This window comes from Talpa europaea (assembly GCF_964194135.1).
Source record: "Talpa europaea genome assembly, chromosome: 7".
Lineage (NCBI taxonomy): Eukaryota > Metazoa > Chordata > Mammalia > Eulipotyphla > Talpidae > Talpa > Talpa europaea.
Genome location: NC_140074.1, coordinates 89,289,014 through 89,433,192, shown reverse-complemented (window position 1 = coordinate 89,433,192; position 144,179 = coordinate 89,289,014). Strand labels below are relative to the sequence as shown.

General features: G+C 49.6%; 3 protein-coding genes across 3 annotated transcripts; 1 reads left to right on the top strand and 2 right to left on the bottom strand.

Moving 5' to 3' along the window:
• Nucleotides 1-46,056: 46,056 nt before the first annotated feature.
• AIPL1 (AIP like 1 HSP90 co-chaperone) lies at nt 46,057-53,803 on the bottom strand (the record flags this gene model as incomplete). The annotated part of the gene is made up of 6 exons (XM_084236159.1): nt 46,057-46,342; nt 47,785-47,926; nt 48,028-48,204; nt 48,827-49,015; nt 52,917-53,096; nt 53,708-53,803. 6 exons carry the CDS (start codon nt 53,801-53,803, stop codon nt 46,140-46,142), a joined length of 987 nt encoding a protein of 328 aa, XP_084092285.1. The 3' UTR covers nt 46,057-46,139.
• Nucleotides 53,804-60,834: 7,031 nt separating this feature from the next.
• On the top strand, nt 60,835-63,465 carry PIMREG (PICALM interacting mitotic regulator; the record flags this gene model as incomplete). Its single annotated transcript, XM_084238206.1, has 3 exons — nt 60,835-61,243; nt 62,545-62,840; nt 63,366-63,465. The coding sequence occupies exons 1-3, from the start codon at nt 60,950-60,952 to the stop codon at nt 63,463-63,465; spliced, it is 690 nt and encodes a 229-aa protein (XP_084094332.1). The 5' UTR covers nt 60,835-60,949.
• A 5,434-nt stretch (nt 63,466-68,899) lies between these two features.
• On the bottom strand, nt 68,900-140,876 carry PITPNM3 (PITPNM family member 3; the record flags this gene model as incomplete). Its single annotated transcript, XM_084237897.1, has 20 exons — nt 68,900-69,202; nt 70,648-70,776; nt 73,286-73,469; nt 76,351-76,500; nt 76,761-76,909; nt 77,251-77,367; nt 80,335-80,451; nt 81,206-81,354; nt 81,932-82,126; nt 83,408-83,578; nt 84,791-84,963; nt 87,331-87,515; nt 87,935-88,057; nt 88,468-88,657; nt 91,561-91,796; nt 92,195-92,271; nt 107,449-107,496; nt 128,131-128,238; nt 138,764-138,859; nt 140,780-140,876. The coding sequence occupies 20 exons, from the start codon at nt 140,874-140,876 to the stop codon at nt 68,900-68,902; spliced, it is 2,997 nt and encodes a 998-aa protein (XP_084094023.1).
• Between the last annotated feature and the right edge of the window lie 3,303 nt (nt 140,877-144,179).

Sequence of the window (144,179 nt, the reverse complement as noted above, 5' to 3'; positions counted from 1 at the left end):
CTGTACCCCAGCTCTTGTATAAATAAAATAAATATTTAAAAAATAATTAAAAAGTAATAAAAAGCTGTGGTATATATACACAATGCAATACTGCTCAGCTGTTTAAAAAACAAGTAACTTTCGCCATTTGCAACAACATAGATGGCACTAGAGAGGATTGTGCTAAGATTGCACTAAGAAGAAAGACAAATATCATATGATTTCACACACATATAGAATATAGAGAAATAAAAGAATAAACAAAACTAAACCCTAGAAATCTGACTGTAGATATGAGGCTACCAGAGGGGAGGGCACAGTTGGGGAGCAAAGGGGACAGGACTATGGAGGACTATTGGTGGTGGATGTGGTGGTAGCATACATCTGAAGGGCTGTCAACCTATGCCCCTAAATCACATACAGTGTTGTAAACCAACATTATCTCGGGGATGAGAACAAAGAAGGGGGAGCACAGGGACTATGGTGGTGGACTATGGGTTCCTTGGTGTCAGGGCACGGTGGCAACAATGCCTGGAAGTGGGGATCCTACACTTATGTAATGGAATGATGCACTATGCACAATGATGCACTACAATTTTTTTAAAGATGTATTTATTTATGCATACAAGAACTGGTCCCCAATGAGAGGTCTAAAATATGAGTTAGGATAGTGCGGGAAGATAATGGAAAATTGTCAGCAAAATCTACACAATGACTATCTAAACAAGGATAATGATGGAATGAAAAATTGTCTAGGCCTAGAATGTTGGACTGTAGTTTGTAAGCTTGGAGGCGAGTAATCAAATTCTTCAGAGATGTCCTGCTGCCAGCTGACCCTAAGCATGCAATGTATGATGAAGGCGCCATTCCCTCCAAAGGCACTTGAATGTTCAGGAAGAACCTGGGAAATCCATTTCCTGCAATACTTTGGCTCTTCCCTTTCCAGTCTTACTTCTCTGCTGTGCTTACCACCCTCTTTTCTTAGCTACAGGCATGATATTCTGCTTTTGTTATTCAGCAAGGCAGATGGTGTGTCCCAACTAGAGTCTGGCAAAAAGAAAGGAAAAAGGAGGGAGTCTACTGTCAAAGCTTCCTGCTCATCCCTCTCTGTTTTCCAACCAGGCTGCTTGGACCACGTTTATTGCAGATGTTTATGGCCTCCCAAGAGACCACAAGAAGCAGCAGAAACACTCTGAGATCTTCCGAAATGTCTACCAATTCCCTGAAATGCCTGTCTCAGTAACCGCATAGCAATTTAACCAACTGCTTTGCTACCACATTACAAGGGGCATCAGCTTTCCAGCTACAAAGGGAATTTTCTGCAGCCATTCTTCCTCAGCTAGCTCAACAATGCTACATTTCAGAGCCTATTACTCACAGATACCCCAATTTCAGCTACCAATTTCTGCCACTTTTCATATTCTTATTTGCAAGTAAAAGAAATGTCAACACAACTCAAAAGAGCTTAGTCAAGAAAGAAAATTTATCAGCTTACAGTGTTGGAAGGTCCAGAGCTCAAGGTGGCTGAAGACTTGGTCAAGTCCGGAGACTTCAATAGCATTCTCAGATCTGTCCTTTATCCAGCTCAGGCACAACCTGACTCCTCTTGTAGCTCACCCTCATTCTCCAACTATAAATGGTGAAACCAGAAAAGGCAGTCACAGGCAGCTCACTTAACATTGTCTTTGTTTACATTCTTTAAGAATTGAGTTTTGTGAGTGATGCCGTTGGATGGTGGTGGCCGGCGTGGATAAGGATCCCTGCCTGGTGAAGGTCATATTCTAGCAGGGTGTCCAGACAATAAACCGGCATACCAAGAGGTACTGCAAAGAACAACTACACAGTGTAGGGGGCCTCCCTGGTGGCCTAGGGGTTAAGTCTCAGCTCTATCACCACTATAGCCTGAGTTCGATCCCCAGCCAGGGAGCTGACCCACATGATGCAGCAGACCTCTCCTGTCTCCCCTGCTGCTCCCCTCAGCAGTGTACTTCAATCAATGCACCTTTTATGCTCCCCAACTCTGTCTCTAGTGAATCCTCTCACCCCCCCACACCTCTGGCCTACAACCCTACTCTTCGACAAAATAAATAAATATATTTTAAAAAACCTACACTGTGTGATAAGTGCCACTGAGGAGCTAACAATGATGGTAAACAATGTAGAAATCTAATTAGAGAAGGTGGCCTCAAAATCTAAGGGGAGAGACCCTGTTTTCCCCCATAACCACAGAACAAATGCTATGGAAATAGGATGACAGATTTATAAGGGAAAAAAATAACAGAATGGCCAATGAACTTCGGGCACTGGGCATCCTGTATTTTATCTGGCAAACCTAGACAGAGAAATATGATTCGTGCTACCGAGTTCCACGGCCTTCCTTTTGGACCAGTCCCTGCAGGCAGAGATGCACAGGAAACATCAGGACTGACAGCGCTGCCAGAGCTGCAGGGAATGGAAAAGGAGCAGTTCCTCAGTGAAGATAAGTCTGACAGATTTAAAAAACAGAGACATGGGCCTCCCTGGTGGTGCAGGGGTTAAAGACAGTGCTATCAAGCTATCACCAGCCACTGCAGCATGAGTTCTATTCCCTGGCCACATGGCACCCACAGCTCCCCTCAGCAGTGTATTTCAGTGGATCTGCTTGCTCTGTTCTCCACTCTGTCTCTGGTGAATCCTCTCACTCCTACCCCACCCCACTGCACCTCTGGCTTACACCCAGCTCTTACGTGCATAAATGAATCTTAAAAAAAAAAAAAAAATCAGAGACATGCGCTCCCGACAGCTTACCAAAGGACACTGGCAATGATAGTGAGACATTCATTATATATCATGAGTGTGTTTGCTTCCCCTTTTTTCCTGCCACAAGATTCCCACCCAGAAACCTGGTGCAAAGTCCATCCACTACAGTGAGTCTGAAACTCTCACTCACACAACAGGTGAGGACTGTCACCAGCCAACATGGCAGCATGGGAAAGAGTGATTCTGTTTGGCTTTCAGCCTTGGCCACATGTTAGAATCACTCTGGAAATTATCTAAGAAGCATGTTGTCTGGGTCCCACCCCAGAGCATCTGAATCATTGTGGGTGATTCAGGGCACCAGGATAATTTTCAAAGCTTCCATGTGACTCTGGTATACGGCCAAGCATGAGGCCCATCTTCATAGAGAAAGAAGCCTTAAGAGGAGGCTAGAGCCTGGGGCTTCTCCTGCAGGCAAATGATGGGAAAGAAAATAAAGGGTCAATAACAGAAGACACAGAGCATTTTGGTTAAGTACCCAAAAAGGATATAAAATGGCATATATAATATGAATTTAAGAATTTTAAAAATGTATACAAAAAAAACCTGCAAAGAAAACATCAGAATGATAACAAAAGCTTTTGCATGGTAGAAAAATGGGTTACTATTTTCTGCTTTATGTTGCTCAAATTTCATTTTTTCCCCCATGGTAAACACACGCTACTTTTATAATTCTAAATTTTCAGATAGAAAAAATTAGAAACCTCTTAGATTATATCCAAGGCTTCTATGATTATATCCAAGGCTCCTGTCTCCTTTGCCCCCACACACCCAATGAGCCTGCCCTTGACACTCCCAAACCTCACACTGACTCACCCCAGTCACTCCAGAGAGAATCTTCCTAGCTATGGACGTGGTATCGCCCTAGCCATGGAAGTGGTTTTCAATCTTCAGACTAGATCATGCCTATCCCCAACGAAGCCTTCCCAGAAGGCCAGATAGGAATCCTCTTATTCCCCTCTCCCTGCACTGAGGCTCCCAGAGATGACCCCCATGGAGAAATGCCCTCCTCCATCACAGAAGCAAAGGTCCTGTCACGAGCCATGAGTGGGAGGAGCCATTTTCCATCTGCCGCACGTGGCTTTGCCATCACCTCTTGCAGAGCTGAGCTGGAGTCAGACACGGCTGCGTTCCTTACCTGCCGGACCGTGCTCCGCTGGAGACAGAAGGAAATCCAAGCATTTGCGCCAGCTCATTTAGATCTTAGCAGAGCGTAAAATGAACTCTAGGAAATTATAAAAACACACAAGCTGCAGGTCTAGCCACACAAACGGTGTCTGCCTGTCAAAGCCGGAGCCCTTAGCACCAGCTCACAGGCAGTGGCTCCCACGCCTCCTCTGGGGTTCCTGTGAGGCTCCCTGGAGGTCTGAGAGCAGCAGACGCAATACCCCGCAGCAGAGTAGTGCCTCACTCATCTTTGCCTCCTGAGTGCTTGGCTGGAATCTAACACAGGGACAATCCATGCATCCCTGCTGGGCGGCTGGGTAAAACGAAGTCAGCAGGACTGGCCATGGCTCTGGGCTACCTTCACCACTAAGTCTGCTGCCACTCAGGAGAACCAGACCTGGTCCTGGCTCGCCCACTTCTGCCAAGCTTGCAAGAGATGATAACAACCAACAAGCTCAGAGGAACGGATGAGGTTCCCAGGGACTGGAACCGTTGGAAACCCTTTGAGAACTGGACAGTGAGTCCTTCTACCTTCAGGGATGGCTTCCCCAGGAGACGCAGTGGTGTGAGCCTTAAGGGATGAAGAGTTCTTGGATTAGACGGGAAAGGGGAGTCTATTGTGGAAAAAGAAAAGAGGAGAAAGTGCAAAGATGAGAGAAGTAGGCACAGGGTTGAGGATCCTGGATTCTTGCCCCAGAAAAGGGGGAGCTGCTGGGACAGGGGAGTGCCCCATCCAGGTCTGTGTTTTACAGAGATCCTCGTGGTGGCCACTGTGGACAGATGCCACCAGCAGCTAAGAGCCTGGAGCTGCTGCAGTTTCCAACTATAGGGTGGTAAGGTCTGAGCTGAGTGGGGTGCAGGAGAGAAGAGACCAGAGAGCACTTTCTTCCCCCAAAAGGAAGGAGTAACTCCAAACACCCAGGGGATGCCATGTTGCCTGGTAACGCAAGGTGCAGGGCAAGTCGGTAATTGATGGCTCTGGGTAACAACCTTATGCCTAGCTTCAAAGCTGTCCCACAGCATGGCCCCCCACACACTTTGAGCCCCCCAAACTCATAAGTTCCTTACTGCAGCCCCTCACCCCCACTCCTCTCCCACATACACCACACCCCTGCCCAGGTTCTCTGCTCCCCGAGGTTCTTCTTCCTCCCACTAAGAAGGGTGAAAGAGCACTGGATTCAGCCTCACAGTCTCCACAGTCCCCCAGTATTGAGTGCCTTGTGGTCCAAGGGTGGTGCCTTCACCCCCCTGTGCTCAGTTTCCCCATCTACACAGAGGAAATTATAATACCTTACAGGACTGAGAGACAAGCAGCAATGATAGACAGAAGGCTCCTAGTGCATTCTTGGCACAGAGTACTCAAGAATCAATATTTGCCACTGAGATAATCCACAGATTTCTTTTTTTTTTTTTTAAGATTTATTTATTTATTTGTACAAGCACTGGGTACAGTCAGAAGCGCAGGAGGGTGAGAGAATTCACCAGAGCCAGAGTGGGGAGCAGAGCAGGCAGAAGGACCGAAGTACACTGCTGAGGGGAGCAGCGGGTGGCAGGAGAGGTCTGTCCCACCATGTGGGACCCTCCTCCGGTGGCCGGGAGCAGCCGGGGATCGAACTGGCGCTGCAGAGGCTGCGGGCAGCTTCGCAACCCAGCGCTCAACCGCTGCGCCACCGGGGAGGCCCCCAGATAATCCACAGATTTCTCATTGCCCAAGGCCCAACCTCTTCCTCTCTTGGCTCTGACAGTCCTTGCCGTTTGCCCTGCCAATGTAACACCTGACTCCTATTTTTCGTGTGTTGGACACTGGCTTCTGCCTCCCTAATGAATAGAAAATTCTCTGAGAGCAGAAACTACCTCCTCTCCCTCCTCTGTCTCCCCATAGTTCAGGGGTTGGCACATAGTAGGTACTCTGGTAAGCAGATGGAATGAGGTTAACTCACTGAGAGTTGGAAGTTTACTTATTGACAAAGGCAATAGGGAGCTAATGAAGGCTCTGGAGGGGAGATGACAGAAAGGGTCATTGGGGTGAGACATTGAACAACAGATCCACAATATTCCCAAGATGTTTCCTCATTTCTTTCCCTGCCGAGGCCACTGGCAGAGTGATGAATGTTCCAGAAGCTGCACGTTATTAATCACCTTAAAAGCAAACATTCATCTTGCTGCAAGATTTTTACTTTTCTCCTCTAATAACGGATTAAAATGCCTGGATATTAATGGGCCAGATAATTTACGTTTTGCTTAAGCAGAAAAAACAAACCATCAGGCCCTCATGGCAACATCACTTTCCGACAGATTGAGAGATAGGCTGAATAAATCGCTGTAACTAAAGCATGCATGTAATCACGCTCACCCGCCGATACATGACAGTTTGCAAACAGTTTGCAAGAAGCGCAATATGATTTCTGTAACAAACACCCATTCACCTTAAGGGATTTTCCTCTTCTTGCCTTCCTAGTTGCTTGGACAACTAAGCCACAAATCCCTGGACAGCGGCCCCCTTCTGCTCCTGTTTATAAACTGTGACCTCAGACCTGAACTGATCAGTCCTGAGAGGTGATAATCCAGGGAGGTTCCAGCACCAACAGACAGCAAGATAGGCCATGGTCTTTATGTTCTTTATTTCCTTCTTTCACCTGCTCTCCTGACCAAGATTGTGCAAAGAGGTTTCCTGAGAGGAGGTCAGAGGAAAACTCTTTATCTTCATCCATTGTTTGAACCTCCATGAAAAAATAAACCATAGTGGATTGTCTCAGATTCCAGCCATGGCTGAAATACTGCAGTCAGCCAGACCACTGACTGGAGGCAAGAGAACAGAACACTTATTTCTGCACTTATACCAACTGCTGGGATGATCTTGACAATTTTTTACAATTCTCTGGGAGTCAGGTACCCCAACTGGACACCAATGTTGGGTTTTAATAACTGCCATTTGGGTTTAACAACTCCTAGACTTTAACATTCACAGAGAATAAGAACATCAGGTAATGGAGCTGAGCAGTTAAAAAGAGCAGCTTAAAAGTCCCCAGGTAAACTACCCCTGTGCGTGCGAAATCCCCAGGTGAAACTCCCACTGAGTGTGGGCATCAAGGCCCTCACGAAAGGCACCAGAATAGACCCTGTCTCACTGAGCATGCTCAGTTCTAAAGAAAGGTGGTACCAGCTCACTCACAGGACAACGTTCTGTCTGCTCATGGAAGTCTATCCTCTCGCCTGGAGCAACCCATGGATAGAAGAGATACACAGCAACTCTGTGACAACTATTTAAAGCAAACAAATCAAGTAATCTTAGCCAACACTCACTGTGTTCATCCACTGGTTTGTATAGACTCTGCTTGTGACATACTTGGGTTTTGAGTAAGAGTATTACACTAACTTAGTTCTCTGCAAATAAAGTCTCATCAACCCAACCCTCCCCCAAAACAAGGTAATCCATCCTCACACTCATCATATCCTGTAAGAATATAGATTAAATAACTTGACCTAGTCAATATTTGTAGATCACTCCATTTAACAGCAGAATTGACATTCTTTTCACATAAGGAATAGTCACCAAGACAAGCCATATCCTTGGTCATAGAGGATATTTTAAACCATTTAAAAAGATTGAAATCCTACAAGTTATATTCGATGACATAATGGAATTAAATTTAAAAGTAATAACAGTAAGTCATCTAGAAAATCACCAAATAGCAAAAAATTAAGCAAAACACTTTAAAATAACTTGTAGATCAATGAAAAAATAACAAAGAAAATTGGAAAATGTTTCTAACTGAATGATAATGAAAGCAAAACATGAAAAAATTGTAGGATACAGCTAAAGCAGAGGTGAGAAGAAAAGTTAGAGTTTTAAGTCTGTATTAATAAAGGGAAAAAGGCACAAAAATCAATGACCTACACTTTCACCTATAGATGCAAAAGAGAAGAGCAAATGAAATTCAATGTAAGCAGGAGATGGGAAACAGTAAGAAGAGAGAAAAATCAATGATATAAAAATTGGCCAAACAATAGTGAAAATCAGCAAATCTTTGAAAAGATTAATATAATTGGTAGCTCCATAGAGAAGTCTAACCAAGAAAAAAGGGGAGTAAACACATATTATCAACACTGGGGATTAAGAAGGGAATATCATGACAAATTCTTTATCTTTAAAAGAACATTAGAAAATATTATGAACAGGGCCTCCCTGGTCGCGCAGCGGTTGAGCACTGGGTTGCAAAGCTGCCTGCGGCCTCTGCAGCGCCGGTTCGATCCCTGGCCACTCCCCATCACCAGAGGAGGGTCCCGCATGGCACGCAGACCTCTCCTGCCGCCCGCTGCTCCCCTCAGCAGTGTACTTTGGTCCTTCTGCCTGCTCTGCTCCCTGCTCCCTGCTCTGGCTCTGGTGAATTCTCTCACCCTCCCGAGCTTCTGACTGTGCCCAGTGCTTGTATAAATAAATCAATCAATCAATCTTAAAAAAAAGAAGAAGAAAATATTATGAACAAACTTATGCCAATAAATTGACAACTTAGATGAAATAGACAAACTTCTTGAGAAAGATAACTCACCAAAACTAACATTACATGAAAGTATAAATCTAAATAACCTTATCTATACAATAATTTTTAATCCACAATCAAAAACTTTTCCACAAAGAAAACTCCAAGTTCAAATAAATCTGTCAATAAATTTTATCAAACATAGATGAAATAACACCAATATTAAATTCTTTCAGAAGAATCAAAGTGAATAAAGCCAGAATAATCCTGACACCAAAAACTGGCAAATATATTATATGAAAAGAAAATTTCAAACCAATGTTTTTATGAATATGATAAACCCATTTTTTATTTTTTAATATTTTATTTTATATAATTCTTACATCATTTTTCATTTTTGCACAGTGTATGCATTTTCATTTTGGTTATATTCCCCATACAATTTGCATCCCCCCTTATTTTGACCCTAGTCCTTCCTCTCCCCACCCCCCTCCCTGAGTGTGTCTCTGGCTTATAGTTGCTTGTTGATTTTGATTTTTACTTTGTATTAATTAGTCTTTTTTCTGGTCCCTTATTTAGGTTTTCTAAATTCCTGCTCTGAGTGAGACCATCCGGTATTTTTCTTTTTCTTTCTGACTTACTTCGCTGAGCATGATCCCTTCCAGCTCCATCCATGTTGCTGCAAACTGCATGTGTTTATCTTTTTTGATTGCTGAGTAATATCCTATGGTGTATATGTACCACATCTTCTTGATCCAGTCATCTATTTTTGGGCATTTGGGTTGTTTCCATAGCTTAGCTATTGTAAATAGTGCTGCTATAAACATAGGGGTGCAGGTGCCCTTTGGAATTAATGTTTCTGTGTCATTTGGTAAACCCCCTTTTTAAACTATTAGCAAATTAAACAGTGGTATATAAAGTGACCAGATGGCATTCAGTACAGGAAGGCAAGGTTCATTTAACGTTTGGAAAATGTTTGGAAGAAAATCAAGTTAACAACATTTGAAAGAAATCAATGAGATTTGCAAAATTAAAAGAATAAAGGAGAAAAAGTGTTATTGACATCACTGATCATATAAGGGAGAACAATCAAATGATGTATAATGCAGATAAAGCACTGGATAAAATTCAATATATGTTATGGTAAAAACAAAGGAAACTATCAAGTGACTTTCTCAACCTGAAGGAGACATCAATTAAATAGTTAAAGCTAACAGTTAAATAGTTAAAGCTAATAGTTAAAGTTTAATAGTGAAACATTGAATGATTTCCTCTAAGATCAAAGTTGTTAGATAATTATCTTCAACACTATACTAGAACTTTAACCAGTGTAATTGGAAAAGGAAAATAAATGAAAACATGAATAATGGCAATTAAGATAAAACTATCATGATTCACAAATGCTGTGGATGTATACATAGAATAGTCCATGGAATCTATAATAAAACACTAGATAATTGAGTGCATCAATATTGCTATATAAAATATCACTACAAAAATCAATTATTATTTTATGTACTAGCAACAAAGCAATTGGAAAATAAAAACTTTTTAAATAATACTCGCATTAGAATTAACAAAAGCAGAGCCTAGGAATGAATCTTATGAACAAGATGCAAAATCACTGTACTGACAACTATAAGACTTTACTGAGGGAAATTAAAGAAGATCTAAATAAATGGGAAAATATACCATCGTCATGGATTGGATAACTTGATTTTATTGAGATGTCAGCTCTATCTGAATAGATAGATCACAATTCCAAATTCCAAGTAAAGCTTTTGAAGAAAACAACCAGTTGATTCTAAAATTTATACAGAAATTCACGGTACCTAGAACAGCCAAAACAGTATGGAAAAAGAACAAGTTGAAGGACGTTAACTAATTTCAAGACTTTATATAAGGCAACAAAAATTAATTTAGGGCCTCCCCTGGTGGTGCAGCGGTTGAGCGCTGGGCTGCGAAGCTGCCCGAATCCTCTGCAGTGCAGGTTCAATCCCCCACCGCCGGCAAGAGTCACACATGGCGTGCAGACCACTCCTGCCATGCCCACTGCTCCCCTCAGCAGTGTACTTCGGTCCTTCTGCCTATTCTGCTCCCCGCTCTGGTTCTGGTGAATTCTCTCACCCTCCCGCGCTTCTGACTGTACCCAGTGCTTGTATAAATAAATTAATTAATTAATTTAGCATGGTTTTGGTATAAGAATAAATAAATAGGTCAGCAGAACATAGTAGGAAGTTCAAAAAATAGACCCACACATAGGGTCAATTAATTTTTGACCAAGGCAATTCAATAAGGGAAAGGAAAGTCTTTCTGCAGACTTTGGCAATTGGATATCCATATGAAAAAAATGAATCTCAATTTCTACCCATTCCATATGCAAAAATTATAGCTAAACATATTGCTAGAACCATAAGGTTTCCGGGGAAAGCATAAGGTATTATCTTTGAGATTTTGGGCAAAGTGTGATGTAATAGAGAAAAAAAGATATATACATACATACATATTTTTATATCTATATATTTGAGATGTATATACACACACATATATACGCACATTTATATTTGCATTACACACATATATATTTGCAATCAAATTATATTATATACTTCCCTAGCACAGACCTTCTAAATCCCTTGGAATTTTCTGGGTGATAGGAATGTTTTTAGTTCTAATGAGGTGATCTTAGTGGTCTCCTGGATGAGGACTGTTCATCAGAAAGACCAAGCATGATTAGATGTTTAGAATTTTTTCCCTTCCTTCTCCCCCTATTCTTCAGAGAGGAGCTGGAAATTGTGTTAGGGATCGATGGATGAAACCACTATAAAAATCCCTGAAGTACATGTTCTGGAGAGGTGCCAGCAGAGCAGCATGTTCAGAGAGCAGGAAGCACACACCCATCCCCACATATCCTGCCCTATACATCTCTTCCAACTGGCTGTTCTTGAGTGATATCTTTTTATAATAAGCCACTAATCTAGTTAGTGAAATATTTTTCCTGAGTTCTGTGAGCTGCTCTAGCAAGTTAATCAAACCTGGGAACCTGGGATCTGTACCAGTAATCAGAAGGACAGGTAACAACCTGGACCTGTAATTGGTGTCTGAAGGGTTGGGGGGGAAGTCTTGGAGGACTGAACCCCTAGTCTGTTGGGATCTGATGCTATCTCTGGGAAGATAATGTAAGATTTGAGTTGAAATATAGAACACCCAACTGGTGTCGCAGAGAATTGCTTGGTGGGGAAAATACCAAGGTATTTGGGGCCAGAGTGTGAGACATGAAATGCTCTGTGTGAGTAGATAAAAGGGGAGACACACGAAGAGTGAGTTTTTCCTAGCTTCAAAGACATCTTAAAACAAAGAAAATAATAATCATAAAAGAAAAAATTAGCAAATCAGATTCATCAAAATTAAAATTTCTGCTCATCAAAATACACTATTAATCAAATTAGTAGGCAGGCCAAAAACTAAGAAAAATATTCACAATATATTTATCTAACAAGGGATGCATATCCAGACTATGTAAGGAACGCTAATAACCAACAGCAAAAGGTAAGTAACACAACTTTAAAGTGGGGCAAGCCCTTGAAAAGACATCTCACAAAGGAAGATAGATGAATGGTCACTAAGACATGAAAAATGCTCAATATCAATATTCATCAAGAAATGCAAATTAAAACAATGAGATACACTTCATACCCACCAGAATATATTTTTCATGACAGTAAATGGGCACAAGGAATCTTTTGGGGGAGATAGAAATCATCTAAAACTGGATGCAGTGATGGTTGTACAACCGTACAACCATATAAATTTAAAAATATCAATGAACCCTCACAATGGGTGGATTTTATGAAATGTAAATTATTTCTAATTAAGTTCCCACATTGCTGCTGAAAGCATTAGTCATGTATTACATTTGAAAGACTGTGGTATGTGATGAAATTGTAAAGAAAAATTAAAGAATGATAAACATAAAACCCAGGATAGTAATTACCTCTGAGAGGGGAGGGAGGGCGGTGGGCCATCAAAAGACAAGGAGGGAACTTCCCTATACAGCTGACCTGGAACAACTCGGGTCTGAACTGTGTGGTTCAAACTGTGTTTGAACTTATATGCAGATTTTCTTATAAACAGATGACATAAATTTAATGGTATAGATAAATATAGTATAGTACTAGAAATGTACTTTCTCTTCCTTATGGTTTTGGATAACATTTTCTTTTCTCTCATTTATTGTAAGAATACAGTATGGAATACATTCAGCATAACAGAATATGTGTTCATCAACTGTTTATGTTATTGATAAGACTTCCAGGCTATAGCAGGTTATTCCTTTTTTTAAAAAAAATTTATTTATTTATGCATACAAGAACTGGGGTACAGGCCAGAGGTATGGGGGGTGAGAGGATTCACCAGAGATAGAGCGGGGAACAGAACAGGCAGATTGACTGAAATACACTGCTGAGGGGAGCAGTGGGCAAGTCAGGAGAGGTCTGCTGTGCCATGTGGGTCTCCTCCCTGACCGGCTGGGGATCAAACTCGTGCTGCAGTGGCTGTGGATAGCTTCATAGGTTGTGTCTTAACCCCTTGCGCTGCTAGGGAGAACCCCCAAAGCGGGTTATTAATGGTTAATTTTGGAGGAGTCAAAAGTTATATGCAAATTTTCAGCTGCATAGGGATTGGTGCCCTCACCCCCATGCTGCTCAAGGGTCACCTGTATTGGGTGGGTGTCCATTGTGTTGATAGTTTTTATACCTTGCTCATGGTTTAAAATGTTTTGTTTCTACCCTATAGTAAATAAAAGCAACTTAAAGTATGTTCTAAAGGAGATTAAGGGTAGGTTTGATAAGAATATGTGTTGTAATGACAAACTGCCCAGTCTGGAGTTGAAGGAGTAAGATGCAACCCCATCTAAGAAACTTGGTAATAGTACCAAAGGCAGAGTTTGGAGACAGTCCCTCCCTGGAGACAAGAGCCAACAGGGGACAGAAGAGGTGGGAACTGGTGGGGAGTGACTAGGTACACAACGCACGCTCGTACAGTGAAACCCTAATCAATACAAAAGACACAAACTACTATTACATGCAGCAGCTTGTAGGTAGGTAGCCAACTCAGAATCTCCGATGACTAAGTCAATCTATGGTAACAGAGGGCAGACCAGAGTGTGCCTGGGGATGCAAGAGGTCTGCAAAAGAGCTTGAGGAAACTCTTTGGGATGATGGAAATGTTCTTTAACTTGGTGGGGGGGAGGGGGGGTGGAGGTGGGAGTGGTGGAGGTGGTGTTTTGTTGCAACCTGGTGCTACATTAAACTGCATGCTTTAACGGGTACATTTCATTGTATGTAAATTATACCTCGATAACACTGATTTTTTAAATTTCTTAATCAAGAAAACGCATGCATAAATTCTGTGTGCATTCCAGTGGCCAAAACCATCCATCATCAGGGCAATCTGACCACAAGGGAGGCCTGGAAATTGTAGCCCAGCTGCTTGGCTGCAGGAAGAGGAAAAATGGTTTTGGTGAACAGCACACATTTCTACCACACTCACTGTCCTCCCCCCAAAGGAATCCTAAGGACCCCTTCAGAGAGAGATAAAGCCAGCCAGTCAGGTTTACAAGAACGGAGTTGAGGCCTGAAACGGGGATGAACATGTTGCTTTGGGGACAAGAGAGAGGGACAGAGGAGTGGACATTCTCAAAGGCCATTCCCAGAAGAAAGCAGGGGGAACCCTGGGAAGGTGGGAGGATGGGCTGGCTCTGACAGCCCTAAAACTGTCTCACCCTTCTTTCCTGGCAGCTTGCCTGGCTCCCCAAGGCAGTCCCAAAAGCTGAGAGTCCCGGGTCACTGCCTGGGGCTCTGGTCCAAAGGATTGGGGCAGCCCCTTCACCCAAAATGGTGGGAGATGTTCGAGGTGTGACTCAGACTACACAGCATGAAACAAGAGCCCACAGCACAGGCAGGAATTTCGTGTGGCCAGAGCCCACTCACTAAGCCCACACCCATCTGAGTCACTGCACCCAGAGGGACCTGTTGCTCAGCAACCAGCACCCCAGGCCTCGGCAGGCCCCCAGATCCAGGCTTGGATTCTGGCCTGTTTAACCCCTCATCTCCCAAATAGGGAGCATCTAACCGGCAGCTACTGTACACAAAAGGTCTAGACTCATCTGATTGACTATACCTGCCATCCAGACCGTTCCCCAAAGGGGCAAGAAAAAGGGAGGGTCTACTTCACTCTGTCCTTCCTGTCTCACTATGTAAAATGAGCCAGGCCTTTGACCAAGGAGGTACAGCTAACAAATGGCAGAACTGAGACGGGAGACCCCCAACCCCTTGTCCTGGCATTAAGAGGTGATTTTATCCACAAGATGTGATGGAATAAGAGCCCACCACCTATGAAAATATTCGCAGCCTAGTAAATAGTTGGTTCCAAAATGTGAAAAGAAAACTGCCAAGCCAAATTTGATAAAATCCTTAAGCAAAGTTTACAATATACAATGTGGTGGTTGATTTCATTAACACCTAAATTCAAAATGCATAATACATTTCCTTATATTTGAAAGCAGGTGTATAGATTAACTTTGCTCCCCTGATAAGAATGCCTGAGAAAACTTGACCAACAGTAAATTAAATTAGTTACTTGTGACCAAATGATTTTAAAAGCAAAATTATAAATATTTAAAATTTAAAATATCTTTGAATTTATTTACAGTGAAAAAATCCATATTTCAGAAATGATATGTGCTATTTCTCTTCCAGAGGCAAGCGGGTGAAGCCCGATGGAGCCTGTGACTTTACCACCCTCCCTAATCAGAAGTCTTGCAGCTGGAGCCACAACCCTACCTTACGCTATAAGTGGGGGACACAGAGATCCCAGTCAGGGGACAGTGCCCCCTCCCTCACTCCTGGGGCAGTGGAGGAGCTGGAAGGTTGTTTGCTCAGAGTGAAAGTGTCCCCGGAGGGGTTTTTCCCTCCTCCATATGAAAACATCCACTCTGCAGACAGGATGGGCAGCCACAGTAAGAGCATCCTCTCAGCCACGCCAGCCTGCACACGGGGCTCCCACACCCCACTAAAACCCCTATCAGTGATAAGGCTCAGGAAGAAGCCCGATTTCCTGGGCCAAGCAGGTTGTGCTGATGGAAACAAGATAAAGGCTTCCTGCTGGGTTCTTCGTGCATTGGGAGTCCTGGGAAATGCTTTCCTCGGGTAATTGGTAACACATTATTTGCTCTCTGGGGCAGTAAGAGATTAACAGTACTTCTAGCCTCTCTTTGGAGGATCCATAGATGATTCTAAAGTGCCTGGGGAGCCAACCCTCCCGGGATGCCCGTTAAGGAGCTTCCAAAAGCAGACACCGAGGAGAGCAGGGGATCAGAGACGTGGGCTGCCGTCCCAGATCTAGCTGTCCTTCCCTGGGAGGTGGTTCCCCACCTCAGCTCTGTTCTCAAAGTTTCCCTCCAGGTCTCAAAGTGTCAGAGCATCAGTTTCTCTGTGGGGCCATGAGTGTCTGTGCAAGGGGGTATCGTTTAATAAGGTTAGAAACCAAGACCCCACTCCTAGCCCAGCAGGAGCAGGTTTAGGAGGCTGGAATAGATAAGGGAATTGATAAGTTTGCCTTGTGGACAAGGCCTGAAACCTGAACACCATGACCGGAAAAACCAGCCCAGCTCCAGGAATGCAGAAGCAGAGGCCGGGACATGTTTCTGTGTCAAAGGCCAGTGCCTGAGACCAAACATCCCAGCAGATAACTGGTGTAAACTGGTGCCCCAAGTCCATGAAGGTGGAAGATAAAAGAAGCTCAATCTTCCTTCAAGTGCAGACAACCTCTCCTTTTTTCACCCACTGCCCCCCTCAGCAATGTAGTCAACAAATCCCCCTTTGCTGTTCTTCACTCAGTCTTCAGTAAATTTTTTTGCCTCCACGCCTCCGGCCTCACCCCTGTATTAGACCGCCACTATGTGGCTCCTAGCCTGAGCTCTTTTTTAGTCTTTGTGATTCCAAAATCTACCCAAGCCCAAAAGCCACATCAGCCCCAAGCAGGACATCTGCTCTGGGGCTCGCTAGCCCCTGCCCAGTCCTCCTTGTCCCCTCACAGCTGGGACCACCTGCCCCATGCAGGTACCATCACTCAGATTAGGTGTGCCAGGGAGACATCAGCAAACCTGGGGGATCCAAAGTATACTTTTAAGGTAGGAAACTTCAGTCGTGGTGCTGTCCTTGAAATTGACCCGATAAACTCATACTTTTCAAACCTTACAATACAACGTTATGCTTTTTCCTTGGAACGATCGTTTGATTTTTAAAAACAACAAAAGAATCAAAAAATAATGCTTTTATGTTTACGTCCAGCTCCCCGTGGCTGGTGCTCTCTCTTTTCTCAGTCTCCCCTTAAAAGGGCCACCTCCCTTCATCTTGAAGAGCCTCCTCTGGCATTTTACGTGGTACCCATTGGTTCACCTTTTGTTCAGCCCCAAATGTCTTTATATTGCTTTCATTTTTTATATGAAAAGGACATATTTCACTGGATAGAGAACTTGGATTTGACTAGTTCTTTCAGCAATTAAAGATGTCATTCCATTGTCTTATGTTGCTATTGTTTTTGTGAGAGGTCAGTTCTCATTCACATCCTTGTCTCTGAAGGAATAGAGTGTTTGGCTTTTATTTTGTCTCTGTTTTCAAGCTTTTCCCTATCTTTGGTTTTCTGTAGTTTGATGATGCTTCACCTGGGGACAGTTTTCCTTGTATTTAGCCAGACTTGGTGTTTGCTGAGTTTCTTGGATCCGTAAGTTTGTTTTCACAAAATTTGGGGAAAGGAAGGACGTTGTACCACATATTTTTTTCTGCCTGATTTTCTCACTCTCTTCTCCTTTTTGGACTCAATTACATGTTGCTATACCATCCAATTTTGTCTCACAGCTCAACTGAGATCGTGTTCAATTTATTTCAATTAATCTTTTTCTATTTAACTTCAGATTCAATGATCTTTTTTGTTCTATCTTCAGTTTCACTCTGTCTTCTTCCATGTTTAAGGCAATATTAAGTACATATTAGTAAAATTTTCACATCAGATATTTTACCTTTCAATACTGTAATTTCCATTTGGTTCTTTTTTGTATTTTGCCTTTCTCCAGTCTACTCATCAGTATGATCAAGTCTCTGTATATTTGAATAAGCTGTATTTTAAAGACCTGTCAGCTAATTCCAATGTATGGTTCATTGTGAAGTCTGTTTCTATTGACTGTTGATTCTTTTCAGTATTGATTACATTGTCTTGCCTTTTGTGTCTAGCACATTTAATTGTCTACCGATTATTGTGTATAATACATTGTAGAGACTCTAGATTCTGGGTTGTTTTAATTTTATCCCATGATGGGTACTGATTACTAGTTGACCTTGAACCCTTGGAGACTTGATTTGGACATTACTAGACCAGGTCTGTGTGAGTTATTTCCTTAAACCTGGAGCAAATCCCTGGTCTGACATTCTCGTGGTGTGAGCTCTCCAGGATTCCAGAGGAGAGACCGAGGGTCCTCCAAGCCTCTCAAACCTGATAGGATTCAAACTCCGCATTGTCTCTCCCATAATCTGTGTTGAGCTCCTTAAGCCTTACAGCTATTGCTTTATATTCCAGACTCCCCAAAACAGCCCCTGGCCATATACATTTCAGAGATCAGCCAAGGATTTGAGGGCAGTTTCTGTGTAGATTTAAGACCTTTATATGGCACCTTTCTGTCTTAACCCTCGGAACTTCAACGTCTTCCATGCTGGAAGTACTGAACTCTAAGCTAATAAAACCTCTTCCCAAGCCCTAGCCAGCCAGTTCTGGGGAGTGCCACTGGGGAAAACGTATGAATGTACATTTCACCCAGCTCAGCTCCTTTCATTTGAGGGTAAATATCCTTCATAATTGATATCCTCCATAATCTACTTAGGACTTCAAAGGCAACTGTCTTCCACAATTACCAGGGTTCTCAATTATTATTTGCAGGAATGCAGCTCAGATATAAACCAAGCCACAATTATCAGGCATGGAAAATAATCTCAAGGCATTTTTTTTATTTTGTAATTGGCATTTCTTATATTTCTTTTCAAAGATAATAAGGGTAATTATGGAAATTTTGGAACTTTATTGCATTTATTTACACTTATTTTAAGGTTTGGTGTTGCTTTACAATAAACTTCATAAGAGAAGTTGTAGTAGATTTGTCAGTGCTTTGATGCTCTAAAGAATTAAATCTGCCTCTGTCTCTCACCAACCACCCCAGCTCAGAGCTGCCAAGTCCAATGTGTAAGCTGAATTGTTCCAGTCCTCCCTGAATTCCCCTGCTACTGCTAAAGCCTGGACCTAGTGTCCCAGTTACTAGCTACAGCCTTATACCAAACCCAGTCCTCAACATGAGTATCAATTCTGGCAACAGGGTCCTCATTTCCCTTATATCCTGCCATCAGTGTCTGTCAGAGCCATGAATCATAATGCTCTGTCCAGTATACAGCAGGTGCTCAATACATGTTCAGCCAGCGCTCCTAGACACTTCTTTTAAAAACATATTTTGTAGGGTCTCCCTGGTGGCGCAACGGGTTAAGACACAATCTGTGAAGCTATCCGCAGCCACTGCAGCATGAGCTCTATCCCCGGCCTGGGAGCTACCGACATGGCTCAGCAGACCTCTCCTGACTCACCTGCTGCTTCCCTCAGCAGTGTACTTCAGTCAGTCTTCCTGTTCTGTTCCCCACTCTGTCTCTGGTGAATCCTCTTATCCCCCACACCTCTGGCCTGTACCCCAGCTCTTGTATGCATAAATAAATAAAGCTTTAAAGAAAAGCTTAAAAAAACATTCTATAAGGGCCTCATATCAGTTAGTTATTGGTATATAATAAACAATGCCAACTCTTAGTGACTTAAATCACAACTATTAGTTGTCATGTTCTATAAGTTGCTGTAATACTCCTCTATTGGTCTTGTTCACGCACCTGCATAAGCTGGAAGTCACATGGGCTAGAAGATCCGCAATAGCTTTGCCCATGTGGCTGCCAGCCAGTCAGCATGTGAGCCCAGGACATCTCAGGTTACCTCCACCTGCTGTAGGCTACACCAACTTCCTGGCCCGTTGGCCTCAGGACAGACCTCAGGCTGCAAACAGGAGCTGCAAGACTTTTAAGATCTAAGCTTAAAAGTCACATACTATCTTTTCTGACATGACCTGCTGGTGAAAACAAGTCACAGGCTAGCCTAGATTTAAGAAGTTACAGAAACAGACTTCAGCTGTGAATGTGGGAATGGCAGAGTCACACTGCAAAGGGTGTGGTCCTCCTAGGATGCCAGTGGAATGTCCAAGGGACCAGCAAGCTCTCTGACTTAGTGGGATTCAAAGTCCACATCTGTCTCTGCATACCTTGAAGGATTGTGCAGCCATCTACCATAGCACCCTTCACTATCCTTAAAGTGGAACCATAGAAAATAGAATCAACCTAAACTCATGTTCTTTAAAACTCAAAATAATGCACTAATCATAATAAAGGAGGTAGGAAAGGAAAATCACATAATTCAATTGTATATATAAAAACATATGTACATATATATCAATATATAAATGCTTAGGCATAATTGCACTGGAAGACAATCAGTCTCATATTTATATGCAGAGTCACACAGGAGTGCTATATTGGTGACTCAGCTATTATGCACGTCATTACCATCAGTAATGATTTCCAAAATGGTGAACAACTGTTGATAACATCCAGAACAAATCAAACGACAAAATTCCCTTGATTTCCACCATGGTTGCATCCCTGGCCTATTTGGTGTAGATTCAAAACTGAGCCAGAATGTTCAGGTCAATGTCCACATACATATGGTAAGTTTCATGCATACATTCATACAAGGACATGCTGGACATCTGAAGTCCAACAGTGCAGGGGAATGACTGACTGAGAATGTTGCTGGACGCTTCCTCTATCCTGGGTCCAAGCGAGACCACACTCTGGAGGCCGAAGTGCCCCCTACGGAGCACCACGGACAGTTGAACCAGTTATAACCAGACTTGTTACAACCAGAATATACACCACAGAAAGGCCTCTGGTGCATTATCAGGGACAAAGCACTAGTGAGGTTCTGGAGAGAAAAAGAAGAAAAAGAAAGAGGCCCCTGGGAGGGGGTGATAAAGGCGGCAGATGGGGCTGCCAGCAGAGACAGGAAGTGAGGGGCTCTGTGTCGCCCCCCCCTCCGCCACATCAGTTCAGGTGCAAGCCAGTAAAGCAGCCACCACCAGGTCTATGGGCTCATAGACCCCATCCTGAGGGCACGAAGGAGGCAGGCTGGCCGCTAGCTGCCAGGCTCCAGCATCGGGAGCTGACCTAAGGCATCTACTTCTGTTGAACAGGAAAGAAGAACAAATTCAGTGCCTCTGGGGAGGGATTCTGGGGCAAGGACATACCTCAAGATTTAATTTAAAGGCTCTTAAAACCTACCTCCCCAAGTGTTACTTGAGGAATGAAGGAAGGTCACGGCATGACTTGATGGCTGTGAATGATGCGGCCGGGCCCCTGGAGGCAGAGGGAGCCCGCCAAGCGCCTGTCTGGGACTGTGTGTGGCGCACGCACTTGCAGTGTGATCTATGGGTTATGGAGTCATTTCTGTTAATTAAACTCCTTAATATAATTTTGAGGTAAGAGTGCTTGGCCTGTATTGCAGACAGTCTCTGGAGGACCGGGAAAGTGGGAGAATATGCCATCTGGCAAAGCACCATGAAACTTAATCGCCTGGGGGAATTTGTAGAAAATTGCACATAGAAGATGCATAGATGGACACATACCGACACACAGAATCTCAACTCACTTTAGTAATGATCACACGTGAAAGTGGGTTTCTGACTCCCCTGCAATGGCCACCCAGACTCTGGCAGCATCGACCACCCCCCAGGAGGCTGCAGTGCTCTCCAGCCACAAAGCCCAGAGGACAGTGCTCTCATCGCTGTGTCAGGACAAGCGACCCCTCCTCACCCATGAGCCAGTCCCTTCTGACTGCCCCTGCCCAAGACTGAACCCCCTCACTCCTCGGATCGTGTTTCTACGGGGCCACGGAAGTGCCATGTTAATTCAAGGCCATGCATCTTTGGAAGGAAATCAATACGTAATTATGTGTTCTGTCTGTGCAGCATGGCCCTGAGCCAGGCTGATTGGGAATTAGACAGAGTAGAAACGAAGTGGTCAAGGCTGGTCAACCAGACCCAGGGAACTACCCTGGAGGGTGGGAGAGCTGGGCCACCTAGCCATCAACCTTGAAGGAGTGTCCATCCTTTGAGTCTCAAAGTCCTTCCCACTTGAAGCTGCCATGGCCTGGGTCAAGTTCACCGGAGGTCTATGGAAGGCTGCACTTGCAGTGACCCCCTCACCCAGCACCCCTACATTCTCTCCCTCTCAGATCTACCCCACAGAGACACCAGCATGGCAAGTGATGTGCCAACGGTGCAAATATGAATGTGAACATGTCATTTCTCTGCATAAAGTCACTCCTGGGAAGCAGCACAGGGGTTAAAAGTGCCCATGATGAAGTCAGAAAGGCCTAAGTTTTCATCTCTCCTGGGCCACCATAGGTCACTGAACCCCTCTGTGAAACAAACAAGAATTATACTGGCCTCGTGGGGGCAATTATGAGTTTCTATGAAATAGAAACAGGTAACACAAAGCCTGCTACATAGTGAACCCCAATAAGAATCATCATCATCATCTATCATCATCATCATTCTTAGGACTTCCTGGAGTTTGTACCTGATGCGCTAAGTCAAACAGAAAGCCTGCAGAACCAAGAAAGGATTGGAGCAGGAGGTCTTGGTCAGTTGTGCTGCTATAGCAAAATACCACAGGGACTAAGTAGATTCAGTAACAAACATTGATTTCTCACTGTTCTGGAGGCTGGAAGTCTGAGACCAAGGTGCCAGCAGACTGGGTGTGTGATGAAAGCCCTCCTCCTGCTTTGCTCAGAGCTGCCTTCTTGTGTGGAGACAGAGACCCAGTATCTCTTCCTCTTTTTATTAGGGTATTAATCCCATTGTGGGGCTCCACTCTTGTGACCTCATCTAACTGAAATCGCCTCCCAAAGGCCCCACCTCCAAATATCATCATGTTGGGGACTGGAAGGGGACCCGACATATGGTGCACAGCAGGGGGTGATGCTGAGCAGGTGCCAGGTCCAGCTGGTGTTTGGGCAAACTGCGCACTTTTTCCATCCTCTTCAGGCCCCTCCCACACATTTGCAGCACCGCGCTTACGATCCAGTGAGCAATGCCAGCTTACAGCTGCCACTGAAGCTCCGAGTGTCATGGGGCAGGGACCGGCCCTGCCCTCCAGTGGGAGGAAGCCTGAGCTCTTTGGGACATCCTGCAATGATGCATGTGCTGTGAGATGGAAGGGCCAGGCAGGGCTCCCTCCAATGTGCAAAGATCCAAGCCTGGAGCCAGTGTACTGACCTCCATCTTTGGTGAGGGCCAGAGCTCAGTCTGGAAATGGGGTAAGAATTCAGCCTGCACCTGGGATCAGTCTTCAGCCTGGAACCACGACCAAGGCTCGCATTGGAGCCATAGTTGACGCTCCACCTGAGGACAAGGGACAGTATTTCTTGATGTGAAAATTAGGGACAGTATTTCTTGATGTGAAAATTAAAGATATTTGTAAACATAACTCAAGGCCAGAGCCTCTAACCACAGTGTGGATGTGCCACTGAGGCTGAAATGCATCATTTCCTTTCTTGGCTTTAATGCTCCTTCCAGACCATGTGCAACATTCATGCAGGTATTTTTTAACCAAGAGCACTGATGTTAGTGCTTTATTTTCTGCAGCTAGCACACCTGCCATAACCATTCTGCTACTTAATGCCAAAAATGACCCTCAACAGGCATACCCCATGACTCCAGACAGACAGGAAAAAGCAAGAACAAACCTCCCCTGAACATTTCCAAAGGCCCAGGTGTTGGGTCCTTGGAGCCAATATCCCTGCCCTGGCAAGAAGGAACCCATCTGGGGCAGGAAGATGGAGTGGCTGGTTCTTGTGGCCATGACACATCCACCAGAAGAAGAGGGGGTGTTGGACGTGCGTCAGAAAGCAGAGAAAAGGAGCCGAGAGCCCTGAGTCATAGTGGATCTCAGGAGGAGGTGAGCAGAAAGGGCCCGAGAGTGAGGCCAGTATCTGTGCCCTGGATTCTACCATATTCTACCAGTGACAGATGTTGAATGGACATAACCCTTCAAGGGATCCTGGCCCCGCTCCCTCAGGGTAAGGATTGCCTTGTGTGACCCGGGGCCCTCTAGATGCCAGGTATCCCTCCAAGCCCCAAGTTCTTTTTCTGCGGGGAGGACAGATCTGCCCCTTCTCACTCTTCTCCATTTCTTTCCCAAGTACAGCCCAGTACTCTGTTGACTCAGGTCTCTGTTTCATCCCTCAATTATTTTACTGAATTGATTCCAGAAGGCAAATTCTCCCGCAGCATTAAAAAATTATTTATAGAAATAATGTTCCTTTAATAAAAGCGACATCAAATGACACAATTTTTATAGTGCATGACAGAAGAAGAAAGGTCTACCCTCTTACAGAAAAACGAATCTCTCCCACTCCAGGATACTCTAAACAATACGACCTCCTCGGGCAAATATAATCCATTGACTTGGGAAGTTTAACTTGTAATGTAATTGGGCCAAGCCAGCCACTCATTCTGCTCCAAAGAGTTCCTCCAAAAACAGGCTCTTTCAGCCTGGCTCATAAATACAAGGACGGGAAGAACAAACTTGCTTCTTCTTCATCCTTTTTTTTATAATTAAATAGTTAGTGGCTAAATTGCATTGTAATTGATTGCAAAATTGCTTTTTTAATGAGATTTAGACACTAGGAAATAGCGTTTTTTTCTTCAATATGCCCAAATTGAACTTGGTCATTTTGACAACAAATTGTCTCCCTGGCCTTCTCCAAGGGGCATAGAGTTCTGAGTGTAGCAGAGAGGGGAGGAGTAGGCTTACTTGGCAGTGAGGCCAAAGCCAGCCAGTCATCTGCCCCAGCAGGTATGTCCCCTTTTTAACCCCTTCTCCCCAGAGCCTTCAGAGGACTGTCAGGCCCTTTGCTCCACCCAAGGTACTGGGTGGCATCATCAGATTACCCTATCTACACCCCATTTTCCAGTGCTCCAAGTGGAAGAAGCTGTGGGCATGGGGAGGTTGGGGAAATCCTGGCAATCACACAGAGCTGAAAATTTTCTGCCAACCAGGAGCCCCCACTCATATTGCACTCTCACGTAGGTGGGGGTCTTTCACCGTGTTAAGACCTTAGTCTTGGGTGCTTGTCCAGTTGTAGCTAGTGGTCCACGTGCCAATGGGAAACAGGTGGCTCTGCTAACAAACAGAGGGAGGCATGAGATCAGGTCAAAGAGGAAGGCAGGGGCTGGAGTCATGAAAAGAGCTTTGTCTCTATCTCAGAAGAGCTTTAAAGCTGCATTGACATGAACAGGACATTACTCTGGTATTGGTGAAGAGGCTGTGGGATGTCTGAGAACTGTCAGGAGGATTGGCAGTGAGTCCAGACAAGAAGGGATGGCAGCTGGGGCTAGGTGGAGAAGGTGAAGGCAGAGAAAAATGGACATATCTAAGAGACATTTACGAGGTAAGATTAACAGGACTCAATGTGATTGGATATGGCAGGCAAAGAAGAGGAAGGCCAAGTAGGGCCTTGGTCCTCTGCAGGAGCAGTGGCATCATTGGCTGAGGCAAAGCCAATAGCGCCTCCCTGAGCCTCTGTTTCCCCTTCTGTACACCGACGAGTTGGCACAACGCTCTCCAAGGGTCCCTGCTCTGGCATCCTAATGCACAATCACTGTGCCAAGTGCTTTAGCAGCAGAGGTCATTTAATCCACTAAACAGCCCTGAAGTTAATTTTGTTATTACTCCCACAATAGAGATAAGGGTACAAGCTCAGAGAAATGAAGAAACCTGTCCAAAGGTCACCCAGCTAGTAAGGGGCAGACTTGGAGCTCAAACCCAGGCCCTCTGGATCTGGGGTCTACACGCTCACACTCCTGGCCCCATTCCTGGGTTCAGGTCCAGGTCCCAGAAGTCCTCCTTCTCCCTCCTGTCCTGTCCCCAGAGTGCTGTGTGACCTCTCTTCTGCCTTTGGGTATCTTTTCAATGACACTCCCCATAACACTTGAGGCAAGTTGAGTTTGTCCCTGTCCCTTGCCTGATGCCGTCCTGTCAGCGCCCCAGGTAGCCAGTTCTGCACGGAGTCAAATACAAACTCATCAATGAGTCTGGACGCCGTCCCTGACCCAACACCCAACAGCAGAGCCACCTGTTTCCCATTGGCACGTGGACCACTAGCTACAACTGGACAAGCACCCAAGACTAAGGTCTTAACACGGTGAAAGACCCCCACCTACGTGAGAGTGCAATATGAGTGGGGGCTCCTGGTTGGCAGAAAATTTCCAGAAAAGATGAGAGATCCTGGTTCCCTCCCTCTTGCGTCCCTACCATCGTCTAGGACATTTTGGCAATCTTTCTCTGTAGTAAACCAAAGTAATAAATGTTTTAGGATTTAGGAACCAGACTGCATTCACACATTGCACACATTCACACACACGGGCCCCTCACAACTATTCAACTCTACCTGCGCAGGGAAGTCAGGCACACACTAGACATTAAACAAATGGGTGTAGCCCTGTTCCCATAAAACTCTGTTTACAAAAACAAGCAGCACATCAGATTTGGCCCATCAGTTTTAGTTTGTCTCCTGCTTCCAAATGCAAGAGGGTAAAGAGAGGGCAAAGTCCCTCCAGCCAGACGTCATGGCCGTGTGCGTCCACATGTCCCTACCTGCACAGGAAATACAGTCCCTGCCTGGTAGCAACTTCCAGCAACTTTCAGCCACCTCTGGGATTAGTTACATTCAGGTAACAGTGAGCATTGACTGTGTGATACACGCTGTACTCCACCTTGGAACACGAGGTATAGACGCTGTACCAGCCAGAGAAGAAGCTGAGTCTTGCTTATTCTGAAAATTCAGCTGCTTTCAAGATAAGACACCAGCTCCCTTTCTGAGGTTCTTGGTTTCCAAACAGGTACCTGAAATCTCAGGCTCAACACCTACCTGGGAGGACCATGTGGAGCTGATGCCAAAGAACTGGTGGAGGCTTCACAAGGTGGGGACCATTCACTCTGTTTACCATTGGGCCCCAGAGCTCGCACAGGTCCTAGCATCCAGTATTTGCTGAATGAGTGAATGAACCCCTGATCTATCTGCAGAGCAGGAGTTTAGGGTGGGTACTCCTCACACTTGATTGGTTTATAGACCAATTTAAAGCAGAGGACCTTAGATTAGTGTTAGATTAGTGCAATGTCAAAATATCCAAGGAGAATCATTTTCATCTAAATAAAAAGTGTATAAACTCAGGTCTATCTTGCAGATTTTTGACCTAGAAGAGGAATTCAAGTCCTGCCTGGAGCCAGAAGGCCTAATTCTAAGAATCTGTAACAATAACAGCACAATTTGTACTATGCAATTTTTCACAGCTTATAAAGTGCATCCATCCCCGTGAGCTCATGGGGAAACTCAGCATTGACATGAGAGAGACAAGGCACGGTGCATTCTCTCCATTTTGCAGAGATGGATTCCTCCAAGCTCACACAGCTACATGACCCCTGGAACCAGACCTGGAGGCCAAGACTGGTTTTGAAATCAATAAGGGCCTATCCTTTCTCCAGGCTCATGACTCTGTCTTGAGAACAAAGTAGCAGCTAAGGGCAGATTCGAGAATCAAACTCAATTTTTAAATTTTTATACCACTTTGCATCTTATCCAAAGAAAACTAATCTAAGTCATGTATGTATTTCAATATAAAGTAGTTCCAATTTTATGAAATTAAGTGGCCTGGGGTATGTCTCACACCGGAGATTGGATTTATAAAAACCCAGAGACAGCTGGAAGACACTCTCATTACGTGACCTCTGGCAAGTCACTTCCTCCCTCTCTCAGCTGTTGCACCCAAGGGGTGGATAGGATGCTCTCTGGAGTGTCTTCCCACTCAGAGAAAAATGCTACAATCAATTATCTCCAGGCATTAAGCCAACATTTTCACATTCTCTGGAAAACCCATCGTGTAAGCATCAGGGGGAAAGCAAAGGCATTTGAGGTTCACCTGAAGGAGGCTGGAGTGATGCACCTGTAGACAGTCTCTAGACTTGAGCATCTAACCAGCGAGAACTGGGGGTGGGGGTGTGGGCTGGTGTTGCAGGTCCCCAAAGGCACCTACCTATGAGCTGGGACACTTCATATTGGGAACTCCTCGGCTGCAGGACACCGGAGCTGCCCCCCACCAGAGTGCAGACACTCTGACCCTGGAGGGCATCTCTCTCTCTTCATCTTCAGAAAGCGATAATTATTGTGATTACGAGCCATTAACAAAGTAATAACTAGCTGGGAATGGAGTGCCCGCAGCAGCCTTGAGGGGTCCGTGGCCAGCTCCTCGGCCAGGACCCACCCACAGCAGCAGCCGGTGTGCCCAGGGCATTCTGGCTGAGCCACCTGGCTGAGGGGACAGAGAGGAAGCAGGGGGAACGGTGGGAATTTCCAAGCCAGAGCCAGTGTGCTGGGAAGGAAGCCTTTGACAGAACTTCTCAGGGGCTTGTTCTGAATAGTAATGAGTGGCATGCTGGAGTCAAGATTTGTATTTCTTATTTTTCAAAAGCCGCATTGAGGGGAGCAAGCTCACAATACAAACAGTGGTGATTGCAATCACTTGCCGTTCCCATGGCAACAGACAAGATTAAAAGGGCAAACAACAGAGCTGGAACTCTCTTCAGATTAAACTCTCCCGATTTTAATTGCCAGGCAGTCCGCTAACACATGGAGTCCCCCGCTCACTGTTTAACAGACTGCAAACCGCCCCTCACTACCTGACAGGGGCCATCCAGGCTGAGCACCTGGCCTTGCTCTCCCAGCCAGGGCCTGCACCCCACAGAAGTCAGCCTGCAGCTTCCTGAACACTTTCAGCCTTGGGGAGTCTTTCCACCCCTGGCTGGATACGAAGGTTCCATAAAGGGGCCATTCGCCATCAGGAAGTCGGCTCAGCCTGCTAAGAGAAGAACACAAAGCGAGCAGTTGATAACAGCATTCGTTTTCATCAAAGCTAACAATCAAGGGGCCTTGGTTCTCGGTGCTCTATCCGCCGCGGCAGGGGACACACACCGACGACGAGTGAATCGGACAATCAGCAGCCCCATGCCTGCTGATGGCTCCTTCTGCACGCGCCTTCTGCACGACCTCACGTAGTCCTCACACGTCTGCAGCAAGCCTCATTATCATCCCTACTTTGCTGATGAGGAGACTGAGCCGGGGAGAGGAAGACCAAGGTCACGCAACTAGAAGTAGCAAAAACTCAGACCCATCGGAGCCCAAGGCGCACCTTTGCCACCACTTTGCCCCTGGAGGAAGGAATCAGCTGGCTTTGGAGGCAGGTGCCTGGCAGGCTGGGGAGGTGGTGAGGAAGTGAGGACCCAGGACAGCCGGCCAGAAGATGCGTCCTGGCGGCTGCTCCCTGCTCCTCCCTAGAGGAGGCCAGCCAGTCAGCCGGGACCGGCTGCGTTCAGCTGGTGTCTCTGGCGGCGGCATCATCTGCAGGGTGGCACGGCTACTGTTGCATTCTTTGGGATTTTGTGTTTCCAGGACTCAGCTCCTGCTCTGCCTGCTTCCAGCTTCCTTCTCCTGGGAGCCCTGAGTTCTCTCCTCTCACAGCTGCCCGGCATTTGATCAGCCTGGTTCAAAGCAATCTCCGCAGGCCCAGGGAGAAACCGATCTTTGGGAAAAACCAACACTGAAATAAAACAATAATGAATTCACAAAGAAAATGACAATTAAATAAGCCACCCCAGGGCATCTGGTGTTAAGTCACAAATAAACATGGTCTGTTCCCAACCTCTGTAATTCAGTCACTGAGTTACCCCTCAGCTATCTGTTGTGTACCTACTATGTGCCTGCACAGCAGGAGGGACTGAAGATTCAAAATGAATGAGACCCCAACCACCCCCCAAGACAGTGTGGAGAGAGCCTGCAGGCCCGGGCACAAACCACCATAGAACAAGGTAAAAAGCAGCATGAGAGAGGGGGACATGGCAGCAGCTGCTGAGACAAGCAGGGAGGCTGCTCTCCCTTTGGGGAGCCTGGAAGGCTTCCTGGAGGAGAGGGACTTTGCAATCATGCTTTTGCCCACTCACTAAAGCAACATTCTCAGGTGCCTAGAGATGTGCTGCTAGGGTTGGGTGAACATGAGCTCCACTTCTGAGTGCAGGTCTCTAGTCTTCTAATGGAAAAGAAGACAGCCAACAATTCAACTCACTGGAAAATACCAGGAAAGACAGAAAGAGGGCCCAGGAACAAGTGAAATGATAGCCAATCTTGTCTTGGGTGTTAAGGTGAAGTGTCCTGAAGGGAGTGACACTTGAGCCACATCAGGATGGTGAGGAGCCACTAGAAAATGGGATGGGGGCAGCCAATCACTGGGGTCTCGCTTGGGAACACTTGGTCCACTCACTGGGACGGTGGAGGAGACTTTGATGGCAACATCAGGCACGAGAGTGTGGGCAGGCTCCCAGGGCTGGCAACCACCAGGGCTCTGCTGCCTCCGGCCCTGCAGGGAGGGTGCAGGCACCAGCATCTGGACAGGGAAACTATAGGAAGGAGCTCCTGCAGGAGCTGTGACCTTCGGTCAGGACATGCCAACTCCAGGTGACCCCTCAGGGGGACCAGAACACAAAACCCTGACTTCATTCTTTTTTCTTTTAATAGATATTTTTACATCATTCTTTTCCCACCACGTCTTCTGCCAAGGCCTCCTTGCGGCCAAACCCAACCTGAAGCCGGAAAGCCAGGGTCCTCTGAAATTAGCCCAGACAGTCTACCTCTCCGGGCATGGAGAGAAGTAGACAAGAGGGGAGGGTGGATCTGGGAGGGGGGTGGCGAATGGATGCATCCATCTGGAAGGGAGGGGTGTGGCCCAGGGCATGTTGATCAGATCAACATCTCTGCTGCTTCCTGGAGCCCCACTGAAATAACCAGACAGAGAATGCAGAAGGAGAAAGAAGCAGCTGAGAGAGGAAACATGTTTTTAACAGGTGGAGCAGTTATAACTGACTCAGGAAATGAGTGAGCTGAAGCTTCAGTAGCTCAGAGAATACCAATGACAGGCAAGTGAGTCAGTCCCACCGGATTGCCAGAATGTCTCAGGAATTCAGAATGCTAGGTGACTTTGACAGCAGTTGTTCAAACCCAGGCTGAAAAAAGACATTGGCTGCCTGCTTGTGTAAGCATGGTTAGCCTTCTCAAGTCCCCCCTTCTTCCCCAGCAGCCAGGAGCCCCGTTTTTCCACCCTGCAGGGTAGTGGCACTTTATTGGGGAAATAGAACAGGACAGCCTCCTGACACAAGGATACCCAGCAGAGCAGAGGGTCATGTCCTAGATGCCTACGTCCTAGACGTCCACACCTCCAGGACAGATCTGCAAACAAGACTCTGCACTGTTCTTCTCTGGAACAACAGAAAGCACCCAGAGAAAAGCCCTAAACAATACAGACATTCCAATCCACCTTTGAGTGATTCACTCACACCTAGGCAAGCAAGAATCTCTAGAACATTGGCGGGAAATTCCCAATAAAATAAAGACCAAAACAGACATAGATAAAAAAAAAGGAACTCGGGGGCCTCCCTGGTGGTGCAAGGGCTTAAGTACCGCACTATGAAGCAATCCGCAGCCTCTGCAGCACAAGTTCGATCCCCAGCCAGGGAGCAACCCACATGGCACAGCAGACCTCTCCTGACTCACCTGCTGCTCCCCTCAGCAGTGTATTTCAGGCAGTCTGCCTGTTCTGTTCCCCACTCTGTCTCTGGTGAATACTCTCAACCCCCAAATCTCTGGCCTGTACCCCAGCTCTTGTGTGCATAAATAAACAAATCTTAAAAAAAAGGAACTCAGATGAAATTGAGCTAATTTAGAGAGCAAAAGGCAAACTTCAAAAACTTATAATTAATATCCTCAGGGAGATAAAGCAAGATATTGATCCCATGAAGAAAGAACAGGACTCCATAAAATTGGAAATGATCCCAAAAATGAAAAAGCTCTCAGAAGACAAAAATAGGATAGCAGTAATACAAAATTCAGTGGAAAAATGTGAAAGTAAAGCTAAATAAATATCCTCCAGAATGAGATAATAATAAAAGAGATGGTCAGAAATGATGTGAAATTTAAAATATTGACCCATGAGGTATAATATTCAACAGATAGAAATCTAGATATATCAGGGAAAATGGTAAAATAAATAATAGGAAAAACTTTATCTTAACCAAATGATCACTGTTTCCAAATTGAATGGCTTACTGAGGGCCCATAACAATGAAACTAAAAGAACCACCAAGCATATTGCATGAACTCTTGGAATGTCAGGCATAAGAAGAAAGTCCTAGAAGTTTCTGAGAGAGGGAAATAACAGTTACATACAAAGGATCAAGAGTAAAAACTACTTCTCTGTATGTTAATGGTTGAATTGTGGAAACCACTCCCTAAAATATGTTGAAGTCCCAGTCCTCAGTACCTCAGAATGTGACCTTGTTTGGAAATGGGACTATTACAGATGGAATTGCTTAAGAATTAATTAGGAATTAAGAATAGAATTAGGAATTGGGCCCCTAATCCAGTATGACTGTGTCCTTATAAAAGTGAAAATGTAGATACAGACACACACACAGGGGGAATACCATGTGAACAAGAAGGCAGAGACTGAAGTGATGAAGCCTAAGCCAGGGAATGCTAAAGATAACCAGAGAACCACCCGGAAGTAGGAGAGAGGCATGGAACAAATTTCTCCCTCACAGCCCTCAAAAGGAATCAACCATGCTGATATCTTGATCTCAAAACTCCAGCCTCCAGAACTGGAAGACAAAAAATTGTTGTTCTTTGAGTAACTGAGTTTGTAGCATTTTGTAATGGCAGCCTTGGGAAGATAATGGAAGCTACAAGAGAAAATGACTTTAAAATTCTAACAGTGACTTCTAACATAGAGTTGAAATGTGATATGGAGCAAAGGAAACTTGGACATCAGGGTTAACAAGAAGCAGGTTTAATTGAACAGGTGCTGATTCAGCAGATTTACATCCAAAAGCTGAACCCTTTTTGGAGGAAGTCAGGGGCTTATTAGAAAATTTTAGTTTCTCTAAGGTTCTGGGTGGCTTTGCATTGACAGCTGTACATAGTCAGGTATGACATGGCTACATACCAAGAGGTGAGTTGTACCAAGTAGTACAGAGTCAGTAGTCATGGGACTCCCCAGGTCCATTCTGCCTCATGGTTAGCATCTGACAAGATTCTTACCAGGAACTTAAGTTGCACCAGGAATTGAGAAAAAGATCATTACTAAGACCCCCAGGCTGCTTATCCTAGGTCACCGTGCTTCACTATAACCAGTCAATTATCAGTGAAGTATTAACAGTAAAAAAAAAAAAATACATTTTTAGTCATGTATAATTAAAACAATTATCACCCATGCACCTTTTCTCAGAAAGCTATTGGAAGGTGTGCTACAGCATAACAAAGAAGTAAATCAAGAAAGAGGAAGACATAGGCTCCAGGAGACAAGGAAGACAACATGGAGGAGGCAAAGGGATGCCCCAGAATGACATCTTTGCAGGGTTGCTGGGGAGCCACTCGTTGATACTGAAACAGTGGGATGTAGAAAGAAAATGTGAAAAATGGATAAATTACCTAATTATTGACCATGGAGGAAATACTATTGGATGGGGCTTTACAGTACTGAAGGAACAAATGGCAAGAGTTACTAGTAGATGTGCAGAAAGCTGAGCAAATCCCTTCTTTCATGTTTATTTATGGAGAAATTTTGATGGGCCAGGCACCATAGCAAGCACAGGGAAAAGAGAAGGGAATAAAGCAGGTAAAAATCCCTGCCTTTCCCTAAATACCAAAAGAATAGAAACAATGCAACAATTCAGAAAATTTACAAATCAAACACACTGAGTTAGAAGATAAAACCAATATAAAAGCTTTTCATGAGGAAATTTAAGAAATTCCCATTGAACAAAACTTTGGTCAAAGAGTAAATCAAAACCTCATTACTGAAAGGACAAAATAAGCTGAGAGAGAAGGGTGTGTGGATGGGCAGCGGGAAGGAAAGAACAGTGAAGCAGTGTTCATCTAACTCCAGCGCACAATGCCGCCCACGCTCCAACTGAGACCAGCAGGCTTAAAGGTACCTTTCTGTCTCCCGGCACACCATTCACTTTAAACAAAAGAGAAATGTTCCCTGGCACATTTATAAGCTTCTAGAAAAATCAATTCACTGCAGCTAACACATATATAGTGAGGAGCTAATCTAATAACTTTGGATAACAGTATGTTGACTGGATAGTGAAAACTAAAGGGAACTCTACACAGAGACTGAACTCTACCAGGTGAGTCTGTTTCTCACAAGGGTATGATTCTGTGGGTCTGTAGCAATGTTGTGACTACTTTGGAAATGTTCCACCGCTAGAATCCAACAAAAAAGTAACTATATTTTGTGTGATGTTGCATCTAAAACTAATGCAATGCAATATATCGATTATATCTCAATTAAAAAATATATTTTTTAAATCCCTGCCTTCATCAAGTTTATGTTTTAGTGGAAGAATCAGACAATAGTGGAAATAAAGTGCAATCCACTGAATGTTAGATGGTGAGAATGCTACAGAGAGAGTACCACCGTGGGGTGGGAAGGCAGGAGGAAGGATGGAGTTCAGCTTTAGATAGAGCAGTTGGGAAAACAGACCAGAAGAGGGAAGGGGAGAATATGTGGATATCTGCAGGAAAAAAAAGTTAAAGTGAGCACTAGTGAGCAGAAGCCAGGATATCCTAGGAACAACAAGGTCTGTGTGGTGGGAGTGAACTCATTCAGGGAAGGAGATTCACAAGGCAGGTTTGAGAGCGGAGGAGTGACCTGATCTAACTTATCTTTTAAAAGAATCACTTTGGCTGCTGTTGAAATAGATTCCCAGGGAACAATGGCGGAAGGAGAGAGTCCAACTAAGGGGTATATTGTAAAAATCCAATGCGGTGGCGCAGGTTGTGGTGGTGGCCGAAGGAGGTGGTAAGGGATACATTCTGGGTGCTTTTTGCACGTAGAGGTATCAGCATTTGCTAAGATTGGATGTGGAGCATGAGAGAAAGAAGAGCATGAAGTAGAACACGAAAAAATGCAGGTGGGTGTGAGGGGTTAAGGGAGATAAGAAGTTGAGTTTTAGACATATTAAGGTTGAGAGCGCGTTGAGCATCCCAGTGGGGATGTAGGAACACAGTCATCCATCAATACATTCCTGATGGATGGAACCTAGATGAGACTGAATGAAATTCCATGAAAGCAAAAACCCAAACTAGGACCTGAAAGGAAGCACCATCAGATCATACCCTGGTGTAACAGTGAACAGCTTTCATGAAGTCCTGTTAATACAAACACAAACTATTGATGTAGCCAAAATTGTGATTTAAGTTCATTGGGAAGATTGAAGAAAAAAAAGTGAAGAGCTAGGAGATGGGATTTAAATGTGCTAAAGCCTGGGATCCATAAAAGGACCTAGATAACATTTGAAGGGTGTAAATTCGGACTTAGCCTTGAAAGAGACTCCTGGTTTGAAGCAGGCTGGAAACTCACCTAAAAGAAAGTAGTTCCGGGCCTCCCTGGTGGCACAGTGGTTAAGCGCTGGGTTGCGAAGCTGCCTGCAGCCTCTGCAGCGCCGGTTCGATCCCCGGCTGCTCCCCAGCCACGGGAGGAGGGTCCCACATGGCGTGCAGACCTCTCCTGCCACCTGCTGCTCCCCTCAGCAGTGTGCTTCGGTCCTTCTGCCTGCTCTGCTCCCCACTCTGGCTCTGGTGAATTCTCTCACCCTCCTGTGCTTCTGACTGTACCCAGTGCTTATATAAATAAATAAAAATAAATCTTTAAATTAAAAAAAAAGAAATCAAGCAGTTCCCTTCCCTTCCCCAGGGCAGCCCCACCCAGACCCTGGCTTTGCCAGAACCCTAGGAGGGAGGGCAGGAGAGCTCTAACTTGGTGAATGGCACATTTCTGGAAATGTAACTGTGCGTGCACAGTAATCACACAACAAATGGAGCTTTCAGCATTATTATTCACATAAATCCATGTCGAGATGCTCTATTTGTTTGTAGCTTCATATCACTGTTGGGCACGTTGTTTAAATTATCAAATTGGAATTAATGTTTGAAGATGTGTTTAAAGGGGTGATTTTCTTAAACACGCTCTTTCTCCCATTGCATAATGATTTCCAGGAAGTTCGTTCCTGAAAGAAGTAATTTTTCCCTGTAATTCGGTGCTTTTTCAAGGCTATATCGTTTCAACTAACAAACAGTTTTACAGAAGAAAAAAAAACATTTGGAACTGTCTGATACACAGTGCAATTATGAATTGGACCCTTATTAATTATGAAAGGATGATAGTGCAGTTTCAGGCTTAATTATTTTAAACCATTTGTTGGATGGGGTTTTTTCCTCAGAAGACCCAGGTCTCTGAGCCCAGGGGAATAGAGAACAGGTGAAACTCCATTCCCGAGCCCCATTTTTCAAGTTTAAATAGCTTGTGTTTCATTTTGTAATTTCACTTAATCTCTACTCTAAATCAGGATGGGTGTTTCTCACCCAAGTAGATTTTATCATAGCTGCTGAAGGTTGCAAGGAAAAAAACCCACTGCTCCATTAAAGTCCAGATTGAAATTATGTGTACCTTTTGAATGTATATATTTTTATTTTTTTAAGATTTATTTATTTATGCATACGAGAACTGGGGTATAAGGCAGAGGTGCAGGGGTTGAGAGGATTCACCAGAGATAATGGGGTACAGAACAGGCAGACTAACTGAAATACACTGCTGAGGGGAGCAGCGGGTGAGACAGGAAAGGTCTGCTGTGCCATGTGGGTTGCTCCCTGGCTGGCCAGGGATCAAACTTGTGCTACAGTGGCTGGTGATAACTTGATAGTGCTGCCTTTAACTCCTGTACCACCAGAGCGGCCCTGAATATATATATATATATACACACACACACACACATACATATACATATATATATTTAAGTGGCAATTTGCACAAGAATGAAATGGGTTGGAATTGTATTCTTCAATCAGGAAAGCATGTTGGGTGGTATGATTGTAATTCTAATGCAATGCATCCCCCTCTTTGGCATTTCCCTAATACAGATCACTCTGTTTCAGTGGGAAGGCTTTCTTATTGATGAATTTATGACCACCTTGGACTTTTATTGGCAGCTGGTGGCTGCATACAGAACCCCACAAAAAGTGAAGCTGCACATGAAGGCATGGGCTTGTTCTTCCTTGCTAGCAACTTAAACTCTTGTGCTGAGCCATGCACAAAAACCATGTTTCTGTATCTTTATTTCAAATGTTCTGGGTGGTTCCAAAGATAGCAAGGAATCCATTTTTCACAGTATCTGTAACAGGGTAATCCCCATAGAAAGAAGAGGTGCCAGGTTTCCTGTCTTATCTATTGAAGGGTGGGGCTGAACAACCAGGAGAAACTAAAAAGGACCAATAGAAAAGATTGGAAAAAAAAGAACCAGGAGGAAGAAGGAAGGAGAAAATCTAGAGGAGGCACGTGGAGAAGAGATGTGTAGAAGAAGGTACCACACTTGCTTCTTGGCCTTGGACTTGTACCAGGGCCTTGGGAGACACTTAGAAGAGATGCGGGTGAGAGACAAGTGGGGAGGCTGACAATGGCAGGCTTTATCTCGACTTGGATTTTGGTTTTGCTCATTTCCTTCCAAAATTGCCTGGCCCCTTCTGCCCCTTTCCTATGGGTCCCCACTAGAAGGTGCCTTAGACTTGGGGCAAGCTTTCGGGCCTCAGTGGTGCTGCTGTGGGTCTGCCCTATTTGGCTGGTCATTTACCCATGAGGGGATGGGTAACTTTGAGTGTTTCATGGGAAAACTATTTTAACTACATTCTTTCTCTTATCTTCTCTCTATTACACACTAATTTTATTAAAGTTATTTTTTATTGAAGATCGCACACTAAGAGTATGTTCGGTTTTTATGTGGTGGGTGGCAGAACTCATTTAGAGCAGACAGATTTGGGGACCTCATTCTGCCCACTAACATATTGAAGGACCACCAGAAACGCAACAGGAGGGCAATGTTAGCAACAGAGCACCCAGGACTCCCCAATCCCACTGGCACCTCCACCCTGGGAGTTTGGTCCTGCATGTGGAATTTAACTGGCTTTTACTTGGCCCTGCATGGGCAGGAGATCTAGGCTCTCTGGAAAGCCTACAGGGGATATATAGGTGCTATCAGCCCTGCAGAGTTTGAAAGTCCGGAATTTCATGCATTAGGAGTCAAATATTTCACCTGCCTCTTTAAGGTGAATGAGAGGCTGATGCAGAGTGCCCACATTTTGAAGGTAAGAGCCAATCCCTCACTGACCATCTCCACTCCAACACCAGGGCCCTATTTTCTCTAAGTCCTTTCAGTGCAAGACTGGCACAAGGTGACTTGTAAAGAAGGACTAGCAGGACCCGCTGTGTGACCTGAGCACAGCCCCTCTCCCAAGGCACCAGGGCTGGCAGCCACTGCTCACTCCGTGGGAGTCCTCACTGGGAGAGTGGGGGAGTGCGATCTCCAGGGAAGACCAACGTCCTCGTCCATTACCTCACAGCTGCCGGAAAGTGATGGGAAAGCAGGTGTTGATGGAAGGATCAGGTAAGCATCCTAGGTCCCCACCAGGCCTGCACTGGGATTCAGACCTTAACAAAAAGGAAGGAAGAGTCCCTTGGCCTTAGGTCAAAGAGGAGTCAGTGTTCCCTCACGGGCTCCGGCGAGCACAGGGGTGGATTCTGGCCTTTACGTTGAGTAGGATGGTGAGGTTCTGCACTTGGATTCATTCCCTCCACCAGCAAAGGCCGCATCTGGTCTTATCCTGATCGACCCAAGATGTGCACATCCGGCCACAGAGGAGGCTCATGTTCTCCACAATCGTCCCGGGCCCATTTCACATCAAGGAGGCATGTTCCTCCTTGGACACAACTCCCACCCAACAAAATGGTGATGGTGGCCTTTGAGTGGCTTCCATGGGTGGCCATCATCCACCCCAGTCCATCCTGGCACCTCTCTGAATGGCCTCGGGCCCACTGACCTTGAGCACCCATGCTGGTCCGGTCACACCAACTACGGGAAGAACACTCCCAGGGTGTTGTATTGGCTAGAAGCAGTTCAGGCTTGTTCCCCCCTCATATTACACTCAAATGAGGAAGGCCTCGGGGACCCAGGCCCCTCCTTCCCAGGGCCCCACCGCTGTCACACAGTTGGCTCTGGTGACACTTTGGCAGCTAAGAAGGTCCTCATGCCAGTGCTTTAGAGGCCGCACTGGGAACTCACACACACACACACACACACACACGTCCACCCCACTCCAGCACCAGAGCCCAGGCTTGCAGCCCCATCTCACCACAAGGGGAGCTGGGAAGCAGCCCATCTGTGTGCCCCGGGACAAAAGGGCACATCCATCCTTGACCATCCATCCAGTCTCCCGCAAGTTTCCTCCACCAGAGTTCTAGGGCCTCCAGCTGCTTTTTACTCTCCCCAGGAATTAGCAAGTGCAGTCACCCCATCTGGCATGACAGGGGCTCCTCACAAAGAAGAGAAAGCATGTAAGTGGCATACCCCAGAGAGCCTCACCCCTAAGTCCCCCACTCACCCGCACTCACTTTCCACAGCCTTCCTGGGAAGCTGGCGTCTTCCCATGGCCAGAAACCAGTTCCCATTGAGGACAGCTGTTCTTCAATTCACCAAAACAAGGCCTAGAGAGGAAGGAGCATTCGGGGTAACAGCTGATGGCTTCATTGAATCAGAGGAAGTCTCTCTGCTACCACTCCCCTGCAGCCAAGCCACCCCTCCTGGTGGGCTGAGAAAAGCCTTTCATGTCCCTTCCTCCTGTCTGATGAGCTCGCTGCCGGCCCCAGGAACTGACAGGGCAGCCCTGAGGGGCCAGTCAGAGAAGCAAAGTCCCGGGAAAAGAAAAGGCACTTCTGAAAGACAAATGCAAAGTTGTCAGCAGGATGAATACAAAGTTTTGAGATCGGTGTCACTTTTCTTGCTTAGAATTCCCCGATGGGGTCCTGAAAAGTTGCTTTGAAAGAACTGAACTCTCAGTGTTGGCCATTTGCAATATTTATTACAAAAAAGGGACATCCGTGAAAGGTCGAACCGTTCACATTGGCGCAAAATAGGCAGCGGCTCCCCGAGGCTACGAATCCCTCACTCCCACACTGGCGGCAGCTGCCAGGGCTACAAGGAGGCTGTGAAAATTCACTCTCACCTAGAGCCGGAGAATGGGGGTTCTGCCAGAATGCAGAGGGCACTGAACACGGGGCTTCCAAAAGGCAAACATAAGGCTGGAATTGGGGTACAGCCAAGGCATGCGTGGCGGTGACCCTGGGGTGACAGCATGTGTCATGATCATCATAATAACGCAGCCAGGGTGCAGTGAGCACTCCTTGCCATGGTCAGCCTGTCTGAATACTTTCTGCGGCTAAGTTAACCCTCCCGACCCAGTGAGGCAGCAACAATCATCAACTCCTTTGTATAAATGGGCAAACTATAGCTCAGAGAGGTTAAGTAACTTACACAACGTCACACAGCTGGCCAGTGGTCATACTGGGTTGGGAATCCAAGCCTGTCGGACTCCAGAGCACTCGCTCTTCCCCTTCATTCTAGGCTGACTGCTGATGTGACCCTGCAGAGAGCAGGATAGGTGGCACTGAGCTAATCCCCGGGGGGACCTCCAAGTAGCCATTATGACAAATGGATAACAACCAGGGTTGTCTTTAATTTGACAACCAAACAGATGGCAGTAATAGCCCCATATCATATGAAAGAGGACAACCTCAGAGCCACGGGGTCTCTCTGCTCTCTCTCTCTCTCTCTCTCTCTCTCTCACACACACACACACACACACGTGTGTGTGTGTGTGTGTGTGTGTGTGTATTTTCCAAGTCATTACATGGTCACTAACACAGAGAGGGTGAATGCCTAGTGGAACAACTCCAGGCCAGGCTAGACGAGGCAGTGACAACAGGGGCAGGGGGAGCAGGAACTCTCCTCTGGGGTCAGAGACTTAGTCCTGGTTCAAATCCCAGCTCTGCCATGACCTAGCCAAACACAAAATAGGAGCAGGGGAATGGAAAATGCATTTCAAAGACATGGAAAAGTTTCCATTAGCTGGGCCAAGATATAACAAGGCAGGACTTGGCACTCTCTTGGCACTCTCAATTTGGGTATTTGAGGAAAGATTTTAAAGGAAACTGTACAAAGGTAAAGACAGGATGTAGTGAAACCCCAAGTCATGGTGCAGTTACCCCAGACTAGTAATAGTCAGAGGCCATTCCCAGCCTTGGAACGAGGGAGGATGTGGTTACCAGAACCCCAAGAAAAAGTATGGGTAACAGAATAACACTCTCCCAAAGATATCCACATCCTAAATCCCTGGAAACTGAGAATGTGTTGCCCTATATGGCAAAAGGGACTTTGAAGGGCACAGGGGCGGGAGGATCGAAGGTGTGACCTTCAATCAGTCATGCCAGGAAATAGCCCCCCCCACACACACACACACACACACACACGAGAAAAACCCTGACCTCACTCTCTCTAGCCCCCCTTGGACTAGAGGGGGACCTTGCAATGGCCCTTGCAGTGGAAGAACCCAACCAGAATTCCAGTGAGCCATGGATATGTCCATACAGATTAGCTTTGGGGGGTAGAGCACAAGGTAGGGAAGGTGGAGAGGATATCTGGAGATGAGCAGGAGAGCCCACCTCTGCCAGGTGACTCAGAGAGACTCCTTGCTGGGTTACACATGGCCCAGGGCCAGGGGCTGGGGGAGTCCTGAGCTGGGCCCCTAGCAGGAGGAGCAGGACGTCTGCACTTCAGCTAGGAAATATTACTCACCGCTACCCCCAGAACAGAACCCTAGGAGGACAAACTCAGGTGAGGGGCAGAGAGATTCTTCCAGAGAGGTGTCTTCATCTTCCTAGAGGGGTGTCTCTCAAGGGTTTAATGGCCTCTCTCAGGGAGGAGTCTGCAGGCCACCGCCCCCGTCCTGTCTTACGCACCCAGCCAGGCCCTGGCCACCCCTCTCTGATGCTGCACATCCAAGGATGAGACCGCAGGATGGAGCCAAGAGCCCAGGGTCCCAGGCATCCACTGGGCTGGCCATCACTCCTAGCCAGGTTCCAGCCAACAGATACTGGCCAGTGCTAAACATGGAATCTTCAGGCCCTGTCCTCAGAAACTAACGTTCACAGGCCAACTTAGCTAAAACACAGCTTAGCACTTGCTAACATGGCAACCAAGCGGAATGGGAGAAGGTATCCCTTCCTCAAGATATTTGCCTGCCATCTAGTGGAAGCTGTGAGAACTACACACCCAAGATGACAGGGAACCAGGCCTCCTGGAACTGTTCCTGCTCAGGGAGCTCTGGCAGCCCCTTGTAAGAAACAGCCCTGCAGCCCTGAGCAGAGCCCGCTTCACAGCTGGAACAATGCTGGGGACAGGCACTCTATTTTGGTTTGTCATCTGTCTCCCCAACCCCCAAGACACAGTCATCAATGCCACCACCACCACCCCCAACCTAGCCAAAGACCTTCAGGCATGTACCTGAAGGCATGTATCTGGCAGCGAAAAAACACAGTTGACCCTTGAACAATGTGGGGTTAGGGACACAGACCCCCCCCCACCTGGTAGAAAATCCATTTTTTTTTAAAGATTTATTTATATATTTGTTTGTTTATTTATACAAGCACTGGGTCCAGTCAGAAGTGCGGGAGGGTGAGAGAATTCACCAGAGCCAGAGCAGGGAACAGAACAGACAGAATGATGAAATACACTGCTGAGGGGAGCAGTGGGCACTGCAGGAGAGGTCTGCGTACCATGTAGGACCCTCGCCAGTGGCCAGGGATCGAACCGGCCCTGCAGAGGCTGCGGGCAGCTTCACAGCCCAGCACCCAACCGCTGTGCCACCAGGGAGGCCCAGAAAATCCACTTGTAACGTATGCAGCCTTCCACGTCTGAGGGATCAGCACCCTCAGATTCAACCACATCCACTGTGGAATCTATGCCTGTGGAAGCCGTGCACAGACATGAACCCAAGACCGTGTTGGTGAAAGGCCAACACAATACAATCGCGTCACGTTTATGCAAAGCACAAGAGTGAGTGAAACTAATGTAGGGTGCAGGGTCAGAGCAGGGTAGGGTGCTGCTCATCCTTCCCCGCCCACACTGTCCATGCAGGAGCCCCTCACATGTGGCTGCTCTGAACCTGGAAGTGCTGCAAGTCAAGTACACTTCCAAGACAGTGTGAGAAACAGAATGCAAAGTAGCTCATTAACAATAAAATGATAATATTTCAAAATATTTCAACATATCGGGTTAAAATCAATGTCACCTATTTCTTTTTTACTTCCTTAACACTGCTACTAGGAAATCTTAATTGCCTCTGCGGCTTCTATTGCATTGCTGCTGGGGCACCGGACAGTACTATGTCCCACCTCCTGCACTTCCTACAGGAAGCATCAGATCGGTGCCCAGGGGGCTGTCCGCTGAGCGAGGGCTTAGCTCAGGTGTCCTCATGCTTCAGCAGGCTTATTAGGAATCATGGGGGGACACGCAGGAACTCAGTCTTTAAAATCCTCTTCTCCTCTCTTCCTCATCTTCCTTCTCCCTCTCCCTCCTCCTCTAATCTTTCTGCCTCCTCTTCCAGCCTCTTCTACCTCATTCCTCTCTCACTAGCAACAGACTGCCCCTCTTTCTCAGGACTGAAGTGGGGAAACAGCAGCCGAATGCTCCCCACTTATACTACCTCCACTGTCTCCTTCCAGGCTCTGGATAAGGGAGTTGGGGACCCTCCCTGGCGCTCACCAGCTACCACAATGTAGCTCTCCCCCCTCCGCCTCTCCTGGGAGGTGACAGTAGCCTGCAGCCCCTGCAGGGGGTCGGCTTGGCAGCCTGTGGCAGGGAGACCTGTGAGCTGGGGCATCCATAAGAAATGCCCAAGAAGAACAGAATATGGATGGCAGTTTCTAAAGAGGGAGGATTCCTGTGATGTCACCAACAGGTAGAGAAAACTGTTATGAAAACAATTATAAACTGCAAGAGGGCTGGTAGAAACCTAAACACTTTTCATCCCAGCCCTACTCTGCCAGTGACTCACTATTGTGACTTTGGATATGTCCCTTTTCACCTCTGGGCCTCAGTTTCCCCATCTGCAAAACAAGATGTCAGACCTGATCATTTCTGAGGGAACTTGCACATGTAAGAATTAAGATGTGTTTTTCATAAAGAAATAGACTCATTCAAATAATATTTCCAAGGGCCAGGTGTTAGTCTAGCTGCAAGAGGCCAGGGAGGGAACAGGCAGAGATTGTCACAAGGGACAAAAGCCGCCAGCCTCAACACTGCAGAGGAAAGACAAATGCTCCACTACATCTTCAAATGATATTTTTATTGGTGGCAAGAGGAAAGGTGAGGTTCCTTGTTCATCAGATTCTCTACCTAATGAGAATAGCTGAGGTAATGGAGACATTGTAATTAGGCCAGGAGCTCTGTGCAGTCGCCACCACCATAAATAAGAATGGGCTTTGCCTCCCTTTCCATGGAAGCCGGAGAGGAGGAGGGTGGGGAAAGAGGCTGAGCAGGAACAGCTACCACCAAACAGCAGGCAGCCGAAACTGGTCGCGATGCCCTCACCCAAGACCATTCAATCAAAGTGAAACTCAAGGCCAGTTGTCAAGCCCGGGAGACGAGCAAAAACCAGGAGGCCAGGTATCAGCTGTCAGGCCCCAAACCAGGACAGCCATGTTACTGTCACACTCAGCTGGCATGGTGAGGCCAGGGCTCCCGGACTTTCTGTGGAAGACCCATTATTGGGGGAAAACCAGGGTCCAGGAAAGGCCCAGGTGTCTCCACACTGCCCCTGTGTGCCCAGCCTTATTTGTTCCCCAAAGGAGCAGGGGTGGCTGTGCGGGAAGTGATGTTTCCTGTGGGATCAGCCCCACCCCTGCTGCTCATTGAGAGGAGCTTTGATGTGAAAGTATCCCCGCCCCCCACTTTGGACCCAGCTGCCTTTAGGCTCAGTCGCTCAAAGCTGGCACACAGGGCAAGTCACAGAAGTTCTTCTGCCAAGCGGCACCAGTGCTGACACCATGAAAGGCGGAGAACCCACTTGAAAGGGGGAGTCTCTGTTAGCCCCCAAGGCTTACGCCATACCTCCATAGAGCCCACGCTGTTGAAGACTGAATTGCTGGCTGAATGCGTCTGAGGTTTCTCGTGGATGACAGGAGCCATGTCTTGTGACAAGGGTAATGGGCATATGCTGTATGGCTCCGTCATGTCCTGAACCTCAGATGTACCCCAAACCCCAAGACATCACGTCCCTCTAACCCTGGTTCTACTCCAGCTTTCAGAGGAATCTCACCCTTAGTCCTGGACTTGAGTTTCACTTTGATTGAATGTCTTGGGTGAGGGCATCGCGGCCAGTTTCGGGTGAGATCTCTGCCCACCCATAAGACTAAGGGGTGAGCAGAGGCCAGGAGAGTATCAGCGGCAAAGCATCCTCCCGAATTCCTGCCACAAGCCACTAGCTCTCTGCTGCCCCCTGCTGGCAGCTCATAAATAAGGGCTTTCTGTAAATCTGACACATGGACAAACTGTGATTTAAAAATACTGTTTGGAGTTAGAGAAGACGACCAGAAGAATGGCAGGCAACTGGACCAAAGCAATAAATTACTACCATTATCCTGGCTAAGGAATGGGAGAGTAAGGCAGGAAACTTCACTTTTATTCATAAGCTTTTATGCAAACTTTGGGTTTTTTGTGTGTTTTGTTTTGTTTTGTTTGGACTTTTAGCCATAACCATGTACTATGTTGATTTTAAAAATCAATTCTGAATTTTAAAAAGTGATACTAAAATCCTGGTCACTGAACCAGAAATGACCAGGTCATCTGCTGGCTGCCCCCTGGCAGGGCTCTCTGGGGGCCACAGAGGGGTCAGTGCAGGGTGCGTGTCTTGGAGGCAGGGGACAGGGGAGGACAGGAGATCACTCAGGAGGACCTCGGAAGCCCTGGCACAGAAGAGTCAGTGCAAGATGGGCGCCCCTTGGAAGACAAAGAAGGGGAGGCCCAGGGAGGATGGGGAAGGCCCAGGGTGTATGTGGGAGTTCCAGGGAGGCTGGCGGAGGCCAAGGGAGGATGAGGGAGACCCAGGGAGCATGGGGGAGGCCCAGGGAGGATGGGGGAGGCCCAGGGTGAATGTGGGAGGCCCAGGGAGGATGAGGGAGGCCCAGGGAGGATTGGGAAAACCCAGGGTGAATATGGGAGGTCCAGGGAGGGTGGCAGAGGCCAAGGGAGGATGAGGGAGGCCCAGGGAGGATGAGGGAGTTCCAGGGAGGATGGGGGAGGCCCAGGGAGGATGGAGGAGGCCCAGGGAGGATGCGGGAGGCCCAGGGTGGACGGGTGAAGACCGGGGAGAATAGAGTGCAGGCAGAAAGGTCAGTGTAGAGTGGGTGCTGCAGTGAGAGGCAGAGGCCAGCATGATGGGGGACCAGGAGGGCTGGGGAAGCCAGGTGCCAGCACCCTAGCCCAGCATGTTCCGACAGCGCAGCCTCTCCTCCTCCCGCTTCTCCTCCAGGCGAATCTCCAGCAGCCTCAGCTCCCTGCGAACCACCTTCCCCATGGATGGCTCCAGCTCCAGCACTTTCTCCAGATCAGCCTTGGCTTCTGCCTCATTCCACACCTCCGCATGAGCCCGGGCCCGCACATAGTAGGCCTTCACAATGCCTGCAATGAATATTAAGGATCGGGCTGAACCCATCTGAATGGTCCTTACCAGCTTACAACAAAGCCCTTAACCTTGACCATGACCCTTCACCTCTCCGCACCTCCTGAACTTGGTTCCTCTACTGTAAAATGGAGATGATCAGTGATAGCTGTAGGTACACCCCTCCTGTCCCCGACCTTTCCAATCTCTGTAACTAATTTTTTTAAAGATTTATTTATTTATGCATACAAGAGCTGGCGTACAGGCCAGAGGTGCAGGAGGTGAGAGGATTCACCAGAGACAGAGTGGGGAGCAGAACAGGCAGACTGACCGAAACACACTGCTGAGGGGAACAGCTGGCGAGACAGGAGAGGTCTGCCGTGCCATGTGGGTCACCTCCCTGGCCAGGGAGTTGGATCAACTCCTGCTGCAGAGGCTGCGGATTGCTTCCTAGTGCTGCTTCCTAGTGCTGTGCTTAACCCCTTGCGCCCCCAGGGAGGCCCCCTGTAACTAATTTTATATTCATAATTTTGCATTCTTTTTCTTAGAGAAGGTCCCAAACTGTGTCAGAGGCAGGCCCTGCCCCACACACATCCCATAAGGTTGTTAGGACTATATGACTAAGTAAGATGGCGAGTGCACAGCTCAGAGCCTGGAGCATAAGAGTTCAGTGCCGTGATGTCAAACACCCTCTTCACAAACATCACCAGAGCCACACATTGCTGGTGCTTAGCACTTCTCTGTATATACAGTAATTGCATATTTAATGACATCATCTATGGATGCGATACATATAGAATTATATATTAATAGTATATTTTATATATTAATAAAGATATGCTAAATATAAAAGTAAACATTAATATTTTCTCTACGGGAAAATATTTAATCACTATATCCTCCCTGATTGCCATCTTTTTTTAAAACCTGTTTACTGCTCCACAAGTGCCGGGTTTAGAGAGCCACTTCTGTACTTAGCCTAATGTTCATTAAAATAAGTGCTTCCTGGGGGCCTCCCTTGGGGCTCAAGGGGTTAAGTCTCAGCACTATGAAGCTATTGGCAGCCACTGTAGTATAAGTTCAATTCGGGCCAGGGAGCTGCCCACATGGCACAGCAGACCTCTCCTGTCTCAACTGCTGCTCCCCTCAGCAGTGTGTTTCAATCAATCTGCCTGTTCTGTTCCCCACTCTGGTGGATCCTCTCATCCCCGGCACCTCTGGCACCTCGGTCTGCACCCCAGCTCTTGTATGCATAAATAAATAAATCTTTTAAAAAATAATTTAATATAAAATAAGTGCTTCCTGCAATTAGTCCCTCTCCACCATCACCCGCAGCTTGGGGAAACCCTGCTGGGTGGCGACGAGGTCTGGGGTCTTGGCAGTTCTGAAGTCCACTCAAGCCTTTGTGGGTGACCGTGGCCCTGGGACACCTTCCCCTCTGGCCCGGCCCTGCCTCCCACACCTGGGTGGTGCCGGAGGATGTCGCTGGTGTGCTCCAGCACCTCATAGTACTCCTCCCTCTTCAACAGGCACTGGCAGTAGTTGAGGATGAGGGTGTCGATCATCTTTTCCAGCTTCAGCCACTGCACCTCCCAGGGCTTCTCCTGAGGGTGGGAATGGGTCAGCAGGAGCTCAGGCCTGCCCCTGCCTCCCAGGCCACGCCCCATGGGTGCCCCACGTCCGCCCCCATTGGGCAGCCTCCCACCTTGGTCTGCAGGTTGCGCAGGCACATGATGGCCTCCTGGTACTTGGCAGAGGCCTCCTCGTAGCGGCCCAGCTTGAACAGCCGGTTTCCCTCTCCATGGAGGATGGGCGCAGCCTGCATCTTCTCCTGGCTGCTCAGGTTCCAGCTCTCCCGCTGGTACTCGCTCGGGGCCTCGACCTGGTACAATGTCAAAGTCCAGTGATGCCATAGACATTGCAGAAGTATGAGCTGAGGGGTCTGTGATGTGAACCTTGGAGGTGCGTCCTACTGCAGTGTACAAACCGCCCAGCTGTTCGAGCAGGCCATAAAGGCCCTGTGTTGATGCGATTCTCCTGTTTGCTTGGATTCACCGCGTAGCCCTCCACCGGAGTCTCAGCCTTAGCCATAAGCTACGTCCAGACTCGACCCTCTCCCACCACCCCACAAGCATGGGGTGAGAAGGTATGTGCAATTTCATGCAGCCTCTCCTAGCAGAGAATCCATAAACCACAGGGACTGGAGATGAGGATATAATTCTAAATTTTTGAAAGCAAAAATGGAAGTAGATAAACAATAATTCTGTAAAACGCTTCTAAAATAAAAAACGAATCACATTTTTAAAAATTGGTCCCAAAAGGGCTTTTCCCTTGGAATAGGCAGAGGACTTTGGGGGGAGGGGAAGTTAAATTCCAGTTCTCCTGGGGTGTATGAACTCTTCCTTGTTCTCTAAGGAGAAAGTGGGGGGCATCCAGTGGGATGGGCAGTCCGGGATGTCCTGGACCTCTCTGCTCTCTGAGGTGGCCCCTACCCCCTGTCACACCTGCAGCAGCTCGATCACGAAGATCAGGGGCTGTGGCTCCTTCTGCAGCTCGTCCAGGTCCTCGTAGCCCAGCGTGTGGTAGGCGAACATGTTGGCCAGCCCGCACGTGTGCATGTGCCACTCTGTGGGGTCTTTGCCCTCGGCCAGCTGCCGCAGGCTCCGGGACAGGATGGGGTAGACCCCCGTGTGCTGTGGGGATGGGCAGAGGGCACGCTGAGCCTCCTCAAGCAGGAATCCTGGCAGCTCACCCTGATCCCCACAAACCCCCTAATTAGAGTAGTTCGGTGTCCCAGGGGAAGTTGTCACATCCAGGAGCTCCTTCTGTCCTTAAGGTGACCCAACAAGGGAGGCGCTATTATCCCCATTTTACAGATGAGGAATCTGGAACCTGGAGAAGTTACATAACCTGCTTAACACAGCCAGGAAATGGCAGAGCTGGGGTTCAGCCTGCTGTGGCCACAGGGCCACGTTGCCTCTGCCGGCCCTCGGGGTGAGCTCTCCCTCGCTCATCTCCAGAGACACGGGGCCCGGGGCCCGGCAGTCTGTGAGTTGCAGGAGGGTCCTGTGAAGAGCAGCAGAAGGAGCGGGGCTGCTGACGAGCCAGTCACTGCCCCTCTCTGAGTTGGCCCCCTGGGTGTACCTGTCCAGGAGCAGGGCTGTTGCAGAAGTTAAATGTCCCAGATATGGGTGCAGCCCACCCAGCCTCACCCGGCACTGGGAGCTGGGATTGCCACCCTCGGGTGGAGGATGGCTGGTGAAACAGCCACTTGGCCCCAGGTGAGGCCCGCACCATGCTGGACTTCTGCCGCTCTGCCCTAACAGACCTACCCAAGATGCACTCTGAGGGACCCTCTCCTAGGGCTGGGCTCAGGGAGGACCCTTCTCAGGCTCCCCACACAGCAACACCAGTAAAGACACTAGTGAGAAAGTGAAAGGGCATTGACGGGGCAGCTTGGCTCCAAGTCACCCGCACGGCCACCAGCCCAGGACGAAGGTCACCCCTTCCACTTCCACCAGCCAGGATTAGCCCTGAGTCTCCTCAGCTTCTTTGTGAGCGAGATGACCAGATGGCAGCTGAGCCGATGGGATTAGGCTGGGCTGCAGGACAGAGGGGCCGCCAGGAACATCTTGCAGAAGAGGGGTGCCCTGGACCTGGCACAGCACTCACTGCTCACAGGCTGGGCCTCCCACTAAGTCCACTGAGTGCTTCGGACCCAGGGCCAGGCATCAGCTTGGATGTGACCTCAGACCAAGGCCTTGTCCTGCTAAACACTGGCCACCCTAGTACTGCCACACCCCTGTCTCCCCAAAAGTTTGTTTTGTTCCTCACACTTGGCACAGGTCAAATCTGGTATACCATGAATGTTCCTGGTTAGATACACACATGAATGCATGCATACCTAGGGCATGGGTGGATGTAGGTGAAGCGTTAGCGCTGAAAGACTGGATCATGACCAATATTCCCTGGAGGGAAGGAAGGAGGGCTTGATGCCTGTGTGTGGATGGATAGAAGGACGGCTAAAAGGTGACTGTGTCAGTAGATAAATGACTCTGGAAGCTGTGTGTGTGTATGTGTGTGCATGTGTGTGTCTGTCTGTGTAAGCATGTGTAAGTATGTACAATCATGGCAGTAACTGTGGGCTGAGAAGAGGAGATGTGGGGAGCCTTTGGGGAGACTAACAGTCAACGGAGCATGAAAGCTGTCAGCCTGTGAGGTGCTCAGTGCCCTCGTGTGACTTGACGTGGCCAGAGGAACACAGAGGCCACAAGAAACAGTCAGACCCTCATTATGGGAATAACAGCAACTTGTGGTTTTGCAAGCAACAAATCAATCAACCAGTCAAGAAGTTATTGACATTCCTGGGCCTCCCTGGTGGCACAGGCGGTTGAGCACCACACTGTGAAGCTGTCAGCAGCCTCTGCAGCGCGGGTTCAATCCCGGCCAGCTGGCGAGAATCCCACACGGCGAAGCAGACCTCTCCTGTCTCGCCCGCTGCTCCCCTCAGCAGTGTATTTTGTCAGTCTGCCTGTTCTGTTCCCCACTCTGTCTCTGGTGAATCCTCTCACCCCCACACCTCTGGCCTGTACCCCGGTTCTTGTATAAAAATAAACCTTTTTAAAAAAAAGTTATTGACATTCCTCTAAGCATTCAGCCCTCCTTTGTAAGCAAATACGCATTCCAGGGAGACGGGCCTCTGGTTGGTGACCAAGTTGTCTAAGGCAGAGCCCACATTGCTCCTGGGTCTAAGGTGCAGGCAGCCCTCACTCTAAGCAAAGTCAATAGCTATCATTTGAAATGACAAAGAAGTCGATTTCTGAAGACTTGACTTGTGAAAAATAAAACATCCTTTAAAAGATTTAAAATGTCTGGATGAATAATAACACAGGCACTGGTGGGTACAAAGATATTCCGCGAATATTTGCTGAGGGAAGAAAGGACTAACGCGCAGATGGGGCCCTCTGGCGGCAGAGAACAGCACTGCGCCTGACCGCATACCATGGCCGGAGAACCCCTCACTGGAGGGAGTGACAGGCCAGCACCCGGCCCTGATCCTGTCCCTTAACTTATCTGACCCAGCCCAGTGGCTTTCCTTCTCTCCGTCTTCCATCTCTTCATCAGTAGAAAAAGGGAGTGAATTCCTAAAATTGTTCCCTGCTGCCACTTCTGCACTGCCGGGTGCTGTGATTTGCTGTAGCGTGTGATCCCACCACAGCCCCCTAACATGGGGTTTCATTGATGAATAGATGAGGAAGCACAGTGCCGGAAGGGATAGAGGACTTCCCCAGGGTCACCCAGCTACTAAGTGACAGGAGAGTTCAAACTCAGTGCAGGAGCGCTTTCTCTCTCTCTCTCTCTATCTCTCTCTCTCTCTCTCTCGCTCTCGCTCTCGCTCTCGCTCTCGCTCTCGCTCTCGCTCTGTTCTTTCACAAGGCCCTTGGTCCCTGATGAAATGAAGCAGATGGGCCACCATCATCGGGGACTGCTAAAGCCATCAGGTGAAAGGCAAGTAGGTCCTGTCATCACTGGCTCCACTGTCACTCCTATCATCATGTCAACCCAAATGCGGCAATAAGAGAAGTGAGCCTCCCAGTGGAAATGGAGTTAGTTTCGGGAAAATACAGGGGATAGAGGAACAGAGAAGGCAAGTCCATAGTGAAGCAACCCACAAAATCAGATTGTGGGAACCTCTACGGGACCAGTGGCCACTTCCTATAACAAATCCATGTCAAGGGGGAAAAGAGGGAAAGACGCCTAGATGAGAACTTGAGAGGCGTATGGATGAAACTGTGCATGGACTTTGTTGGGATCCTGACTGAAACCGACACTAAAGAAGGAGATAATAAAAAGGAGAAAAGTCAACAGTAGCTGAATGTTAGATGCCCTTGAGGAATTACTGAGGCTCTTTCAAGATGCAATAATGATATTGAGGTTATTCTTTTAAATGTCTTTACATTTTAAAGTTCCAACTGTTTGCATTTACAGATGAAATGATCTGGTGTCTGGAAAGTGCTTTACCCTTGTGGGAGGAGGAAGGGAGGTGAATGGGGGTGGGGGCGATGAATATTTGGAAAGTTCAGGATACTTTTTGTTGACTTTTGCAGCTTTTGAAACTTCCCAGAAGAAATGTTTATTTAAAGGTCAGTGCAGTGAGTTTTTTCTGTTTCTCTCTGGGCCACACAACCAAGAGGCAAACTTTTCTGGGTGACTTGTAAGAGCACCAAAAGTGGGGACACAGCCTTGCAATATTGGGGGAGGGGTTGGAGGAAGAAGGCAGGAAAGTTACCAGGGGCCCAAAGTCTCCAAGATCTAATAATTCGAAACCAAAAGCCAGCGCTGTGTACTCATCCTCCCGGGGCACAGCCCTGCTCCCACATCCCACCTGGCAGCCACCATGCCAGTGGCCACTTGGGGGCTTGTTCTCTCAGGGAAACGCTCTTCATCTTTACAATGGCAGAGATGAGGGTTTGGGATTTGCCTGGCAAGGCTCAGTGTTTGCCTGGCAAGGCTCAGTGAAACTGAGCGGACCCGCAGAGGGAGTGGTGGGCCCCCCGAAAGCCATCAGAGAATGGGCCGGCAAGGCCAACTTACGATGGTGTCACACCAGAACTCGGCCACCTCGCTGAGCCGCATGGACGTCAGCAGGACTTCCCACACCTCCAGCTTGAACATGTTCCCGATGACAATGTGCATGGGCTGGCCCATCCGCTTGCTGTCATCTATCACCGTCCGCTCCTCGTCACATTTTGTGGTGCGGAAATGAAAGGTCACCTGGTCACCAAGAGAACGACCCAGTCTAAACACATGCCGAGGCCCAGCAGGAGACACAGCACTGTCACTGACCCCCGGGGCAGTCCTCAGGGGTCAGCACACCCAACCCCAATCAGAGACCTCAGATTCCCAGGGCAGTACCACCCTGCAGGCACACCCCCAGGGGAAACCATTCCCCCTCAGGGACCCCAGCTTATGGGTCTTCACCACTCTGTGGGTCAAGGAATCCTTCCTTAAATAAGCCCTAGAATGAGACCAGACACCCAGTCACCCCATCAGCCCGGGGAAGGTCCCCACAGATTTGTAGGCACATACCATGACCCCTGAAGGCCCTCCACGTTCAACATCTGGAACTCCAGGAAATTCCCAAGGCCCCACTCACCCACCCCACACTAATGTTTAATTTGCAAAGTATAGAAAATGCCTCATGGATGGGCGTCAATCCAGAGCTTCCCAGACGCCCTGGGGGCTGATAATTTTAAGAAGGGCCTGCCAGCCTGTTTTATTGGTAAAGCTGAAGGCTGCCTATAGGCCACCATGGCCCAGCTAGAATGCAGAAGCCTGCCATGAGGGTGCTATCTGCCCTGGGGGCAGGGATGGGCCCCACTCACCCGAGACCCAGTGATGAAGTTGGGGAGCTGCCCTGTGCCCCCGTGCAGAATGGTCTTCTTGACCCCCTCCACATTAAGGAGCAGAGCAGCGTCCATGGCTCCAGGAGGAGAGGCCCAGCCCAGGCTAAGATAATCTCAGAGGGAGGAAGTCGCTGACACAGCTGACGGGGGCTTTGTCAGGCCAGGAGCCGCGTGACTAAGAAGAGCAAGGTCAGGCAGTGTCCCAAAGTGGCCTCTGGCTGCTCATCGGGCCACCAGGCAGCCTCGCCTCCGCGCCACCCACCACCCTTCACGATGGCCCTGCCTGGCATCACATTTTCTGCATCAGACTTCAGTTTTATCCCACCCCAGGAGGGAAGAGAGTCAGCTGGAGTTTCTTAGAGGAGACAAGGGAGAGACATACCTCCAGGCGAGAGCAGGACACCAAAGGGGAGAAGTTGGGAGACCTGGAGCCCCTTTCACACCGAGGTGCTGGACCACTGGCCTGGTCTCCGATTCTTAGTCCCTTGAACGCCAGGCCCAGGCCCTGTGGCCTTTGATATCACTGCTGTCCCTTTTTCCTGTCTCCTCCACCTTTCCTCCCCAAGATCAGCCCACAAAAGGCTGTGACACTGTGGTAGGAGGGAAGAGGGGGTCTCTAAAACAGAGTAAGAAAAGGGGGGCAGGTTTAGGGCGAGTTGAGGAGTTTCCCCCAGTCCGGCCTTCCCTAAAAAAGGCTTACTGGAGCAATGGGGCTCTCCCATCCCTCTTGGAGCCTCTTAGCCCTCTGCCCTGGGACCCTGGTAGAGCTTATTCAGAGCAACAGACCCACTCTCGCGTCTCAACAGAGTCTGGCGCCACCTTGTGGCCACTTCAAGTTTTAAACGCCTGTATTCCCCTAGTTACTGCTGGTGACCAGGGTTCTGAGCCCCATAAAATCCTTCTTGGACTGACTTTTTAAAGAAAGAGGGGACACAGGATCCCATCACAGGGAGAGATGAGAACACTGGGCTGAGAGTCAGAACTCCTTTCAAAGGCTGTCCCCACTTATTCCCTGACCTTGTGATCTTGGGTCACTCTACTTTCCCAGCTGAAATGGGAAAATTGAACTGTCCTCTGGAAAGTTGAGGGGTCTCCCTAAAACAGTGAGTGGGACCCCAATATCCCCCACCCCTGACAGTCTTGACCCCCATGAGGAGCTGTTGTCACAGAGGAGGCCAAGCCTGAGCCAAATGGACCCATGAACCCAGGACCCCTCCCTGAGTGCCCAGATCCCCCCTTTTAACCAAGCCCAGCTTCAACCCTCTCTGGGTTCAGGAGGCTAAAGTGGGGGCGCAGAGACCCTTCTCTCTGTTCTATCCTTTCTCCAGCCACACAGCAACCCAGAGGAGCCTGGGATGTAAGAGGGAAATTTAGGTGGTAAAACTACAAGGAAAAATAAAGGTGACTACCACAAATGGGAGAAGGGTGGCTGGAGGGAGGGAGGAGGGACACGTGGGGGTGGGGGGCTGCTCCTGGGGTCTTGGCAACGTTCTCGTTCTTCACCCAAGTAATGGTGAGACGGTCAAATGCGTGTTTGCTTCATAAGCAGCATAGATCCCCCAACCCCCAGGGGTATGTTCCAAACACCCCCCCCCCCTCGTTGCTTCAAACTGCCCAAATATCACCCTCTATATTCACTGTCATTTCCCGTGCACCCATACCTGTGACAAAGCTTCATATTTAAATTAAGCACATTAAGAGACTAGCCACTGGAACAATTATAATAAAATGGAACAATTATAACAAGATCCTGTCATAACAGCTACGTAATGCAATCAATCTCTCTCAAAATATCTTGTTTACGTAATATTTTTGAATAGCCTTTGACCTCGGGTAACTGAAATGGCAGCAAGGGGAACCTTGGATCGGGGAGGGGGGGGGCTGCTATGTTCCTTATACCAGACTGTGCTTTCGGCACTTCTGTCAGCAACATAACTCACCATGGAAGACAAAGGTCTGACCCTGTCTTGCCCTGCTTAGCTCTCCTTTGCTTTGCTGTGTGGAAGGGTCAAAGGGCATAGAGGGATTGCAGAGAAATCCAGGTAGAGCTGATTGATTTGACATATGGTTTGCAGAGGGCAGGGGGCCCATGAGGAGAAGGAGGAAGGGAGAAGGGGGGGTTGAAGCTGATGCCACGGTTTCAACTTCACTGCTTAGAAGGATGAGGTACCCAGGCCACAGCCTTTAGGCAGAGCCCCCAGCAACGCCTTAGCCCCCAAACTAACCTCCTAATGGACTTCATTACAATCCAACTCCAATAAACCCATACCCTCTTAAAGGTCAGAAGTTTCCCACTGCCTCAGGAAAAATCATAAACGGGGTTCCTGCAGCCCCTGCCTCTCGCCACCCAGGTCCCTGCCTCTCCTTGCTCAACCTTCCCGGGTCCTGGAATTGGCCTCCGAGTACTGGTCTTTGCAGATCCCTCTACTGGAAAACCTCTTCCCCTTGCTTTATCTCCCGACTACTCAACTGAATACCATATGCTAACAGCAGCCTGCCTGGCCCCCAGTTCAAGTGGGGTTCTCAACCCCGTATACCCTCTCACAGTCCCTTCAACTTCACATTCATGGCCATGGCAGAGCTTAATGTCTGCTTCTTCCACCGGACTGACAGCAACCAACGTGAGCGCAAGGAAACTGGTGGAAGCTTTGCTGTTGGGCAGAGAGCTCCCCGGGGGCTCCTTGGGGCAACTCACTGCTTTCCCTCCTTTCCAGAAGGAACAAGAGCTCCTGCAGCCTTCACCCCTCAATTAGGAGCCCGCTCACCCCTGCACATGCTCCTTTCCTCCCCTCTGCTACCACTCCATGGGAATGGCCAGGGCAAAGACCTCTTATTCAGAAGAAAATGTTTCTTCCTCCTCTCATTGCCATGGAAACCATTTTTCTATCACCTGGCCTGCCAGTTAGGCTTCTTGGGGAAGCAGGTGGAGAACTGCAGGATGGAAACGCAACCGTTCATTCACCCATCCGAGGCCGATGAGGCTGTGTGATCTAAGGTTACGAATCTAGAACTCGGAGTCAGACACCCCCGTGCCTGTTCCAGCTCCAACTCTCCATTCAGTCTTGGGAGAGACGTTGCACCTCTCTGAATCTGTTTCGTCAGCTGTATTGGGAGTAAAAATAGCACCTACTTCGCAGAGTTGCCATGAGGATTAAGGAAGGCTAAGGAAAGGAAATGCACTTAGCACACACACGGGACGGGCTGGGAAAATATTAGCTATTCTGCTGATGCCCACGGAGAGCCGGGCACTGGATGGCTGACAGACCCTGATCACCAGACAGTCCAGGTCAAGGAACTGTGTTTCTACATGTTTCCCCTTCACCGAGTGTTTCTCACACTCACAACTTAGTTTTCATAAAAATAACAACTCTTCCTACCCTCCTCATATTTCACTGGCAATAGACATGGATCAGAGTCCCTGATCACAATCGCCAACAGAAGTGGCACAAACAGGTCTGGGAAGAAACACTCTGAAACAACGCTTGGGAGACACGCTTGGAGACAACTTGACTGGGGGGCAAGGGGTGAAGCAAACTGGAGCAGCGCACATGCAACCAGCGCCACCGCGGCTTTCACAACTGAAATAATGAAATGTGAACGCGCATCACACAGCCAAGCATCATTCCAGGAAACTGTTCTGGTGACACGTGTGTGTGCTGGATGTCACCCTTGGGTGCTGGTCCCCTTGAATGTGATACATATTCCCTGTGCAAGACACCTCCCTACACACACACACACACACACACACACACACACTTTTTGTTTGGTTACCCCATTCCCTAGGTCTCTGCTTTAAATAACATCATACTTTCTTTGATTAATCGTTGGTTGTTTGATTCATTCCTCTCTCCCCATGTCCTCATTGGGAGCCCCTTGGGGATGAGGGAGGTTTCTGTTTTGCTTTGAGCTCAAGATTTAATCTATCACAGCTACCAGTAGGTACTGGACAGACACGAGGCAGGGGTGGGGAAAGAGGAGATGAAGAGACACCAAGGTGACTAGGTTGGGTGTGGGGATTTAAGGAGCCTGTGGTACCCTGGAGAGGCAGGGATCTGAGGTGGGTGGACAGCCCTGTCAGGAAGAAGAGCGTTTTGAGAGGTGGGGTGATGAGGCGCATGGTCCCTGGTCCCCAGCTGACTGAGTCCTTGGCCCTGCTTCATACTTTGGACACCACCTCACCTCCCCCGCCTTGGTCTCCTCATCCACTCACAGGCTGCCATGAGAGTCAAATGAGTTCTGCTGACCTCAAACAAAAAGCAATCACTTCACCAGCAAAATGGATTTAATCAGAAACAACAAAAAGGCAGTGTGGGGAGAACAGTCTTACTGTTATAGGACAGGGAGAGGGGCAGCCCAAACCCCGCAAACCTGCCTATTCTAAATGGGTTCTGCCATCCGCCGCATCAACACAAAACACATGAGACTTTAATGGGAAGGAACTTTAATAAAACTAGGAAACAATACAGGTCAGGCAAAGAGTCTAGTTTCTAAATGAAGCACCCAAAGTTACCCATCCCCTCGTGGGTAAAACTCCATCCTATGGGATCGGCCCAGAACAAGGCCCCAAAGCCTGCTACAAGTCTAAAGCATCTTCCAGTGGGGACCCACAGAAAAGGGTCACAAACAACCGGACAAGCCCGGAAGGAAAAGAGCAAAATCAACATCAAGATAAAAGCTGCCATTGTCACCTCCCCACGGGTCTCACCCACATCTGTGTCACCCAGTCCACGACCAAAAGACAAGCGACCAAAAGACAAGCGCAGTTTCTTCACGTGTCTCTAGGCTCCATGCGCCTCCTCCAGGTCTCCTGGCTCCATCCTGCTTCCTTCCTCAGTCTCTTCTGCTGCTTCTTCTCTTCCTGCTCAGCTCCACCCTCCCTTGGGTGGGGCAGGGAACCTCCCCCTTTCCTGGGGACCACCCTGTTGCATTACCACGGTCTCACGATGAAGCTCCAGTGCCCTTGTCCCAACCACAGAGCACCCCCTTATGTATACTTTGGAGGCGCTGCTGGGTAATGACGCCTCTTTCTCCCTTCTGCTGGGGTGAGGCAGCAACACCACTTCTCATGGGGACGCCCCTCAGGTCCTGTAGTTTGGGGCTGGGCGTGCATGGGAACTCATTTAAGTAGGGCCACCATGTATTCATTTTCAGTGTGTAATAAAAAGGGCTTGGATGGCAATACCTGGTGACATATCCATGTTGGTCGTTATCATCATGGAGGGGGAAGGAACACCCAGAGATGAAGGGCTAAGGACAGAGCTTCAAGGGGTCCATGGGCAGACCCTGGCAAGGGGAGTGTGGGAGCCGGAGGCGATGGCAGCAAGGAAACTGTTACAGGGCAGCCCTGATATAAAACGGGTTGCCTGGCTGTGGGTCCTCACCCGCCCTCACCCGCGCACTTAAAAGGGACTTATTAATACTCCACTACAGGCACACACAAAAGGTTAATAAAAGGTTTATTCACAAGGGAAGGGAAATGAGGAAATGTACAACTCAGGGAGAAAATAGGGAAATAAAGTCTTTAATGCGTCCTACCCGATCCGCCGACCTGGAAACCCAAAGTCACTCTCAGAGCTGGCCGGAGCTGCGAGCTGGCGGAGAGCCAAAATTGGGAACCCCCCAAAGCCCACGTGTCTGCCTTTTGTATCCACCTGGCTGCTTAACCCCACCCTCAGGTCCCAGCCACCTTCCCTTGGGTGGTGATGGTATTTGGAGTTCCCAGTGTCTCTGGCTTTGGCCTGGGGCGGGGGTGGAGTCCACACAGCCTGTATGGGATTAGCTTTAGGACATCCTTTTCCCCCTAACAAAACCAATAACCAGAAGGTTAGAGTGGCTTTGAGGGCACAAAAGAGGGCGGTGAAGCAGGCCGAGTTTCTGGACGGCGTGTTTTGGCGTGTGGGTTGCTGGCAGGCAGGGCGGCATTCAGCTGCAGAGAGGGGGACCCGCGGGACCGCGGGGTGCGGGCCGAGCGGGAGGGGGCAGGGAGGGACTCTCCCTCTACCCCCGTTTCAGGGTGAGTGTGGGTGGGGACTTTGGGGAACACAGAGGGACGGCGCCTCGCCTCAGAAAGGGAGCGGGTCACGAGGGAAGTTTGAACAAAAGCCTCCAAGCCACGCCGGGCCCGGCTCCAGCCCCCGCCCTTCCAGATGAACCCCCGGCTCGGAAAGAAAAGCCATTGTCCAGGCCGGAGGGAGGGGTCCCGCCCAACTCGGCATCCTCGCCTCCTCCCCGCCCCGGCGCGGCTCCACGAGGCGCGAGGAGCCAGCGGCGAGCAGGGCGTGGTGGCCCGGCCGCCGCAGGCTGGGGGCGCGGGTTGCGCGGCCGCGAGGGGGGACTTGCGGATACAAAGCCGCGGGGTCGCTGGGCGCCAAGCCCCGCCGGGGTCCTCCGTGAATGGAAGGGCCGGGCCAATCCGAGGGCAGGATTCACAGCCGCGAGAGCAGAGGGCCATTCGGAGCTCCCGCGCGGCGGCGAGGAGGCGGCTGAGCCAATCGGCGGTGAGGAGTGGGCCGGGGGCGGGCCCGCGCGGAGTTTCAAATCGGCCGCAGTGGGCTGGCCCCAGCTGTGCTCCGCGGCTGGGAGGCGTCGGGGCTGCAGGTGAGTGCGGGCCGGGACGGCGTCGGGGCTGCAGGTGAGTGCGGGCCGGGACGGCGTCGGGGCTGCAGGTGAGTGCGGGCCGGGACACAGTGGGGACACAGTGGGGTTTAGAAGGGGCTTGGACGAGACATCTAATCAGAACGGGCACGACGTGTGGGATGTGTGGGTATTGCAAGATGAAAATCGGGGTGTCGGGTCAGTGCGCTGGGGTCTGGGCTGGAGCTTGTCGGGTCGGGGCGAATTGGTGAAAAAACAGGACGGTGCGTTGAGACCCCCCTCTGCTTCTGAGGCCAAGAGCCGAAAGGGGGCCGGGATGAAGTCAGCTGTTTTCCATAAATAAGCGGCCACAGGAAATAGTGACCCGCTTTGTTCAACCTTTGCCCTTTTCTGGGCCTTGTTGACCCCTCTTCCTGAAGGTTTCCTCATAACGGCAGCAAGTTGCCAAGGGTCCCCAGCCCCAGCCTAGGCCATCTACACGACCAGTGGGCCTCCATCCCATCTTTTCCCCTGTAGGAGGGTCTCTGTGGGGCCTAGGGATGGGAGGGAAGGAGGAGGGGCTTGCTGACCTGCCTTTTGACTTCCTCCCCAGGGTCTGGTGGGCAGCACAGACACTTAACCAGACAGATGGCCTCTCGATGGCCAGGCCTGGGGGCCTCCAAACGCCGCAGATCTCTCCAGGACCACAAGCAGCTGGAGGAAAGCGACGTGCTGCAACCTGCAGTGTGCCATATGGAGACCTCCAGTGGGGCCCTGGGCTCCCTGTGCAGACAGTTCCAAAGGAGGTTGCCCCTGAGAGCAGTCAGCCTCAACCTGGGGCCAGGGCCCTCCTGGAAACGCCTGGAAACCCCAGAGCCAGGGCAGCAAGGCCTCCAGGCTGCTGCTCGCTCAGCTAAGAACGCCTTGGGTGCCATGTCCCAGGTAATGCCAGCTCTACTAACTATGCCTCCATGGAGTACTTCCTTGGTGCCAGACAGGGGCCACCCCCAAGGAGCCCCCAAGAATGTAGACTCCATGAAGATAAGGACTTTGTGTACCCAAATATCAATAGTTCCTGGCAGCTCAACATATAGTTGAATGAGTGAATGGAAATAGCCTCATGGAGGAAACATCCTCACAGTGCAATGATAATAGTAATCAAGCAGGAGGCTAATGGTAGGGGGGGGCCACCAAAAGTTTAGTTGGGAAGGCTTCCCAGAGGAGATGACTTCATGGAATTCACCCCAAAGGGGCAAGTATGAAGAGAGTGTGAGGTCAGATCTCCAACTTTGGGGAGAACAAGGTGTAGAAGAGAACTGGCAGGAACTTAGCCTGGGTACATCCAGAGGACAGAGCAAGGCGGGGCTTAGTGTACTGAAGGTATTTGGCTTTCCCAAGAGCCAGTAGGAGGAATTTTCTACAGGGTGGGAATCAAGTCAGACCAGCATATCAGCACTTGTTCTTTAACTACTTGGAAAGGGCGACAGAAACAGAATCGCCCTTGAGAATCCTGGCCCAGAGGAATAAACTTTTAGGAGCTGAAAGTTCAGAAGGTAGATTGTGGGCAGGAAGATGGCACACGTGTTGGGTGTGGGAAGTCCTTCTCTGGGAAGAAACTGCCCAGGGATCAGAGAAATGACGTCTTCTGCCCAAGGTCAGGTGACTTACCAAATGGCCAAATGAAACTCTGGTCTTGCTCTAACTTCCGGACTCTAGTCTGCCAACGCAGAGACAGTCTGAGGAGCCCCCCAGCCATCACCCAGCTGGGATCCAAGCCTGAGAAGTAGGGCCTGGCTCTCTGGGCAACGAGGAGAAAGAGAAGGGCTCTGAGCAGTTGAGTCCTGATGAGCATGGTCAGGACTGCCCTTGAGAAGGATCTCCGGAGCAAGGTGGAGGCAGGGTTCGAGTGAGACCACGGGCAAGGAGGCAAATTACCTCCTGACAGGCTGGGAGGGAGGCTTGGCCTTCTTCACTTTCCAGGTCAATTTGTACCCCAAAGAGGGTCTAGACAAGGGGAGGCTCTGTAGCCACAGTAGTTCTGACCACAGTGCTCAGACCCCGTGGTCTCGGGGCCAGGTCCCTGGGGTGGGGCTCGGGGCGCCCCATTTTCCCTCCCCCTTGAGAATAAAAGCTGCCTGTGTTTGCAGGACAGTGGGTGGGCTAAAGGGCTGGTGTGCAGCCTGTGGGTCATGCCCATCTCTGTTGCCTTGGTCTGTGCTAACCTTTCTGTGTGCCTGCCACAGAGAATCCAGGAGTCCTGCCACAGTGGCACCAAGTGGCTGGTGGAAACCCAGGTAAAAGCCAGGAGGAGGAAGAGAAGGGCACAGGGGGATGGGAGCCCCCCAGCTCAGGACCTGAACCCAAGGAGTACCCAGTCATCTGGAGCAGCCCCTGCCCACTCATACCTGGGCACCTGGGAAAGGGAACATCACCGCCCATCTGCACAGATGGGGCCATGTGCCCACCTTCTGCGGCGGTCCAGGAGGGAGGCAGCCTTCCGGAGCCCCTACTCCTCAACGGAGCCCCTCTGCTCCCCCAGGTAAGAAATAGTGCCTTGCCCCCAAAATACTAACTATACCCCCAAGGACTTCTGAGTCCTCCCTTATTGTCACCTGGAGTCAGGGGCATCCTGAGTTAAGTCATACCCATGTTGTGACCCATGTCTGTCCCCCACTTGTGGGAGGCCTGGGGAAGTCCTGCAGGGCTTTAGTTACCCCATCTATAAAAGCAAGAGGTAAGCTTAGCTCTGACAGTATCATACTCACCCAAGTCCCCCGGTGAGCCCAAAAGCAGGTTGTGAAGCCATCTGGAGGCCAAGGCTCAGTTTCCAAGGGCTCACCTGTCAGTAAGATCCCCTGCCCTTCACTTTGGCCTCATAGACCTTAATCCATCTGTTCTCTTCCATGTGCTCCAAGTCACTCTGATGTCAGTAACTGGAATAAGAACTGGGGTCGGGCATTCCCAGCACCCTGGGCCTGGAAAGCCAGGCCCCGATGGGGGCGTTAAAAGCGGCTCCTGCATAGATTTCCTAGTAGTTAACAGCATGGCTTTTCCTTCTGTTCAGCGAGTCTGACAGTGACCTAGAGCCTGTGGGGGCAGGAATCCAGCACCTCCAGAAGCTGTCCCAAGAGCTGGACGAGGCCATCGTGGCTGAAGAGAGGTGAGCTGGCATCCCACGCTTCAAAGTGAAATGGCCGAGAGGGTCCCTTTTAGCTACACCATCCTTCTAGGCAGGCCTCTGATTCCGGCTGTGACCCTCTGCAACCTGACCCTCTGGCCAGACCCAAGCCCTCTCTGAGCCTCTGTCTCATCAACGACAGGAGAGGGAAAAAGGGATCTAGATTGGATGGTGGTTAAAGGGTACACTCTAGATGTATTGACCCCCTAGCCTTGGTCCCCACATTTGCCCATCACCTGGACCTCACAGGTGGTGGGTATCTCATTTCTGATAGACTGCCCTTACCCTGAATTGGAGCTGTGGCTCTATGCCCTGCCTGGGCATGGAATTGGGAGCGGCAACATGGTTGCTATGGATTTGCCAGCCTGTCAGGAACCTGTCCTGGGGCAGGGCCTGGGTCTGGGGCCGCCCTAGCTTGTACATTGATAAGCTATTCTGCGGGGCCCTGCCAGCTCTATATCAGGTGGGCCCTGTTCCTGCCGTGTTGCCAGGTCCAGGCTGGGAGGGCCCCTCTGCCTACAGCACCCCGAAGCATCTGTCCCTCCCGCTTTCTCATCTCTAGCGGCGACATGACCGTTTCTCTCCTTCGTAACTGAGGACAGTGCCCTTCAGGTAATGTGCTCCTGCCAAGCATCCTTCTCCGTGTCTTCATCCTTCTCCCTCCACCTCTTCATGCCTCAGCACGTATGCAGAGTCCGAGGCATATCAAAGAAAATACCTTTTCTGGAAAAACCCACAGAACTCATGGGCCCAGCAGAGCAGGAAGCATGCTGAGGGCCCCAAGAGCTAAAACCAGCTTCCAGCTCCTTGTCTGGGCAGGGCGGAGAGGCTGTGGTGTTCCCCCTTCCTCTGTCTTGAACAGAGAAGGGCAGGAAGGCAGCTCTGTCTTGCAGGAAACAAGCCTTGTATGACCACCCCTTGCACCCAGGATCTGTGCCTCCCCCTGAGTTCCGGGAGGAAGCCCCCAGGAATCGGCAGCACCCGTGGGCTGCCACTGGCAAGGGCCCAGGCGAGGCTGCCAGGGGCCTCTGCTGTTCTGCTTCGGCCACATCTGGCCTGCCGGTGACCACCTGCCACAGCCTGAGAGTGACTGGGGGAGCCTTTAGAGAGGTGGGGGGAACTGTCCATTCTATTCCTCTTTGGGGCTTAGAAACATCCCTCACTTGAACCTCTGGTGGCTTTATGTGGAACGTTGAGGAGCAGGCACTTGTAGGTATCTGAGAGCTGCGTGTGCCCGGGCGTGGATCTGCAGGGAACTACCCCCTGTGTGACCAGTGCTGAGCCTCTGGGGGACCCAGCTCCTGTCCCTGCTCCCCCACCAGAGTCCTTGCAGGAGTGGGAGAAGGATTTCTAGACTGTAAGACCCTGGACCCGAGGATACCTATTTATATTCTCATCACAGGGCACTATGGATGTGCAGGGAGGGGTAGCGATTTCTGCCCTTTGTGAATTATTTAAGAAATCTGCTTTGTCATTTTACGAGAAAGAACTAATGTGTGACATTCCTAGATAACGTTGCTTTTCCATAATAAAGATTCTTCTGTATTTGACATCTCTTCCCTGTCACAGTCCCTCCACACCCTGGGCCATAGTGCTGTGGTTTGGGGTGGAACTCAGTTCCCCTCATCCAGCCAACTCCCAACCAGCCCACCCGCGCCCCAGGGCGACGTGATCAATGGGAAAAGCTTCTTAGCTCACTTCCCAGCAAAGCACATCTTAAAGGCAAATTAGGTTTTTATTTAAGTGACAACGTTTGAGAGTTAAAAACCAGCTCACATCAAAATCAAGGCCAGTTGTAAAAATCTTTTAACTCCGTAATGTTGGTTTTGTCTTGTTAGAAATCTGATTATTTTACATTTTCTTTCTAACGGATTTTGTACAAGGCAGCCGTAAGGAATATAATAAACCTTTTTTCACCACAGGACCATCCACCACAGATAATACTGGAAGTCACACACGTACGAACAGTCAGACCAGACAGGCTGCCACCACCGAGTAAACAGACAGAAAAGGACAGTGGGTCCGAGGGTGGGGGTCCCCGCGAGCGGCTACCCTCCTGTCCGGCCCAACCCTGGTGTCACCTGCTTCTTTTCAAGGAGGGAAGGGCCCAAAATGATTTTCCTCCCAACAGCCATGTGGGTTTCTCAGCAAGGAGGGCAGGACCTGGGCCAGGCCTCACTGCTTGGACTGAACCCAAGGATTTTTAAGAAAGTTCCCTCAAACCCAGGAGGGAAAGAAGGAGAAGGGGTGTTTTGGCAGAGCCAGAGAAAATAGGTTTGCAGAGCACTTGGCACCTGAACCCCAGGGGTTCTGCAGGAAATTCAGTTGTTTAAGGCGGGGTCATGGCACCCCTCCCAGGCGGGGCGGCCAGTGGCTGGGTGGGAGAGACCCACATGCCACCTCTGGACCTGTTTCTGCCTACCTGGAGGTCCAGCTTTTGTTTAAAAATTGGTGCCATGTTTTGTCTGCAGGACCCTCCTCGGGTGCGGGCGTGGCCTCCAAAATGGTAAAAGCACAGTTTAAAAACCATGAGATCCAGCCTCCCCTCTTTCGGAGAGCCCGCCCTCAGTGTTCTCTGGATCCTGGGGCTGGAATATGTTTGCTTCCTGCAGCCAGCACCCAGACAGGAGGGCCGTTCATCCAGTGCATGATAAAGAGGGATTTTCAATATTTTGCGGAGCCTAAGTGGGGGGGGTTGAGAGTGTTAGAAAATCCATGATGCCTGAAGAGTGTGGCCTGGCTGAGGTTGCTCCCCGAACTCCCAGTGGTGAACGATGGGGGTGGCGGCAGGACAGCCCCCGTCTCCCCCACCGCCCCGCCGCCTCCCAGCGGGAAGAACAAACATGCCACATGAGAACGAGGAGCTTTGGTCAGGCAGGAAGATCTGTTTCCAGCTCCTGGGCAGCAGGCATGTCAGGAGCCCAGAGGATTCTCTAGAAAACATTCTGGACAGGGTCACAGAGCTACTGAAGGGAGAGGCAGCAGCACCCCCTTGGGAAACAACACAACTCGGTTCTCTTTCTCCAACTGAACTGGACAGACACAATTGAACAAACCACTAGTATAGAAAGTGCATGTTGGCTACAGAGTCGCCATGAAAGCAGTACTGGAACAAGTGTGAGTCTGGTCACTGTACAGAACCCCACGCACACGGCCACACACCAGCTAAAGCTCCCAGGGCATCGGGTTCACAAATGTCTCACTGTACACCATCGGCATCTTCAGGGGTGAGTCATCAGAGCCACAGAACCCCGCCCTCAGGACCCCAAATTCCACAGGGCCCCAGCACTCCTGCTTCTAGCCCTGGGGTGCTCAGAAAGGGCGGCAGGAATCTTACTGGGGGAAAAGCATTCACACCAATGATCATTTGAGAGTAATGTATCTGGCTTCTATAAAAAGATGGTGGAGTTTCAGAGAAGCACACTCTGCCCGTTTAATTCAAAATCTATTTTGTAAGGGATTAATAAGGTTGAGGCCCCGTGAGCCTTACAGAGAGCCAGAATGAAATGGTCAAAGAGGAATGTGAACTGCCAGGAGGCAGGACCATAAGACGCTGAGGGGGATGCCCCCCTTCCCAGCAGACTTGCCAGCAGCTCTGGGTACAGAGGCAGGGCTAGAAGTAGAGCAGAGAGCTATTAGATGGGTTGGGTGGGCTTGACAGGAGCTGGCAGACTAGAGAAGCCATATTTCTAGTAGATAGAGCAGGAGTGGGGGCTGGGAACCCAGGCCCCTCCAATCCCAGCAGGACACCCAGTTTGCCCGGCAACTTGCAAGGGTGCCCCCCACCCGCAGCCGCTGTCAGGGAGGACATTGGCTACATGGGAGCTGCACGAGGTAGACATTGAGCAGAAGCAACGCTGGGTTGACACAGGTGCCTGCTGTGTGTACAGCTGGGCGCTGGGGCCGGCAGCCCTGACAGCACCCCGGCTGAAGATCTCGACCTGCCTCATGATGGCCCTTGGGGGCTCAGAGGCAAGCCAGGGCAGCCCATACAGCAGCACTGGGCCTGAGCCTGGGCCAGGGAGCTGGGGCGAGTGGAGAAGACCCATGCCCAGGCCGAGGGCTCAGCAGCAGGAAGGCCTGGGCAGGTTTTCATGGCCCCCAGGAGAGGCAAGCCCTGCCAACTTCAGGGGACAACCCAGGTGGAGATTAAGGGCACAGACCAAGCTGAATGGCAGGGGTAAAGGAAGACAATACAACAGGAAATCACATGAACCCCAAAACCCTGGGATCTCAGCTCAAAGCCTTTCAGTAGCCAAAAAAGAAATCAATCTGAGCAGAGCTGTGGGCACCAAGGTGAGTGCCCTTTAGGGGGTGGGGATGTCTCTGTCCCTGGGACACCAGGTCTGGCATCAGGACAAAGCAAACCTCTCCATGGAACAGAGATCCTTACCCAACTTCTCCCAGAGGGGTTTCCCTTTAAGTGGCGGGGCAATAGCTCCTCCTCCTGGCCTGCCTGGAACCCCTCTTTCAGGCTGGGTGGAAGGCGTACATCACTGGGCACTCTGAGGGGCTTGGGAGGCCTGAGAAGCCTCAGGGGGCAGAAGTGCGAGTGATTCGAGGAGTCAAAACCTTGTTGCTGGGAAGACCCCTCCAGTTAATAAGGAAGGCAGGGCCCAGAGGGCAAGCAATGGACTCCAGGGCTCAAAGCCAGCCTGGTTAGGCCAGAGCCCAAGCTAGGGCCTCGCAGGGGAGGGCACCAGCGGGAATGCTCAGGGAATGGGAATGCCTGTCCTCAGGAGTCACAGGAGAATGGTGAGGATACCGAAGACAACAGGGTGACATGGACAGCTGCAGGAGAACAGACCGTCAGCACCAGACCCCACCCCCCAAGGGCAGTGGACGGACGCCGAGAACACAGGACGAGCCCAGAAAACATCCTCTCCCTCCTGGGAAGTGTTCACTTTGCCACAGGAGGGCCAGGCCCTAGGTGATGAGCCGGGATGTGACAGGGAGGGTGGGCACGAATGCCACTCGCCCCTCCGCCAGACAGCCAAGAAGCTGTACCTGCCAGCCGCTATTGATCCCTGGTCGGGGGGCTTCTCCCTTCGGGCCTGCCTAGCATTTCTGCCAAAGCCTGGGGCTCTCAAGGAGATGGCTGACTTGTTAAGCACTCCAGCTCCAGGCAAGCCTAGCCTGCCCCCCAGGATTACACAGTCATCAACCCTGACTTGGGCTTGCGGCGCAGGCATGGGGGAGGCAGCAGAGGCTGCACTGAGACCCAGGGATCTCACCCCCAGCAGCCCAGGGCGCCCCCCAGGGCCGGTCAGGGTCCCTCCCCTCTCTAGTTGGACACTGCTGGACAGACACGGGAGGGAAAAAGCAGGAAAAGGCCTGTGTCGGGGAGATGGCAGCCCCTCCAGTCCCCGCAGGTAGCCTGGTAGGGTCCCTCCCACCCTGCTCAGTGCACAGCCTTGCCCTCAGGGCACCGACTCGAACTTAGGGGGTCCACGTGCCCAACTGAGCGCGGGCAGGGGCCGCTCGTGGTCTTTGTCCGACTCGGGCTGGCTCTGGGCACGCTCGGGTTTGGGGTTGGCGGGCGGGTCAGGCTGCTGCACTGACATGGTCCTGCGCAGGTGGTTGCGCTTGCGCAGGAACTCGGGCTGGGCGTGCAGGCCAAAGCTGCCCTTGCGCAGGATCATGCGCGAGTTGTTCTTCTTGGGGCGCGAGCGGTGGCTGGCCTCCAGCGCGGCCAGGTGCACCGCATAGCCTTCATTCAGGAACTGCGGGGGATGGTGGGAGGCCAGAGTCAGGCCCGGGAGAGGGTCGAGCTCCTGGCTCCTTGCCATTCCATCCTCCCCCGCCCCCATATTGTCATTTCCCAGAAACGCGACCTCCAGTCGACAGCTTCTCCTTAGAAGGAGGAGAAGCTGTAGGAAGAAACTCCAGGGAGCCAGTTACCATTGAAGGCTCCCCACCCCACTTTGGACAACTGAGCTCTTCTATGGCTACCCTTGGTCACCCCAGAGGTTCTCTGGATTCTTAACAGGGGTGAGGGTGGGGTGGGGGGGGCAAGTGGGCAGGCTGCTGCTCCTTTTCTTGTCACTTTCACTACAATCCCAAAATGTTAGTCTCTGCCATCATCAGGCTTCTACACCAAGGAACTTCATTTCCTGGCCTCCATGCTGCCCATCTCTGCCAGTCTCTCCCACTGTCCTCAGGCCCTGCCACTCCAGGTGTGGTCTGTGGACCAGCAGCATCACAGCGCTTGGACCCTTGGAGCTCGAATCTCAGGCCAAGGTAATCAGAATCTGCATTTAAACAAGATCCCCAGGGGAGGTCCTGTTTAAGAAGCACTCTGCTCCTACCATATCTGACCCTTTACTTGCTGGGCATTACATGCAACAGGGCCCCAAGGGAGACCATCACCTTCCCTTCTGCAACCTGCTTCTCAATCCCAATAATGGGACTGGTCCCCAGGCAGGAACGGGATGCCAGCCCTGGCTTTCCCCTTCCTTCATCCTGCACATCAAGTCCTAGCCATCAGTCTTAGAAATGCCTCTCAGGCCCTCTGCCTTCTTGCCACTACCACCTGCCAACATTTCTTTGTCCTCTGCTCTGTCTTCCACCTGCCACCTGGGATCTCTGAATCACAGACTCTCCAAAGACTTAGAAAACCAGGCATGGCAAGGCGTGCAGTCCATCTGATGCGCTGCCCCTCAGCCCCCACCCTCCTGCTTCCTCCCACCTCACACTCAGCCAAGCTGAGTCACTTGCAGTTCCCAGAATATACCTCTGCTCTGTCACCTCCTAACCTTCGCTTTGCTACTGCCTCTGTCACAAATGCTCCTCCGAACTTCAGGCCCTGCCTGGACAATTCCTTCAAATTCCTGAAAGCCAACTTCGCTACCAGTCTGGCCTAGCTGCTCCTCTCTGGGGTCCCACAATTCTCTGTGCTTCTCCCCCACTCTCCATGCACTATGGCTCTTGCCACACTGCACTGTCATTTTCTGCAAATTTTCCATCTCCCCCACTAGACTGGATGACATTGAACTTCACCCAACACAACACAAGCAGGTGCTCAGTAATGTTTATCAAATGGGTGAATGAATGAATGAGCAAATTAAGAAATGAACAAATAAATGAATGAACAAACAAGGAAATGAATAACCTCCTTCCCACCCCCAACTTTTCCCTGCCCCCAGCCCCTAACTGGGATTCCACCCACCTGGCACTGGGTTTGGTACTTCTTGGTGGGCCGGCCCACGATGAAGATCTGGGAGGATGGCAGGCCCAGCACACTGTAGACAGAGATGTCCTTCGTGGAGCCATAGGCTGCGCTGATTTTGATAAAGCACTGAAACACAGGGCAGGTCATGGAGGGAGAGCAGCCCAGCCCACCTGCCCGACCAGGTTCCTAGACACCCCCCGCCCCCAAGGGAATCTCTGCTGGAAGACCCTGTATCTGTACTCCCTTTAGAGTCCAACTCATGCGTCCCCCACCCTGTGGTGACCTCCCATCCTGACCCAGCTACGCCCCCTCCTCTAAACACAGGGCTCTGCTTGATAAAAGTTCTGACCACAGTCTCCAGCAACCCTATTCATATGTTACGTAACAACAAAGCAAAGGGTACCTTTGTGGATGAGGAAACTGAGTTCTAGATTTACCCAGGCATCAGCTCTGGAGCCCAGTTCTGTCTACCCTTTGACCCCTGACCCTTGGCCACCCACAATCAGACTGTGACGCACCACTGGCCACTGCCTGTTGCTGGCTGGCCTGATGCTAACCCAGAGAGACCTGCCCAAGCTCCTCCTCTCTCCAGTGTCACTTCCAGATCCTCACCCACCCCCTGCTTTCAGGTGCTCACCGTCCAGCTATTCCTCACTTAGGGGCTCCTGAGAACCCCCATCAATCCTGATTTTTCTTCCACTCGCCTGCCCCACAAGTTCCCTGGAGGGTTTTGGTCCTGGGTCACAGCTTTCCTTCCTCCTAAGTCCTACCATTGCTGGAATGGCTTTCTGCCTGCGTGGATCACCCCCTACCCCTCAGACTCTTGACTTTTTGAAGGTCATTAGACATCACTTCCAGGACTGACCCCAGAATATCCTGTCTGAATTCGGAACTTATTGCACTCCCATGTGTCCATACTAGCTCATCTTCCCCCAGACTGGTGTCCTCCTTTGTCCCCTCTCATTTCATTCATTTACTCACTAACATTTTCCACTAACATTTACTGAGCTCTTACTATATGCCCTCATTGCCTCAGATTCTGCCGCCCTGGCAATCATAGTCAAGTTAGTGGACCTCAGTCCCTCCTGGTCACCCAAGATGGACAGCTAAGAGTTCCCCTCTCCCTCCAGCCAACCATCACTGGGTCCTGACAGTTTGACCTCCTCATTCTTATGCTTGTCAATGCCTTTCCCTCCATCCCATGGCCACAGCCTGGATTCGACCTGCCTGCCTTTTGCTTGGGTAACAGCTTCCTAGAACTAGCCTCCCTTCCTCTTATATCCCGTGACAATCTTTTCTCCATGCAGCCACCAGAGTGATATTTCTACCAACCAAATTAGAGATGGTCACTCCCCTGCTTTAAACTTTCCATGACTCCCCACTGGCCTCAACAAAGTCCATGGTCTTGACCTGGTTTCCAAAACCTTCCAACCACAGACCCCTGGTGACCTCTGGCTCCTCAGCTCCCACCTGACCTCAACTTGATGCTGTATATACCCCCATCCTGGACTCTTAAGATTACCCCAGGCTCTTTCCCACCTCAGTGCTTTTGCACTTGCTGTTTCTTTAGGCATCTGAAAAAACCATACTCATGCTTCAAGACTCAGATCAAAAGTTACCACCTCCTAGAAGCCTTCTGGGCCTCCCTGGGCAAAGCTAAGTCCTTCCTCCTCTGTTTGTCAACAGGACCTTTTCCAATCACACACCAGTAAGCTGCCCATCTACATGTCTTTCTTCTTCCACACAAGGGACTGGCAACTTTTTTGTGAAAACCCAGATAGTAAATAATTTAGGCTTTGCACAATGTCACAACTACTCAACTGTTCTGTTTTAGCTCAAAAGCAGCCATAGACCACACGTGAGCCAGTGAGCATGGCTACGTTCCAATAAAGATTTGCTTAGGGACACTGAAATTTGAGTTTCACATAATTTTCACATGCCATGAAATAGTACTTTTCTTTTGATTTTTTTTGTCCCCAACCATTTAAAAATATAAAACCATTTTTAGCTCACAGGTTATATAAAATCTGGCTCTGGATCAGACTTTGCTGGTGCGCCATTGTTTGTTCACCCTGCTCTAGATCAGCAGTTCTCAACATCTCATAAGCATCAGAATCCTCTGGCGGGCTCATTGAAGGACAGGTTGCTGGTCCCTCTCCCTGGAATTCCTGATTGCGCAGTCTGAGTAGGGGGCCAGAGAATCTGCATTTCTAATGAGCTCCCAGGGGTGCCCCACGAGAAACAAGAAACACAGCTCCAGGTAAAAGTCCCCAAGAGATTACGCTGAGGACATTTGTCTCTGTGCAGCCCCGACACAAAGGGCAAAGTAAGGAACACAAAAGACACTTAAATATCTATTGAATGAATAAGCAGATGGAGACCTAAGAGCTCAGGCTTTAGGGTCAGGAGAGAAAGGATGGAAGTGTGACTCTGAGATCTTGGGCTAGTCCACCCACCCTTGAGGACCCAATGAGGTCCAAGGAGGAGCTGATGCTTTGCAAACAGCTTCACCAGCACAACTGGGGTGGGGGGGCGGGGGCAGGCTAAGTGGGTAAGGCCCCGCAAACATCGAGGGGAGGTGTGGGGAGGTCTCATCCCTCCTCTGGCCCAGCCCCACCCCGGGCCTGGCACTCACCTCCTGCATGAGGTTGCGGAGGAAGATGGCCTTCTGCCGTAGTGGGTCATGGACAAGTCCATCCGAGAAGAAGATCATGCCCTGTGGGAAGTTGTGCTGGGACAGCCACGACACCACTCTCTGCTTCTGCATGTCTGGCCGCCCCGTGATGTACAGGATCATGTAGCCCAGGTCCTGCCAGTGCCTGGCGAGAGGGCACGGTAGGGTCCAGCCCAGCTCAGCCCCCCCCTGCCCTGGCGGCCTGCCAGCCCGCTGACCTCCTAAGAAGTTGTCTGAGGAGTGTCAGGGAAATTGAGGGAGACCCCCAAGTCCACACTCCAGGTTGAGCCCTGTGAGTCCTGGACGTCTCTCCCGAATGACCCACAGGTACCTCCTGCCCACAACCCAATGACCTCCCCACTCCCGCCTCTCTGCCCACCTCCTCTTCTCTGTGATGCTGCCGACATCATTCAAGTTTCTGGAACCAGAGACAAGTCGCCTTTGAGCCCACCCTGGCCCTTGTCTCCCCTCCCTCCTCCTTTGATTAGTGAGCAAATCTTTTTTTCTACCAGAAGGGACCTTTCCACCACTCTCTCACTTTAACTATAATTCTCATCCTCAGCTGAGGCCTCACCTCCCCCAGGGCCAGAACAAAATCCTCCTGGGAGGCCTCTTTCCCCTCCAGTCCTCTCTCCAGTGGAACCCATGCTGGGCAACCTTGGGCAGCTTATTGGATGCCCTGGGACTCAGTTTTCCAATCTGTGGAATGGTGATAATGACACCCAGAGTTGACCTAAGGATAAAATGAATTCATCCCAAACATGACTGGTGTAGGGTGCGCAATACATTTGCTGTGTTGTTAACCTTGGAACTGTTTCCATGGTGATTTCTATGCATCACCAGTCTAACCCCCTCCACCTTTGCCAATGCTATTCCTGGTTCTCCAGCACCCTGCGGTCTCCAGCTGTCTCCACACTTGTGGTCCTCCACACGCTGCCCTTGAGCGTGGCGGCTCCCCAGACACACAGCCTGCCTTGCTGCCCCCAGTGCTCTCTGCTGCAGCCTCGCCCCTGAGAGCCTCCATGTGCCATGGCCTGGCACTCCCATCCCACACCTTTCAAGACTCCTCTCCTCCAGGAAGCCTCTCTTCTCTGCTCTCCCTTGATTTCCCATGAAATCCTGGCTGCAGGATGCCAGATGTACTCAGACCAGTTTGGGGGCTTTTGTGTCACCAGCTACCATCTGGCTATTATAGCCAGTTCCAAGCCAGGAAGATGGTCTGAGCTACTCAGGAGGTTTTATAAGAATGGACAGGCCCAGACATCACCCTCAGGGATTCTGGTTAGTTCTGAGCTGGGGCCCAGTGATCCGTGTTTAAAAATTAGCTTCTAATGACTGGCGAGGTTTGGAGAGTTCTGCAGAAGCCCCAGGAGCTCACATAAGGAGGGGAGAGCAGCACCAGATGGATCCCAGAGAGGAAGGGCCACAGTTTCACTTTCCAGCTGTGGGAGGACTGGGATGTGTTTGAAGAGGATGTGGTAATGGGAATAAAGGACGCAGCCTGCCAGGGGGAGACTAACCCTCAAGATAAAGTTGAACCAGTGAGGGCCTGTTCCCACAGAGCCAATGGGCATCTTGAGGTCAACTGTCTTCTAGAAGCCCTTGATTAGGCTAATCTCTCCCCAAAGAAATCGCTGTTATTGAGCTGAGGCAGGGCAGTCCCCTGATCCAGCCTGAGGACCCCCAGGGTTCTGGATAAGTCCCAATTTTGGGGTTCTGATCACTTAGGGTCCTGGATTATAGTTTCTCATGTCCATGATTTGTTTTCCCTCTGGACTGTGAGTTTTCTCCAACTGGGAGCTCTCTCTGCATCAGTGCCCAGTACAGAGCCTGGCCCAGAGTCTGTCTCAAGAAAGGATAGAGGGAGGCAGGGGTGCTGGGAGGGAGGCAAGGACTAAAGTGGTACCTTTTTTGCTTTTCTGTTGGAAAAGTCCTTTTTGCACCCCTCTTAGCAGTACAACCACCCTGGGAAGTGTGTTTTTCCAGCCTCTCCTCCTGCCCTGTCCTCTCTGGCCTCCCAAATCCAATTGCCCTGAACAAATGTCCACTCTGTTCCTCACACATGGTCTACCTATGATGGACACTCTGGTCCCCTTTCTTAATCTATAAAATTAAGCTTTGTATTATCTTATTTTCAGCTTTCTGCATTTGCTAATCTTTGTACAATGGCATGACTTGCTTTTGATAACTAGCTAGCTAGATTTCCATCCATCAAGGGCTAACTCAAATGCCACCTCTCCCAGGAAGAGGTGCTCTGCTTTTTCCAGTCAGCTGAAATAGCTCCCACCTCTTAATTACCACTATGTGTCAGCTGGTCTTGAAAGATGGCCCCAATGAGCCACGTGTCCTATAAGGTAGTCCCTCCCCTTGAATCTGGGCTGATCTCTGGCAGCTTATAACAACAGAATGCAGTGAGGAGGACTGACTCCCAGACTGGCATAGAGGCCTAGCAGTGTCCACTGGGTCTCTAGGAGCCAGAGGAAGCCAGCAGCCATGCAAGGAATCAGTCACCACATGCAAAGTCTGACTAGCTGAGATCACACAGGCCAGCAACCTGGAGAAACTATGTGGAGAGAAGACCCTCCCACAGGGAGAAGACATTCACTCCAACAGAGTCCTCAGATGACCCCAGGCCAGACCATCATCCGATTGCAATCGCTAGACAGACCCCAAGTGAGAACCTCCCAGCAGAGCCCACTCAATCCTCAGAACCATGACAGAGAATGATAAATAATTATCTTAAGCTGCTAAGTCAGGAGCCACTTATTAACCAGCAATAGATCACCGGACACATGAATTTTACCCTGAATGGGATCAGACAGTGAGAGATGGCAAGTGCTCATGGTGTTAGAGAAAACGGAGGGAGGGAGGAAGGGTGAGTGACTATGGAGAGGCAACGAGTTTCTCCAGGACCCACATTAAATAACTATAGGAGACGAAGCCAGAAATTCCCTGCTCCCAGCCCAGAAACTAGAAGAAACCAGAAAAAACACAGTCCATGTCCCTGGCAGGGAGGCAGCACTCACCGGACAACATCCACTGCCCCTGGCCGGACCTTGGGATCACTGCCCATGATAGACACGCTGGCCGCAAAGGACCCATCGATGCTGAACACCACGCACTCCATGCCCCGGGGCAGCACCGTGAGGTAGCTCATCGCACAGGTCTGGTCGCCCCTGAAAGGTACCCACCTATGGTCAGTCGTGCGCCATGTTAGGTGTCCGCCTGAGGCCAGAGGTCCACCTGCAGTTGGGTCAGAACTCAGCTTAGGGCCAGGGGCAGAGAGAATCTGGGTGGCATCTCCTGATGTCCCTGCTGATGACCCATCCTTTTTCTCCTTTCCACACAGGCAGGGATAGGGTCCAAAGGAAAGCACGCCATCTTCAGACCAGCCTGACTGAATGAAGCCACCACAAGAGTGTCCCCTAGGCCTTACCTGACAACCATCTTCACGGGGTAGACGCCGACCCCCAGGCGCCGGGGCCGAGGCACGCTGTACGTGATGCGGCCACTGCTGTTGGTGATCTCTGTGTCCAGGTGCACCCAGCGGCCCGAGGACGGCTCCGCCATCACCAGGATGTCCACCTGCAGCGGTAACAGGGCAGGGAACTCACTGAAGGCCGGTGGGGGTAGGGGGGCACTGGAAGGTGTGGCTTAAGGGCTCAACTGGGGAGCCCTCTGCAAGACAGAGGCTTTGGGGTACTGCCTGACGATGCCTCCTCTCTCTCTGCAGCCTCAGCGACTTCGCACTCCTCAGAAGCCTCAAGCTCATCCCTCCCTCCTTGCTTGTCCTCCTGGCCTGCATGCCCATGCTCCCACACATAGCCAGCCCTCCCTCGGCCCCAGCCTAGGCCTGCCCCGTGTGGTACCACAGGTACCTGGTGCAAGTGGGATGGGTCAAGGAGAGGATGCCCCGGCCCGGGTACCTTCTCTCCAGTCAGAGCTACCATGTCCAGAGGCCCGTACATGAACCGCCCCACCAGCACCTGTGGGCCATCTTCAGCCGCGATCACGTCATTGGCCCGATGGTTAGCTGTGACGTTCTGGGGGGAAAGAAGCCCGGTCAACCTTTGCAAGTCAGCTTGACCTTGATTTTTCATTACATTGTGTTTAGGATTGGCAGGGGCATGTGGATCTGCTGAATTATGCCTTCAATTTACTTCCATTAGACCTTCAGATACATGTTCCCATAGAACCCACGAGAACAGAGGCGGCTTAGACCCACGAGAACAGCCGCAGCTTAGATGCTTGATGCTGTCTCCAAGGAGCTCTGGGGTGCCTGTAGATGTGCGTTCTCTGCTCTTCACTGGCCCACACGGCCCTCTGATGACAGTCCATGCTCACAGCCCATTCTTTTAGGTCCTGGGCTGGAAACTGCCGGGTCAATTTTGGTTCTTTTGGTTCTTCCACATCCCAGCTCAAATCCAATGGCCATTTAGCAGCCATCTTTTCTCAGTGGGAGATTGAAATGTACAAGAGTACAGAGAACAGTGCAGCAAAACCTCAAGTGCCAACACAACTCATGGCCCTTCTGGTTTGTTCTTCCTTTGCTCAGTCCCCCAACCCCACCTCACCCCAAATGACTGCAGATCAATCCTGAGCATCACATCTTTTATCTATAAGTAAAAAAACATCCCATCCCTCTTCACTTCTGATTTCAATTCATTCCATAGCATGAAGGCCTCTGTTGGCCCTGACCTCCCACCTTCTCAGCCTGGGGCAGCACCCACGTCACCCAGCCTGCTGCCCCTTCCTTCACAGAGTTGTCACATGGCGTGTCTCCTGACACCCACGTTACCTCCCATCTAGGCGCTGATAATGGCATCTTAATGGAACTCCTTATCCAAAAGTACGCTCCACAGCAGATGCATCATTTTATAAAACCCAGATCTGTTGACACCTAGTGCCCAATGGTGAGGTTCAAATCCTGAGCTCATCATCAAAGCCTCTTTCATGTGGGCAACCTCGTCTATCTTGCCTCCTGCAGCTCCCCTCTTACATCTTTCTGGTTCTTTTAGGCCAGAGCAGTGGCCCCCCCAGGGCTTTGCTCACACTGGGCCTCCCACTTTCCATGTCATCCCTGGCCCTCAGCCCCCACATACTAGCCCAGCCACTAGGACCTAACTTTGCAAGAAACACTCTCAGATGCCCCAGAGAAGGTCTATCTCCCCTCAGTGCCCACCTATTTTAATTTGATTCCCTAAACATGTGCAGTCACCTCTTCTGCACTGGTCCCCGAGCTGGGAGGCAGGCAAACCCTCCCCTCTCATTGCTGGACATAGGACTCAGGCCCTCTTGTAAGAACACAGAAGAGGGAAGAGTTGATTCATGGAAATAAGCTCATGGAAAGGTGCTTGTCATCACTAGTCATCAGGGAAGTGCAAATCCAAACCACATGAGATACCATCTCACACCATTGGGATGCCCAGAATCAAAGGCAGACAATAACAAGTGTGAATGTGGGTGTAGATAAATTGGAACCTTCATGCACTACTGGTGGGAATGTAAAATGGTGCACTGCTTTGGAATCCAGTTTGGCAGTTCCTCAAATGGTTTAACTGGGGTTACCATTTGATCCAGCAATTCTACTCCTAGGTATATGCCCAAGAGAAATGATAATGCATGTCCACACAAAAAGTTGTACATGAATATTAATGGCAGCATTATCTTACTAGACAAAAGGTGGAACCAACCCAAGTGTCCAATAACAGGTGACTGAATAAACAAAGTGTGGTATAACCATGTGATGGAATATTATTCAGTTGTAAAAAGGAGTGACATTTTGATACATGCTACAAAATGAATGACCTTGAGAACACCATGCCAGGTAAAAGAAGTCAGGCACAAAAGACAGCATGTTGTATGACACAATTTATATGAAATATGCAGAATAGGTAAATCTATAGACATAAAGAGTATATTACTGATTGTTTAGGGCTTGGGAGAGTAGGGGTAGGAGAAAGTTAGCTAAAGGATTAGTGGTTTCTTTTTGAGGTGATGAAAAAATTCTAAAATTGACTTTGGTGATGACTTGCTAACATCTATAAATGAATACACTAAAAGTCCGTTGAATTTTTCACTTTAAGTAGGTTAATTATATGACATGTAATTATATCTCAATAAATATGTTTATCAAAAACAAGTTGATTCATGGAGCATCAATCACCATCTACCTTTTAGAACTGTTGTTGGGGTCCATGCCTGATTTCCCATGAGATTGGGAATGCCCACCACAGCAGTGGTTGTGTCTGCAAATCACTATGCTCCACTCTTTAGCAGAGGGCCTGGGACAGAACAGGCACAGAGGATTATTTGCCCAGTAAATAAATGAATGTAGCCATACCGGACTCCTATTCATACTTCAATACCCTACAGAGAGACTCTTCTTCAGGAAATCCCTACTTCTGGCCTACTCTGAGAATCCTTCTTTCCATCTTCTGCCTAATCTGTGCCTCCATTTTTCTTTTCTTTTTTTTTTTTTTAAGATTTATTTTATTTATTTATTTATTTATTTATCTATTTATTTATTTATTTTTTTATTTATACAAGCATTGGGTACAGTCAGAAGCGCGGGAGGGTGAGAGAATTCACCAGAGTCAGAGCGGGGAGCAGAGCAGGCAGAAGGACCGAAGTACACTGCTGAGGGGAGCAGCGGGCGGCAGGAGAGGTCTGCGCGCCATGTGGGACCCTCCTCCGGTGGCCGGGGAGCGGCTGGGGATCGAACCGGCGCTGCAGAGGCTGCAGGCAGCTTCGCAACCTAGCGCTCAACCACTGCGCCACCGGGGTGTGCCTCCCTTTTTCATGGCAAATACCCCACCAAGCCATATTCAACATTGAGTCAGGTGGTGATTGCTATGGTAGTGAGCAGGATGAATCCCTGCATGTGTGAGCACTTAGCTCTGGGGGGCAAATCAAAGATCTTTGCTGCCAAGTGGACACCCCAGCCGCTGGGGCAGCCCCACCTCCTTAAGTCCCCAGCCACCTGGTACACGACCCCAGCTTGCACATACCCGCAGCTTGACCTGGGTCCTCTTACGAAGCCACTTCTCACGGGGGTTAGCAGGGCTCAGTGCTGCAGGATCCAAGCCAGCGCTCTCTTTGACATTCACACTCTCATAACGCATCACCTGATAGAAAGCAGGGCTGCACATCAAGCCATCACACGCATTCTCCCTCCTTCCCAGGGTGTCAGGGCCCCCCAGACTAATGACAGCTAGGCTCTCCTCCAGGCCTCCCAACCTTCCAACCTGGAACCTCAGGAGCTGGCAGTCCTAGGACCCCAGGAACCCTCTCCTGATAGCTGGGGTCAGAGAACATTATCTCCCAAATGCTCTGCGTGGGAACAGCCTCCACGCACCTCCTCCCCTACCTAAACCTAGCAGCTCCCTGTGTCTGTGCCCATGCTCTGCCTCCCCCTCTGTCACAGCAAGTGACCTTCACCGTGGGCCACATGGAGCCCTGACCCCAGCCCCTCCCACCTTCTCAACAACATTGCTCCGGCAGCGCTCCCCTCTCAATCCTCAGCACTGATCACTCCCCTGGATCACGTGTTAGCCCCCAAATATGCTGTAATAGTGCCATTGCAAAAATGTCCTCCCAGGAGCCCCAGAGCTCTCCAGTATCATCACATTTCTCTGCTTTCCTGCCAGCAACATTCCACAAAAGCTTTACTCTATGTTCTGCCTCTACTTGCCACCTGCCCTCCTCACCCCCAAGTCTGCAGATTCTGTTTAGCTTTCTAGAAGCCAGCGTTCTTTATGGCACTCATTGTCTGGCCATGTGGCTTCCACTTGGGTAAGTGCCTTCCCAAGACCCAAGCTGAGTCTATCCTCCAGACATGGGAGGAGGGGTGCTCCAGAGGCCCCAAGAGGGCAGCAGTACCTGTCTCAGGATGAAGGCCACCACGTCTGTGGACTCCCAGTAGCTGGCATGGAAGAGGTGGGGCAGGGCCACAGTGGGGAAAGCTGTGAGGACATCGGGGCAGTACAGGGCGTAGTCGATGCGCTTGGCACCCCACCACTTGGCGGTGACTGCAGTTCAAGAGGAGATGAGGATAGGGTGGCCTGCCCAGGGCCTGGACCCAAGGCTCAGTGGGGCACCCCTGCACAGACCCCATGGTGGACATGCCACTGAGGAACAAGTTTGGGCCAGAGCACCCAGTTCAAAATAAGCTGTTTTTCCCCATCCAACCCACCCCACAACCCAGCAGCCCACTCTGCCCAGACACCCCTTCTATAGGATGTGTGCCACAAACTGCTCCCCAGGAATGGGACCAGGCCCATGGAGACATCAGGTTTCACCCTATGGCTCCTGGTGAGCAGGGACTCCCCATGGAAAACCAGGCCCTACAATTAGGGCTCTGGCCGTGGTCAGAGCTCAGTCCAGTCCTGGAGAGGTCGTGGCTCTAGCCACAGTCAGAGGTGAGGGCCCTGCCCCAGGGTCAGAGGTCAAAGTTCTCTCTGAGGTCAGTTCAATCTGGATTTCCTTCACCCTCCTCCCACCGGAGGTCCGCCCTCCACAGCCCTGGGTGGGGCATCAGCAGCCACCCACAGGAAGCTCCCTCTCCCTGGAATCCAGGCAGGTAGGACGCCAAAGACCCCCACTCACTGCGGGAGGCGCCCTCAGGTGCCAGGCTGTCGGAGGAGTCTGAGCTGTCGCTGTGGGAGCTACCCTGGCTCATCCTCCGTCCCAGGCGCCGGGACCTCAGGGCCTGAGGAGGCGAGGCAGGGGTCTCCAGGAGTGGCGGGCTGCCCCGGGAGCTGCCCTCCAAGAAGAGGGAGCTGTGGGTGTGCAGGGCATCAGCTGGAGGGGGAATGGCACAGTCAGGCCTGGTGGTGTGTCTCAGCTAGAGCTGCCCGTGCTGCTGAGCCAACAGCAGGCCAGGAGGGAGGCTGGGTGCTCAGGAAGGAGTCCCCGGCCCTCTCACTCACCGTCCAACAGGCAACCTGACCCTCTCACCCGGCCCGGGGGGGCCCCATCACCATAGGACTTTACTGGATTTCACCTCACCTAGTCTGTGGGTTATACCAGCATGAGCCAGGGTCCCTACCACCAATAGAACTGCCAAGGGTGTCTCCGGAAGATTTCCCCCAAATCTTCCTCCTCCGGAAGATTTCATGGGAAATCACAGGGTGACCCCTGTGATACAAGACCACATGCTCTTGTATCAGACTCCCCTCCTGAACCACCAAGGATCGTGGAGGAGCAGAGAAGTGAATGGGGTCTGCAGCCGGGGAGCAAGGGCAAACCCTGGGGGCAAGAGGATGCCCTGACAAAAAAGGGGTGCATTTTAGGATGACTGACAGTTTTTGAGTATCTCTCATGCATCACAGCTCCTGACATAGCAGGACTTTGTAAATGAAGGGTCCATTGAAATGGGTGGGGCTGGTTTTTAATCTGGAATGAGCCATATGCATAGCTCCCCTCCCCAAACCCGGTCCAAACCTCAGCACAGGCTCAGGTTAAACCTCCACTGAGCTTTGGAGCTAAGGATCTGATCTCCTAATCCCTGACTTCTTCACAGGCCTCCCCTTGACCTTATCCTAGTTCAGCCTGGCTCACCCCACAAGAGCTCCAGAGGTCTCCAGCCCTTCCTCAGACCCCCCTGTCCTCAATGCCATGGTTCCTTCCATCTAGACGATCCCCCCAATCCCACCCACCAGCTCTTCTCCACCTGCTCAAACACCTTGGTTAAAGGACTCCTCTTCCATGAAGCCCACTAGGATGAGACACTTCTAGCCCCATACCTCCAGAGTCCAGGCTGGGCACTGGGGACTAGCATTCAGCATGGATCCCTGGACTTGCAGTCAGGGTTGACAGCTTGAGTTTTATGAGGACCAGCCACAGGACCTGGTCAGGGGGCAGAACCTGGGTCTCTACAGAGCAGGTACTCACACAGGTGAGTTGCTCTGAAGGTGGTAAGGCAGCTTTTTCCCGTTCTCTTCTCCCCCAAGAGCATACACACCCTGCTGGTTGGGTCTAGTCACTCCATCAGCTGACAGCTCAGAGGGCCTGGACCAGAAATGGTGGCCCAGAATGCCTGCTGGCAGGGGCCCGCACTCTCTCAAACCCCCAAGAGCCTACCGAGGAGGAGGGACTGTCCGTCGCCCAGTGGGAACCTCTGATAGCGGGGTACGCTGACAGGTGGCACCAGGTGGAATGTGGGTTCCAGCAGTGGCTCAAGCCGCGAGGCAGAAGGGTCTGCGCAGTGGAAGAAGCTATAGACCTGGCTGCAGGCAGGACGCACCTGGAGACCTGGGGGTGGAGGAACACGTGGAAAGTCCCTTGCTAGTACCTAATCCCCTCCCCCTAGGAGCCCCCTGGAATATGGCCTTGAGGAGCTTACTCCTCTGCTTAAGAACCCACCACAGTTCTCTGCCACCAACAGGATCAAAGCCATTATGTTCAGTTGGGCATTCAAGCCTTCGCCAGTGTGCCCCACTTCCGAGCACCGCGACGGGCACCCAGCCCTGCAGCCGTGGGGGACATCTGCCGCCCCCATCAGGCTTCTGCTTCCCTTTCTCTGGGCCATCCCTTCTTCCTAGTAGGTCCTCCGTCCCTGTTTCCACTAGTCAAATGCCTTTAAATTCTCCCAATTTTCACTTATTTGCTACCTGATCTATGAAACTGACCAGCGTCTTTGAGCCAAGAAAGCTGCCCCTTTGTCCCACCCCACGCAAAGCCTATGCCTGGTGGTAAAGAGCTTGACAGAGCCCGCAGAACACTTCTCTCAGAGACCAGCAGGTGTCTCTCTCCACTGAGGGCGCCACGCCATCCTGTGCTTCCCTCTCCGGGTAGTCAAGAGACTGGAAGGTTCAGCACCCGGGGAGCCCTAGGGTTCCTTAGAGAGAGGAAGGGCGGACGTGGGGCAGAGCCTTCTCTCCCCACTTCAACCAGAGCCTGTTCCTTTTCATCTGTTCCATATTGCAAGTTGTTGGTAAGTTTTGATACAAAAGAAGTTTGAGGAGCTGTGGTCTGTTGCTCTCCCAGGTGTCTCCAGACTGTTGCACTCCCAGATCATTGCTAAATCATTGCTGGTGCAAATTGCCTCAGCGTGGAGTAGGGGGAGGCATTCGCGGCTACAGGGGCTGCATGAGGAGAGGCCTGGGTATATGCAGAGTCGGTGAGACCTACCTGGCTGCAGTGGGTATGCCTGGGGGCCGGGAAGGAGGGGTGGGTGCAATAAGGTAAATGCTTATAGCTTATCTCTGCACAGAGCACAGCAGCCAGACAAAGGGGCCACAATTCATCCAGGAGCACATGGCAGGGGTACCTCACTTTTGCCTCACCTGGGGAAACTGGCCTCTCACATTCCTCTCTCCTCCTTTTCCTTCCTTCTCTCCTTTCTCCCCATCTACCCCAATTCCTGCTCCTGCCCCTCACCCCCTTCTCTCCCCACTTTGAGGAAATGACACCACATCCAGGTGACACAAAAGTATCTCAGGTCCCAGCCGATGCCACACGCACCATCCAGTCCAGGCAGCACCGTCCTCCGCATGGCCAGGACCAGGCCCAGGGGTGAGCCAAAGAGGAAGAAGTCGGACACATCAAAGTCCAGGCGGCTCAGGCTGGCCTCTGGGAGCTGGGGGCCCCCAGCTACAGGGGGCTCGGCTTCATCCTTCAGCACACTGGAGTGGATACTGCCAGAAGGGGGACATGGAGGGCAGGTTAGGGCAGCGCTGAGGCCATGGGGGGGTTCACCTAGTAGGGCAGCCTGAAGTCAGCAGGTAGAGCCCAGGCCTCCACCTGTGGACAGGACTCAGAACTGGAGGCCATTCTCCGGACCCATCACAAGGTGGTGACCATGTCAGCCCTGACCCACATGGGGCTGCAGCAGGGGGCTGCTCGCTTTTGTTCTGAAGGGCCAGGTGGCAAATACGTTAGACTTTGGGGCCCTAGAGCCACCAGCACATCTACAGAATGCTTCCATTATAGCACAAAAGCAACCCTAGATGACACTTGACTCAATATGCATGACAGCAAGCCAGTGAGAATTTATTCACGAATATGGGCTGAGATCACTTAAGCATCCTCCTGCTGGCAGGCCTGCCCCATCATGCGGTGTCGAGATGGCCACACTGTGAATCCCTGCTCTGTATACAGGGGAGTCCAGCCTGGACAACAGACCCACTAACTGGATGACGTCAGTCCTGCCAGGATTAGCGTTTTCATCGTAACTCATATTCCAGGCATCGCGCAAACACAGATGCAGACAGCTTGGTCTTCCCTCTCCTTCAGCTTACAGATGAAGCGGAGTTTAAAAAGAAAAACATGAGACATAGAATTTAACCATTCCCATGCCACATATCCACTGATGTTTCAAGTGGGTGGGCAGCCACACCCCAGAACGAGTTGTCCAGGATAAGCAGGAATACTGGGGACCTCCCCGACCTGCCAGCTGGCATGAGGCACAGTGCAGAGCTGACAGCAACACGGCAGGGTGACATGATCTATGAATCGATGAACTGCACGCAAATTCAGTGGAAATACTCAAGTTGGAGGAGAAGGGGGTGGCAGAAATCATTAAGAGAGTGTGGGCAAGCCCCCCCCACCCTCCGTGAGGGGCCATCTGGGGGTTGCACCTTCAGTCTCCAAACCCCTCCTGCATCTGGCAGTGTGAGCATCTCACAGCGAGGACACTGACTCTGTTTAACGATACACATTCGTGTACAGCGTGGCCCCTAAACACCCGCCAACTACTTAATTGCCAAAGAAACAGCCATCTGTCCCTACACCAGCGGGCAAGGCTGGCTGTCTTCGACCAGCTACCAAAAGCCTCCAACTTGTCACTCTCCAAATGTGGAGCTTTCTCAAAGGATCTTTCAAGGATGAACCAGAAATACTGGGATTTCACCTTGCAACCCTGATTGAATGCAGCTGCTTTTCTGAATGATAACTTGTTAAGGGGCTTTAAATAGTCAGAGAGTTAAACATGCAGCGCCTTTGACCTAGTAATCCCTCCCCCGGGAACCAGCCCAACAAAATAACCCAAATATATACATCAGCGTGGATGTACAAGATGGTCACTCACTCCGGTTTAATTGCAGTGGGTCTGTTGAGGAACTGGAAAACGTCAAAGCATCCGATTACCAGGATTACTGGCCATGCGCTCAGTAACATATTATTAAGAACAGTTCCCAAGTATGTTGAGTTATATGGGGAGGAGGGGAGTAATCACAAAATAGGGTTTTTTTAAAGTAAAACTATATGCAAAGCATGAAAAGATAAAGAAAGAAAAGAATCCAAAAGGTGAACAGTGGTTCCCTATGGGTGTGAGATGATGCCTTTCCAAATGTTCTGATGACCTCACTACACTTGTTGGCTGGGTAAGAAAGGAGGGCGGCAAGGAGGAGAGAATTGAGGAGAGCAGAAAGAAGAAAGGAGGCACTCCTTCCCCTTCGGGGCTATGCCCCTTTGGCTCCTGAATAAATGTGCAAACAACTCATTTAACCAGTGTGCGTGAACACGTCTCTTCGAGGAAGTTAAGGGGGGCAGTTCTGCGGAGGGTCTGCTGGCTCCGAATGTGTGTGGTGTATAGAAATGGGGATGGAGGGGCCGGAATCTGCCCAGCTCTTCAATGCCTGGCTGCGGATCCCTACTCAGCCTGCTCCACCTCTGTTGCCATCTGAGTAATAAGAACACATCCTAGGCGAGGGGCCTCGGGACAACCACCTACATCTGTTTCATCTAGTTCTTAAGACCTCCGTGAAGTAGGCTGGGTAGACCTTACTCTTGCTCAGAAGACAGTGCTGGGGCTCAGAGAGGGACAGTGGCTGTCCTTGGTTGTCTGAAAGCTGGGGTGAGCAGGGATAGAGCACAGGACCCTCGGGGTGGCCTTGGTCCCAGCATCCTGGTGCTTGTCCGCAGGCCCCATGGGCAGGCCTGGGACAAACGATTGGTCATAGGCCTCCCAGATGACCCTAAGGCAATGTCTTCTCTCTCTTGGACTCTTGGCTGGAAGGCAGACAGAGCAGGGCGGGTGGAGGGGGGGTGGGAGAGGTGGATACCTAGATAGGAAGGCGTGATGCTGGGTGATGGCCTCACAGTCATAGGTGGAAGAGTCGCTCTGTTTCCTTGGTAACGGCCTCTTGGGCTCCTCGTCCTCTAACGCGCTGGAGACATCAATGCTGCTTTTGCTGAGACGCTTGGTGCTGGCCAGGCTGCACTCCTCCTCTGCTAGAATAGGGGTATCCTTTGGGGCCAAGCAGAAGAGAGGAAGGCACTGTGGTCACCAGGGATTCTGGGGTCCCACCTTCATCCCCAGACACCAATGAATGCTTTTCCTAGGTGTGAGAGGCAATAGCTCCTCTAAGAAGAGAATGGAAGCCACAATGCAGGAATGGGGACGTCAGGCCTCCTGCTGCTTCCAAACGGATCAGGGACCCAGTGGGACTCTGACCAGCTGTCTAGGGATCAGACCCCAAATTAGCCTCTTTGCAGCTCGGTTTCCTCACCTGTAAGAATACTTTCTTGCTGCTCCTGTAGGATTGTGAAATAATCCTGGACTTCAAGGGATAAAAGCAAAGGCCCTCTGAGGCCCAGCTCCCCTGGGGTCAGGAAGGGGAACTCCCAAGGCAGCCCCCACCCCCATTCCCACCATCTGGCCCTCACCTGGGTGCTGCTGATGCTCCCCTTCCGGCTGCTGCTGCCAGGGCTGTCGCCCGAGGGCCCCGCACTGTAGCAGATGGCATCGAAGGCCAGGAGGCCCCCCACACAGTCTCCAATGAGACATACCTGGAGAAGGCACAGATGGAACTTCAGGCTTGGCCCCCACTGCCCTCACCCCCACACCCAGCCAGAGCACAGTCACCTGTCCACAGAGAATAGGGAATCTGTCCCCAGAGCCACTGAGAGCCCCGACAGGGGAGGGATGCTCAACCTGGCACTAGGATCAACCTGAGGACAGGAATCAGGCCAAGATCATGGGTCAGAGTTAGGTCAGGAATCAGATGGGCTCAAAATTAGACTCAGATTGTTGGCCTCAGTTTTCTAATCTGTAAAATGAGGACAAACCCAAAGATCTCAAAATCCTCCTTTGATCTCAGAAACTGTGGCTTCAGAACAGCCTGGTCTTGATGGCTCCAGCAGATCCAGGCTCTCTCCCGGCAGGGACCGGAGCAGGGAGGCAGGGCAGGCTATCCTACCTGCCCACTGAAGCCAATCCCGTCAGGGGACTTGAGGAACTCTCCGTAGACCTGGTTGGCTCGCTCGATGACAGTGGCAACTGCATCCTGGTACTGCGGGGAGGAGATAGCCAACAGGGGCAGGGCGGCCAGAGGGACGTGGTCCTGGCTGTTGCTGAGACAGCCCTCATCGTGGCTGTAGGGGTTCAGGCTGCAGACAGGAAGCCAAAGTAAGCCGAGCTGGGATCAGGGAGGTGGGCAGGTTTAGGGCAGCTGGGATTAGGACTGGGCAGAAGAAAACACGGACTGGCCAAGAAGTGGGCCTTCAGCTAGAGAGCACTTCAAGAGGACCCAGGCAGGAGCCAGACTAGACCAAGCGCAGGCAATGGAAGGGAATGTGGGGGGGAGGAAAGAGGAAGCCAAGCCTATGCCCATCCCCACCCCCGCACCCATGCCAGATACAAGTAGGTACTGGGGTCTCCTGTGCCAGCAGTGCTCTCTCCATGTTCTGCATGACCCCTGAGGACACCTCCAATTAGGGAGGAAGCCTGGGGTGGATCAGAGTGGGGACATATCATCATGGCAGACTTCCTGGAGGAGGTGGCATTTGACCTAGTCCTCAAGGAAGGCTTTGAGGAACGTAAGAAAGGAAGCCAGAAGGTAAGCTAGGCATGGAATCATTTGTTGGTCATAATTTGAAGGTGAACACATAGCTATATGCATGATATTATGCCCATCTTTTAAGGGAGAGAATCCAGAGCCTTCATTTGGTTTGCAAAAAAGGCTAAAAGAGTCGCCTATAAAATCCCCACTACCAGTGGATTGCCCAGCCCCTGCATGGGGGCTTTCCCCCTGGGAAGTTCCCCCTCTCTGCAAACCTCAGACCCATCTAAGACCAGCTCAAAGCAACCTGGCCCAGCCCCTAGCCCACCCACCCTGCCTCTGTCCTCTGGACCAGCTGGCCAATAGGGACTGCCAAGGAGGCCAGAACTCCCCACCTTCCTGCCCCATACACAGAGCCTGCCCTTCCCCAAGAGTCTCAACGCAGACTGATCCAGGGCTCAACACTCCCAGGGGACCTGACAAAAACTGAGGCAGCTGACAGGACTCAGAACACCCTGGACAGGTGGCAGAGACCTCACAGTGTGCAAGACCAGTCCACAGTCATTCTTCATCTCCAAAGAACACAAATTAGAGGAAACAGGCCTCGATTGAAGCCGAGAGATTTTAATTAGCCAAGAAAGAGCTCCCTCCCAGCAGTGATTAGGGGTGATTGATGGCCCAAGCAAGGAGCGACCTGGGGGAGAGGCAAGTTCCCTACTGCTGTCCCCTCAAGTGGCTTCCATCTTCCTGGAGATGGGGCCTGGGTTGGAAGTTCAGCTGTCCTGGGGATAAGGTTTGTGCATGTTGTAGGGAGGCGGCGGGGTGGGGGGGAGGTGTGCTAAGATTGATTATAAGGAACACAATTAACTCCCAACCATTAGAGCTGCCTTCGGCGCTGCAGTCCCAAATCCCACTGCAGAGCAGAAGCAGGAGCAATTGGTAAAGATACAGATTCCAGGGCCTTCTCCCCTCGGATTCAGATGCCCCAGAGGTAAGGCCTGACTGCCTTGCAGTTTAACAAGAATCACACCAGGGATATGAGCTATTAACCAGGTTTGGGAACCACTGATCTAATCTCCTTCCTTCCTTCCAACTCCGATTGAGATCTGCCCTGCTCATCTCCTAGGAACACAGATCATTAAAGCCAAGGCTCTGCTCCCAACCCAGAGGGCAAAGAAATCTCTCATTTCTCTCGCCCAAGGGAAAAGTGAGGTCCCTGCAGGCTTCCCATGCTCTCTCCTAACCAGGCAGAGGCTATGGGCATCCTGCCTTCCCCATGCTGAGCCCCATTTGACTATGAGTTCTGCTCCCCTTCTCCAGGGGACTGGTACCAGGCTGGGCACTCCCTTTCCATGGACTCCAGGCCCCACATTAGTGAGGGTACCTTACTACAGATGCCTCAAGAGTGGACATGAAAGGGAGAGGGACAAGGTCACTCTTGCACCCTAACTAAAGAAAGTTCCCAGTTTCCAGTCCCAGCTATCTGGCACATGCGCTGGTAGACTAGGCCCTGCAGGTGCTGGGGCATCTTGCCCACTATTCATGAGGATAGGATGCCACCTGGCTCCAGGCATCCACTGTCAGCTAGCTCACACAGCAGGCCCCTGGAAGCACTGAAGCCAGGGATCCGGGAGCAGCTGACCTGATCTCCCAAAGGCCCCAGATCTCCCACAGGGCCAGTGTGGGCCCTGATCTCCCAGCTTATCCCACAGGAACCAGGTGGATGGAGAACCAAAGCTGGGGAGCATGCTGCCTTCCTCTCCCAGGCTCCCTGCTGGGAGTAGGGATCACCTCTCACAACAGAGAGCGGCACAGCTAACCCCAACCCTGTTCTTCCTATGTGCCGGGCTCTGTATAGGTGCTTTACATACATCAGCATAGAAGCAGGAGGTAGTTATTATTATGATTATCCCCATTTTACAGATGAAGAAGCTGGGGTGGGGAGAGATTAGACAGCTTCCCCCAGGTCACACAGCCAGGATTCAAACCCAGGCTGACCAGAGAGCCCACACACCTAACCATGGTGCACTATTCTCAAAGCATAATCAAAAGTCATCTCCTCCGGGAAGTCTTCCCTGGCCCCTCTCTCTGGGTATCCACAGAGAGGATCCCTGTGCCACCTCCATAAGAGCACACATTCCCACTGGGCTCTAATTGTGTGACTGTTGGATTTGACTCCAGGCTCCATTCGCTGGGTAATCCTGGGAGAAATTGTTTAACCTCTCCATGTCCCAGCTTCATTATCTGGGCCAACGAGACCGGGGCCTATGGTACACAGGAAGTGGACCTGAGCTATGCTGGAGCCCCAGACACAGGAGGACTGCAAACCCAAGTGCTCATAGCTTTGGATCCTTGCTGACCACTTCCCACCAGTGATCGGTCTGGTCTGTCAGCATTTGATGGGCACATACACACCTGCCCACCAGGTATCCACATGACAGGGCAGGACCTCAACTTAACACCCCCCGCCCCCACTAACTCAGGTGGTCCAGACAAGAGAAAGGGACTCACTTAGAGACGAGTGAGAAAGCCTCAGAGCAGATGGCAGGACAAGGGACGAACTTGATGAGGATGTGCCCCAGGGCAGCAGGGAAGTGGGCACGCATGACCTTCTCCAGCACGGAGCTAAAGGTGTGGATGTCGGATGCCTTGCAGGAAGGGTCTCCCGAGCCGGTGTCCAGGATGTTCCCCCCGTGCAGCACCAGCAGGAGGACGTGCGTCTTGCAGGTGCGCTGCTGGCAGCCTTCCTGAGAGGGACATCAGTCAGGATAGAGACAGGTAGCAGGGGTCGGGGTGAGGCTGGGGCACACAGAATCACACACACAGGGGAACTGGGTCCTGTCAGTCTCAGCTCCCAGTCAGGCAGCTCTCCAGCCCCCATGTGATGGGACCTCCTGGGTATTCAGGGTGAGTGGCACAGTCTGGCAGGAGGGCAAGCCCTTCCATGCAGTGCTAAGAGGCTCCCAAGAAATGCTCGAGTTCAGGCGAGAGCCCAAGGCCAGGAAAGGCCAGGGACCTGTCCTGGGTCATACAGCAAGTCAAATGGAGAGCGAGGTGAAAACTAGGCAGCCTGACAACCAGCGTAGGGCTTGTCCCAGAATCCTGACCACCAGGTGGCCCAGACACCTTCAGAAACCTGGCCCACCTCATTGTCTTCATGGATCTCGATGCTTCCTTGGGCTGGGAACTTCTGTCTTCTCAAGGAAACCCGGTATAGTTCTCCTACAGAGGAAACAGAGGAGCACTCAGCCTGGGAAGTCTTCCCTCGGGCCAGCTAGCCCATGAGTCGTGCGCTCCAGGGCAAGGCGAGGCCGTGGCTTACAGAGGAGCCCAGAAGATAATGCAGGGCGTAGGAGTCACCTGCCTAGGCCCTGCCTTTGACATCAACACAGACAGAGCCCCCTTCTTCTCCTAGGAGAGGAACCCCAGAGATCATCACGGGCCTGCCCCTGAGCCCGGTGGGTGTCCTAGAGATGAACTACCCCACTCTCCTTCCCCAATAGCAGCACTACCTTGGATGACTCCCACTTCCTGTTACAGAGGGAAATGTGGGCCGAGAGTCCTCTGAAAACGGCTAGAGCAGATGGATAATTTTTTAATATCTGCTTGACACTATCAGAGAGATCTCTGGCCTTCAGTCCTGGGGCAAGTGACCCTCAGAGAGTATAAGACCACACACATCATCACCCATGAACTTTGGGGCGAAGCTGGGCACTGCCAGAAACACTCTCCTTGCTTCTCAGCTGCCCAGACCCACACCTCCTCCAGGAAGTACATTTGGCATCAGCTCCCTGAGCTCCCCTTCCTCCAGCACCAGGCTCAGCACATGCCAGCTAAATCCCGCCCACCACCTATTTTTGCAAATAAAGTTTTATGGGAACACAGCCAGGCTCTTTCATTTACGCATCATCTAAGGCTGTTTTTGTGCCTCAGCAGCAGATTTGAGCAGTTGCCAGAGTCCTTACAGGACTCTGAAAGCCCAAAATATTTACTATCTGGCCCTTTACAAGAGGTTCGTTGGCCCCTGATCTGACTTCTACTCTCAAGAATGTCACAGCTTTGGGCCCTCAGGTGGAGAGACCTAGAGGCCTCCAGCAGCCCCTTCGCCCACCCAAGGCCACCGGTCACCAGAGGACCCCTTCCTCCGCGCAGCCGACCCCGCCTCCTCTCCTTTTTCCCCCCGGACGATGGAATATTTCTTCTATGTGGCTGAACCGAACAGCTAGACTGTGAACCACTTGTTTGCTCCCAGGAACAGGGCACTCATTGATCTCTTAGAGCTGTCAGTTCCTGACAAGGACACATGTTTCCTTCTTCATAATCCACTCCCACCTCCTGCCCCCTCAGGAGTCACATCTGGGATGGACCCTTCCCCAAGCCTGGCAGGCCACACCACAGGAGGTGTGGGTGGGTGCCCTGCCCAGCACGTGTCTGAGTCCACATCTCCTCAGCTCCCAGGCCCCAGAGGAGGGCGCATCCACAAAGAATTCCAAATGAGCTTCTCTCAGCAGGGAAGCACATTTCTGAAATACTCCGTCCTCACAGACACAACCCTGGTCTAAAGGTAACTGCTTTATGAGCTCAAGCTGCTGCCCACACAGACAGGAAATCATTTCCTACATGATGGAGGGGTTTGGCTTGCAGACAGAGGAGGAAAAACTTGTTCTGAGGTCTGGCTCTACCGACAATCCTGCCAGTGGCTCAGAAATCTGCCCTATTTCTAACATCCTGTGGCCCCTGGCCTGGGCTTGGCTAAAAGAGACTGCCTCCAGATAGGATCATAATAAAAGACAACAGCAGATTGCTTGATTTTACTGAGCATGTATTAGGTGCCAGGCACTATGTGTTATAAGCATCATCTCATCTAGTGTTATGTGCATCATCTCATCTGGTGTTCCCAGTCCCTTATTATAGCCCCATTTTATAGATGAGAAAATGGAGGCTCAAACAATCCAGGTCACTTGCCCCCAGCCATACAACTAATCAGACTGAGCTGGCAAGTGAACCCAATTAAGGGGGCCCTCATCCAACAGAAGACGATGCTGGACAAAGTGCTCCCTACCCTTCTGACCTCCACATCTTCCCAGGGAGGTGGACACAACCACCCATGGTGCAGGGGAAGAAATGGCTTTCATTTATAAGACTGTTTCATTGATAAGCGTTGCCTGGGGGACTGAAGTCGGGGTGTGCCTCCACGCAACCCCTTTCCGCCTCACATGGAGCAGTTTGCCAGCAGGAAAGAGAATGTCCAGGAAGGAAGCCGAGTGTGGAACCCCCCACCCCCAGACTCCCTGGATAAGCAGTCACGCTTATGGTGCCTGTGGCCCACAGGCAGCTCTGGGCAGATGGGCTAGGAGGAACCAACAGCAGGACGGGGCTGAGGTTGCAGGCGGGGAGCCAGGAGACCCTCACTTCTGGGGGTGGGAGGGACCTGATTGAAACCCTGGATTTTGCTGAGTTCGAATCTTGTCTCTTAATAGCAGTGTGACCTAAGACTCAGTTTCTCCTGCAGAATATGGTGATAATACTAGGAACTGCCCTCGAAGTAGTCATGAGAACACATGAGTTCCAAGGGGCTTAGGTCGGGGCCTGGAAAGTAATGCTCTATAAGTGTTACCATTATTGCTATTAGTTATCATTATCATCATCACCCAGGGTGCATGGGAGAGGCACAGGGCTGGGGCCACAGCTGAAACCACGGGGCTGGAGGCTGTTTTCCCCCTCCCCTTCTGGCTGCTTCAGTTCTGTAGGCAGCTGTCATGGGCTCGTTTTTTTAAGCCTATCTTTACCTGACCCTTACTTTGGTTTCTCTTTTAGCCAGAATCTCTTAATATCAACCCTCTATATTACCAAACTAATAGAACAAGGACAAGGCCGCCTCCATGCTCTCCCGCCCTGCCTCCAAGTCCCTCCCTGAGCCCTGGCAGGGTCCCAGGTCTCGCCGGGCTGGGTGCCTGCTTGCAGTGTGATTACAGGATTAAATGCTGTGATTGCCACAAATTACCATAGCGCAGCTATAAATAAGTCACAGGGAAGATATGAGGGTCCTGCCATCTCCCAGGCACCATACCCTCCGTTGGGAGGGGCTGCAGGCACGCTCACTGATTACACAGGCGGAGGAGCACCCCCATCCTTGATCTGCTTGTGATCGGCTTCCGAGTGGCCCATGCTGTGCTCTGGGCAGGGGATTGGTGAGCAAGCTTGCATTCCGGCTGCAAGTAATGCTGAGGCCAGCCCTGGCTGGGTGAGGGTGGGAGATAGGCAGGATTGTTCTTAGTACCCCTCACCTCCTCCCCAGCCAAGGGAAAGAGGAAAGAGCCTCACCTCTTATGCTATTTGGGGGAAAAGCCTTGCTCCCTTTCCGTGCACAAAAGACAAATATGCTTTGCTCTGCAAGGAATGATCTAGACTCTGGTCCCTTGAGAGTTGACTAAAGGGACCAGAGTCACCCATAGGAAGGCATTTCTCCAACGTTAGCAGAGGCCACAGTAGATACGCAGGAAACAGCCTAGAGGTTCCCCTGCCTATATCTCACTCACAAGGACCCTGCTCTTTTAAGAACTGAACATTCCCACCACAATAAGGCCACCAGCTCTGACTCACTCACAAGATATAACTCTTTCACTCCTCTGTGCTTTTATTCACGCTGAGCCCTCTGCCTGGTAAGCACTTCCTCCCTTTGCAGACTGGCAAACACCTACTCATCCTTCAAAACCCTGCTCAGTTGCCACTGCCTGTGGAAACCCTTCTCAGATTCACTTAGGCAGAGATGGTTACCCCACAGCATGCTGAGCTGGGCCTGGCTTAGTGCTGTGTGGTTGCTTTCTATTTCCCCAGTAGACTGTGGGTCCCTTGAGAGCAGGGTTTAATCAGCTCCCAAGGCCTAGCATGGCATTTCTAGGAAAACGAATTGCAAGTGAAGGTCCCAGGGTGCTCACGGCCTGTGAGATAACTCTATGTTGTTAAATCCCCCAGAGAAATGGAGTTCAGGGAAGCATCATCCACAGTGAAGCACATTTCCCCAGGGTAACTGGTCTTGGGGACTCTCTGGGAGTCCTAGAACAGCCTGACTGGGCCCTGTGGCCTACTTCTAAAGGCTTCCCCAGAGCCACTGGTGACAAGAGTTGCTGGCACCGTATCCTCGGTGGTGGGGAGTTACATGCCAGGGACCCCAGGACCTCGTCATCAGGCTCCCTCCGCTTTCTGTTCATTTCTGTCTGCATGGCCTTATTTAGGCTGGGTCCCTGCAGCGCCCAGATTTGGGGTGGGATAAGCCCACAGATGTTTTTGTGACAACATTTTGTGACAAGCTCTGAGGCAGGCCTGCTACTGCAGTGCCTGCTTCCTGCACCCCCCCCCCCAGCCCTGGCAGCAGGATGGTGGCCCACCCAGCTCACCAAGGCTCCTCCTGCCAACTGAAGAATGGAGGCTATTTTTGCTTAATCACAACCTTGAAAAGACACAAATCGTGATCATCCCTTCTAATTACCAATGTGCCACACTGCTCTTGAGACAAAAGCCAAGGGTGTCACCCACGCAAACGGCACCCTAAGCAAAGTGTCACCTGGCTTGGCAGAAGAGTCCAACTATCTCCATCCCCCCTCCACCAGCCCCTGCGCTCCACAGGGATGAATGCTGGCAGAGCCCCTGGCTAACGCTGATCATTACATTCTGCCCTCCATCCTGCCCCCAGCAGCCACTCATCTCTCTGATGGCCACCCCTGGTGTCCACTGAGCAGCAATGGGCCCAGCTTCTGACCAGGGACACATCCTGCGAAGCATCTACCAATCTGGCTACTCCTCGGACATGGGAGCACATGCATGGGCACAGAGGTGCACGCTTTGGGGAAGAACCCAGTGGCTTTGGTATGGGAAGAAGGAAATATATCTGGGAAATCTGGGAAGATCTAGACCCTCAATCAGCAGCAAGCAGGGGGACTTAGACCATGGTCCCCATCCCCAAGGTAAAGCCACTTAAAGGGACATACTCATAGGAGGAGATGGGCTGGCCACATTCACTCCTAAGAGTCAGGCAATCAGAGCTCCGAGTCCAAGCATGTTGGGGACAGGTGCCCTATGTGGTCCAGACTCTGTGCCCAGCAGAATTAGACCCTGGGACCCAGAGGGGACCTGCAAACGTGATTGGTGAGCTGCTTTGGAGGACTACGGAGACAGGAAGAGGAACCAGGAAACTGTAGGTAACAGCTGTCGCCTAGGTTTTTGAAGCAGATGATTCCAGCTAGGGAGCTTGGTGTCAATTCTGAGGCAAGTCCTAGGACAAATTAACAAAAGAGTTTTGGGAGCCCTTAGAAAGGAAGCAGTGGCACCTAGAGTTTGCTTGAGGTGTATCTTGCCAACCCCCCCTCGGTGTTTGTTTAGTAGTGTCACTGCCTGGGGGCCCCAAGGGAACATGGAGGTCATCTGCAGAGCGGGGAGATGCCCGCAGAAGGACAAACGTCGGGAACCCACAGCACTCACGACAGCAGTGCTGGGAGCGTGGGCTGATGAGCTGGGGCTGGTGCAGGAAGCCGCCATGCCAGACTACAAGGCTCTGCCTGGTGGCAAGGTGCAGAGGGGACAGCACAGGAGCAGAAGGAAGAGCAGGCCTCTCTCTGCTGTTTTTAAAACCTTTTAAAACTGGTGAAATCTTTTGTTCAATGAAATTGTCCTTAGGAGTTCAATCTGCAAAGTGGGTTGGCTCTGGCTGAGGTGGATGGGGGAGCTCAGCACCCTCTTCTTGGTTCCACTCCTCAAAACACAAGTGAAAAGCCATCACCTTGTCCTGCAGCCTGCCCGGAGGCCACCCTCCTCCACAGCACCTTAGCCCTGGCCTGTGAGAAATGATGTGTGTACCAGCAGAGACCACCAAGTGTTTATACTTGGCTTTCTCAGGCCGGTGGGACAAAAGGTGACTTTCTTTTACTTTCTGCTTTCGTGACGTTTGTGTTTTCCTTTTCTTTTTTTCCCCCTAGTGAGCTCCTAATTTCTCTTAGTTTAGAACTGTTTATGAAAAATCTATTGAATCATCAGTACAAGCGTCATGATTATAAGAATATTTTAACAAGCCACACCCCCTACTTCACTAAATGTAAACACTATATAAACAAAACAAAGCAAAATGTCCAGTCCTCTGGGAATGGACAGGCTAATGAGGAATGCAAGAAGGAAGAGAAATGCTCGTGAATGGAAGGAATAAATGTGAAGCAGGATGAATGAATCATGATCCCAAGTTTGAGTTACAAAATCAACTCAACTTCACTTGCTGATTCTTACTCCATTGGTTATTGGCCAAACTTGTGAAAATTCCGAGATAAATCCATCAGCCAGCTCAAGACCCTAGGATCACGTCATCAAGGCCAGGCCACAAGGCAAAGGCCTAAGTCACGTGACCAAGCACAGTTATATGACCAGAGGCTACAAACAGCCAGCGTCAGGCTAGCGGAACCTCTAAGCCTCAGGCTGCACACCCTACAGACTTCAGTCCAGAATGGGGAGCGGAGGTCCTTGTCCTGCCCAGCAGCTTGGGCCACTTTGAGGGCACATCTGGAGCCCAGTAACCATGCAGGAAAGTAGCAGGAAGTGGGCCGAGAGGGCAAGGGGTCCAGCCTGAAGAAGGGCAGGTTCTAGGAAACATAGTGGCTGCCTCAAAATCCCTGAAGAGCATTATTTGGATAAAGGGAGGAGAGGGCAGAGTCAGGATGGATGGGGTGGGGCGGTTTCTGGACAGTTTCAAGTTTCAGCACAACTTAGGAAATGTTTATACTTCAAGAATGACCCGTGATGACCTGGAGGCAGGGATTTCTCCTGTGTGAGGTTATACAAGCAAGTTATATAAGTGACCCTTAGCAGGGATGTGAGCAGAAATGTCCAAACAAGGCTGGGGAATCTAGAGGTTGAGGCCCCTCTTGTTACTCCTTAACCCTTTCAGGGTCAGCATCCAATCCTGTCAGCCTGGATTCATCTGGCCAAACCCTGTGGGCCATGTGAGAAACTAGCCCAGACTCAGGGCCTGGGCCTCAGATCCTGCCTCTTGAAAACATGCAGTTGGCCACCCCAAGAGATCATGGGGTAGCTCGAGGAGCAGCTCCAAGTGGAGAAGCCAGCTCATCTCCACAGTGAATCAGGCCCAGAGAAATTTCCAGGTATACAACTACCAGAAAACCTTCCTACCTTGACCCAGAGATGCTACAAGGGCTTCCATACCCTATCCTGGTGATTCTCCTGTAATAAATGCAGCCCTCCTAGGATGGGTCCTGAGTCTCCAGTGCTCACCCACTGTCTCAGTTTTTCCCATTCATCCCAAAAGGTCAGGGTGCTTTGGCCACTTTACAGAGGAAAAGACAGGCTTGGAGGCACTGAGTGATTTATCTTAGGATGTAAAATAGAAGGAGTGGGAATTTGAACCCCTGTTCTCAGACCAGGACTCTCATCCTTCTAAAGCATCACCCCACAAAGGCAGGGAGCAAGAAAGGGACATTCTTATCACTCTTTCAAATACCTCTAGCCTTGGAGATCCATGGCAGGGAAGTGAAAGGGAAAGAGGCTCTTATTAGGAGCAGGCGCCTCTTTGGACATTTGGGTAACCCTCCCCCATTCAGGAACCCCCATCATGCTTGAGCTGGCTCTGCTTGGATTCAGCACACAGAGCAATACAGCGGGTCACCCAACCCACACACTCCTGCACTGTAATCCCTTAAAAATGAATGCAGGTTTCAGAACATATGAAAAGGAGCTTGACCTCAGAACTCTAAACTAGAGAGATGTGCATTAAAAACACTGTAAACCACCCCCCCCCCCTTTTCACTTTTCAGCTTGGCGATCATCAACACCACGCTGGCCACAGTGCAGGAACACAGCGCGTCTTCATTCAGTGTTTGTGAAAGAGAAAACCAGCGTGGCCTCTCTGGAGGGCGATGTGGCAATGTCATTTAAAATACAAAATGCTCTTGACCCAGCAATGCCAAGTCCAAGTGCAAAATGACTTTGGGCCAAGGCTAACCATTTTCGCTTGATTTATAAAGTAGTCAAAAGACAGAAAGTAATGTATGTGTCCACCTATAAGGGATTGACTCAACAAAGTCCATACAGTGACTATGCCATTGCAAAGAATGATGTGCCTCTGTCTTGAGAGAGTAAGATAATTTCCATATATTATTATCTGAGAAAAGCAAGGTGCAGAAGGAAATGCACCTTCTGCTCCCATCTGTGTGGGGGTATATGTAAAAATACAATTAAGTGAATATTTATGAATGTGTACATATATGCATAGACTATCTCTGGTATATGTGCTGCCGAAGCGAGCACTGCAGAGACTATCTCTGGGATGGTCTATAAGAAGCCAGTCAGAATAGTTGCTTCTACAGAGACCTGGCGGGGGGGTGGGAGAGGGAGTCATTTACATCACCTTTGGTTCCTTTTGAACTTTATGCCATGTACTTGTGCTACCTACTCAAAATGCAGATAAGAATTTTTAAAAGTGCATGTAGCAGGGTGAGTTTTTTCTGATACACTAATTTATATTTTCTCCTTGTTCTGGCTTCTTTGCCTGCTGGGGAGGTTTGTGGCAGAACTTCCTGGCTTTTGTTTCCAAAACTCCTTTTGTTCCTAGGAGAAAAGGATTTGAAGAGACAAAGTTACTTTGTCTGAAAAGAGATCCCCACCCCCTACCCCAGGCTGAGGGGAGGAGAAAGACCTGTACAGGGTACTCTGTATTCCAGGAGCCAGGAGCAACCTCAGAGGGTGTGGTCTCTAGGCCAGGAGCTCTAGAACAGCGCCAAAGGGACCACCAGGCTGGGGCCCAGAACCCCCAGTATTCACGAGTGTGGACAGAGAGCTTCCTGTGCGTGTACACACACACACACACCACTCCCCCACCAGGTTGGGGAAAACACCTGGGGGCTTTGGGTTACAAGAATGAGATAAGGAGAAACCCTTTGAATCACAAAGGGTGAATCTCTCATGGTATGCAGAGTCAAAATCATGAGTTTCTTATAGAAAACTACAGGAAGAGGTGATCCTTTCAGGTTGGAGTCAGTGGGTACGCAGGATGGTCTCCCTTGGCCTCTCAGATCCATCGTCCACCCTCTCCATGGGTGCTGCCAGGCAAAGCCTGCCTTGCTTCCTGTGGGCCTTGGCCAGTACGGGCCACTGAGAACCAGGAGAGAGAGGATCCCTCCCTTCTAGGCCACCCTAAGCTGCTGCCTCTCCTCAAGGCCTCAGCTCCTGTGGGCAGGAGCTGGGGGGCAGCTTTCCACGCTTCGGGGGTGGGAATGGCCAGGGCACTGCTCAGTGCCGTGTGGGTTTCCTTCAACCCGTGAACCTGTGAACAAACTCCCTTTTCTGGACTCTCCTCCCATTAGGCGGTTTGCATGAGTCTTCCTTTACCCGCTATAACCCTGACTGAACCGTGCACTACATTCGAATTGCTCCAAAAACCTATCATTCTGTCATCCTACACCATCCTTTCCTCTGGCTTCCCACATCCTGACCAAGGCCCCATGTGGTCTGCCCATATCCCTCTCTCAGCCCACCTCCCGCCCCACTTGCTCCTCAACCCCATTTTCCCTCTGCCCCCAGGGCCTTTGCACATTCTGTTCTCTAGGCCTGAACACACCTTCACTCTGTGCCAAGATGGTTCCTACATGAACTTCAGAGTTCCTTCCTCCTGAGGGGCTTATCATTCTTCCTCTGCTGCTCCCCAAACCACCATGGCCCTTTTCCCTGGAACAAATCCTTATATTTCCAGTTTTGTGGTTGATTTCTGGCCAGTGAAGTCCACTGTACCCGGACTATAAGATCTTTAAAGGCTGGGGCTGGGGTTTGTTTCGCTCCATTTTCCCTGCCAGGCATTATTAAGTTGCTGGCATATAATGCTCATTAAATATTTTTCAAACAAACATATAAATGAACTAGTAATTTTTTTCTCATTTTGTACCCCTTAAAGTGTCAGAAGCTCTATACATGTCCCCAGCAAAGCACAGACACACACCAACGCATCAACATGCACAATAATGCACACACACACACACACAAACACAAGAAGGAACCTTGCCAAGCACAGACATACGCGCACATACGCAAGAAAAGTGCTCCCAAGGCGGACGTCTGCCACCCTGAGCTCATTAAAGCGGGCTAAATATAGCCCGTCTGCAGCTGTGCTCAGCAAGCTGCCCACACAGGCCAGGAAAAGACACCAGTTACCAGGCGGAGGAGCGGGGAGGCCAGCCCTGGGCCAGGGGCCTCATGTGCCATGCCCATGTGGGGATGGGGGGCCCTCAGGAAAGGAAGGGGACTGGTTTGGGCTGTTCCTCTGGTCACAGTGAGAGATGCGGTCAAACCCCATTTCCGCCATTTGCAGACACTCAGCACCACCCCTCTCTGTCCCTTTTGACAACAACACAGGTTTTTCTGACAGGGAGTGGGGTCAAGGAGCCAACTCAGTCTAGGACCAGGGTTGGAGTCAGGACACTGTCAGGACAAAGCCGAGCTCTGTCGGTGGCTAAGGCAGAGGCTCCAGCAGGGATGAAGATCACGGGCCAGTCCCAGGACCGGGACTCACTCTGGATCATCGCTGGGTCTCAGTGTGCAGACGACAGAAAGTTGCTGTTGTGGACAGCAGGCCCGGCGATGGGCAGCTGCTGTCCCCGGCCCTGCATCTGAGAGAGTCACCCGCAACCACAGTGTGGTTCACACATGTCAAGTCATGTAATCCACAGACTGGTCTGACTCGGAGGACCTAGTACAGAGTCCTCCAACCCCAGCATCTGACCCCAGAGCCCCAGGGGGAGGTGAGATAGAGGAAGCCTCTCCACCTCATCCTTTCCTGCCCAGTACCCACTTGTACCTCAAATTTTTGGGAGGTTTACTGAAACTGGCATTTGAGAGGCATCTGTGAGACACAAGGGTCAATGGAGCAGCTCCCCAAGTACCTGGGGGTGACTGTAGAAAAGAAGAACTGCAGAAAGTGGGGGCTCAGATCAGACATGGGACAGAGCTCTGGAGATGGAGGACACCTGGGTTTGAGTGGCCTCCTCCGAAGGTTATTTACTCCAGAGTCTTGGTTTTCTCACTGTGATTTAGCTAGAAGGACTTCACGCTTCCGAGCTCCCTCAATGGGAAAGAAGAGGGCGTGGAAAGGGGAAGGGGTCACTCTCTTTAGGGACAGTGGCAGCTCCAGTTGGACCTTGTGGGCAGAGGAGGAGAGTTACTGCCCCCCCACGAGCCAGCAGCCCTCCCTTCAGCCTCTGCCCCAATGACAGTGGGTCCCAGCAGGCAGGGCTGTGCCCCACTCCCAGTATGAGCCAGGCAGCAGGGAGCAGAGCAGAGAGGGTAGAGGCCAACGGTGCCGGGTCCCAAGGAAACCGCTCCTGGGAAGCTTAGTCTGTCCCACCATCTGCTGTGGAGGAGGCTGCTTGTGTCCCCTCCACAGGGATAGAAGGATTATTCGAGCTTTCCAATTAGCTAATGAGAAAATTGTGCTTAGCCTCTCCATGCTCCTTCCAGAAGTCAGCATGGAAAGGAAGGGCGGAGAGTGGGCAGCATGGAAAGGAAGGGCGGAGTGGGCTCCGATCCCTCAGGCACCATGTCATCACTTCGTCACTTCTATAAATTGAAATGCCCAGGTACATTTAACACAGCCTCACACTGAGCTCAGTTCCTTACATTCTACAGAACTGCCCTACTGTACCTGGGCAGGAAGGTGGTGCAGAGGCCAATGCATCCTCTATGGGAGAGGATCTCAGGGGCCATGAGGCCCAACTGTGCCCCTGTGAGGTCTCCCTGACTCAGCAGGAAGGCCAGGAGTGGGAGCGACTGGAGGCGGGGAGGCCAGGGTGCAGGAGGATGATCGGGTCCAGGAGAGACCCTGGAGATGGTGGCCTCAACTAGAGAAGGGGTGTGAGGCAGCGAGGACAGAGGCATTTGCGGGCTCTGCTAGAGCAGAATGATGCTACCTGGCTCTGGAAGGTGACAGAGAGAGGAAAACCCGGAGGGACTCCCAGGCTTCTGGCTTGACTTTGTGGGAAATGATACTATTCACTGGGGCAGAGGAGTGAGAGCGAGAATCGAGGCGCAGATGACAAATTCCCCAGGTCCATACCCAGCACCAGGAGGGCGTGCTGGAAACTCTAAATGTTTGCTGTGGAGCAGTGTGAACAAGGTAGAGAACAGAAAGACATGCAGACAGTGGAAACCAGAAGACAAAGAGACAGCAACAGAAAATCAGGCCGCTAAAATGTCAGTGCTAGAAGGGACTCCATGTACAGACAGGGCAGGAGACTGGCCTCAGAGAGGAGCAGCAGTTGCACAGCAAGTGGGAGGGACTCGGGTCTCCTGCTTCCTGAACTGGGGCCCTCTCTCTACCCTCCCACACACACACATACATAATGGCTCCCTAGGCTTCCTCGAGTTTGGTCCAAATAACAAGCACAAGCCAGTGGCAGCAAGCTGCCAGGCCATCTGTGCAATGGCAGGATGAAGGCTGGGGCAGCCTGGTAGCCACAAAGGAAGGATTCCAGGACATTCCCCCCAAGGCCATGGCAGATGTGACTCCTGCACAGGAGCTGAACAGTCCAAAAAACTTTTCTATACTCACAACCCCTGTGACTACCTCAGGAGAGCTCCCTTGGCTCTCAAATTCCTGAGGAAACACCTCTGTGACGATCACAACCAAGGCAGCCACAGGGGTCAGCAGTGTCAAAAACATCGGGCTCCAAGAGATGAGGGGATTCATCCCCCACCCCTGCACCAGGTGTTTCAAGTCTCATCCAAAAGCCAAGAGTCAATGAGAAAGATTGAATGTTTCCTGTGTGCAAGGGATAAAACTTTGCACCCGTAGGTATCATCCCTGTCTCCCAGAAACATGAGGAAGTAGACAATATGGTCATTTTTCCATAACTGAGTAAACTGAGGCTCAGAGCTGTTAGGTAATTTGCCTGACGTGGCACTGTTAGGTAATTTGCCTGAAGGGAAGAACTGAGCTTCAAATTCAGACCTCATACTTTCAAGCTCAGATGTACAGCACCAATCGCAGGATTTTTGATGCCTGGTCCAGGGTAATTTGAACCACCTCCCACCTTGTTTTGAGTGAGGCTTCAAAAACCAAGTGGAAAAATTAAATGAGATCATAGACATGGAAGGGTACTGTAAATGGCACAGCACATTCTGCATGGCTATTATTCTGTTTTTATTCCCAGTCCCAGGCTTTCATTTTGCCAATTTGAGATTAAAAATAAACAAATCACTGTTGACTGCCACCATCATCTCAGAAAAGAAAGTGTTCGGATGCCAAAATGTGTTGCAGGACATAACGGGGATGAAAGCAGGCCTCTGGATGGAGCACGCTCGACAGGACGCGTACCATTGTGTGGTTGTTATTCTCGCTGTCAAGAACAGGCTTGCACTGGGCTCCCACTGGCCCCAGTGGCCACCGCAGCTCTAAAACTCATCTGTGCATCTGCCTTTACTAAGTAAGGATAGCCTTAAGGAGAAGAATCAAACATGGCCTTCACAACATCATTCTGACTAAAATCTATAACCATAGTACAAAAAAATAAGGAGAGAGATGGGCTACACATGCACACACACGCTCGCACACGCGTGCACACACACTCACGCACACCTCTTCCCTAGGTCCAGAAGGCACCAGGCAGCTGGCTGACTCAGTGCTCTGTGGAACAGGGGGCTGTGGGTGGGCACCCCAGAGCCGTGCCCCTGGCAGGCGGCTGGGTTCTCACTTTGAGGCTGCTGAAGTCAGAAGGAATGATCTGGGCTCTTTTTCTCATTCACATCCTGACACCCTGTATTACTTGTGTTTTTTAATTTTATGATGTTTTGACATCTTGGTGTGGAGAGGGGGAGCTCTAGCTGGCTGGGGAGAGGTTGCCCTTCACAGGGCTAGCTAATTGCTAGAGACAACAAACAGCTCTCCTTTGCTGTCCACATACAAACCAGCCACCTCCTTTATCTGCCTTTCACTGCCCGTCCTGTATTCCCCTGCCTTGAATCACCCAGGGCAGGCATCTGACTAGAGACCACCCCTAAGTCCAGAGACTTCTACATTATTCAAGCCAGTGTTTCCCAGCCTGTTTGCCAGCCCTGCCTGCCTTTCCTCAGAAAACACAACACAGGCTGTGGGCCACACTTTCCCAAGTTCTGCCTCTGGGGCTCTCCCATGGCCCCATGGTGTGGCACAGTGTGCCCCCCTCCTCCTGGGAAATATCAATAAATTCATTTTTCAATGGCTCCGATCCCTCAGGTACCATGTCATCACTTTGTCATTTCTATAAATTGAAATGTCCAGGTACATTTAACACAGCCTCACACTGAGCTCAGTTCCATACATTCTAGAGAACTGCCCTACTGTACCTGGTGCACCTGTGGCCTATAGCTTGGGGTGCTCATGACAGAAACACTCAAGTCTCCCAGCCCCCGCGGGACTTTATCAAGATTGAGCCACCAGATGTTAGAAAGATAGGCGCTTCCTAGAAGGCCTGTGCACCTACCAGGGTGGATCTGGGCCTAGGAAGGCTGATGCTCCCTCAGATGCAAATCTGAGGAACTAGAAGGAGGGTCTCATGGGAGGCCCAAGACTGGGGAGGGTTTGGGCAGAGTGGGCTGAGCTCCCCACAAAGAGGCAACCGCAGACCAAAACAGCAGGAGGAGAGGTAAGAGAAGTCCTGGGCATGCAGCCTCCCCCAGACACACACACATACTTTGTAGCCGGACCCCAGTCCCTGTGAAGTTCAGCATTGCCGGCTGCAGACACGTGGCTCAGACAGCGGTCTCCAACCCACCCTGGACCTCCGGGAAGGCCTCCAGTGGCCACGTACCAGCCAGCTGACGCTAACTACTCTGCCCTGAGTTCAACCCTGTGCTTGTCCTCTGGGAAAACTCAGGCAGAAGGAAACCTGGAGAAGCCTGGCTGACCCCAGGGAGTCAGGAGGCCCCTGCCCTGCAGACATGCTGGCCACGATGATGGATCGATGGTCCACGAACCCAGACACAGCCTTGAACGTGGCGCTCTGACCTCAGTCACCATGTCCTGCCCTTCCTAGAGTTGTCACCCCCAGAGGTGGCCCCAAAGGTGCAGGAGGGCTTGCCCTGTTCCCATCTTCCTCTCTGCCCACAGCAAACACAGCACGTGACATCCGAAACTTCCCATGGTCCCATCAGCTCTTGAGGCCCTCCAGCCTCAAGCCCCTCATTCTGGCACCAATGCCCGAGTTGCCCAGTGTGTGGGAACTCAGGGACCAGTGCTCAAGAGGCAGAGTGGCCCCGGGCCCTCCAATCCCACCTGCCAGCCCAACATGAGAAGCTCACCACCCTCTGGGCACTGAGTGTGCCCAAGAGAAGGGCCCCACCCCAGGGAAGAAGGACTCCTAGGGCCCAGCCTTAACTCACGCTGCTTCTCCTGGAGGATGCTAGATGTGCACGGGGCAGTCCCTTCTCCTGAAAAAAAAAAAAAAAAGAAGAAGAAAATGTGAGCAGACTCCCCATTAGGCTGCCCCATGGCTCAAGCTGTGCCCCCAACCCAGACCTGTCTCTGACACTCTTAGGTCTGGGCCATTTATGCAAGGCCATGCCACCCTGGCCTGGGGACGCATGCGGCACACACCATCTTTTCACCTCTCCTTCCACCCTGGCGCCTCTCCTCCTATGACTGTCCTGAAGCAGCTGCTCATCTTACATTGCCTTCTCTACACACTTGGCCCCTCACCATCAGCGTCCAGAGCCATGTCCCTGCGGACAATTGCCGAATCTCTCCTGCTTGCTCTACTAGGTTCTTTTGTTGTTGTTGTTAAAGATTTATTTATTTATGCATACATGAGGTGCAGGCCAGATGTGCGGGGAGGATAAGAGGATTCACCAGAGACAGAGTGGGGAGCAGAACAGGCAGATCGACTGAAATACACTGCTGAGGGGAGCAGCGGGAAGTTAGGAGAGGTCTGCTGTGCCATGTGGGTCACCTCCCTGGCCAGAGATCAAACTCGTGCTGCAGAGGCTGCGGATTGCTTCATATAGCTGCATCTGAACCCCTTGCACCAGCAGGGAGGCCCCCTCCTAGGTTCTTGACCCATATCTCCCTCTGCCTCTTGGACATCAGCCCTGGGCACCTCCATGCCATGCACACTCACCATGACCACTGGGAGGGCCCTGGAACTACCCTGTTCCCACACCCCACTCAGAGAAGGGGCCCCCACTCCCCCAAGACTGGAAGCCAGCCTCCCTTGTCCCCACATCCAATCAGTCACAAGGTTCTGTGGGGCACGCCTCCGGTCTCCTAATGGCACACTCTCTCTCCACAGATATAGATCCTACAATGGAAGCGGTTTCAGTGCTGCTCACTGGTGTGTGACCAGGCCTCATGCAGTGCTTCTCAATCAATATTTACTGAATAAATTAATGAATCTCACATACACACACACCACACGTATACACACATGCACATACACCACACACAGAGCATACACACTCCCCAATACAGAGTCGACCCTGTCTCCCTGGACTACCGCAATAGAGTCTTCTTTTTATGAGAAGTTTTTTTCTCTAAGAAAGAACACAAGCTCCTTACTGGAAATTTGGAAAACACTAACAGATAAAAGGGGGGAGGTACCACAGCATCATTGGGAGAGAAGTGCTGATGCCATTTTATATCATTCTTCCTGGTCTTTTTTCTTACACACATTTTGGGGGCTTACTGAGATCCTGTCAGCTCCCCATGGGCAGGGACTAGGCCATCTATCTGTTTCCCCAAGATCCAGCTGATGGCTGGCTCAGAAATGACAAGAAGCATAAACTACACTCCGTACTTTAATTTGAGGTACAGAAAATAAATGGTCCCCTAGTAAATTGCAAAACCTCTGTAAGCCTCATTCTGAGAACTAAAATAGTCTCTGGGAAGGTTCTACTGTGGTTGACTTTCAAATTTTCCTATTGGAGAAAGTTGCAAACATTCACCATTATAATTACTGCTGTAATAAACACCTTTGTGATTAAAGCTCCTCCTGGTTTCTTATAATTACCTCAGCTCTGTCCAGAGGAGGAGGATTCTGGGTCAAAGGGTGGGAAACTTTCAAGGTCCTGATGTTTATTGCCTGGCTGCTCCCAGGAAGGTGTGCGTTCTGAGACACCCACCCAGTGGCAGTGGGAGTTGTTCTCAACACACTCCCCTCCCCGGCATTTACCTTGGTCTGATTTCTGCACTGCCAGTGTCGCCCAGTTAATCTTGCTCAAGCCAGCTCTGTCCAAGACACACCATTTCAGAGTCTTCTAGTGGCTCCTCTTTACCGAATTCTGAGTCTAGCAAATGAGCCTCTCCAGGTAGAGTGCCCCTGTCCACTCTCCAGCCTTGTCCCATGCTTCCTGTCTCACCCCCCACCAGCCAAGTCACTGTTTCTGTTTCTAGGTTCAAAGCACAAGCTGCACACCTTTGCCTGCACAGGTAAAGGCATTCCAGTCTGGAACGCCTGCCTGCTTGTCTACCTTCCTCTGTCAAACCCACTGTGTCCTCCAGACTGAGCTGAAAACAATCCAGTGACCACTTCTTCCATGGAAGCTTCCATTCTTCTCCAGAAGCCTCAGTTCTCAGGATCTCTGGGTCCCAAGAGCCAGCACAGGGCCAGGTTCCACAAAAGCCAGTTCCCTTCTTGTTGAAACGCCCTACCTCAAACCCACCCCACCTGACTTGGAGTTTCAGAAAGGAAGTCACCCCAAGCCCCCAGGAACTAGAAAGCTCTCCTGTAAATTAAAGTGAAGCTGCAGTCAGAGAAGTGGCCCCAATTCTTAGCTCACCAAATCCCAGTCTACTGGGAGCCCTGTCAGCAGTTCTCACCCTTGTTCTGCTGCACCATCCATTGGGGCCTCAATTATTCACATCTAGAAGCTTGCATGTGACCATGCAGAAGGACCTGTCAGCTCTGCTTCTCTGCCCCCAGGGCAAGGTGACCTGGGCCCAAGGGAGAGCAATGGTGTGACTGAAGCTTGGGGTAAGCAATGTAGAGGCCAGACCTCCAGCCTGAAAACCCAAGCTACAGGCAGGATCCTGGGAGGGACCTGCTCTTCTGCACCTGAGCATGCTGGCAGGACATACTGATACCAGCCTGGCTCCCAACTTTCTGAGCGGCTTAAGTTCCCTGGGAAAAAAAAAATGTGCTCACAGCTCCCCCAATGATCCCAGTTCTCTAGGGAACTCCAAGATGCAAAGAGAAGCTGCATGAGGGCCTCTCTGGGGGACCAGAATGGCCTTCCCCATGCAAAGATGCCTCATTTCCCCCTGCAGAAAGAAGTCCAGACCTGCATACTCCACCCCCTCCCCAGATAACACTCATGGCACTGATGGGCAACTGTAAGTAAAGCCCTCTCAGCTGCTGTCCACTGGAATCCCTCTGTTTCCACAGTCCTATATCTGGCAGGGCTGCCTTAATGGCTCCTGTCACCTAACCTGTTCCCCTCCTCCTGAATCAGGTCCCAGGGGCATTCTCAAAGGCAGGAATAAAGAGCAGGAAGAGCATAGAGTTGGAAATGGGAGGCTGAGACTCCTTTTGAGACTCTCACCTTCTTGCTTTGTGACCTAAAGCAAGCCGCTCTCCCTCTCTGGGCCTCCTTCCCTTAATAGACTGGTTCCATTGCTCCCTAAGGACCCTACAAGTACTGAAAGTCCTTAAGTAGTACTTCATTGTGTTTATACCCTGGTACTCAAGTGCAGGTTCATTGACTAACCTTGAGAAAGTCATTTAAGTCATTTAAGTCATTAAACTTCTTTATGCCTTAGTCTACTGAATTATGAAATGGGGATAGTACAGAGGACATAAAAGCACTAATTTGAAAGGATACCTGCACTCCTATGTTTACAATACCAAAGGTATGGAACAACCCAAATGCTTCAAAACAGATGACTGGATCAAGAAGACGTGATACAACACTAATGATAAAAGACTGATGACAAAAATCTGCAAAAACCTGACGAGACTCAACGAAAACAAAGAAAATAATCCAGTCAAAAAATGGGCAGAAGAACTAAAAAGAAACTTCTCCAAAGAGGAAATGCAAATGGCTAACAGACATATGAAAAAATGTTCAACATCACTTGTAATCTGGGAAATGCAAATCAAAACTACAATGAGACACCATCTCACACCAGTGAGAATGGCACATATTAAAAAAATAGCAACAACAAATGTTGGCGAGGTTGTGGAGAAAAAGGAACTCTCCTGCACTGTTGGTGGGAGTGCAAACTGGTCCAACCACTATGGAGAGCTGTGTGGAGATTTCTTGACCTACTAAAGATAGAGTTTCCATATGATCCAGCAATTCTACTCCTAGGTATTTACCCAAATGACACAGAAACATTAATTCCAAAGGACACCCACATCCCTATGTTTATAGCAGCACTATTTAAAATAGCTAAGCTATGGAAACAACCCAAATGCCCAAAAACAGATGACTGGATCAAGAACATGTGGTACATATACACCATGGAATATTACTCAGGAATCAAAAAAGGTAAACACATGCAGTTTGCAGCAACATGGATGGAGCTGGAAGGGATCATGCTCAGTGAAATAAGCCAGAAAGAAAAAGAAAAATACCGAATGGTCTCACTCATAGCAGGAATTTAGAAAACCTAAATAAGGGACCAGGAAAAAGACTAATTAATACAAAGTAAAAATCAAAATCAACAAGCAACTATAAACCAGAGACACACTATGAGGTTGGGAGGGAAGGAGAGAGGAAGAACTAGGGTCAAAATAAGGGGAGGGGGAGGTGAAATTGTATGGGGAATATAAACAAAATGATAATGCAAACATTGTGCAAAAATGAAAAATGATGTAAGAATTACATAAAATAAAATGTTAATTAAAAAAAGAAGATGTGATACATATACACCATGGAATATTACTCAGCAATCAAAAAGATAAACTCATGCCATTTGTGGCAACATGCATGGAGCTGGAAGGGACTATGCCAAGTGAAATAAGTTAGAAGGTAAAAAGAAATACTAGATGGTTTTACTTACATGTGGAATATAGAGAAACTGAACAAAGGGTTAGGAGAGAGACAACACTTGCAAGCTGACCATAGATCTGAGGCCTAGAGCAGGGGAAAGGGAAGGAGAGGGAGCAAAGCAGGGGAGGGAAGAGCCCAAGGGACTTTGGTGATGGTTCACAGGTGATGTGGTAGTGGAAGGACTATGGGGAATACACCTGAGGGAATCAAATATGGTATGTGAACAACAATGTAAGAAAAAAAAAGAAAGTTAGGGCCTCCCCTGGTTGCGCAGGCAGTTGAGTGCAGCACTGTAGAGCTGTCTACAGCCTCTGCAGCGCCTGTTGGAGCCTGGCCGGCCAGAGAGGGTCCCACATGATGTGGCAGACCTCTCCTGTCACGCCCACTGCTCCCCTCAGCAGTGTATTTCATCAGTCTGCCTGTTCTGTTCCCTGCTCTGTCTCTGGTGAATCCTCTCACCCTCCCGCGCATCTGGCCTGTACCCTGGTTCTTGTATAAATAAATAAATAAATCTTTTAAAAAAAAAAAAGAAAAAAAGAGAGATATAAAAAATTTAAATTAAATTAAAATTAAAATTAAATAATAAAATTAAATTTAAATTAAATAATAAAATAAAATGGGACAACAGTGTCCCCACCTCAGAGGGTTACTGTGAATCAAATGGGTAATATGGGTAAGTCTTTAGAACACAGTTGACACAGAGTAAGCACTCAGTAAGCGAGGCTTGCTCTTGTTTTATTTCCTTATTTACTTTGAACACTTGTCTCAACACCTTGTCTCTGTCTTCCTCAGGACTCTGGGCAGGGTGAAAGGGAGACTCCCTCGATGCCGTGAGCCAGCACCTGGGCCTGCAGCGCGTCAGAGCCCCCGCCTGCTGGAAGCTGCTGGCGGCGGGCTGCCTCTCAGGGCCCAGGGCAGCAAAGATGGGGACGGGCACAGGAGCCCTAGAGCCAGGTGGGAGCCCAGGACCGGTGTCATGCCTGAGCACCATCTGAGGCCCGCAGAGAACGTCACCCAGCAGGATGGGGACCTAACACAAAATCAGGACCCTCACTCGCCACACAGCTCCTGTCTATCTGCTAAGTGCCATGTGAGGGGCTGTGAGGCGCAGAGATGAGCGTGTCAAGGCGAATTGAAGGGATTCATTCTGGCAGGCACCCTGAGGAAGCCTGCAGCAGAGCCATGACTTGAGCTGCCGGGAAAATGGGGCTTTGACAGGGAAAGAAAAGGGCAGGGCATTCCAAACAGCCAACAAGGCCATGTCCACCACATGCCAGGTCCAAGGGAGAGCAGGGCTGAGAGAGCATGGCCCTAGGCAAGAGGCCCACTTACCAGATCAGAAAACTGAGGCTAGTAGGGGGTCTCTTCCAACCCAAGTCTTCTGCCTTTCCACTCCACCCCCAAACCAGCCACGTCATTAGCAGTGCCCAATGCAAAATGAAAATGCAGGTGCCCTCATTCAAAAAAGCAAGAAAAATTGCTGTTAAGGTACCAAAATAGAAAGTTTATTCCTTTTTCCGAGGACTCTGTCTCCATCTATCCTGGTGTTTTTTACCTGTTGCTTAATATTGCATTCCCACATGCACAGAGACATGCCAGGGGTGAGTACAGACACTCAAGGTGCCTGGGGACCCCTTCCTCCATTTGGAGCACAAGCACGCAGGCCTCCCGCTGCCCCTCCTGAACCACCAGACCCGCACAGCTGCCATGCCTGACAGCATAGGGCAGACAGGTAAACCCCCAAGACTACTGCAGCCTCCACACTAAAATGCATTGGGCCCCTGCAAGGGGTGACTGAGAGTCCTGTTCTCTCCGAGTTACCCACCGAATGCACTGTGGTGCTGCCAGCCCAAGTGGGGTATGTGCCCCACCTCAGTGGGGTACCCCACAGCTGCTGTGGGGTATGTGCCCCGACCTCAGCCTTCCCTGCTAGCAGGCCCCAACTTATGGGAAAATGGCTGCCATCTCTGGGCAGGTGCATGGAGGACCAAGCTAGGCAGGCTGGGAGCCGGAGGGCAGAGAAGCAGGAGGTTGAGAACCCTGCCTGGGAGGCAAGGAGCAGGGAGAGACCGCACCACCAGAGCCAAGTGCTGTCCCGTCAGGCTTCAGTTACAAAACATAGAACTGGAGATAAAATTGTTCAGAACTCAAACATTAAAGCTCAAACCTGGGGCCCTTCAGACCACCAGTCCCAAGTCCTGACTACAAGGTAAATGCCCCTGGTGTTTATGTGCCCACTGTGTGCCAGGCCCTGGGAAGGAGGGGCCCTGAGCAAGGGGCAGGCCAGGTCCACTTTTCCACCTCCATGTTCTCGCACCAGGCCCGGGAGGCACTCTCCGAGCAGTCTGTGGGCTGCTGGTACCACACTTTGTTTACCAGGAAGTAAATATGATCCGTAGGCTCGGCAGCATTCCAGTGGCAAAACAATGCACGCTAGGCACGTGGCACGGGGCATTCGAGGTAGGAGGGGAGTGGGGGAGCTGGCAGCAGGGGTGGGGGCAGGAGGGCGCCCAGAGGGCATGTGTTGGAGATGCCAGTGTGCAGGGATCCTACAAGCATGGCATAGGCGGAAGAAAAAAAGTCAGGAAAGGAGCCGATTGCCCCAGGAGCAGGGGCTCAGGGGTGTCAACGGGAAAGGCTGTCCCCAGCGCGGGAGCTTTCAGCTTCAGCCAGCATCCTCCACCTGAGCACTCATACCTGAGAAAAGGCTTCCTTTGCAGATAAGGAAACTGAGGCTCAGGAGGATAAAAATCACTTACCCACTCTTTAGAACTGGGCTATTTCAACACCCCAATTCTGCTGAGCAGTCTTCCCCTGACTTCACCTCTTTCTTCTTTGTAGAGGGTAGGGGGTCTAGAACAGGGGCTCCCTGGGATGACTCAGCCAGCAAGGGCAATGCTTCCTGCAGTGGGAGTCACTGAGGCAGACGAAATCAGGGCTGTGACAAGCGAGGGCGGAGGAGTGGAGAGCAAGGGGTCAAGAAGAGGGTGCTTGCTATGCATGCTGGAGAGAAGTCTCCAGAGGCCTGGACTGGGCCGTGCTTCCTCAGGCTTAGTCTGTTCTGCAGTGAAGCCTGAACAGGCATCCAAAGCATGGGGACCTGGAGAGGCCACTGACCTGGACAAGAACGAGCTTGCTGGTTGACAAGGTAAGCGTGGAGCCAGAACAGCAGGAAGCCGGCCTCACCCGCCCAGCCCTGCCTGCTCCATCTTCCCTCCAGCCGCCAGCACCAGTGCCAGCACCAGCAAGCTAGCAGAGGCATCTGCTGTGAACCCCAGCTTCCTGATTAGCCAGCTCCCAGGACGAGGGTGATTAACTAGATGTGCAGCTGGCTCAGCCACCTCCTAAATGAGACCCCACTTGGCCTGGAGCTTTCCAGGGCCCCTGGGCCCAACAGCCTTGCCTCAGCTGGTGCTTTTTTCAAATGCTAAAGATCCCAGAAACTCCTGCACACGGGACAAGCTGCACCAGAGGACTGGGGCTGGAAGGGCAGGGCCTTCCCCACCACCCTGGCTCCAGCCTGCTCAGCCTGCCTGTCCCAGGCACATCATCACCTCAAGGAGATGCTGTCAAGTCCCATCAGTGGCTTTCAAAGTGATCATCTTTCCTCTTCCCAGCCCCCTTCCAACAAACTGTGAGCACCCCAAGAACAAGAAAAGTAAAATCTGTAGCCAAGAACAGAAGCATTTTCACGAAACACCTGAAACAGGACTGTCTTCCTGCCTCGTGTGTGTGTTGGTGTCGGGGGTGGAAGAGTGGGGGTAGGCAGGAGGAGCGTTCAGACAGACTGGGCCTCAAGAGAAGGAATTGGGAACCCTCTTCCTGATATACCAGAAGGGGCCTATGTGCCCCAGGAAGCAGGGATGGGAGCAGCTGACTCCTGTGACTTGCTGGGCTTGGACTAAGCAGCTCTGGCCCAGCTGGTTGCTCAGTCCCCCCACCAGGCTGAGGAAGAAAGACCTGCATATTCCCTCCCTGTTCAGGGAGCTCCCCAAATGCTAAACCTCTGCTGAGCTGCAGGGTCAACATTCACCTCATCACCTCTCACCTGGCCCATCATACACCCCTCTACACTCGTCCCCGGCCCCTCTATTATCAGTTTCACTGGCTTCTAGAAAAATTTTTCTAAAAAGTAGCCCATCACTCCCCTGCTAAGCTGTTCCACAGATCCCCAGGGGTCTTCCTGAGAAAGCACATCTCTTTAGCCTGATACATGAGGCTTTCTTTCTCTCTGGCTTTCCTGCTCTCCTCTGAGATCTCCTCACCCCTTTCAGCATCCTCCAGCCTCCAACTTTGGTCAAGAAGAATTCTGTGTGATTCTCCAACTCTCCCTGCCTTCCCACACCCCTCTCCCTCTGCACCTTTGCACCTGCTGTTCCCTCAGCCTGCTGCCCCATCTTTGGCCTGTCCAGAGCCCAGAGAGGCCTCCTTCGCTCCTCATGGCAACTCCAGCTCCATGTCCTCTTTGATCCCTCTGGACTCTGTTCCCACTGGTTAGAGCAATTAGCTCACTAGACTGTAAATGCCCCACCCCCAGGTCTGGGAGCCAGTCAATTTTGAGTCCACCTCTGAGTCATCAATGTGTCGCCAACACTGACCAGCACTGGGCCTGCACAGAGTGAGTACCAGTCATGTGTGCTGCATGCATAAGTGAGGAGGAGTGCAGGGGGCACCGGGAGCACCCTTGCCACTCCTGTTCAGGGGAGGCAAACCCCTGGAAAGGCATGAGTGTAAGCAGACTGCTGGGCACTGCAGGAGACACCTACCTAAGCCAGGCTGGGCAGGAGGGAGGTGGTCTGTGAGAGGCAGAGGGGCTGAGGAAATGCTAAGGATTGTGTAGCTAGAGATGAAATCAGAAGAAAACAGAATAAAGGCAAGAAAAAGAAGAGCTCAAGTGGGCTTAAAAGTCAGCAAGCAGCCCCCTCAGCCATTTGGGGCCACCAGGGGTGAACAGAAGAGGAGGGGAGATATGGCTGGGAAGTCACGAGCACCAGAAGGTAACCGTGAGGTGGCCAGGTCTGGCAATGATCTAACGGCCCTTTGCAGGATAGCTCAGGGTTGCTATTCCCTGATCCCTGCAGTGATGGGGAACTTACTATCCCTGAACAATTGTAATTATCAGAAGGAAGGTTAGCGCCAAATTGTGGATGGACGCACATGCCAGGCTAGGGCTATTACTTCCTTCTGCAGGCAATAACAGTCACAGAGCAGAGGAAGCAGGGGGCTCTCACTGAGTTTATATTTGAGAAGCATCACAGTAGGACTGGTTAAAGAAGTCAAATGACATCACAATTCCTTTTTTCCTCCTGCTCCAGATCCCTATAAAATGGCATTATATTTTTTATATTAATAAATCTTTGGTAGCATTATGCAATAAGAAGGAGTATCCTTAGCAGACCAGAAAGCATGAGGCATCCTCAAAGGCAGAGAAATAGGAGGGAGGAAGGCAGGCTGGGCTACATAATTTGCAGGGTTTATACAAAATGAAAATGTGGGGACCCTAGTGAAATGTCATAATATCTTCAAGATGGCAATAGCAGAGCAGAGAACCAGGTCTGAAACCCTACTAAGTAAGGGGGCTTGTGTGACCACAAGGGTCAAATGCCCATAAAGCCACCACTGGAGAGAAGGAACCATCACCTCAATCCTACAAAAGAAGAGCTCTAATCAATGGTGGGGGCAGAAAAAACAGAAGCAAAGGAAACGTTTGCAGTTGTTTGGGTTTCGATGGTAAAGAAGTCAGACGTTTGGTGTTCCCCCAAATCCTTGCCTATACCAAGCAGGGGCATCTTTCCCTGGGGGTGAAGAGGGATCAATGTTTGAGGAACAGGACACCCTGGAAGACTAAAAATACCCAAAGGGAATGAGCCAAGAGCTACAGCACAACTCCCCAAACAGCATTTTCTATCCTCCCCAGTCATTAAGTGACAGCAGGTTGCAACAAACAGACACATCACATCACACAGAGACAAGTTAAGAGGGAACTGCAAATGCAGAGTGGAACACATATCCAAATTACAAATATAAGAGGACAACCAGCAAGATATCAGGCTCCATGGCTGAAGGAAGATAACAGGGACAGAATCTGTGGGTTCTTTGAACCGATTTAGTATCACAATGATTGATGGTCCTCACATTTTAGCAAGCAGCAGAATCACCTAAACATTGATTCTGAGCCCCTCTCAGAGTTTCTGATTCAGCAAGTCTGGGTAGGTCACCAAAATTCACATTTCTGACAAGTTTTCAAGTGATGCTAATGCTGTTGGTCCAAGGACCAGTCCTTGAGGACCACATATCTAGACACAATATCTAGAGTCAGAGTGGAAGAGAAAACATAACTCTCTCTAAGCTGGTGGCAGAGGAGCTGATCAGGGACACCAGACAGTGATGACTTCTTCCTCTAGTGAGAATGTGGCCTTGAGGACACTGCTTGTTTCAAAAACAAGAAGAACCCTGATTGTAAATAGTCCCTTCAGTGATAGCTCATAGAATATTAGTAAAAATTATTAGAAGAGATACATAAACACGAAGCATAAAAAATTAGCAACACGGAAAGGGCCAAATGGAATTTTTCCTGGGAATGCAAGGTTGTTCAACATATGAAAATCAATCAATAGCAACACAGTGTATTAATAGAATAAATGACAAAAACCAAATGATCATCTCGACAGATGCAGAAAAAGCATTTGGCAAAATCAAAAGGCTTATCCTTTCTTGATAAAAGCACTCAACAAACTAAAAATAGGTAGGAAGAAATTTTCTCACCCAAATAAAGGGCAACCACAAGAAAACCATAGATAACACCATATTAATGATCAAGGACTGAAAACCTTCACCCTTAAAATAAGGACCAAGATAAGATGTTAACTTTCACCATTTCTATTCATTATACTAGAAAATCTGGCCAGGAAAATTAGAACAGAAAATAAAAGGCATCCATATTGGAAAGGAAGAAGAAAAACTACCTCTATTTACAGATGACTTTATCTTAGATATAGAAAATCCTAAAGAATCCCCCAAAATAAAGAAAATGAGTCCACAAAGTTATAGGATACAATGTCAATACATGAAATCAAATTTATTTTTATACACTTGCAAGGAACAATTGCTAAATAAATAATTTCAGTCTCAACACCATCAAAAAGAAAATGAAATTTGTTTAGGAATAAATTTCACAAAACAAGACCAAGACTTACACATTATAAACTATAAAATTTCATTGAAAGAAATTAAAGAATACCTAAGTAAATGGAAAGACATCCCATGCTCATGGATTTTAATACCAATATTGGTAAGAGAACAATGCATCCCAAAGTGATCTATACCTTCAACACAATCCCTATCAAAAGTCCAGTTTGCGGGGGGGTGTCTCCCTGGTGGCTCAAGTGGTTAAGTGTCAGCACTGTGAAGCTATCCTCAGCCACTGCAATACTAGTTCGATCACTGGCAAGGGAGCGACCCACATGGTACAGCAGACCTCTCCTGTCTTGCCCGCTGCTTCCCTCAGCAGTGTATTTCAGTAGATCTGCCTGTTCTGCTCCCCACTCTGTCTCTGGTGAGTCCTTTCACCCTCCACACCTCTTGTCTATACCCCAGCTCTTGTGTGCATAAATAAATACATCTTTTAAAAAAAAAAGTCCAGTTGGATTTGTTGTTGTTGCAAAAATTGACAAGCTGATTCTAAAATTCTTATGGAAATGAAAAGAAGCTGCAAAATATAATGAGTGGGTGGACTCCTACTTCCTGATTTCAAACATACAGGTCTATAGTAATCAAGACTGTGTTCTGCATAAGGAACAATACATATATCAGTGGTATTGAGTTGAGAGGGCAGAAATAAACCCAGATGTTTATGATAAACGCATTTTTGACAAGGGTGCCAAGTGCTAGTCCAAGTGGCTACTCACCTGTAAAAGAATGAAGCTCAAAGTGGGTCAAATACTTAAATATAATAATTAAAGTTACAAAGCTCTTTTTTTTAATATTTATTTATTTATGCATACAAGAACTGGGGTACAGGCCAGAGATGTGGGAGATGAGAGGATTCACCAGAGATAGAGTGAGGAACAGAACAGGCAGACTGACTGAAATACACTGCTGAGGGGAGCAGTGGGCAAGACAGGAGAGGTCTGCTCCACCATGTAGTATTCTCGCTGGCCAGCTGGGATCGAACCCGCACTGCAGAGGCTGCGGACAGCTTCACAGTGCTGCACTCAAGCCACTGCGCCACAACAGGAGAGGACCAAAGTTACAAAACTTTTAAGAGAAAATATAGGGGAAAATTTTGATGACCTTGTATAAGATAGTGCCTTCTTCAATACAGCACCAAAAGCACACACACACAAAGAAAAAATAGATAAATTGGATGTCATAAAAAATTTTAATTCATGCTCCAAAGGACATTATCAAAAAAGTCAAAAGAATCTGCAGATAGGATAAAATATTTGTAAATCATATAACTGATAAGAGCCTAATGTCTATGATTTATTAAGAATTCTTACAACTCAACCACCAAAAAAAAAAAAAAAGACAAATAACCCAATTTTAAATGGGCAAAGGATTTGAATAACCATTTCTCCAGAGAAAAATAGAACAATGATAAATCAGCACATGAAAATATAGTCAACATCATTAGTCACTAGGGAAATGCAAATTAAAACTCTAATAATATATACCAATACACTCCCATCCACATGATTGCAAAATAATAGGGAATATATACATATAATATGCCTCCAGTCCCTGACACAGGGCTCTTGAAACCCTTGCAATTTCCTGGGTGATAGGAGTGTATTTTGTTCTAATGAAGCGCCCCTGGGTGTGCTCTTGGATGACCCCTGGATGAAGGTTAGTCACCAGAAAAACCAAGACAAGATGAGAAGCTCAGAAGCTTCAACTTCGCCACCCATTCTCTCGAGAAGGAAGAAGATTGGAAATTATGTTGATAATTGATCACACCAACACTGTGAAGCCTCCACAATAATACCAATTGTATGGGAATCAGAAAGCTTCTAGGTTGGCCAACAGACAGGAGCTGGGAGGGTGATGCACCCACTGCACAGAGACAAGAGCTCCTTGCTTAGGAATCCACAAACCTTGTCCTCAGTATCTGCTCACCTGACTGTCCAGACTGTGTACCCTTTATCACATCCTTTAATAAACTGATAATCAAAAATAAGCATTTCCCTGAGTTCAATAAGCTACTCTGGCAAATTAATTGAACCTGAAGAGGGAATGAGGGAATCTCTGATTTGTCCACAATCAGGAGCTGTGGGTAACCTGGGCAACTACTCCTTGGAATTTGCATCCAAAGTGGGGTAGGGGCAGTCTGATGGGACCGAGCTTTTAACCCCTGACACTATCTCCAGGTAGGTAGTGTCAGAATTGAGTTGAATTATAGGACACCAGCTGGTGTCACACAGAATTGCTCTGGTGGGGAAAAACCTCCACATGTTTGGTGATCAGAAGTGAAAGATCCTGTATGAGTAAAGGAAACTCACAGGGAAGAAACACAGTAGGAAAAAGCTGGGGTTTTCCCTACACATTGGCTGTCATCAAAAAGGCAGAAAATAGCAAGTGTTGATAAGAATATGAAGAAATGTGAAACTTTTACAGGGCTGGTAGGAATGTAAAGTGGCACAGCCTTTTGGGAAGAGTTTGCTAGTTCTTCAAAAAGTTAAACAGTTACCATATGATACAGCAATTCCCCTCCTAGCTATATACCCAAGAAAACTGAAAATATGTCCACACAAAGCATGCACATGAATACTTACAGCAGCATTACTCGTGTTAAAAAACAGGTATCAAATGTCTGTCAACTGATGAATGGATAAACAATAGGTGGAATATCCACACATAGAATATTATTCAGCCATGAAAATGGAACAAAATACTGATTCAGTCTACAGCATGGACAACCTGCAGAAACATTATGCTAAAGCAGACATCAGACACAAAAGGCTACACATTGCTTGATTCCATTCACATAAAATTCCATGGGCTTTGGGAGAAAAAAACTGGGGAGTGGCTGCTGATGGGTATAGGGTATCTGCATGTGGTGATGAAAATGTGGTGATGGCAGAACAACTTCATGAATGTGCTAACAACCATTGAATTGTGTGCTTTACAAGGGTACATTTTATGGCATGTGGATTATGCCTCAATTGAAAAAAAAAAGGAATTTGGCAAGCCCAACTTTACTTGGACAATGCTTAATGGCAGGTGTGTGCTACCACAGATAAATGGAGTCAAGCTGGCTCCTACTCTGTCTTATAATCTCACTTATGGATCTTTGGAGAACTAATCCAATCCGAAATATATGTGGTTTATCTCCATAAACCTAACCTACCAGAATCTCCACCTCTAACCTACTAGGAAACTGTAATTTCAAAGAACAAGAAGACTGAGACTATAAAAGGCATAGAGTGGACCTGTGCATCTATGAATTAATAGCAATTTGTGATGAAAAAGAACCAATCAGAGAAGATGAAAATGTAAAGATGAATGTTTAAAAAGAAAGAAAAGGAAAACGTGCCACAGAATTCACCAGAAGAATGGTTAACAGCTAAAGAAGAGAAAATTGGTGAACTTGGTTAGGTTCAAACTAAGGAATGTTTCCAGATACCAGAATAGATCAGGAAATAAGAAAAGGAAAGGTCAGACAAGACTCCTATAAATTTTGTAAGGAGAAAACAGAGAATCTCTTGAAGAAATAATGAAAAGAAAACATCGCCATGTACCAGGTGCAGAGACAATAAACTAAACCCTTTATTGCAAATATTCTTTGTGATTTCAGAATACATAGAATAAAGATTCTTAAATTTACTTCTTCAAGAAGAAAGAAAAACAGATTACTCTCCAGTTTACCTCAGACTTCTCACCACTGACACTAAATGAAGAAGACCATGAGGAAAATCTTCAAAGATAGTCAGGAACATTATTCTGAGTGCAGGCAAACTTACATTCAAATGAGAAGGCAAAGTAAAGACATGTTTAGAAATGCAAGGATTTAGAAAGTGACTATCCAACAGCCTAAAAGAACTGTTTGAGGAAATAAATACTCTAGTAAAAAGAGGAAGTAAATCCAACAGGAAGTCATAGAATTTATAAAACAGCAGTTAGAACTATACAATAAAAAGGGTGAATTTTATGGAATGTAAATCATACCTCAATAAACTTAACTGAAGAGGAATGAGTAGGAGGAAGGGGGAGGAAATTACAGCATTACAGTCAGGATCAAAGTCTGCTGCCCCTCCCGCTACTCAGCTTCCACCTGAAGACCCCATGCCATGCAATATAATAAGAAAAATAAATAAGCAGTGTGAAAATTGGCAGGGACATAGCTTTTAAGATTTGCAAACAATATAACTCTCTACCCAGAAAACCCAAGAGAGCAACTGTTAGAACTAATAAGAAAATTCAGCCAAGTTGCAAGATTGCAAAGACAAATGTTTCGAATATGTAGCAAACAAATAATTTATATCCAGAATATATGTAAAGAACTCCTAAAAGTCAATAAGAAAAACAAATAATCTAATAGAAGATTAGCAAAAAGCATGCTTGAAAAATTCAATAAAACAGAAAATAGGATTGGCCAACACATTTATGAAAAGTTGATTCATCTCACTAGCAATCAAATAAGGAAAAAAAAAAGAAAATATCGTTACCCACCAATCAGGTAAAATTTTAAAGTTTGTTAATATCAAGTGTGGTAACACTGTGGGAGAATGGATGAAAAAAATCCACAGTTGGCATGAATATGAATTTGCATATTTTTTTTGAAAACTGTTTAGCCGTATCTATTATAATCTTAAATCTTAACCTATGTAGCATTGCTTAACTGATGAAAAATTCCAAAGTAAAGAATATTATAGTAAAGGTAAAAAGAATGAGTTGAATCTATGTATATTCATATTAAAAACTCCCAAAGATCAGGTGTTAAATGAAAGAACAAGTGTATCTGGGGCACTAACCTCTAATAAGATCCCTCTCTGGAGAAACAATTTACAATTTATAAACTCTGAAGTGAGGTCTGCAAATGCTAAGGGAGACTGGTTTTGTTTGTTTTGCTTTGTTTTATAATAAGAATGTGTTCAAAAAATAAAGAGGATATTTGTACACTAATGTTCATAACAGTGTTATTCACAATAGCCAAAAAGTAGAAACGTGCATCAAAGATATGGGATGACAAGGATGTGGTATATCCATACAATGGAATATTATACAGCCTATAAAAGGATGGAATTCCTATCACAGGATATAACATGGATGAACTTCAAAGACATCACGCTAAGTGAAACTAGCCATACATAAAAAGTCAAATACTACAGGATTCTACTTATGAGGGAGCTAGAGTGGTCAAGTGCATAGGAACAGAATGTAAAATGGTGGTTACCAGACACCTGGGGGAAAAGGGGGTGATGGGTTGTCATTAATAACTTCAGTTTGGGGTGAAGAAAAAGTTCTAGAAATGGACAGTGGTGGTGGCTACACAACAATATGAATGTACTCAATGCCATACAATTTAAAAATATTAAAAATAACAAGAGAAACAATTGAATAATAATAATAATAAATGAGGCAACTGAACTGGGGCTAAAAGATTCCTTTCCATTAAAATATTGGGCAACATATTACCAAAAATGTAAATATATAACCAAGCTCAAAATAAAGACCGGCTGAAACAAAGAGAGACCTACAATTCAGAGATGACAACAGAAGCTGACATAGAGGAGACACAGGGAGACTCAGACAGCGAGAGACCCTAGGACTAGAGGTTGAAAACGATGTTGTTAACCATGGACTGAGAGGAGCTGCATTGGCACTGCCTGGACAGTGGGGCGCCTTAAAGGACTCCTCCACCCAAAAAGGAACTTGAAAGAAATCTCCTTTGGGGAAACAGCAAAGAAACCATTCACAGACAGTGAGAAAGAAAAAAGTCACACATGAGTAATTAAAACCCTAAGCCTGTGCCACAGACGGGTGTGGGGTCTAAATTTATACCACTTGTGGAGACTGGAAACACTAAACTGTGAATTTAGCATATGAAATGTCCAAGATTAGTGAAACACCAGGCCCAGAAGAAACACAAGACCAGTCTCTATCAGGACATTCACAACCTAGAGGTCCAAGATTCCCATAGAAAAAAGAGCGAGGCAAGGGGCGTACCCAAGATGAGTGCACAATAAAAAATAAAGAAACAAAACACGAGGTGCAGTGAGTACATGAGGGCACACACACACCCGGATTAGCACCCACAGACGTGGAGATGACAGATCAGTCTAAGAGCCTGTGCAACATATGCTCTAAGTGACTGAGAAGATCAAGACAGAATATAGGACATAAGTAAGTTTCAGAGAAGGAAGCTCAGCTTCCGTGGGCACTTGGAGAGCGTGAAGTCTTGGCCATCCAGGTGGAGGTAAGGAGGCTACTGGAGCCCAGGAGAGCAGCTTCTGCTGCCATTGCACTTGGAGGTCGACCTGGGGGGGGGGTCAGTGTGGCTGGCACGGGGGTGAAGCATGAGACCTGGTCTCTGGAGTGAGTCCACATTGAAGGGTAGGTATTTAAAGGAGGCAGGAGTAGAGCTGGATCGGTAACACCAATTTCAAATGCAGCCTTTTCCAGGAAGCATTTTCAGAACTTCCTCTCCCTAAAATAGTCTCCAGCACCCCTCTCCTAAGACCTCTACTCAGCCTGTCTTATTCCAAGGTAATCTAGGCTGTGACTGTGCCCTAAAGGGTGGCAGCGCCAGCCTGCTCATCTGTACTGCCTCCACATCTAGCACAGCCTGAGGCCCAGAGTGGCTCCAGAAATGATTGTGGAAATGGATGCAATTAATGTGTGTGTTCTGTCGTTTCATGGGAATCATATTTTGAATCCACAGAGGAAGGAGATTCAGGAGTTGGAAACAGCTGGTTTCCTCTCTCCTGCTCCATCTTCTCTCTCTCCTCCTGCTCCCCATGCTGTACTGGGAGAGACAGCCATCAACACCAGGAAGCAGTTGCTAGAGCTGTGCTTGTGCAATAGCTTCCATTCTTCTGTCATCTTCCCTCATTATGATGAGCTGTTACTGGATGCACTGTGCAAGTGTTAGCTCATTGAATCCCCACAACTTTTGTGTTAAGCCTCACTGTGCAGATGATGAAACTGAGGTTCTGAGAAATGACTTCCCCTGGTCATGAAGCTCCAGAATGGCAGGACCAAGGTCCACATCCAGACTTCTTGGGCCCCAAAGTCACTGTTTCACCCTCTTCTGTCCATCTCCCTCTGGTTCCTTCTCCGCAGCCACTGCCCTCCTCTCCTAGCTCACACTGTGTCTCCCTCATCCCCTCCTTAGCTCACTGTGTCTGAGTCACACAATTCTTTGGCAGGCAGTGGGGGTGGGGGGAGGACAGGGATGTCCAGATGGGTGGTGAGCCTGGATTTGTCTTTTTGTGGCTATCAAGCACTGTCCTAGGGCAAGACATGAAATCTATGAGCCCTTCTGGGCCCCCTACAGGGTCCTGGAAGAAGAAGCACAGACAAGGGGCCCATCTGCAAATGTGTGACTGGAAAGCCAGGGAAATTGTCTCTGGAGTGGCTTTGGGGGCCAGATTCAGAGTCTTCCCTTCCTGTGACTATGGTAGCTCAGAGAACCCTTTCCTTTAAGATCCTGAGTTTCTTACACCTGACAATGCAGGGGCTCAGAACTATACCTCGCCTCAGTTGAGCACAAGCATAGGAGAGGAGGCCCTGGTCTGGGAGCAGGGAGACTGGAGATCAGAGCATGATGCCGTCAGTAATTTTGAGGATCTTGGGAAAGATGCAGCTTCTCTAAGCCTTGGGTTCCTTGCTTGTAAAATAGAACAGCCATCCCAAGCCCATTTATTCCTGAGGATGGATGTTCTGGCATAGGAAGGGTTCTGAATCAAGGCGGCAAGGGTGAGGGGTGAGAAAAGGAGCAGATGCCAACACCAAGATGGTCATTCTTTTGGGCTGAGCCAGGACCCTCTCACTGAAAAACTCCTGATAGGATGACCTTATCCAGTCATCCTATCTAACTGAGAAATAATGGGGCCAGGAGAGAAAGAAAAAGGGTAGATGAAGGGAAGTAGGAGGAGTGATACATGAGGTGGGGAGGTGACAATGAAAAACCGACCTAAGGATAACAGGTGCAGAGGTTAACACCCTGAATCCTAGATAGTGTTCCAGCCCCAATTCTGTTCTTCATTCCAGAATGACCTCAATCCAATACGGCCTCTTTCTGAGCCTCATTTCCCCCATATGTCATCTCAGACATTTATGACCTCCTCGGCGACATCCTCCACTTTCAAAGCCTAGATCCATAGCTCCATTGTCAGGAAACCTTCCTTGAGTCAGCCTCTCCTGCCTCCCTCTAAAAGCCCTGCCTCTCCATTCTAGGTCCAAAAACTTTCCACCCAAGCCTGACCCCTATGTCCTGACTTATACTATGTCACAGATCACAAGGTAGAGTCCACAGCTGAATTATTGTCAGTCCCTCCAACCAAGCAGTATTACACAATAGTTGTCCAAATAATGTTCTGTTAGAGATGCAAAATGTTCACATGAACAGACAGATGCATGCCTAAAGGATAAGTTTGATTTTTGTGCTGACTATGCTCCTGCTCAAAACTCACCTCCATAAAAAGTGTCCTGGATTAATCCCCAGGCACATCTCCCCTCCAGCTATTCAGACAAAGGAAGTTATAATTCTCCACTGCTGCCCCTCTCCCCTGTCCCTTCTGGAAAGATCCTCTAGTTGCAACTCTACTCTGACTTACAGATTCCAACACTATAGGCATTGTAAACCAAAGAACTTGGACTCCCATGCTTCCCCATCCTATGACCAAGGGAGCTCTGTTGAATTACTTTGGAGTCATCTACTACAGAAATTCCCCACAGAAGTGCCCCTGGGGTTCCTGTGGGTAACAGAGTTTAGGGTCACAGATTCAGGTTAAGAGAGGTGGCCAGACAGATGATTTGAAAGAAGAACCAAGTCCTATTCCCAAATTTCCAGCACTTGAACCCACTCTGTAACATGCATGTGTACACATCCCGGTTATAACAAAAGAATCTCACCTTGATGTTCCTCCAGCTTCCCCATGGTCTCAATCTGCTCCACCAGGTCATTTGAATTCCACTGGCTCATCCCAATGAGGATGGCGTTCTTCCCCTCAGCCATCTCCTCTGTTGGCAGAAGAAGAGATTGACATGAGCAGGCAGGACTGGGTGTAGGTAACCCTAACAGGAAATTCTATCTGAAAGAGTACTTATTTCTTCCTTTGAATTGACAGTACTATAGTTATAGACAGCTAGGAGGCATTCAGGAATTTTTCACTATAAGAAGTCACAGTTATTGCACCCTAATGGACCCCTACATGTTATCACAAAAAGGGAACAGCCGTGAGAGAGGCTGAAAACCCAAAGAAGACTCCACATTTAGCACTAACAGCAGTATTTATTGAAAGTCAGTGTGTTGGGAAGAAAAATCAAAACCTTCCATTTGCTAGCAGTTGTTTTTGGGTTTTTTGGGGGTTTTTTTGCAGGGAGGTGTGGGGATTAAGAGGACTGAACCTGTTTTTCCATCAGTAAAATGGTACTGACAATGTCTAACTCACAGACTTGTTGGAAAGACTAAAGGTATAATAGGTATAGAGGTCTTGGTGCACAGGGGGTGCTCCTGGATGAGAAACAGAATGGTTATTTCTTCACAAGAAGTGAGTTGCCATCAGTATTTGAAAGGAAGGATTTGAGGGGCACAGGAGCAACTCTAGAATAACCAGGAGAACAAAAGCCTGTGCCACTCAGCAGGCCTTAAACTTGTGGAACCCTTACCCCATGTCTCAGCTTTATGAGCCTCTTAATGCCTCCCTCACTCCTCCCTCAACCCTGTCTCTAGTCTTCCCCTTTCCCAGCATGAGCTTAGTGATTACTCTTGGAGGAACTGGTCAGGCCATATTCCCTAACCACCCTTAACACAAACCCTTGGGTACCTACACACCAACTCCATGCACCTGGTACAATCCTTCATCCAAGCAAGGGATAGCTCCTGAAAGCAACCCACAGGAATGCCTCCCTTTCTGGTGAAAACTACATCCCATAAAAAACCTCCTGGATTAATTCCAACCACATTGTTTTAAAAGAGATAGGCCTTCCTGGTGAATAGTATGGTGTTCTCCCTCATAAAACAGACATTAAATGGTACTGGGGAGAGTCCTCAAGCTCATGATAGCCAAGAATAAAGAAATGAGACTCATTTCACTGCCAAAGAACTTTACAGAGCAGATGGAACCAATATGGTGGATCTGAAGCTAGGGGAGCTGTCCAGAGTCCTGAATCACTCTTGAGCTCAATAACGCAGACCTCCTCCTGTCTTATTTATCTGATTTATTGAACAATCTTTATCAAATCTTTAGTACACGCTGAGATTGTTATGGGTGATTTAAAAATATTAATTCACTTAGTTCTCATAACAATACTTAAAAGGTACAATTGCTATTATTTCCATATTATAATCAAGGAAACTGAAGCATGGGAAGTTCAGCAACTTGCCTAAGGTCACTGGCTAGAGCCAGAATTTAAAGCCAGATACACTATTGTAGAAGTCTCTAGGTTCTGTCTTCCTGATGGTCTGCCCTGGACATCCTGGATTGGCTGCCCAGTGCTCCAGCCAGGCACCACACACACCCACACAATTTCCTGAGCACAACGTGCTCCATCTGGGCACTCGTTCATGGCCCTAGGCAGCACTGTGGTCTGGAAAGAGGCCCGAATGGATTCCAATACACACTCTGCAACATGTGAACCTGTGCTTTTGCCATGCCCCTCAACTATTTCTGCTTCCTTTTCTTTTGAATGGGAATAACAATGATGGTTCTACAGTTCTTTCAGCAAGTGGTTATAAGGGGAAATGCTACTGTAAATTTGAAAAAAATACACATGCCAAAATGTCAGGCAGTATTGCTCTTGGGAAAGCAGGACCGGGAGGGGATAAAGAGCTCAGTTGTCTGCTCTCAATCCCAGATCCGCCATCTGCTAGCTCTCTGACCTTGGACAGTAACCTCAGCTTTGTGAGCTCCTGTTTCCTCATCTATAATATGCTATCATAGTAGTGCCTATGTTATCGGGTTGCTGTAAGGATTGTAAGGATTAGATGAAATAATGCAGGTGAAGTGTTCGCAAGCACGTCTGGCACACAGTAAGAGCACAGATGGGGATAACAGCACAGACAACACCCTCACCACCACCCAAGGAGCTTGTGCTGCTCTGCCCAACACTTTTCCTGGTTATACGGATGACCCTCTGTCTTTCCCTCTTGGCCTTGTGTCTGTCTTCCTAGCAAATACATCTTCCTCTCTCAGACTCTCACGCACTCCTCTCACACGTCAAGTCCAGCCCACTCTCACTAGATCTGACCTGGTTAGATCCCTTTCTGTTTATCTGTCTCTCTTGGTGCTTGTATTTCTGCCCCTGGAGCACAGGGGGTGCTCATGAATGAGAAACAGCATGGTTATTCCTTCACAAGAAGTGAGTTGCCATCAGTATTTGAAAGGACCAGGATTTGAGGGGCACAGGAGCAACTCTAGAATAACCAGGAGAACAAAAGCCTGTGCCTCTCAGCAAGCCTTAAACTTGTGGAACCCTTACCCCATGTCTCAGCTTTATGAGCCTCTTAATGCCCCCTCACTCCTCATTCAACCCTGTTTCTAATCTTCCCCTTTCCCAGCATGAGCTTAGTGATTACTCTTGGGGGAACTGGTGGGGCCACATTCCCTAACCACCCTTAACACGAACCCTTGGGTACCTACACACCAACTCCATGCACCTGGTGCAATCCTTCATCCCAGAGAGGGATAGCTCCTGAAAGCAACCCACAGGAATGCCTCCCTTTCTGGTGAAAACTACATCCCAGAAAAAGCCTCCTGGATTAATTCCAACCACATTGTTTTAAAAGAGATAGGCCTTCCTGGTGAACAGGAAGGTCTCATGCACACCCCCAACTCTGGCTCTCTCCCTATCCCAGTATCTGTCTCTCCTTCTCTCTCTTCGTAGGTATGTTTCTGTCTTAACCTTTGTCACTCTCTGGGTTTCTTTCCATTCTTTCTCTAGGTCCTTCAGAATCTCTCCACCCACGCAGCTCTTTCATCCTCTTTCTGGCCTTTCCCTCTCCTCCTGGGTCACTGTCTCCTTCAACTCTCTCTGATTCTCATTCATTCTCTCTCTCTCTCTCTCTCTCTCTCCCTGTCGTTTGTGTGTGTGTCCATGTTCCTCTCTCCCATTCTCTGAATCTCTCTTGCTCTCTCCCCTCTGCTTTCTTGTATTTTTCCTGGCTTTCTTGGGCTTTCTGCCCCCCACCCTCTCTCTGTCTCCCCATCTTCTCCCTGATTCCCTTTCCTCAGACATGCTTTCTCTCTGTCCTTGGGTCTCTCCTGCCTCTGCTCTCAACATGCAGTCTTCATATCTTCATTCTGGCAACGATGGACTTGTCCCCTAAGGGGCTTTGAGAACACACACACACTGCACAAACCACACCACACACACCCCCCCACACACACACACACAGAGAGAGAGAGAGAGAGAGGCAGCAGCTGAGATAGCTCCTTTTGTAGTTATCTGGGCAAACAGGGGAGTACATGGCTCTGCTCTGAATCTCTGCTCTACTTCCCCTCACTGTGGTATGTGCCTCCCAGCAGGGCTCAGAGGCCACAAAGGGCTCATTTCATCCTGGTTATTGATTTTGCTTTTTGTCTTCCGATGACTGTTCTTGGCATGCTAATTCTCCTCTCCAGTGACCTCTGGTGCAGACTAGCTTTTGCATCTATTTCACCCTCACTGGGCTCCATTCCCTACCCACATTGGGCACCGGGCCAAGCCTCACCCACAGCATCATAAGCCTTGACCCCAGACTGACTCTGACTCTGGTCAAAGCCTTGACACACCCTTTTCAGCACAACCTCAGAGGCCATTAAAAAAGCCTTTCCCCCCACCCAGAGGCCTTTGTTTCTGCTGACTCTACAGGACTCTCGAGCAGGGAGCCTCCTTGTCCTCTGGCAGGAAGGCTTTACCACCTGCTCACAGAGCTAAGAGCTTGGTCACCCTCCCCAGTCAGCCAGGCCAATGCCACCCGTCACCCCCACATCAGGTCCATGACACCCATCTTTCCAAGGACCTAAATATGCCTTACCCTTTGGCCTCTGGGATACAGGATTGCTAACTGCCTCCACATGGTTATCACCTCCATCTCACAACCAATGGCCACCACTACCACACTCCTCATCACATGGAGAGGTCCACTCTTGGCCCACCCTTGGAAGACTTCGGAGCCAGCTCCATGGCATTTGCTTTCCCACTTCCCTTCCCCCAGTGTTAGGGCGTGCCGGGGTCAGCAACACAAGTGTGTTTGCCTCAGGGAGGACTCTTTTGCCCAGCTTCACACAGTGACATCCTCCCACTCCACTCTTACCCCTGTCACTTTACAGGAAGGGGCCTGAGTTGCAGGGGTGAAAGGCTTGTCTGAAGTCAGCCAGCAGCAGGTCAGCAGTCCAGTCCTGATGAGAAGCTGCATCTGCTGACCCAGACACCATGCTCTGTTTTCCTTCACTCAGTCCTTCATCTAGGAGAATCCCTCCTCCTCCTCCCGCCCCCAGAAGTGGGGAGCCCCATGCTTTGCTCTCTGTCAATTACCTAGAGTTAGATTTGCTGGGAAAGTAACCCTGGCTACACCCCCATGCCCACCCCTCCCCAATCTCACCCCCAGCTCTGCCAGTGTTGCCACCCTGCAACCTCCAGGGCCTGGCTGGCTTACGTATACTCATGGAGGGTATAGAGGGTGCTATTTAGAGGCTGAAGGAAAATTCAAAAGCAAATATTCCCCATCGAAGTGAGACACTCGCTAATAGGGCTTTGCAAGGCCAGCTAAGAACTTCGTGGCATAGAGATTTTGAGGTGAAGTCTAGCACCCTATTTTCCAGATGCAGAGTTGCACAAATGGGCCAGGGTCCCACAGCACCTAAGGGGTAAGGCCGCCTGCTGGCTCAGGGTGCTATCTTCCAGCAGACAAGTTCACTGTAAGAGCCCGTGTCTGTGCCTAAATGCTTGGTGGGTTTTAAGACTCCTTTAATTGGACTAGTCACTGCATCTAAGCAGAAGGTGAAAGTTAAGGATGTGCCTCGATATTTTCTAAACAAATGCTATAAAAATGGACTAGAAATGACTTGTGCTTGGCACACCTGACCACATCCCCAGAAGAATTAATCTGACATCACAGTGCCACCCTAGCACCAGCCTCCATTCTAGGGATGGTGCTCCAGATGTTTGCATCTCCTCCTTAGAAGTCAGCATATCATGGTCAGGGACCACTGGAAATCTGGACTGTCCCTGCTCAGGCAGCTAAGCTCTTCTCATGCACAGTTTCTGGCCACACCACCTGTCACCCAGCATCTCCATCACCCACACCGAAGCTCAGTCACTCAAGGCCCAGGCATGTTTCCATTCTGCAGGTCTATCCTGCACCTCTGAGTTTGGCCATCTCTGGGGCAGGGCCACCCCCAAGTCTGGGCATGAACACATCCAGAGGCACTGGGTCAGGTCTGCCCCTCCCTGCCTATGGGGGCAGCTGGTGGATGGCACTTAGCAGGCACCTGGCTCACTCTCACCATGCCAGCCTCACATGAGCTGTTCCCATTGTCCAAAACACTGTTCCCCTAGATTCCCACATGGTTCACTTCTTGTTATTCAGTTCTCAGCTCAGGCTATATCCTCTGGGGTCTCCTGCAGTCCCCCATCACTGTCACACCACCTTATGTTACACTGAAGGGAGTTCCTCCATTTTTTAACAGCATTACTGAGTATCAACATTCGGTTAATTAGATATACTTAAAATCTGGTAAGTCTTCACAGATGCACACACCCATGAAACCACCACTCCCATCAAGATAGTGAACAGATATCTCTGACCCAGAAGTTTCCTCCTGTTCTTCCCAAGCATCCATCCCACCCCAACCAATCACCGGCATGCCCATCATGGTAGACTGGTTGGCATGCACTGGAGTCAGATGTAAGTGGAATTGTACAGCATGTACTGTTTTTCAGTCTGACTCCCTTCACTCAGCACGATTATTTTGAAATACATCCATATTGCTGAGTGTATCAAAAGATGATTTCTTCTCATTGCTGAGAAAGATTTCATTCCATGCATGTGCCACAGTTTGTTTATTCATTCCCGCTGATGTACATTTGGGTTGTTTTCAGTTTGGGGCTCTAACAAATAAAGCTGCTACAAACCGGCAAGAACGCATCTCTAGAGGGACAGGTGCTTTCTTTCCTCTTGGGCAAATACCTAGGGGTGGAAGGGCTGCTCATGAAGTAGCTTAGGACCATTAAAATCAGAAACCTCAAAATCTATTTTCCAAAATTGTTGAGCCATTGCATGTTCCCACCAGCAGGGCTGGAAAGTTCCAGCCCCTCCTAGCCTGCTCAGTCATCATCATCAGCCATTCTAGTAAGTCTGTTGTAGTTTTCATTGTCATTTTAATTTGCATTTGTCTAATGAGTAATGATGTGGAGCCTCTTTTTACTATTTGCCATTCACATATCGTCTTTGTTGAGATGTCTGTTCCTTTATGTTAATTTTATTTATGGTAATATATAAATGTATGAGTATAACATGGTCTGGCTTTGAAGTACACCCCTTCTGTGCCACCCTGGGTTTTCCTTCACTGCACACCAACCTTGGCAGAGCTGGGCCCTGGCTTCCCGGATATCCTTCAACTGTGCTAACAGAAGAGGGGTGATGTCTCCTCCAGTTCTGGAAGCCTGGACCCCATCTCCTAACCTGCAGCACCCAATCAGAGGCGTCAACCTTACATTCACAACCAGGGCCCCCCAGAGTCTCTGCTACAGGCCATGAGCAATGAGTGTCTCTCATCCACCAGCACTGCTGAGAGCTGGGTGAATGGGTTCGAGCTTACAGAACAAAGGGAGGGAAGCAGGCCCCAATTTCAGCAGTAAGTCAAAGAAAAGGCCAGTCTTGGACACTAAACTTCTGGTTTCTAGTATTTCTATCCCCACCTTGATATGTGATCTTAGAAGGTCCCTTCATATTCTGGCCTCAGTTTCCCCATTACTGCATTGAAAAGGAGGACAAAATGTTTCAGTTTAGCACTGACACCCAGTCATATAGCTCCCTGGCAGCTGGAGCTGGGAGGGCAGAGGTAGCTGGATGCAGGGTCCTGCGAGGCAGGGGCAGAGCCCCCACCCAGGTCTCCAGCCTGGAGAAGAGGACCCAGGGAACAGGAGCCAGGGATGTGGCCCTTCAAGTCATGCCCAGAAACCTGGACCCCCCACACTTGCCCCGGATATGACTGGTCTAGGTGGCTGGGTGGGACCTGAGCAGCTCCTGGGAGCAGAGGAGGACAGTGTTACTCTTGAGGACAGTGTCACTCTTGTTACCTCAAGTCAACAAACACACAATGGTGTTGTCCAGAGGTAGAACAGATAGGAAGTTGGGAGTTGACAATTCTGAGCTAAAGAGGATCCCAGCAGCCTGCGGGCAGAGCCCGAGACTAAGGACTCCAGATGCTCTGGGATGTCTGGGGGAGTGCCGAGATGGGGAGCCAGGGGAGAGACAAGAGAGACAAGAGGGTCTGGGATGCCAGGGTGGGGGAGAGAAGGAAAGACAGAGGCAAGAAGAGAAGGAAGGAGAGGAGACAAAGGAGGGTATAAGAAGTGGTGCCGCCAACAGAAAAGGAGTGAGAGATGAGGATAATTGGGGAACTGCAGACAGAACGTTGAGACGCGGGAGGGAGCCCTGAGGGGGGAGGCTGAGGTCAGCAAAGAGTGGGTGTTTCAACAGCTTATCACAGGAAAGCAGGTGAACAGCCCTGAGGGGTGGTTGACCCCCTGCCACACAGAGGCTTGGGCCTCAGCAGCAAGCCATCATCATCTGGGAATGCAGGGCCCTAACGAACTGCAAAAATATTTTAAATGAAAGTGTTCTAAGCATCAAAATATTGGAGCCATTGTTGTCACACTGTGGGTTAGTTGCTATGGAGAAACTCGTCCAGGCAGCATACTCCCACCAGATGCCAGGAGATCAGAAATGAGCCCCAAGTGGACTGGCTCAGGGTTAGCTTCAGGGAGGTTTGACATCCAGAGTCCAAAATGAGGGACGCTCCTCCAGCCAGGACTGCAACCCACCTCCCAACACGGCTTCCCTGAAAATCCCCTGATGTAGGTATTCTCCACTTTCAGAGCCACAGACCTCATAGGGAAACTGAGGCCCACAGAAGGTGAAAGACCTGCCCAAGATGACAGGACAAATCAAGGGCATGGCTGCAGTCACCTTCCTGGGCCCTCCTCCAGGTCTAGACATCTTTCCAGCACAGTTGGCTTCTCTTTCAAGACCCTATTTAACCAGGTATTTCAAAACTGGCCCCATTTCAGCAAAAAGTCAACTCCTGAAATATGGGCATTTCACAGATGGGACCAAGCAGTCATGTGGGAAATGTGACCCTTCCTGGCTTGGAGAGGGGCCCATTGTGCTCCTCATCTACCCTCACCCAGCCCAGGTGAGCATGCCAATGAGGGTCCTCTCTCCTACCTTCCAGACAGACCCCAGCTCCCCCAGCCTCCATACCTGCCCTGCATGTTCTCACCTCTGAGCCTTTGTGCAGTCTGCTCTCTCTACCTGAAATGCCCCCCAGTTCTGATGGAACCCTCTTCTCCAGTTCTGACAGAGATTTGCACCCTTGCCATGTCCTACATGCTAGTCAAGCTCAGCACTGAAAACAGAGCACATAACCTGCTCACCATCTCTCATCTGAACAGCTACAATTGTTTTATATATATATATTTTTTTTTGAGGTAACATTGGTTTAAAATACCACATAAGATTGAAGGGTAGAAGTTCACACCTCTTCAGTAGTAAGCTACTACACCATAGCCACTGCCTCTGGTAGCCTCAATCCTTCAGTCTAGGGTTTGTTTTGTCTGTTCCTTTGCTTTTTCTTTAAAGCAGAAAGACACCCTACTGGATGGGAGAAAACATTTGCACATCGCACCTCTGACAAGGGACAGAGATCCAAGATCTACAAAGAACTCATACAATTCAACAAAAAGAAAATAAATTGCCAACAAAATATGGGCAGAAGAGCTAACTAGTCACTTGTCCAAAGAAGACATACAAATGGCCAACAGGCACATGAAAAAAATCTTCATCCTCTGGGAAATGCAAATCAAAACCACAATGAGATCCCAGGCCCTATCACACCCATGAGAACAGCCCCTATCAGAAAGACCAGAAACAAGTGTAGACAAGGAGGTGGAAATAAAGGAAGCTTCATATGCTGCTGGTGGGAACAAAGACTGGTCCAGCCCCTAAGGAGAACGGTATGGAGGTGCCTCAAAATACTAAAAATCGGCCATTTTTAGTACCATTTGACCCAGCAATTCACTCCACCTGAAGAATGTAAAAACACTAATTCAAAGGGAAACCTGCACTCCTATGTTCACTGCAGCACTATTCACATCAGCCCAACTATGGAAACAGTCTACGTGCTAAAGGACAGAGGAGTGGATTAAGAAGTTGCAGTCAGAGCCTCCCCTGAGGGCTAGGCTGCAAAGCTGCCCGCAGCCTCTGCAGCACAGGTTCGAACCCAGGCTGCCGGCGAGGGTCCCACATGGCTCACAGACCTCACCTGCTGCCTGCTGCTCCCCTCAGCAGTGTGTTTTGTCACTCTGCCTGCTCTGCTCCCCGCTCTGGCTCTGGTGAATTCTCTCCCCCTCCCGCGCCTCTGACTGTACCCAGTGCTTGTATAAATAAATAAATAAATAAATAAAAATAAATAGATAGATAAATAAATAAATAAAAGAAGTTGCAGTCACAGAGACCTGCAGGGGAGGGGGAGGGAAAGGGATCAAAATGAGGTCGGGAAGAGCACAAGGGAATATGGTGATGGTGCACAGGCAAATTGGTGGTGGGAATTCTATGGGGACTACACCTGAGAAAAGAAAGCAAACGTTGTAAAAAAGAAAAAAAAAAAAGGAACAATGATGTAAAATATATATAAATAAATAAATTATTTAAACAAAAGAAGATGCTGACATCTCTCCGACTGGGCTCCACCGCCCGTCCTACTCCCCTCACATCTCTCCTCTCCCCCTTGTTTACTACCTCCTGCCACACAGCCTCCTTCAGTTCTTGGAATGTCCCATCTTTCCTATTTCAGCACTATCACGCCTCTGTCTGGAAGGTTCTTTCTCCCACTCTTCACCTAACCATCTCCTACCCTCAGTTCTTCAGAGAAGGTGTTAACTAAATTAAATGCCCTGTCCTCATTCTTTCTATTAACACCCAACACCTCTCGGTGTGGCATATCCCCCCTTTTTGACTGTATTTCCTGTGTCATGGCTTAATGCTTGTCTCTCCATTAGACAACAAGCATGGTGTGGGCAGTGACCATGCTGATCAGTTTGAAGTGTCCTGACTGCCATACACGGCTCCTGAAATATATCAGGGGCCCACAAAGACCTCAAAGAGTGAATGGATGAAGGCTGAGTCCCAGCCCCTGGGGGGCTCACAGATTCAGAGTGTGAGGGTGGAACTGCTGACCCTGTATCTGAGTGGGAGGGCTATGAATCCCCAACAGAACCCTCTTTGTGGGACTTCTAGAAAGGTTACCCAGCCAATGATGAGAGGATGGGGCTCACTCACCTCTCGCATCAAAGAATTCATCATCCGAGCTCTCCACTGAGTCGCTGAGGACATTTCGAAGGTGCCAGGGGGCACCGCCGCCCGGGGGAGGGCCACCTGCCAAAGGGAATACACCTGTTAGCCAAGCCTGTGTTCGGGCCTCTGACTGAGGGATGGGAACCCAGACCCCGGACCAGGGTCATCAGGAACCTGCATGTCCCGGCCCTCTCCCTTCAACCCTCAGCACCTCACAGAGCCCCACCCACACCCCCGCTACTATGCTTTCATATAAACCCCAAAACCTTCTCCAAGGTAGCTCAGTGAAGCAGTGTGTACTTTTGCATATACTGAAGCAGAGATTGGAGGCAGCAAAGAGAGTTTACCCAGGTATGTGATGTCTCCTAAGCACTGGGCAAGTTTTGCAGCATGAACAAATGATCTCAGGTATTCAAACAATGGTCCATTTCACACTCAGTACAGGCCGGAAGGTGTTCACGGTGGGCACTAAAAGGCACCACCACCTCATGATGCCCCCATCTCAAAAGAGACTTCAAGTCCTGCTGAAGCAGGATGGAAGTGCACAGAAAATCACACCGTCTAAAATGCTTCTACCCACAAGCAACACATTTCTGTACACACTTCATTGGCCCAAGCAAGCCCTATGGCTATGCCCAAATTCAAGGTCAGGGAGGAGGGGCAGGGCAGATACCTGATGCACACTGGTAAGGTCTGCTACACAGACAGAGCACATGCAGATCAGGCTGGCTGCAGCCACCAGTGGAGGGAAAAGCCCCAAACTAAGAGAAGGAAGCCTGAGCTTGAGCTCGGCCACTTACAACCTGTGTGGTTGTTTCCTTTACATGCACAGCCTCAGTGTCCCCATCTACAAAACATTGACAACAATTAATCCCAAGCCCAAAGATAATGCATGCTCAGAGCCTGGGTTTCAGAAGGCTCAGTAAAGGCAGCCGCTGTTATTAATATTGATGGAGGCCAGTACACGAGACTGGGGGGTTCTCCAGAGCAGGTGGGAACAGGGGCACACAGAACATGACCCATTTCCCTGAATTCTGCCCAACCCACCTCCTGCCCCCTTCAGGGGAAGCAAAACCAGAGGCAGAGCTGGACCACCACTCCCCCTGCTGCCCTCCCAACATATTCACTAAGCCCCTTCCACCTGACACTTAGAGATTCACATGGAACCAGCTGGCACCCAGCACCTCCATGAACCCCTCCACGTGCTCCCTGAGCCTATCCAATACCTGGGATTGCAGATGGATTAAAAGCTAATTGGAAAAATTAAAACCATAAAAGTATTAGAGAAAATTGATCTGGTCATTTTCCTGGGGAAATAATCAGAGAAGTCCGAGGGTGGAAGTAGACATTGATCATCTCAGTGGTCTGATAATACAAAAACCCGGGAGAAATCCCAGTGTCCATCCACAGGGGACTGGCTGTTCGCATACAGTCACACGCAGGAGTCCTTTAAGAAGAGGCAAGGGAAACTCAGATTTACACTGCACATGTAATTTCATGACTTCATTTTATTATAAATTCATCTTATTTTATCAGCTCTAGGATGCATATTTTTTTCATGCTTTAACATATTTAAAATCAGGGTGTATCTTACAGAAGGGGATGTCATCATTTAATTGGCATTGTTCATTTCTCAGGGATAAATAAAATAATGGTACCTCTTATAATTGCTTGCCTCTTAGACATAATGGAAAACAGTCAGCCCCTGCCCCCCTCCCCACACACACAGGGTACATCTTCCTTGGGGGTTGGCCCGGGCTACCAGGCCCCCTGAGACCTGGGTTCCTATATCAGCAATGCCACATCAGTTTCCCCATCTGTACGTGAGAAGCCTGGCAGAGACTGTCCCTTGGGACTTTGCAACTCTGATTGCTTGAGGAGCCCATCTGGCACATAGCAGGTAACGATAAGCCATAGAGAGAGAGCTGGGCACACCCCCAATCTGAGTGCTCCTTATGATGCCATCCTTGGAGACCCTGCTGCAAGCCCAGCTTGCCACACCTTGCAGGAAGCCTGTGCCACTCACTGCCCTGAGCCTGGACACCGGCGCATAAGCTACTGGTGAAGAGAGAGACAGTCCAGGCTCGTACAGGGACATCGCCTCCTGCTTCACCAACACGGACTCCCGAACACACTCCCAGCTGGAGTTCCATGGTTTGGAGCTGGTTGAGAAGCAGGATCTGAGTCATGAAAGGCAGAGGGCAGAGGAAACACTAAGCCGGGGGTCACTCCGGAGGCAAAGCTAGGTTAGCCCCATGCTCCCTGTGGGAGTGCTTCCAGCTTCTAGACGTCCCCCCTGCCGTGTGGGCCACAGGATGGGCTGGTCAGCAATTCCCTACTATTGGGTCTGGATTTACTGCAAAGAAGAGGAAAGTCTAGGCTGAGTTTTTCTAACTTGGATATGGGACTGTTTCCCAAATATATGTGGAGGAAATACCAGACAAGAAAAAGAAATTAAAAGCACACATATTGGAAAGGGGAAAAAATTGCTTTCATTCATAGATGGTGTGATTATCTATACGGAAAACAAAAACTCTACAAAATTGACCCCCAAAACCCTATTAAAACGAATAATTGAGTCTAGGAAGATTGTAGGATACAAGATCAATATACAAAGGCCAGCTGCATTCCTATATACCTGCAATGACTATCTAGAATTTGAAATTTAAATAACAACGCCATTTACACTAGCACCCAAAAAAAAAAATTAAAAAGTAGTTAATGTATTAATCACAAGTCTGTAGAAATGTTTGTGTTGCAAAACTCACTTAAAATTCTTCTAATTTTATGTTTTCCAAAAAAAATCAACGAATAATAAAGGCATAAGAACTTCCATACATACTAGACTAATAATCAAACATCCCTAAGTTGATCCCATTCCTAAGAAGCAAGGATGTGGGTGGGTAGTCAAAGCAGTCAGAGCATCCTCATCTATTTGGTTCCTGAGTTTGGGATACTGAGCGACCAGAGTTTAAGTCATGCTGGGTTCACCTGGAGGTTTGTCTGAGTCCATTTCCTTCCTGAGTTTGAATAGAGAAGCTCCTGTAAGTAGGGGCTCTCACACCTGAACAGTACACTCCTCCCAAGCACAAAGCCAAGGGCATTGCTGCCACTCCCTCCCTCACAAATAACATGTGCCAGCACCTGACAAAAAGAGGGGAGCTCCAGAACGTTCCCTCACTCACCCCCGCCCCCCCAGTGCGTCCACTGTTCAGGCCACTATCCCCGTCACCATGACACGAGACTCTGATGACATGTGATGGGCTGGCCTCTAGGGAGGCACAAGAGGGGAGGTACAAAAAGGCCAGCTCAGCTCCACTCTCCCAATGAGTTGGGACAGAGAAGGAAGGGGGGCTGCTGGGCATCCAAAAGAGCTGCCTATCCCAAGGTCATTGCTTTAGGTGCTGGGGACCCTAAGAGGAATGTGAGGGCCAGGGCGGGGCTCTCACAAAGCTTGCCTTCTGCAGGGGATGAGGATGCAGACCCAGAACAAACAAGCTGCAGTAAGTGCTATGAGGAAAATCAAACCTCTTCCTACCTCCACCATGTTCTCCATCCTCAAGTGCCCTCACAGTGTAATTATAGCCTGAAGGATACACAGGCATGAGCGAGTGATCTCTAAGTCCCAGTCATCATAAGAACTTGGTCGCCTATTCCAGTTATAAGCGCCAAGCAAGCCTGCGTCTCCCTTCTCCAGTGCGTGACTGGCTCTGCTCTCAGACAAACCTGCCTGAGATTGTTGACTCTCCTTTGTGGCCAAAACAGCCACACAATATTTGAATTTCTTCTCAAAGCCACATCTGATCCTGCTCACGGTTATTCTCCTTGTTTTCAAAATGCATCCCTGCGTTGGTTCTGAAATATACACTCTAGGTTTGTTTATGGGGACTCTTAAGTCCTGCTCTCCTCTCTGGCTGGGGCTGCCCGAAAACCACAGCTGGAAGGAGGGGCCTTTTAGAAAAAAGAGCCTATAAAATGGGTATGCTAGGAAGCAGCTGTCCCCTGGCTCTTGGGTGGGAGACGCTGCTTTCATCCTTCCTCTGCACGCAGATTTTTTAGCAAATGACAAGGGTCATATTTCAAAAAAGGCAATCAGCATGGACAAAAGACCTCAAAAGGGGTGTGTGGGGAAAACCTTTCTGAAAAGGGGCCAGGGGAGTGGAAGCTTGTAGGATGAGAATGAGCCAGATACTGAGGCACATGAGTCCACGTGTGTGTGTGTGTGTGTGTGTGTGTGTGTGTGTCCAAGTGCGTACAAACACACAGGCTCCCACGCACACGTGGGCTCAGGGGAAGGCAGGGTGCATGGATAAGGGTCTTTCTGGATGAATGAAAGAAAGGGGCGAAGTTGCATGTGAGCTTGGCAGTCCCAGGGGCAGAAAGAAACTCATGAGGCTGGAGACAGCGAAGGAGGGAGAGACAGATATAAGAGTGGGGTGACCTGTCGTGGAGGTGACCTTACCTCCCCCACCTAGGATCTATCACCTGCATGCTTCAGGGAGAGGGGAACACAGATGCCCAAGCGGGTCAGAAAGTCTCTGGGTGTTGGGGGACACAGATGAGGTGTGCCAAAGACCACACAGGTCTTGAGAGTAATCCCAGAGCAGCGAGGGCACAGGCCCAGAAGCACAGTCCTGCCCCTCAGCATTTTCCTCATCCAACGTGGTTCCAGGAAGAAGAGGGCTGGAAGTGTGGCAAACAAATGAATGTATCAAAATGATCTGCTGTGTAAACAAAGGATGCCAGGCACTCTGATGGTTGCTTTATAGAGATTATCTAAAGTAATCCTAACTACACCCCATGCAGTGGGGATCACGAATCCCCACTGTACAGCGAAGGAAATAAAGGCTCAGAAGAGTGAAGCCATTTGCGACAGCCTGTAAAGCCAATACGTGATGGAGCCAGGATTTGAACCCAGCTCCCCCTGACTCCAGGATATGTTCTCAGCAGCACCTTGCTGGGTGCTCAGGATCAGAGCTCAGGGTTCCTCCTCTCTTCTGCTTTCAGGCCAAAGATGACCCTCCAATCTGCTGCTGGCTAGCTGCGCAAGGGGCCAGAGGTCCTCCAGGCTGCTCACAGGGGCCTAGTCTTAAGGGCAGCTGTCCCACTTCTAGAATCATCTGCCTACCAGGTTTGCAAATTAGTATCTTGGTATCCTTGTGTCTGTGTGAAAATCTAAATGTGTGCATTCCTGTGTGGCAGTACCCAGCGTCATAAGCACAGCTGTCACTGTCTGCCTGGCCTTGTGTGTGTGTGTGTGTGTGTGTCTGTCTGTCTGTCTGTCTACATTCCCTGGAGAGTATGAGCTTTCCCAAGCAGCCACTCTCCTTCTTCCTTCCTAAGCCAATCCCTAGCAGAATCATGTATGCATACTCTCACATATTGTCTTTCTGTCTCAACC